Source organism: Saccostrea echinata, unplaced genomic scaffold (genome assembly GCF_033153115.1).
Source record: "Saccostrea echinata isolate AGI-Se365-2 ecotype Australia unplaced genomic scaffold, CSIRO_AGI_Sech_v1 ptg000009l, whole genome shotgun sequence".
Lineage (NCBI taxonomy): Eukaryota > Metazoa > Mollusca > Bivalvia > Ostreida > Ostreidae > Saccostrea > Saccostrea echinata.
In genome coordinates, this window is record NW_026889758.1 from 54,149,348 (window position 1) to 54,293,526 (window position 144,179).

Consider the following 144,179-nt stretch of genomic DNA (forward strand, 5'->3'; position numbering starts at 1 on the left):
AAATCTAGGTCAGATTTAGCATCCGAAGCAAGTGTGGTAGTGTCCATCCCTAGATGCAACATCAATTCAAGTTTGGTCCAGGTAGGACTTAAAGTTACTTGGGAATGGACTTGCTCCAAAAACTTTAACCTGGTCACTCATCTGGAAATCTAGGTCAGATCCAGCATCCGAAGCGAGTTTGGAAGTTTCCATTCCTAGATGCATCATCCATGCAAGTTTGGTCCAGGTAGGGCTTATAGTAACATGGGAATGGACTTGCTCCTAAAACTTTAACCGGGACGCCGACGCCGGGTGTATAGCATAAGCTCATTTTGACTTCGTCGAGGTGAGCTAAAAATCTGGTAAAAATACCCTTGCTTATTGTAACGTGCTAGACCCGAGTGATCTCCTTTGGATCATACTTGGTTTTCCCAAGTCTTACAGGGATGATATGCAAATACAAAGGACACTTGCCTATTGTGTAAGGTATTCAATATATACAGATATGTTTTTGCTACAATTCAATACACACAGACGTGGGTATGCAACTTGGCTATTTGCCACTTGTCACTAATTACAATAAATTACCCTGGATCTCTGTGATTCTTTGTTCACTTTGATAAAGATTTAAACAACATCCAGTCTCTTGTCACCTATGACTCTTCTACCAGTGACTAGATAACTTAGATCACCACAGTGTAAACATACTGTGTACAATTACAACTTTTGCTAAATATATAAATAATCTTTATGTCAATCTTTTATATTGCTCTCCAGGCAAGAATCTGACTTTAAGTATACTTTGCTCATTTAAACCAAACATTCATTTTTATTTTGTTTCTATATATATAACATTCTTTCTTATATTCTCATTCAATCAAATAACCTGTTGATTAAATTATATACAAGGATTTCTTGATTAACAATATTTAGCAAAGGGGAGTAACTCTCATTTGCTTCACATCACAATTGTGTACTCTGCCTCCTAGATACCCAGAAGCAAAGAAAAGGCATATTTACTTATAATTATATTTAATACATTTTCATTGATATTATTGCTTTTAGTTTGTTTGCTTTGTACTCAGGGGAAGAGGAGAAGTTTTTCAAAGCATTAATGGATTTTGCTAATTAATCAATAGAACCCCACTCAAGTGCAAGATACCCTGACCCAGGCGCCATGAAATTCAATATTTTGGAAGAGGCATACTTTTTCATCATAACTATGTATTTAGTTTGTTTAATTAATACCAAGGGGCAGAGGAGAAGATTTTCAAAGCATTAATTTATTTTCAGTATATAAAAAATAAGCCCCCCACATGGAACCCCTGACCCAGGGGCCATGAAATTCAAAATCTTGGAAGAGGCACTCTTGCTCATCATAACTATGTACTTAGTTCATCGGCTTTACACCCAGGAGCAGAGGAGAAGATTTTCAAAGAATTAATGCATTTTCACTATATAATCATAAGAGCCCCGCCCTAACACCAGAACCCCTGACCCAGGGGCCATGAAATTCACAATTTTGAAAGAGAAACTCTTCCTCTTCATAACTATGGATTTAGTTCATCGGCTTATTACCAAGGAGCAGAGGAGAAGATTTCAAAGAATTAATGCATTTCACCATATAATCATTAACCGCCCTAACACCGGAACACCTGACCCAGGGGCCATGAAATTCACAATTTTGGAATATATGGAGATAACGAACAGTATTCAAACTCAAAAGTCCATTAAACAATACAAAATAGGAGCAGAGCAAACGCGGACCTCCAAAACAATAGAGGTGGGATCAGGTGCCAAGGAGGAGTGAGCATCCCCTGCCGACCGGTCACACCCGCCGTGTGCTCCTTGTCATGATCGGGAAATAACGGAGAATCCGTCGACAATTCAGTGTGTAAATAATGACCTAACAATTGGTATGAAAAACGTCAGTCAGCATTTGACTCAATGATAAATTGTATTTGCTGACAAGGTCATTGTATCGACCATAGAACTTACGAAATGATGACTTTAAACGAGACTGCTGAAATTCTTGTTTTATCAACTTGTTTGTCAATAATTTACCTCGTTTTAGAAATTGTACATACGTAGAGCATGCTCTTGCGTATCGAATCAACTGGAAGAGGCACTCTTGCTCATCATAACTATGTACTCAGTTCTATCAAGAAAGGTGGACTTATTATGAATGGCCTTTAGACGGAAAATGTACAAATCTCGCGGGATTTCAGGGACAAACGTAACGTAAACATGTAAACAATATGTTGAATGTTGATGAACAAATCTTTGTGGACTTTATATACCTCAAGAGTAGGAATGACAACGATATCAATTTATATCTATTGTTGATCGTATATATCTATTTATCGTATGGTACATCTAAATACAATACACATGCCTCGGAAATGTCGTATTTTTTATTAATGGGTGATAAATTTACGGTTCTCGCTCTCTTATATATGTCTTTTAGTTCTTCTATTCTTTAATTGGAATGACAAATACATTTAACATTAAAAATTGGATTGAGATTGGCATGTTTTGTGTTAACCGCAATGCCATGCTGTCCCTGTCAGACGACCAAACGCGCCTCTAATTTTGAAGAGTTCACTAATGGAAATAGAACGTATTCATCCAATGTTCATCCAATATTCAGTTCACGATTCCTCCAGATGCACTCGTTCATCAGAAAGGAGCTTCGACTGACTGGACTACGGGTAGAATAAAAAGTTAAGAGTTTGTTTTATGTCCCATTATTCGGAGATCGGACAGAAATGTTTTTGGTTCCAGTGCTGAAATATCTGATTGTTCCTTTTCTGCGGAAGGAGAGAGTGGTTCAGTTGTTTTTCAACACGACAACTCTCCCAGTCAGAACTCCATGTTTGACTGGAAAGATAGATGATGTCTGAGATCATCCTCACAGGTTTTGTGATTTCGGAACTCCACACAAACCCTTGACATAAGTCGTTATTTAAAAGTTGGGCTAGAAACCTGCTGTTTCATTTGTTCCTGGTGGAGGACTAGAACCAATCAGAAAACAGCTTTTATTGTAGGTAAGTTTTGTAAACAAATATGACTCCTCTTTAAAATGGAAAGTGTCGATATTGTAGGATTTGTGACTAGTTACTGTAAACAAAACATCGGGGATTTATTTTTTAAAGATCGTCCTCCTTGCAATCACAAAAGATTTGCTCTGGAGTGGGGCAATTTGATAAAAACGGATTTGAAAATTATATTCTCATTGGTTAGTTTATAAAATTACCCATTACGCATGTGTAACCACAACCCCAACTTATGTCAAGGGTTTGTGTGGAGTTCCGAAATCACAAAACCTTGACATTGTGAGGATGGTCCGAAATGAGAATCTTTACGAAGTCGTGAATTTTACAGTATGCTTATGGCTCATCACTGCTCTTTCCTGACTATCGCAAAAAGCATTTGGACTATAAGTTTGAAAGCATCAAGTTCAGATGAAAGTGGATTTAGTATGTTTAGCTCCCATCATGTACATGTGTATAATTCTTCTATTCAAAATATTACATATTGAAATAACCCCATATATGATACACGTATTTTCATTTCTTGCAGACGGTGCATATTTTAAAAAATTTTGTATTGTTTGTGATGAATATTGTTAGAGGGTTGTTCGGTGATCCCATTCTCTTTGATGATCTCAACATGAATTTCGGAAAGTAGATTCGGGAAGGGGGTAAATCATAACTATCTCTTTTACGGGTAGCGAATCGGTTTGTTCTTTTGTCGTTCACATCACGTAAATGGTCGGAGTTTACGTGAAAGGGACAAATCTCACGATTTCCACATGAATTGTTGATGGAGTCCGGGGGAAGGAACACGATAGATAGTCGTTTTACTGATATCACCTTGTTTTCGTCGTGCACACGACCTACGTACGTGGTCGGAATTCCAAATGAAATCATCAAAATTAATAATATTTCTACGCCTTCGGCTTTCATAACTTATTTTTAGTTCATAAGGTATAGTTCGTTGAAGAATCTACATTTTGAACACGAGCACAAAGCTAAACTAAGAATGATAACTCTATTTGTTGGGAATCGAACGTGGGTGTTTTTTGTAAACTAAATTGTTCGATAATATTAAGAAACAAAGCATATGAAATCTTGTATTTGAAATATCAAGATAAATGATGTTTCTACCACCAGGACTATTCATACATGTAGATCTCCTTCGAAGAATACGATAATACTTTGGCACAAATCTGGGGACAATAAATGCTCATATTTAACAAATAGTGGTTCTTTTGCATGTCTTCATTTTCTTGCATATTAGATGTGTTAAGCGTTTACATACTAGTGTAAGATACTCAATTTTTTTTCATATAATGTATGTACAATATGAAAAAAAGATTGAGTATCTTACGGGAAATCTTTGCCACATTAATTTTTCAGAAGACACAGAATGTGTATCTCATCCCTTACCAACCTTCTTTCTATAGTGAAATACGAAGAAAATGCCACCTATGCGACGGCCATCTAATTCCATTCATGATGTTAGAAAATAATGACGCGGACAACCTTGATGAAAATTCCGTGTGGACTATGGTGTTGTAACAAATAATTGACCATTAGCCATTTTTATCTATACATTTTTTTTTTATTAAGAAACAGCTTTAAAAATCCCTATTGTTTATCCAACTCAACGGGACGATAACTTTCTATAGTCCTCTTCACCATTACCAAATTTTCGCGTAATCAAAGTATTATTATACTTGTATTAGTTATTTATACAAATTGTTAGGCCAAAATTATCACACTGAATTGTCTATAGATCTTTCCGTTTACCCTAAGGGACAAGGAGGTGTGACCGGTCGATTAGAGGATGCTTACTCCTCCCTGGCACTTTATCATAACTCTCAGTGATGTTTTTTGATGTCAATGTCTGCTCTGCTCACAATTTGTTTTGTTTCAATGTGCCTTTGAGCTTGACTACTGTTCGTTATCTTCATACTTGTTATCAATAACTATTTAATAAATCAGGGGGATATTGACTTTGTGTACTCTTCTTACTTCATCCTCAACTCTTCGTCATTCTATTTATAAGTGCTTGAATGAAATATGAAGATAAAAAACAGTAATCAAGCTCAAAAATCCATCGAAACAATACAAATTGGGAGCAAATCAAGCACGGACTTCCAAAAAATTAGAGGTGGAATCAGCAGGTACCATGGAGAAGTGAACATCCCCTGCTGAGTCATATACCTATATAATTTTGTCTTCATTTTTACACAGACATGTGTAAAAATCATATCTCTAAAAAAAATCTTAGTTACTTGTAACTTGCTAAATCATATACATGAAGATTAGCGTTGGTGATTCAATCCTAAATCTGACCACATTAGCTAAAACTTGCACGGCAAAGTCAACAGCGCATTGAACATACTGGATATCGTTCAGTATCAAACTTTGCATTGCATCTCAAATTCTCAAAGCTGATGGATAAGAGGTGCAACAATATTTATTTATGTGACATCCACTGAGTCATGTTTTACGAGTTGAACAAAAGAAATAACATTGAAACATGATTGATTTTTCTAAAATGTTCTTCCCAGCAAGAGGATAATTTTATGTCTACGCATAATTTTCGTTAATCATTCTCTTTAGATAGTCCTCGTCTATAAGTTGTGTACTGGAAACATTTCTTCCAGATTTCTTTGCTTCCGCAGCCAGCTTCATTTTCTTTTTTGTGTGCTCCTTTTCTCCGATGACCAGTTCACTACAAAACAAATTAATTAATATTAATGTTTAACTTTTATTAATGCAAGATAAGTGACTGAACAGATTTTAAGGTTGTTGACAGAACTTCTCAAAACTGTTTTGGAATCATTTGCAAGTAAATACCCTCAGTTTTAAGACTTCGAATTATATTCTATGCTCATCAATTTTGATCACCTCGTCACGACAAGCATTGATACTATGGGAACAAAAACTAAGGATTCAGGAACACTTGTTTTTTAACTAAAGTGTTTCCTTGCAACACATACTGGTTCATCACAAAAACATTTTTAATAAACATTAAATAAATGATTCGGTCCAAAAAAAATTAAAGACAAGAAAACAAAACAAAAAAAAAACATGTTAAAAACAAAACTTCTAAGAAAAATACAGTTAGTTTGCATACACATCCACAAACAAAGGGTTAGACATTTGTATTAGTACTAAACAAAAACTTCTAGTAACATGCACTTTATATATGACACCATAATGTTACTACAAGTAGTATACTAAATCAAGAACCGTAAATCTCTAATTGTGTAATACGTAGAAATTAAGCATTAAATTTATGCCCGATAAGAAACATAAAATGAATATGAAAGGGTTTTTACTGAATGAAGCAAGCGTATAAGAGCCATGCAAAATTATTCACATGCATTTGTAAGCTACTCCCAAAGCATCCCAACCGCAAGGAATATTAACGGAAAGCAAACTCGGAATCAAACATTACCTTTTGCTCTCGAAAGCTCACTAGATTTCATGCAGAGAGAATAGTACATACATATTAAATTGTATTTGCTTAAAAAAAAACTATATATATACATGAGACTTTTAAGTAGAGAGAAGCTACAGATGCATTTCCTACTGCCATGCTTCTATTTATAGAGAAAAGCTACATGAATGAATCTGTTAAAGAAGTTTTTCAATGTATTTAGTGGTTAAAATTATCTATTAAGAACATCTAGGCAAAAAGCTTTGTTGTGCCTGTTCGCCGTGAAATGCGCAGAAATGAAACATTTCTGTCGCGTGCGCCGCTAATTATCTATTTCCGGTGCTCTCTAGCAGATTGCTAAATTTAGTTGCTTGCAGTGCTACGCAACAAACTTACTCGTTTTTCTTCTTCTAAATTTAATATAGTACTAGAGAAAAAATTACATAAATAATAAGTTACAATTTTATTTATGTTTTTCTGAACATTGATTAAAGAAGTAAACAGGATATTTGCATTAACGTAATGAGTTTCTTTTTAAATCATTTTACATCGCCGTTTTAACAGAATGTGCTGACAAAAATTGTTCACACACGTTGTTAGATTACACTCCTCAGATATAAAATTACTGTGAAAAAAAAATGTTGCAATTTAGAATAGTAAATTTTTTAAATGTCGACACGTGTATGTTTATTCAAATTCAGGTCTAATTATATGTACCTGTACTCGATGGAGCCGTCTTTGTTTAGGTCCAATCCTTCCATTAAGATTTCTAGTTGTCGAATACTTATCTTAACACCAGCTTTCTGAAAATACGTATTCATATGATAACAAGATAACATTCCAAAGAACTGATTAAAAAGCAAAAAAAGACATCTATGATGACAAGTAAGGTCATAGGTTAAAGGTTTAGGTCCAATCCTTCCATTAAGGTTTCTAGTTGTCGAATACTTATCTTAACACCAGCTTTCTGAAAATACGTATTCATATGATAACAAGATAACATTCTAAAGAACTAATTAAAAAGCAAAAAAGACATCCATGATGACAAGTAAGGTCATAGGTTATATGTTACATGTACGTACTTTGATCCCCATGATAAATTCTTCTTTCGAGATTAAATGGTTTCCATCCCTATCAAAATCATGGAAAAGATCCACCAGTCTATATCCAGCATCTTTGCAGTATTCGATGAGTAGTGACATTGGATCACGACGAAATTCGCAGAATGGATCATCATATCTGATTGAGCTGAAGTCGAACACTTCACCCACTATGTTACCGTAATGAACCGTTAGGATTCGTTCCTTTTCTAAAGTTTCTTGTAACTCCTTAAAAGCCGGTGTAACCAAGACATCCTGAATATTGGAATCATGAGGATAATCAATACGATTTTTAACTTTTTATTTACAATTTCATTATTTGATTTTGCTGCAATATTTTCCTTAAAAGTTATTTTGTTTTGAAAAAATATGTGTCTACTTTAATTTTAAAGATGAAGTAAATGTCAAAAATATCACATTTTAATAGTGTGATTTATCGAACTTGCTTTATCTTATCAACAATGATACAAAATCCATCAAATGATATCTATTTAAACTACTAAAAGAAATAGGCATAAACGTAAAAATGAAAAGGCTTACAGTTAGATCTAGGACACGAATCTCACTCATGTCGTTGTTAGAAATCACATTCAGCAGTTGAAGAGGGCCATCACCTCCCAAAGGATTGGAAGCCATCTTTCAAAAAAATATAAGTTTAGAATTAAAATTTTACATATTGATTTTTTTCAATGTATAACAAAATCATAGAAACTTATTATCACCAACTTCAAAGTTTTAGTACATGTATCTTCTCAAGAGCAAGTAAATTCCAAAATGAGAATGAAACAGAATCACGCTTTTTCTTTGCTCCTTGTCTGACCCTTACCCTGAGAACCTTTAAAGTGTCATTATGTTGTAGACCCTGACTGATGGCTGCAGCCCCAGCCTCGGGGATCCGGTTATGACTGAGATCCAGCTCTAGTAATGTCCGGTTATTCTTCAAGGCTTTTCCCATCGCCTCACTTCCGTCTTGCGCAAAGCCATTCATGGCTAGATTCAGTACTCTCAAACCATAATTTTCCTGTAAATTTCAAGTTTTCAACAGTTGTGAGCTATAAATTCTTCAAGAAAAAAATATTGTAGTGTGTAAACCAACATTTTTGATTGACATAATGGAACGCTGTTTTATACTATTGCTTTTACATGACTTTATTGGTTTAACTCCACCAAACATCAGCTTAAGACTTCAGGTACCATCCGCAACTTCAGGACTTGAAAATAATGAAAATTACCTGCACACCCTCGGCTATAGCAACGGCCCCTCTAGTTCTCAGGTGATTCCAGCTGAGATCTACGGTTTCCAATGTTTCATTGGTGATCAACACCTCCCGAAGCCAGCCTGCTGCCCTCTCCTCAAAGTTATTATTGGCAAGGTACAAGTGTTTGATCGAGGAATTTTTCTAACAATATTGATAATAAAATTGATGAAACATATACAAAACCAAATAACATAGCAAATTATGCTCAAGTTTCAAAAATAAGTATGATGCAATCTTACCAATAGCATTCTACATATTTTCTCAGCACCATAGTCCTCTATATTATTCCCCGAGAGATCTAGAGAATATATCATGTCATTTTTCTGTAGCATATCACTTATTGCCTCTGCTCCCTCGTTGCCTATTCTATTCTCAGCTAAGTGCTAAAATATATGTGAATTTTTCATTTAAAGACAAATGAATTAGGTAGATCCAAAGTATGGATAAAGATGGACTTCGACTGCCTTACCAATTCTGTTACATAAATATTGTTTTTCAACATTTTCGCCAGGTATATGGACCCCTCGGCTTCTATCCAATTGCCTTCAAGGTTTATTTTCTCAATCTTTTTATTTGTCTGAAAAATAAATACACAGAAATCATTTCTATTCAAAAAATTTATGATTGTTGAAAACAGTCTTCCAAAATTTAAAAGTAAAATTCTTTAAGTGTACTTTTTAGAAACTATATCTTTATTTCTATTTTTCAAAGCAGTGAACCCTACATGTAATGACGACGTAAATTAAACCTTTAGAGGCCAAGCAATGGCCTTAGCACCATTTGGACCCAATCCGTGATACTTCATGGTAAATTCTTTCTCCTGGATGTTATTGAGGAAATAGGACGCAGGGATGACCCCCGTCTCCTCACAGATGTGGAGGTATTTCTTTTCTCCTGTTTTGTCATTCTCAATTTCTCTCTTTTCCTCGTTAATCCATTCTGTGAATCAAAATTACACATTTTTTCATACTACATGTATGTCATTTTTGAATTTATTTTCTTATTACCCACGTGTTAACTGTGTTTGTATTTATAGGCACACCTGTGAATATTCTACATATGCAATACTTTTCCTTCAATTGTTTTGAAAATAGCTGTTTAGTAATACTTTGAAATCTTCACTAGTATTTATGAATAAATACAAACAGTAAACAAAATACAAAGGTACCGTCATAGTCCATATCTAGATCAGTGTCATAGTCATCCTTGGAGACTCGTCCATCTTCCGGAAGTTCCTCGAAGTCATCGTCGCTCACATCATCTCCAAACTCATCTTTCAACGTATCATCATCATCTGCGTCCGATTTACTGTGTCTGCTGCCTTCACCATTTCGAAACTCAGTAATAAGTAAACTGTCTGACAGCAAGGCATTCAATGCCAGCATTTTGTCCTCCATGGAACTGCTGCTATTGGCAGCGGAGGAGATTCGTTTGAATTTGGCACTTCCTCGTAGGGAGGGCCTCAGTTTACTGCTGGAGGTGGAGGAATCCATTGAGACGTTACTCCCTCGTCTTTCATCTTCGTCATCTGTTTCCTTAACAGGAACTTTTTCCACAAGTTCCGTCATCTGAATGAAATTTGTGACCGAGTCTTAAATTATCAAATGCAGAGGTAGGTATAGGATTTTGAGATGGAGAAAGAACAAAACCATGAAGATTTACTTTAATGAAAAAACAGACACAAGAGTCTTAATCTTAATTATATTTTGTTTTAATCATAAAAATTACCAAATAATTATAAAATATATATTTTTACATGGTTAGTTCTTTTGGAAGATCTAGATCTGCTCCTCCAATGTGATTACTGGTGTATGATAGTTGAATGTCTTGTTCTTTCTATTCTTTGAAGAACTAAGCTTATCTTTTTTATTGCAAAAAAAATCATTTCTGCAATTATTCTTGTTATTATTTAAGAAAAATAAAAGAATCCATGTATTGAAGCCCAATTTTCTTACGTTTCAATTCCAACAGAAATGCGGTTTTTATAACATTTAATCTCGTCTACGATTAAATCAGATGATTTCAAACTGGGTCAAATGTAAAACCTGCTGCCAAAAAATCATTCTCTTGCCGGACGATTTCAATAAAATGCCCTTATTAATCGTCTTTAAAAAATTCAAAGTTCATTCGAGTGACACATGGGGGGTTTATCCGATTGTTCACCATACAAATCAATGTAAAGTGTACATCGAGGACAAATTATGACTGCCATGCGAATGTCAAGGACCCAAATGTGGAAGAAGAGGGGCTAAGTGCTCCGACCGCTCAGTTGGTAATAAAATACATATTTACCGGTGTTTTCATCTTCCTTTCATTGACCAATAAGTAATTTATACCCGGGTTCTTTAAGTGGTTTATGGGTGCATTAGAGAGCCAATAGAGTGTACTTGAACGCACATTTTCTATCGATATTTGTTAGAAGTATGTAAACTAATATGCGCTTTGTGGTCATTTTATGTATTGTAGTTCGCCTCATTTTCATTTAATCATGGATATATGACGTCACGCTGTTTTCATTATTGTGGTTTCCAGACAAGATTATATATATATATATATATATATATATATATATATATATATATATATATATATATATATATATATATATATATATATAATTTAATTATTTTTTAACTCAACGTAAAAACTTGATCCAAGCTGACATGATAAAAAAAATTAAGATTAAGAAAAATCTTGAAATAAAAAATAAAAATTATTTCTGACTAATTTTTCTGATTTTTCGAGTATTTGGAAAAAATAACACAAGAAAACTTTTTTATTTAATAATAACAAAAAAAAATCAAGTACGAAAATATTGAATTACTGCTAACATACATGTATTGTCTGTGAAAAGTTAAAAAAACAAACAAACAAACAAAAAGGAAAGATTGATCCTATAAATTATTTTTGATGATTATTTGTTTCAGAGTTGTTTATTTTTCTTGTGTTTTGTCTAACCCTTTGCCTGTCTGTTTGTCAGCTTATCCTTTCGTTACAAGCGGGGTTACTCTAAAAGTTATATACATATTTTTTTTAAATTCATAATTTGGGAGATATATGTATATGTAGGTAATGGATTATTATGAAGGCATGGTAATATTTTTTTAGGTTTGGTAGACGTTTACAGGAAAACTATTTCTTTATTTAGCTTATCATTTCGTTATGAGCGGGGTTAACCTAAAATATCTACATACATTTGTTTTTAAATCCATAATTGTCTGATTGAAGGTATAGGAACATTGTATATGGCATGGCAATTGTTCAGGTTTGATAGGAGTTTACAGCAAAACTACCTTAATTTTAAAAATTATAATAACTTCCACATAAAAAAAAATAACACAAGAATGAAATTATTCTTTATTAAACATGGACACTTGGCAATCGCCGAATGTTCTTTTCGAATTCCAGGCCTATTTTGGTAAATGGACAAAATTTTAGCATGCCTCTTTCAAAACGTTGAATTACAATACCATTCCCTTTCTCGATGTTTATTTTATTTAAAAGCAGGTAAAACAAGTCGGTTTTGAAACCACTGTAGATATTTTCTCGTTTGCTTAGGTCTGGATAAATCTTTAATGTTAGCCTCAGAATAATTAGATATTAAATGGCGGTAGTTCTATGGGTCTCATGAAATGTCTGAAACGTGAAACGAAATCGAACAATTGAAGTGTTTATCGAGGAAATTGCTGTCGGACAATTGTCTGTCACTCACAGTAAAGTTTAGGAATAAACAATCTTCAGTGCCAGACCAGATATACACCCTTGTGTGTGTATTGCATTAAAAAATGTAAATTATTTATAATTATTATTTGTTTTTGGTTGTTTGTTTGTTTTGTTTTTGTTTTGTTTTGTTTTGTTCAATAAGTGTCAAAGTTTCATATTATTGATTGAAGGAACAAAACAAGGCAAACATTTTCCATAAAAATATGTACAGTAAAAAATATAAATAAGTCAAACAAGACACCGTGAACAATCTTAAAACTTATGGTATTTATTCATTCTTATTAAAGAAGTTATTTTGATAATTCATAATCTAATAGACACCCCTGCAGGTTATAAGTATGCATAATTTAAAAAAAAATCTGAATCTGAATTTGAAATAGTTAAGTTGATTGAAATTGCAACTTTACTTACGACAGTCGGTTGGGTTTATCTGATTGAAGGAAAAAATAGACAGACCCAGGCAATCTCATCCATCTGTTTGTTCTTCTTTCTATCACAAATTTCCGTATTCTACATATTCCTATGAAAAGTCCTTAAAGTTCCGTTTTCCCCTTGTCTGGTTTGAAAGTCTCGCAGAAAGAAAGTTTAAATGATCTGCAATACAGAACACAAAGCGATTATTTACCATATCGCCGATCAGCTTTCTATGTCAGTTAATCTTTATTGTCATTAGATTAACACAGCTTAACATATAGAAATTTACGCCATGCAAACCTGCATTCTATTTCTTAATCCTTCGGGTTCAATGTTGTACATGCACGCGCGTATGTAACTACGCAAGACTATTGCCTGAATTGGGATTTTTCTTTTCTGTCCTTTTGGCAGGATAATAAAGACATTTTTCTTCCTTGGGGACAATCGATTTCCTCAGTATTTACTCTACCTTTTTATACATCGAAAATCCAATTTATTTTCCTATTCTATAACGAAGTGATATGTATACGAGGGAATGACAAAAGATATTAAAGGATATAATGCTCATTACGCAACTTGTGGATATTTAAGGATTTTGATTGAACCGAATTGGGGGATTGTTTGTAATATTAATTTAAAGTTAATTCATGGGTTATTTCGATTAGACAGGTTCATTTCGGACCGATTTTCCTTAACATGATGTAATAAATAAGCTGTGGATGTATCGTCTGCCAACAATTAATAAGAAATTATCAAGGAGCGTCACATCGGATCAAGCAAGAGAACATATAATCACAATGGGAAAAAATGTTTTAAATATTAATGGAATTCAGGGGAATGTTTTACTAAATTACTTAATCAAACCTCTCCCTGATTTAACTTTACTCATTTTTTTCAAAATTACAAATAAATTAATTACTCATTTTTTCGTGCAAAGTATGAAAAACGAAAAGTCCTTTTTTACACAGTTATATTTATACTAATATATATATGTCCCCGCAAATATACATGTACATACCAGTTTCCTCGAAGCCTTGCTTCTTTGCAGACCTTTGCTGTTTTACAATATCTTACGGTTCGTGCAAATATTGAAGTCTGGGAATCAAATACAAACCTTCTCAGACAAATCCCCTCTTACTTGTCGTGTCAGAAACAGCAAAATGACTGCACTACCCAAATCAATAGCACTAGATGGCGAGAAAATTTCTATGTTATGTCGCTCTTCTAAGAAACGGATGATTTGGTTACCTCGGTGTTCTAGAATTATTTTATGTTCAACTGGAGTAGTTTTCGTTTATGTTTATTACTTTCTTGAACATAAAACAGGAATAAAATGTTCTGAAATATTGCTCTTTAATTTGCATTGATTGGGCCACTTACTATGGAAAAAATAAACACAGAAGCAGGGGACTTTCTTTAGATAGATGAACTTTCCTACTTTTGGCTTTATCAATTTGTGTACATACATTGTTTGATATTTTTAAAGAAAAATACATGATATGCATGTAATATAAAGTTAAAAGGGGGTCATACAACAAAAAAGGCGCGAGTATCCGATTACCATTATGTCTACGATGGCTGACAGTAATCCTTTAAATCATTTAAATATCACAACTAATAATATTTCAAATGCAAGAACAAATAGTTTCAATAATATTTATGAGCGATTTGCATTTGCTCGACTCGACGAATCCTTCAAGTTAAAAATATTTAATTTCTTACTTGTGTGAACGTTTCTGTGTTTCTGTAGTGGACTTCTATGCTTTGTTTCTCTGAATCGGAACACCAACCTGTTAAATCCAAGGCATTAAAGACCAAGTTGATTTTACTTTTCACAATACGAAAAGTATTAAATCTCTCTACCTGGCCCACTCACTAGGTAGATGCACTTTTAAGAACGAGTGGATATTTTAATTCTGTTTTGACAAATTTAAGTGTTAAAGTTTATTGAACGTCGAATGGGCTATATACATTGAACATATGATAAAAAACGACTTGAAGATTTATTGATTGTCAATAACTTTGAATTTATTTTTCTTTTCAACACCCATATGTTGTTAAATAGGAATCTTTTTATATTTAAGTATACTGAGTATGATCTCCATTTTATAATGCCTCTTATTATTTTCTCTCTGCAATTGGCATCGTGAATAACTACATGTATTGTAAATGCAGTCTTTACAAATATCTTATCAGCAATGGCATTTTGCAGTTTGCATCATAACGTGTAATTAAAGTAATCCCCATACATGTGATTAAGAATTATGAGCCAATAAAGAAACAGGTTAAACAGAAAATGAAACTTCATGGTGTTACACCATCATAAACGTTATAGAATTCAATATTAAGATTTTCCTTCTAAAAGTGAAACACAATTTAAAAAAAATATACATAACAAAAATGAAAATTAATTATCCTAAAACTATCTCTGATAATTTTGTTAATGAAAAGATGTAAAACATTATTTTTATATATTATCCTTACGAAAACCAATATTTCAGTATAGGGATAAATGGATAAAGAGAATACTACTCGAAGTATACATCAAAAGATTCCATCTTGTTTTGCAAGATTTGTAGATGGGAGGTACTAAAAAATAGGCTTCAAACGTTTGCCTCGGGACACATCCGGGGTGAGGGTACTAAATGCCAGGGAGACATGCCGATCTCGCGCAATAATTTCAATTAATTGGACATAAAGGGGATCTTTAAGGAATGTATTTTCTTTTTATTCCCACCAAAAAAATATCGACGCGTCGCCCCCATCAAAGGTGATTCACTTCGCGAACATCGACCAAAGACGGTTGTTAAGAAACACAGACATCTTGTTAATTATTTGACATGAAGAAGTTTATGTAATGCAAGCAAGTTTTATATGTGTGTATCCGAGATCTTTAACGAAGATTTAACACCAGTAAAATAAATAAAGCGCAATATACAATGGAAAGTGCGCCAACTATTGCTCGGCAACCGTTAAATTTACTGTCTAATGTTTTGCTAATGTGATAGATGCAATTATAAAACAGCAAAAGATGGAACGTTTTGAATATACAAGGTCACTGTGGTAATAAAAACGAAGTAGACTCACAAACCAATCAATATGACCCCCTCCATTCCCTCCCTCCTTCAAGAGAAAAAGAAGGAAAACCGAGAAAGAATTAAATTTCTGAGCGATACCCTGAGTGCTAGATCCTATAACCAAAAAAAATTAAAGTTATTATAATACAATTTTTATCTAAGTATTGTTCTCATGCAGAATGCATAATGTCTTACACATATTCCTCAGAGTCCAGTTAAGGACAAATATGCAAGAATCGGAAAAATTGTATTTTTTTTAACTTAAAAATGATAGTGTAATTCTTACCATTAGATTCGCTTCCTAGATTTAAATTCCGCTCAACTCATGTATAAATTTCGTTTACCAAGGAGAGATTTTGAAACAAAGAACTGCATTTATTGAGACAACATAGATATTTTTCTAATATATGCCTGCTTATTAAAGTTTTACCGCTACTTATGTCAACAATTCTACACAATTAATCCAAATTCAAATAAAGATTCAGGTGAGTTTTTTTTCCCTTCATTCGATGTCTAAGAATAAATAAACAAAAATAATTAAATGAATAAGAAGCTTTCAAAAGACTAATCATTAATTTCGATAACAACCAAATTAAAGATTTTTTTAAATTCTTTTCACGAATGTTGGCGTGGAGTAGTATTTTACTCTTTACACAATTGAGTCTATGGATAAATACCATGGTTTGTGGTTGTTTAAAAGTTCTGTACCTCTTCCTGCGTTTGCTCGTTCGCCATTTGGTCTCCTCTGCGTTCACTTTTTTGGTTCTCCGTTCGATCTACTAAATTTTCTAAATTTCTAAATTTTGACAAATAAGCTAAAAATATTGATAATCTTAGTTTTGTAAACATTATAATTTAAATATTTCAATTATTGGTGTACTGAAATACTAATTACAGGTGCACATTCAAATTAGATGGTACTGCTTCTGATCATGAATAAAAAAAAACACCTAATTCTTATGATATATAAAAAAACTGCAATTATAATTTGCCACTTTAATTTATTTAATTGAAATTGCTCGATACGCGTACAAGGCCATAACTATAGATGTTGTCTTAGACAGTACTGTCCTCATGTATGAGTTACCTTTTAATAATCTTCCCCTTCATATCTGGGTGACCAGGGGCCATAGTATTATTCTAAAATTTTCATAAACATCGTCCCCAAGACGAAAATGAACATTCCAAAACCTTATTGCAAACCTATACAGTACACCACCAATCAAAATCAAATATATGATTAATTTAGCTACTGCTTAAAATGTTACAGAAGTTTAATTATGGAGTTCTGGGAACTAGGGTTTCTAGGAAAACGTAAAATGTAAGAGGAATTCGATCTAGGAACTATGTTTTTGTAAAGAAACGTCGTTTTTTGACCCCCAATTGCCAAGATAAAAAAAAAGAGAAAATTCCGAAACCTTACCGTACATCTACGGGACTCTACCAATCGTATAATGATTTGGCTACTACTTTTAAAAATGTAAGAGGAGTTCTTGGAACCAAGCTTGTATATAAACGTCGTTTTCGACTTCAGGTATGAACATGAAATCCCTGAAACCTTATCGCACATTTACAGAACACCGCCAATCATGTTCCAAAAGATGATTTGGTTACTGCTTTTAAAATGTAAGATGATTGAGATTGAGAGGATAAAAATTGACAGTCGGACGAACCAGGATAACAACAACATACTCGAATTTTCTTTTAGAAAGTTTTTTCAAAGATATTAATCTCAAAATTACAATATAATTCAACTTTTATGCAACCTATATTTCGAACCCTATATATGAATTACGATTATCTTTTAAAAAAATCTTTTTTATCTTATTCTTAAAGATCATATTGATGAAAGCAAAATTCTGTAAAATTAAAACTTTGATTTGAATTTCATCAAAGAAATAAGCTTGTCGAAACGTTTTTTAAAGTTAATCCTTTAAATACCTAAAATATCAACTTTAGACTCACCTCAGACAAATATGTAGAAAGCATACATTAAATCCAAATAATATCATACCCACACTTCGTAAGGAAATATTGGGTATATTGTTGTTATCTTGGTCCATCCGTCTGCCAAACTGTCTTCTTCCTCGAATCCCTCATATTTCAAGCAGTAGCCAATTTATCCTAATATGATTGGCAATCGTAGCAATATGATTGGTAGTGTCCTGCAGACATGCATTGAGGATTCAGAGATTTCATTCTAATCCTTTTGTAAAATTTTAATTAAACTTCATTTTAATCCTGTTAATAGGAAAATTTTCACCCCCGTTTTATTTTCGCCCCTTTCACCCTCGTTGCAAGTGGGTGAATTTTTAAGGGAAAAAAGGCCAGATCACAAAACACAACATTATCTCTTCAACACAACTGTGTCTGGGCAAAATTAAAATTGGGCAAAATTGTTTGCAAGTGTGAAAGGGCAAAAATAACAAGAGTACTAGCCAAATCATCTTTAGGAATATGATTACTGGTGTACTGTTGATATAAAGCTTTCGGAATTATCATTTTCACCTGGAAAGGGGGGGGGGTGTTAAGAGGTCGAAAAAAGTTTGTGTACAAAAACCAAGTTCCCATAATTCCTCTTACGTTTTTTTAAACTGTAGCTTAATCATCTTTTGGAATATGATTGGTAATGTTCTTTTGGTGCGAAATAATTTTCCTTCAACCTAGGGACCAAATGGATGTCGAAAAACGATGTTTTTCTAAGAAAACCTGCTCATCATAGCTTCGGTGATATAGTTGTGTCCTGCAGTTAGGTTTTTTTAATTTTTATTTTCATCCAGGAGACCAAATGGGACTGAAAATTTTAAAAGCTTTAAGAAAAACGCAGAAACTTCTTTCCAAAATCCTTTATTAACATAATTTATACCTTATTTGATTATTTAATTTCAGGCTGGTAATAAATTTATTAAATAAAATAATAACACGGAAGGCCTGTGGTCCATCTGCTCACCGGAGTATTTTTTGCTCAATTTGATACATGTAAGTTATAGAATTACTATTGTGGCCACTAGTCACCCAGATACGAAGAAGAGTAGCATTATAGAGGCAATCACATACTAGTACGTATTTCTGTCTTAAGACAGCATCTTTTTTAGTGAAAAAATGCAAATGACATGAACAAAATAATTTATCTGAATAAATAAAATTCTTCCAAAATTATAAAATTATTTTCTTCTTCAACATATTTGTGTAAGTGAAAACGGTGGAATTTTATCTTTTCAATCAAATTAAATCTTTTTTTTTAACCATTGTGAATGTATGCATTATTGCTAATTATATATGTTTCATTCATTACATGTACAACCTTCTATTAATAGTAAATAATATAAACATATATATGTACATGGAAATTAGTGCAAGCAAATCCGTTTGACCGCTTTTGAAGTTAGGGTCGTTACAGTATATCTACACAGTATAGATATATGTACAGTATATCTACACAGTATAGATATATACAGGAATTCTGTTTTACTTCAAATAGGAGGAAACCCTCATCATAAGATGGCGAGGTTATCAGATAAAAAATTGGGGATGGTTCTAAAGCACCGGAAAAAACACACACCTGACGCGAAGGAAAATAATTAATTAATTAGTTCCTGAGAAATTGATAAAAAGGTTGGCTAAAAAATGATAATTTACAACAATACTTCCCAAGTTTACAGAACATGTTTTGAACAGAGAGTACAGGTGTTAATGATCACACTGTCATCAATTTGTTATGGTGCTGGAATTTAGTAACCAGATTAAGAATTTAGTATTAATTTCTGATCGAAATTTATATCCATTTAATATGGAAAAAAAAACCAAAAATTTTACGTGTAATTCTTCATAGTTTTACTTTTTAAAGAGGGAAGGGTGGGGTAGAGATGGAAGTAGCCTGACCGCAGACCTGCACAAGGTTATGTCACATAACACAGAACGAAGCCTTTGTTTCTACACTGAAAGAAACTGTTTCTTTACTACAACATTCCTTCATTTTGATAAAAACAACAAACTTATTTTTCGAGGATAAGTACATTTCACCGATTTTTTTTCTGTACACTTAATTAATTTAATTCTCAATTTTTTTTATAAGATATTCCATAAATTACTTTTCTTTTGAAAGTTTGAAATTAACTTTGCCTAAGCTGAGTCACAAAGTGCTCGGTCGTAATTTGCTTTCGTTTGGAAATCAGGTATGACGTCAATTCTTTGTAGCAGTAATTCCTCTTTGCTTTGTTCAACAATGCCACCCTATTGAATGTTTAAAGAGCACATTAGTGATCCGATTTCTAATGACTCAATCGCACTTAATATTAAATTTTCTAAAACAAATGATTTTGCTTTTACTTTATATTCTAATTACTGGCTTAATGTTCTTTCGAATTCTGGCTAAAATCTATAGATCTGCATGCTATTGTCGATTAACAAAAGTTGTGTTCAGTGTCCATTTTGCTTTGTTTGTTTGTTTGTTTTTTTTCAATTTACGTAGCTTTATAGTGATTGCTATTTAATTGTATGTCCATTTTTTCCCTCATTGTGAGATGCTTTGGTACATATCTCGGAAGCCACAAAGAAGAATTTACATGTTAGGTTGCTATTGGTAAGTTATACGAGGTAAATTCAATATTCAAGTCATATATTAAAGGTCAAAAGTCATGCACAGATCTAGAGAGGGGGTTCGGGGATCCGTTTGCCCCCCCCCCCCCCGGGAATTTGCAGAGTTACTAAATGTACATAGTCAAGGACCTACATGTAAAAATAAAAATGGACCCCTCTAGAAAATGGGGACCCCTCTTAAGTTGATAGGAAGAATCATACTAATGTGAAGCCTAAGAAGGTGAGCTAGGAAAGTGGCTCCCCTAACCACCCCCCCCCCACATACACACACACACGTACAGTGTCACACACGAAATAAGTTTTTCAGGTTTGAGAAAGTAGTTTATATGATTTTTTTTGTTTAATTTTGCCTGTCAGTGGTCAACAAATTTCTGGGTTGGATTTTTTTAAAACTGAAATTAATTGAAATGTGCACCCCCCGGAAAAATTCTGGCTCCAACGCCTGAAAAGTACTATTGACGACCCCCCCCCCCCAAAAAAAAAAAATCTGGTCACATCTTCAATGACAGAAAATGGTTGTTCTTGTACATATTGGACTTGCTTCAAGGTCAAGGTCGACTGTTGACTTAAGTCGTAGATTCGTGCAGCTACATGTAATATATTTAGATATCTAATATCTAGATACATATATTTCCAAACGATTGTTAGTTCAACAGTAATTCTTATTTAGGTAGTATTATCTCGACCCAAGTTCAACAAGATCATATCTCAGAAGAAAAAAATTAGTAGTACTGTAGCAGCTGAACTAATTTTTTTTTTTGTCCAGCCTAACATCTCTAAAGCCACAAAAAGGAAGTGACCTCCTTACTCAAAAAGGTAATGTCCATGACCCTATATCAAATGTCAAGGTCATTGTATAGAAATAGAAATAGACTTTGGTTAATTATTAAAATTTAATTTTAAATTTCCATTTTTTTTAAAGTTAGTATCAAAACCATAATTATCTACAACAGTTATGAAGTTTAAACAGTTACAGTAAAACTCGTTTAGTACGAACATGGATATAACTAATGTACGGATATAATGAAGTTTTTTCGAATCCCCGGCAAAATTTTTAACAATTCTTTGTAAAAATTTACGGATATAACGAAATCGGATATAGCGAATTTACGGATATAACGAACTTATTGTGTGTCCCCTACAGGTTAAAAATAATGAAATTTACATCTTTTATAACGATTTTCCAAAGATCTCAACTTTAAAATATTGATCTGGTATTTGTTGTGAGTTTTTATATTTGAATTTAAATCATCTGAAAGCTTTTGAACTCCAAACTCTAGTATTTAATCGTTCCGAAAATATATTTGATAGTCATACTTGAAGAAAAAAGTATTTATTGGGAATTCCTACTTACTTTAACGAAATTGTTATACGGATATATTACTGATATAGCGAAGTAATGTTTCAGTACTTTGATTATAACTCTTAAGATCTTTTTATGCATTTCTGGTTTATTTTGGATCAAAGTTTTTAAGCGTTTTTTCCCCCGTTCTACTATATCTATTAGATAGATTTTTATAAATTAATTCAGAGTTTTCTCCTCTAACAGATAGATGAACTATTTGCCGGGTAAAAAAAATTGAGATAACAATTGGAATAGGAAGTTTAATTAATATATTTCTTTAACTTTATTGTCTAAATAAATATAATTTTAAACATTGCTCAAGTCTACTAATTTATTAAAAAACAAAAACAAAAACAAACACAAAAAACAAATGTATCTTGTCTTGAAGTTAAATTCTTTCTTTGTAAACATTCAAGATAAAAAAAAAAGACAGGAAATGAAATACGTTTGATGTATTTCTCCTTTTCTTAATTGTTATTTTAATCGGAACTGAAATCTGAACAAGCTTACGTATTATTGCCACTAATCTTTAAAATCAGTTTTGATTTAGAAGTTAAACCAAATAAACATGACTAAAATTGATGACCCTGTTATCTCACACCGTGTTTTTGATCTTCTTTACTAAAGACAAAAACCATCCTCCTCACGGTGCAAAGAAACTGCACACTGATGTATCCCATAATTCAACTGCTGTATTCCTAAGCGTCACGTGACATTAATGATCACTATAAATGTGTCAACACATCGTTTTAATGGCTACTCTGGTGGTTCCAAATGGCAGCTTCTGTCCAGGTGGATTGTAACAGACATACACAAGACCTATTAAATGTTCTTGACCCAGTAAATTGTTTGGATAATCTTTTTTCCCAAAGAATTTATTGTACATTATTTTGATTTATTTCCTTGCAATGCCATATCAAACGTATGAACTTAGATCAATCTTTATCTGTTTTTCATAATTAACTCTGGACTTCTGATAAATTCTTTATCTATATCCATCGTTATGAATTTTGAAGATGATATGTTAAGATTTTATGACATCTAGTTTTCATTTAGTGTTCATTAGAGTCTGTCAGTTCTAATTTCAGATTTTCTGCTTCACAGCAGGATTTTCATTTATTTCATTTTACTATAAAGGATGGTAAACAATAGGTGGATTTATTTTGTCACATCATCACAAGTAATGAATTATTTAATGGAATCGTGATAGGGCAAATGCGTCGTTTTGTTTTTTTTTTTGTTTTTTTTACCCGACTCCTATAACTAATGACAAAGGAAAATCTCATCAAACACTAGATCGCAATGTCAGTGTACCAAAATATTTCTTTTCATGTGTTTCCTTTTGGTCAAATCAAAAGGGAAACATCATTTTTATTTCAAAAGATTGTTTGATACCTGAGGTACCATGGAGATTATTTTATCTAAGTTCAATGGTTCATTTTCTAAGTTTGTTTTGAGTACCGGTGCTGTAGAGTGGGATTTCCCCCATAGCCAGCTTTCCCCCCGGAAGCTGTACTCTAGAATAGGATTTGCCTCGAGGGAAATCTCACTCTATAGCCAGATTTCCCGCTCTTTTTTTTTTCTCAGAGTAGAATTTCCCCTCTTTTTTTCAATGCTTAAATCATATCGACAATATTTTGGCTAAATGTTTATATGAAAGTCAATTGATTTTTTAATGGAAATTTGAGTGTTTTCGACCCAAGAATTGTCGAATATAGTATGAAATCTTAAAATATATAGCTCAAATTATCGAGTCTCAACCCAAAATTTTAACTCTTAGGAATCTGTCAAATGAGTAACCAAAAAAATTGTAAGACTCGATGTGTCAACACCCTCTTTCTTTGTCGCGGTACCTCATGTTCACAAATTTTAAATTGCATACTGTATCAGGCCACCTTTAGTGCCCTATAAAGGCCTAGTATTTCATTTATGGATCGATCTTTTTTACAAAGAGTGTGTCAGAAAATTCTAAAAATTATGTTATTGATAGGTTCCATATGCCATTTTGTGAGTATTTGAATCGAGTTCTGCAAAGGGAAAAACAATTTTAAAAGCCAAAACAAGAAACAAAACGATACAAGGAACACTGCTTTTGCAAGACGGAGCTTATGTCCCTTCTATTTCAGCGGTGTAATATTGGATTTGAAAGCAGAGAAAAAATACTCTGTTTTGTAAGTTTTAAGTTTTGCAAAATTTCAAATTTTTTTTTAAAGAAATAAATGAGCCATTTTTAGTTCTATGGCAACGGCAGCTATTTTGGATGCCGTTGCCATAGAAATAAAAATAAAACACCAGAATCTTGGAGAGGAACTTACACATCAATATTATGATGAACGTTTAGTTTGAAATACAATCGGAGAAAAAAAATCATTTGAAATAAAATTCCCTTTTGAACCAATATTTTTTTTTCAGAAACCAGTTTGACCTGATCAAAAGAATAAGATAATGCTTCAAAAGAATTGGTTGGACGGTTACTGAGCAAAATGAGATTTAAATTGTCTATTTTTGTACTTTATATGGTCGCCATTTTGAAGAAGGGAAGCAATATGTTGCCCCACCCCCACCCCCTTGGCTATGGGGAAATCGCACTCTATATGACTATTACACAGAGTAGGATTTTCCCCGGAAAATTGAATCTGATGTGTGATTTCCGAAGGGGATATCCTACTCTAGAGCCTATTTTCGTGGGGAAATCCTACTCTAGAACCAGTTTTCCGTGGGAAAGATTTTAGAGGGGAAAGCCTACTCTACAAGACCGGTATGTACATGTATATATATACATATATATATATATATATATATATATATATATATATATATATATATATATATATATATATATATATATATATATATATATATATATTGCATGTGTAGATACCTTTCTTATTGAAAATATCTCAAAACATGCAAGCAGCCCTCAAAAGAGACTGAAATTTATTAAATAAAATTGTATTTTGCGTTGTTCAATTCGTTTTTAAATCCTTTCAAAAAGAAAAAAAAATCATTTAATTTCAATCAAAAGGTTATGTTTAAGTAAGAAAAACATAGTCAAAAAATGAATTACAATGTAAATGAAAAGTAGACAGGTCCCACGTTCATATATCTATCAAGAAAATTATTTATTCTAAATAATATACATGTGCATGAACGTTGTGCATTTTCCGTTGGCCTGTCCATTCTCCTGCTTCTAGTTTTCGCTTTGCTGTGATTCTGAACAAATGCAGGGAATCTTTTAATGGTTTTATGAAGAATGCAGTCTTCTTATAAAAAGTTTACTAGTTACAAAAATCAAGGAAGATATAAGAAAACTAAGTGAAATCGTAAAACATTATTTTTTTAATTTAAAAAAGATTTATTCACAAAAAAAAGTTTTATTTGTTTATTTTTACACAAATTTTGTAACCAATAGAAAAAAAAATGTCCATAATTCAGGTAATTAACCCAATGGATGTTTCTAACTTTAACTTTTGTCTTCAACTTTGTAAAACTCACGTTTTCATAATCCGGATTGCTTAACAATTACGTTATGATGAATCTAGATTAAAATTCACGTCAACATTAAAACACCGTCATGCCAAGTATTTATACACTGTATAATAACTATATACGATGTACGGCAAAATACTTATCTGAGTATCAAGACAATTTAAAAGCCCAAGTTTCAAATCATCACAATGGTCTACAGAAATCTACGGCCTTGGTTCTTAACGTTAAAACGTTTTCGTAACCTAAGGCCAATCCAAAATTGACACAGTGGAGCACCGAAGAATTAGATATCAATTGCCATGATTAGTTGCACACTTAATTTTAACACCTTTTAGATGTGGAATCGATAGAAAACCAGGAAACAAGAGAATGTTCACTTAAATGATGTCGAATTCCCAGAGTCAAAGAAGACCAACGTGCAAAGAGAAAAAATTAATCGGGATTATGATTTTACAGGTTTTCTTTTGAAAGTATGCAAATCAATGGAATTTGGGAAAAAATATTTTTGATGCACGACTTGCAGATCAATAAAGGTGTACAAAAATGATGACACAATGGGAGTAGGATATCTTTAAAGGAAACAAGCTATAATTCAGAGAATTCGTGTCCCCCGCATAAGGAAAAAAGAAAGGGGTGGAAAGAACTGGAAAAAATATGCAGACGGAGAAAGAAAAAAGGGTCACCCTTGACCTTTCAGCTTTTTGCCTTAAAGTCAATATAGTAGTCTTTTTTAATTTAAAGAAATTCATGACCTAAAGTTGCATTGCAAAAGCTTACAGAAAAACTAAAACTATCTTCTGAAAACTATGTATGCAGTATATTTCTGACCTTGACCTTTTGACGTCAAAATGGATCTTTTTAAGGCCATGGGGAGTTGTGATATAAAATTTCATTGCAAAAGCTCTAAGGCTTTTTTAAGATATAGTAAGAAAACAAAAGTTTTACACAAACAGAATGTATGATTTATGATCTTGACCTTTTGACCTAAAAATCAGTAGGGGACTTCTTTAGGCCAGAGGGAGTTGTTATATTAAATTTTATTGAAGAAGGCTCAAAAAGACATGTCATCATCTGGAAAATGTTATTTGCATTGCAGTGAATTTCTGACTTGACCTTTGACCTTTTGACCTCAAAATCAGTAGGGTTTTTCTTAGGCCATTAGCAGTTGTGATATAAAAATTGTTACATAAAATTGCATTGCAAAATCCCAAAAGATTTTTTTAAGATATCGTCTGGAAACAAAAGTGTTACACACAGAAAAGTGTATGAATTTCTGACCTTGACCTTAGACTTTTAAACCTCAAAATCTTTCGGCAGTTGTGGTATAAAATTTCGTTACAAAGGCTTAAAGGCGTCTTGAGATATCGTCTGGAAACGAAAGATTTACAACCAGATAGAATGACAGACAGACAGATAGAAAGACGAACGGACAGACAGAACCAAAATAATATCCCCCACTTTCAGTGACAGCGGGGAACAAAAATGAATTATTCCTCTGCCTGTAAAAGTCATTAATGTGTATACATTAAAAGATGCACTTAATGTTAAATAAGTTTAGCAATAAAATCCCAAAACCCTTGACTAAGATTTTTTGAAATCAGAGTTCCAAATGAGTTTTGAATTTTTATTAATTACAACCTTTGAAAGAGGAAAAAGTAAGAAATTAAATTTAATGTTAGATGCTCACTAAGAACACATAGGTTACTTACGACCCAAGGGTTTGTCATAGTAACGATCAAGGGTCATTGGATAAGGTCAAGGTTATTGGAATAAAAGTGCGTGGTTATAATTTGGTAAGCCATCGAAAAAATCCCATCAAAATTGATTTGTTTAAAAAATGTAATTCATGAAAAGAACTTGAAGCTTTTAATCATTTTGGCAAATTCGTTGAAAGAAAATGGCGATTTGTTTGTTTGAGGCTGCCTGTGTATTTGCTACAGAGTAACAGTTTTAGAAGGAGGGAGAAACACATGATAGTATCACGGTGATACAGTAGACCGTAGTCTAATGTGACCACCAATATTGTTTTTATTTACATCTCATGTTCATGGTGTTGAAATATTTCTTTTTTGTGATTTATCATTTGCTAAAATACAATAAAGTAAGACAAAAGGAAAAATGGAAATCTCTTAGAACAGATTGCAAAAAAGTTCTAAATAGACATTGTTCAATTGACTTTTTGTTCATTGCTTACATTTCAGAAAAATATCGAAAATGAATCCCACTATACTAGATTAGTTTTATACAAAATATTGCAGAACGCTGATCTTTTCGCGTAATTGAAACTGCAAAAACAATCCGCCGCATTCTAGAAACGGACCACCAAGACAAAAACATATGTCTTACTTACAGAATGACAAATACATTTAAGAGGAAAAATATCAGTGACGTTTTATGACTCCGATTCTCTTGTCCAGTGACAATAATAATCATAGTGAACGTCTCAGCAGAGAGTTCGATAGAATAGCGTTGACGTCACGCAAGGTTAAATGTGACATTGCATTAAAAAAAATTTAAACCAGAAACGGCAGTTACCAGGAAATTGCCTACGATGTATAGTCTGTTGCATACGCACTTTTCTTATTTACATGTTTATGTTGTGCAAAAAGAATGCTTTCGCTCAGAGGGGGTTAATTGGTACGAGCAGATCGTGCGAATTGTATATAAACAATTCTGCTGGAATTATGAAGCAAAGTATTCATCAATTACCCCTGCTTATTAACAAAGCGTTTTTAACCTAAGAACAACAGGGGTCAAGGGGTTTTGAAATGAATGTTATTCAGACCCTGTCGTATCGTCTTCCTTTGAGAAACCTGACCCCCAAATTCTGATAACTTAGTTAATGAAGATTGTTTATTTGTTGTTCGTGATATAATTAAGATTTCCTATTACTTTTGAAACAATACTGTTTTATTTCAAGAACAGAAGGGTTTTTTCTTGCCATTACAACTTTTCTGCTTCTTCTTAGAAGATGCATTAAATATGAGTTCCTTTTATATTTAAGTAACTCGATTTGACCCAGATTGTCTCTGATAAAAATGGCTAAAAAACACAAACTGGAGTTTATCAAAGTGAATATCAGTAGGTTTTAGAAGCGGTAGAGTGGATGAATTCTATGGCATGTCTGATGTGATTTGTTTGCAAGCCTACGTAGGGTTCTAGTGATAAGAAGAGATACAGAGTATAGGGATTCGCGTTACTGTCTGAGTTGTTCCGAGTAAACGTACGTATAGTCAACAGAGGAAGAGAAACATTCAATTCTTATGCACGTGAAGCAAAGGAGCGAACTAACCTCATCTCATCAAATAGTTTAATGTTTATTTTTATGTGTAATTCTTCTCATTTGGACTTGAATCAGCAAAAAAGCATCGCTACATGTTTTCTTTTTTCTTTCGGTTGGAGTTAATGTATTTGGGGTTCGTGTAAGAGGTTCTTGGGGTTAGATGGTGAAAGCTGTTAAAACTACCCCTCAAGGTGTTAAGAAAAGTGACTTTTGGCACCTAAGACGTCTCTGAATTGTGGATATTAGCAGCCTTAGTGAATATTACAATTAATTAGGGATTAACAAGGAGAGGCCATGTGATCGAAGATTATCGTTGAAGATCGAGGCCCAACCTTTCTGTTTTTCTACACACGTTTTTGTTGTAATTAATAGGAGAGTGTTTTATCACCGATTTTCTTAATAATTCATCTCCGATGTAAATTTGATATAGATAAGGTTTCCGACATTCCTTAACAACAACCAGTGGCACTTATAAAGTAGTTACGCTATGAGTGCGCGGGCACAAAGTATTTGCTGGGTTCAATATTTACGGAAATAACTTCCCTGAGTACCTCCGCACGTAATGGGTCAGTAACTTCGTGACATTGTTTGGAATTGCTGGATTTATTAGATTTTTACTGTAAAAAACAATGGATAATTTGTTGACGATTGTGACTTTCGTGCTTTTGATTTCCATTTGGACTTCAGCAATTGATGTTGGACCAATCGCTAAAGCACGGTGTCGAGCAAGGTGCCTGCAAGAGGTATACTTTTTAAAAATAATACACTCCCTCTTTAAATGTAATAATTATTACTTTTATGTGTATCTAGTTGTTTTTATATAATTAATTTACAGACACATTAATATTTTGCGAAAAAAGAATGAGAAACAAATGTTGTATCTTTGTCATGATTCCATAAGGCGTTTTGCGCAAAGTTAAATGTGTGTCTTTTTCAATTTTCTTTTATGCATTTACAAATTTTATTTTTTTTTAAATTAAAAGAGAAGAAAATTAAATAACACATTGATGATTTCAGCTTATAGATAGAAATTTATGACCAATATTAAGAAAGCGTGTTCGGATTGACATTTTTTATTCGGAATAAATATAGTTTGACCGTACTCATTTCGATACTATGATATCTTGGAGGTCATCATCATCAGCTTGATCAACCTGAAACGAAACTTGTTATAAGTTTTCAAAAACTTTAAAAGTACCAAAGCATAAACTGAGGTAATGACAAATCAAAATGGTAGAGAAATATTACTCAAAGTAAGACTTATGTGGAGATACACGGAAGCACAGTCGGCTACACGCTGCAGGTATTCGCTTTAGAGAAGTTGGACATGCCATCTCGTGAATATAGGCAATGCCTGTTCACTTCTAGAAAGAGAATAAGTGTCACCAGTGCTATTTTCAATAAATGACAATGGAAATAAAATAAAACATCAAATATTTGGAGAACAGTATGAATCCTGATAATTAGAAACATTTTACTTTTAGTAGAAACATTTTACTTTTAGTAGAAACATTTTGCACTAAACTGCTAAATGAGGAAGGTATGATAATACATTGTCAGTGTTTTTGGGCATGATGAATTTTATGCCTCCAAAATTTACAGGATAAAAATTGTGTTCTAAATCATGCAAGGTAAATATTGCACCATGACAGTGCTAAAAGGCTGATTCCATGCACAGAGTCATGCATGCACTTTGCAATAGGCATATAAAAGGCTACCTAATGCAGTATTGGGGTGAAAAATTGGATTAAGAAGTTAATTTTATGATTGAGTGAGATTTAAGCAACAACTTGTACAGTCACTTATTTCAGCATGTGCTTTATCTGGGGGATGCCAAAATATCCCCCCTTTTCCTGGGTATACCTGCATGATAATCTTCAAGAACTAATCAATCTTGTTGTAATACCCCTTATGTTTTCACTTTCAATACTTTTCGGTAACGTTGTTGTCATAGAAAAAAGAATTTATGTGGAAACATGTTATTATTAGGTTAACCAACCTGGAGACAAATTGATTAATTTGTTTGGAATTTTATTTGCTTTGGTGGCAGTTTTATTTAAACATGCAAAACACAGGTGCATGTTTCAAAATGCTTATTTGCCCCCCTTGATTTTTTCTTTTATAGACAAATCTATGAGAAATTAAAAGATATTTATCACCCATGAAAGAGGAGGAACTACATTGCAACATAAAACTTTGCATTTAAAATCTTCAGAGATAAGCTAATAGGACACAAAAAAAAAGGAAATTCAGAAACCCTATATCTACATAAGTAATACTGAAAGCTTCATATACATTGATATATATTGAAACTGTGTATTTGGCTAACCACCCCTTTCAAAATAGAACTAGCTAAAAATGTTTGACCAAAGACTAATTAAATCGCAAAATTTTAAACAAAGTTATAATGAAAAAATACTAACCATATTTTCAAGTGAGGTATGCAATTTTTTTTTTTTTTTTTTTTTTTTTTTTTTTTTTTGCCTTTTGCAAAAAAAAAAAAAAATTTGAATTTGAGAACCCACATACATATACCTTGATGATTTTTATTAAAATTGAACTGATACTAAAAGTTTGATGAAAAGAGCCACAAAAAGAAAATTGAAACCATTTTTGGTAATTTTACCAAACTGTACAAATGTATCTTGTAAAACTGTACATGCAGCTCTTTATTTGAATATATATTTTTCATGGTATTTAAGGTGTATTAGCAATTGCAGACATCTCAGTAGTGAATAATCCAATAGGATTTTTTTTTCTAAGTTCCACAGAAATTCCCCAGATAATCAAGAATATATTTGAATATTTATTTTGCATTGATATTTAATCTGAAGTGCCTTTTTTGGCCATTTCATATATTTTTATCAAATGCGCAGTTAGAAACAATTTTATAAAAAAAATTTTGACTTAGCATTTGAGAATTTAAAAAAAAAAATTCATTCATTCACAGACACTCAGAGCTCCGTATGATGATAACTCCTGCTTCAAGAGGAAGAGCTGTGATGTGGTATGTTCATGTTTAATTTAACAAAAAACCTCAGCTGAAAAATATCCCCCATCAAAGTGCTCCATCTCCCATTGTCTCAGATTTATTTATTCCATTATAATATCAATGCATGTCATCGCCTCTCAAACCTTTTAATAAAATAATAAAGAAATTTTTTTTACAACATTTGCTACAAGTCTAAAACCATTATGATTAAAGTATAGGCCATATTCACAAGGTCATTCATTAACCATGATTATATACAGAGTTGATTTTTCGCCACTATTTTCACTTCAATATCCATTAAGAAAAAAGTGGAACAGGCAAGGTTTAATTTCATCAAGATGAGTGGGGTAGATTTAGCATCCTTGTACCTTACTGATCAATGGAAGGATATGATGACGATCCGGGAGACCAGATTTTTCAATGAAAATGAAGATTTCCTGTGAATGGCATTAATTTTCATAGACGTGATAATTAACAGAGATTCCATGATTATATACATATATGTATGCTGTAAAATGAAATTCTGACTTCCGTTTATTTATTTATTTTATTTTTGCCTCAAATTTGCAACCAAATCACTTATTTATGAAGTTTAATCCTGGCTGATTTAATAAAATGCACAAAACACTTTAGAGATATTTAAAAAAAAATATCGGTAAATTCAAAATGAGGCAAATACTTTAAAGCATGTATATAGTACTTAAAAGCTGTATTATAATGCAAAAAAAAAAAAAATTAACAAAATACATGCATATAAGAAAAAATCTTTGAAAACATAAATTCATACATTAATTGACTCATTAAATTGTTTATTTGTTTGCAGTGCTGGAAAATGTGTGAACCTCTTGTTCTGAGGCCTGAAATATTCTCAGAAATATGCCACAATGGAGACAAATGTGTAAGATGACATTGTATTGATTTTTATATAAGCTGTTTTTATTTGAAATTTCAATGTCAGTGGAGACTACTTTGTCCTCTCTTTTATTCGAAAATAGGTAATTGTCTGCTGTAGCCATTTTTCTTAAACTCAAATCTGATGTTTTTTCCTTTGTAAATGTTTGATTCATCTTAACATCAAATTATTAATTGAAAGCATATGAACAGACTGAGTTAATGTGGAATTCTGTGAATCATGACATAGCAGGCAATATGTTCTAATATTTAGCTTCTCAGCTCAATACAGATGAATGTAATTGTAAAAAAATTAAGTAATGGGTTAAATTGATAAGTTCCAAGTTTCTAGGTCTACCATGAAATTTATCTCTCTTTTTTTCCAGCAAAAAGGATGCAGGGTAGCATGTGATTTCAAGGCAAACATTTTGAACACAGGTAATTTATTAGGATTGGCCTTTGAATTCAATTTAAACACAATTTGAACTTGTTGACTTCATTTTATAATACATGTAAATAGAAATATGAATAACGTTTAGGCCATATTGTTTATCACCATTTTTTTAACAGATACATGTATATACAAGTATATATACTTTTAAGCAAGCTTTGTGCATTTTCCTTAGTTTCTTGTGTAAGAGAATATTATTATTTATTACCTCATTCCCAGAGCCAAAAAAAAAAGTTTTATTTCTTTTTTATATTGCTCTATGTCATCAGCCAGAATATTCTTCAGGATCCTGTTCACATGATCAGGAACAGTCAAAATGCAATAAAACTGGTCCCCCTCCGAAAATAAAAAAAAATACAGAGACTCTTAAAGTTGCTCTGGCCTCATTATTTGCTTCTGGTTTAGAGCTGTCTAATTGGCTAGACTCTTTATGTGGGAATCTAAGGAGAATTAGAGGCAAGAAGTAATTATTTCAGGAAGATAATCTTTGTGGATTTTGTGTCAGTTAACCATTGTGTGTGTTGGTGGAGTTCCAGACAAGCCAAGTCCGAAACTGACCAAACTGCCATCATGTTTTTCCTGGGAGTATTCTTGTACACACTCTCTGGTTATGACTGGCTACACTGTAATTAGTTTTGATTTCCCCCTCCATGTGTTGGCAACTCCTAGATTTTGGCCAGTTTTTGACTGCTACTGGAGATAGTCTCTGATAAGATAAACAGAGAAATTAAAACATCAGAACCTGTTACCAGGGACGGGATACAGGGTTGAGTGACCAGAATTTGCCAGCTAGTTATTATTAATAACACACTGACAACATGTATATCATATATATACCAACATTTTGTAGGATCAAGGCCATCAAATACTTAATATTTTCTTTAGAGAGATTGATATATTAGCATAATCTTTATCAATGGCTATGCCAATTTATAGATTCATTGACTTTTCAAAATGAGAATAACAATCTGCTTATACAGATACATTCAGGAAAGGTTTTCCCCCAAAAAATAAACTCCCAACACTTCCATTGGTCCTTCTTGAATTCCAATTAACACTTACCGATAATTACACATATTAATTATTCCTCTCCTCATTTTAACTTAATGATTGCACTTATCTGAATCATTGCAGCATCCCCAAGTACTGGTCAGTGGACATTCAGCATGGAGCCGGTAGTGGTACCTTTCAAAAGTACACAGAAAATAGAAATAGCTTGGGACACCCCCACCTCGGAACTGGTATCTGGCAATAGACAGGCCTTTGTTTATGTCCTTATGGCCAAGGAACCAGTTGGTACTCCACAGACAAGGGCCTGGACCGAGGTCATACAGGTAAAAATGGAGAGAGAGAGATTTAAGCACTTGGGAACAATCTGAGGTTAGAACTTTAAAGGCCAATGGGGCAGGAACTTGGGAACAATATGAGGTCAGAACTTAAGGCCAATGGGGCAAGAACTTCAGAACAGTCTGAAAACAGAACTTTTAATGGCCAATATGGAAAAAAAAATTTGAGAATTAAACCCAATTAAAATTATGCTAATATTCTACTATTTAAACAGTATGACAATGTTCATATTTCTTTTTACAATTAAGATACCATGTTGTTAGAAAGGCAATTAAAGTTAATTCTAATAGACAAAATTTATTTGAATTGATTAAGAAATTATGAAAATAACCAGTATCTATCATATTAAGTGAAACATGTACCTATAAAAGATGTCACTGATGACACTGTTGTTGCTCTTGGCTTAGCACTGCTTTGTTGAATTTTAAAGTGCGCTGATGGAAAAGTGCTCAGAAGTATGTTAATTATAATGGTCTGGAATTTGTGGTTTAGTGAAAGCTTTTCATGTCTTGGTCTTTTACGGGGCTGATTCTCTTTCAGTTTTGGTTTTAGTACTATCAAAATTAACTTCATCAAAGTGGGTATTGATGTCAGGAAGATCTTAGACTCAACTTATCACCTGCTAAAGACTTTGTTTACCTAGGTCTGGGGTCTTGATAATGATGAAATATGATTTAAAGGCTTTCTTTGGTAATAGCTAATATTTTACTTCTTTTAAATCTTAACACATTTCAGGTTTAACTTGATATATTCTGACTAACTTAGTTTTGATAGATGCATGTAAATCCGAGAAAAAAAAAATTTCGTAAGAGTGTATGTTAAATGTCCTCCTTATTTTATGTGGGGTAAGAAAGAACTTTAATTTGATTAGACGTTTATTTATCTGGAAGCATAGTGTGTAAAAAAAAACATAATAAAATTATATACAAACAAAGAATAGCAAAAATGACTGTGAGTAGTTTTCTGTAACATCTAGAATGTCCACCATTGTTTTTGTCTTCCAGTCATTGATTTAGCATTGTGTTAGACACTGAAGTCCTTACTAACAAGAACCTGAAACATTTTGCCTCTTTTGCAAATATATAAAATAGATAAGCAAAAACTTTAAATTAGACATAAAACTGTCTATGTATCATGAGGGAAAAAAATCTGTTTTCCAAGTTAAATAATTGTTATCAATATAGCTTAACAAATTAATGAGAAATTGACACGACATTTATCACTTTCTTCATCATGTTCATATCTATTTATCAGTCTGTACATAAAATTCAGGTTCTTAATACACCCATCCTCAGACTTGTATCAATAATTCTACATCTATTTTTATCAGGCATATTATGAAAGATTTTTAATCCATAAATCAAATTTTTTTTATTGCTATGCCATGCCGAGTTAATATTGTGAAGGCAGATCATAATTTGCTCACATTCCCCATAATGTGTCACCTAATTTTATCTGCCAGCTAACGATTAAAATAGGCTCATCCTGTTTCTAAACTTAATCTCAGCTAGGTAAAAAATATATATAAGCTAGACTTCATCCATATTGAATCTGACAGTGCGAAACCAGCGAGTTTGTGTGGCCGATCTTTGAAGCGCATGTAAACTCTAAGTAATCACATGAATAAAATCATGTACATAAATTCATTCGGCCTTTTTTATTGAAACCAGTCAAACTCGGGTCAAATGAGTGCTCTCGAGAATATTTCTCACATGGTTCAGGGTATATGCATATATCTTCAGTGTTACCTTTCAGTAAATTAGTGAAAATAGGTGATGAAAAATGCCTGAGCTTCCCACCTGTTGCTGAGAGTTTTGGGCTTGCTGCCGTCCCAGATGCTAGAACAGCACTCGAAATATTTAGCAAACATACCTCTCTAATGTTTCAATACAGCAAGATCTATGGAATATCAGGCTGTTTTTATAACTGTCTGTTGCTTCTCTGAAGAATCTTCTTATCAGTGTACAGATAAAAGGAAGGAGATGGGGCAAAAAATAACTATATGGACATTATGGACCTCTCATGACTGGCCCCCATCACTGGTACAAGTTCTAATAATCCTCTAGTTCTTCTCATTATTAATATATCTTGTTAATGAAGCAGGCACTTGAAGTTCAGCTAACATCAAACTTCTTCACGGTACTTGATGTTGTAATCGTAATAAAAATCGGACTATTGCAGAGATACCACCAGCAGAGTTGGATCGACTGATATTTTATTTGTGAAGTCTTTTTATAAAACTTAATCAAAGCTTCAAGGCCAGTATGAATATTATGTGAAGCTTGACAAAGCAATTTTTATTTAATAAAGATTTTATGGCACAAAGATCCGATTCCATATTGTACATTTAGGATGATCTATTTTGAAATAAAACAAGTGCTTTAGAAATTATTTTTGATCCTCATATAATTTGTCTCCAAGGAGTTGAATGGGGGGGAAGGGTGCAGATGATTATTTTAGGGGAATGAAATTCACATTGAACTGAATTCCCTCCAATACATTTTATTCCAACATGTGATTTATGCATTAGCTATATATAATGACATTGGGGATCAAATTGCACCAGAAAAATTTAATAAATTGATGGGTAAAATTTGACTGAGCTAGATTATTTGTATGCTTAGGATCTGTAAAATGCAAAATTCAGTGTATTTTATGCTAGCTGCTTTATATTGCATGCTATCATAAAAAAATTTAAGGAGCACTTTCTAAAAACATATTCTGAATATTTGTCTGTAAACTAGTGTTACAATTATTGAAATACTACAATAATTTTATGGAAATGTTGTCTTCATAATTCAAGTATAAAAGTTAACTTTAAAAAAAAAAAAATCAAACTGAATTTAAATTCAAAGGGGTTGAATAAGCAAAACCTTGAAACATTAATACTCAACTACCAATGAATGTCATGTATCTTGGCAATTTGGAGGAAGTGTTTAGGATAATTAATCCATCTTTTTGCAGTGTTACTCATGAAGAGCTATACTTCAATGATATGGTAGTTACTGGAATAATTGGTTGTGCCATCTATCTGTTGATTTCTGAGATACTATACAGCAATTAACATAGGAGTGTAGTCTGGTACATATTACTCCAAGAGCAAAGTAACCACATCATACATAATCACTGCCAAGGTTCATCACCCTTAATACATGACTATCACATGTATATTTTAACATAATTCGTAACAGTAATTACGGTGACCTTTTTCTATTACTGGTATATCTCTCCCATCATGCAGTGTTCATGCAGTGGTATGTGCTGGGATGCGAAGTATTTATTTTTTGAATTCATTTAGTTTTTGGGCCATCATTGAATTATATCAAATGGCAAATCATATCAAGATATTTAAATACCAGAAGACATGAAACATAAGTACTCTAATATTGCATTTTAATATTCAGTATAAAACATAAGTATTAAGAGTTAATTTTTAGATTAAGTCCCACATATATCAATAATGTAGTACCTATCAATTTTCAAAAATTAAAAAGATTATGAAACTATTCTGTATAGTATTGAAATATTTTAAATCAATGATATCTCAATAACAAATCTATCAATCAACTAGTAAACTAAATTTTGTATCAAGTGATTTGTTAGAGATATATAGTACTGTTCTAATTTCTAAGGATACGTGGAAGTTTGGGCTGTATGGACCTTGATATCAGCTTGGGTATAAGCTCAGTGGTAGAGCACCTGACTAAGTGATACAGGGGCCCCTGCTATGATTCCTGGTTCAGTCATGTATTTTCTTTATTCATTCTTCCTTTCATACTACAGAAAAGAGAATTAGGATATTAATATTTGCATTTGTTTTGATTTTGTTTTCTTAAAGTATTAAAATTTTAGTACGTAAACCTTTACTTACATTGTAGTTTAAAAACTCCTATGATCAATATGATATATATACATGTAGATACCATAAAAATCCTACTTTCTGAATTAATGTTGCACAAAGGAACAAACAAATTAATTAAGTGTTAAATATTACTGATTTGTGTAAGACATGGTTATAGTGAATAGCTATAGAGACATTTGAACAGCTGCAGTATTTTAGTAATTAGTTATATTCTCTTAATGATTATTTATCTTCTATGATGAAATGACATAATTTTTAAACTTGGATTTAGTTATGTATTAACTATCGAATAAACCATGTTCTACTGTACTATATTTTGTTCCCTTTAGAAAGAAACCCACTTGCTTGCGGATTGTTTACATGGGCACAAAATCATTTGTACAACAAGTTCTATACCCAAAATAAATTGTCTGGGAAGATGGCTTACAATAAGATTCCTCTCTAACAATACTATGTAAGAGGGAAAAGTGCAAAACAATCGTAATAATGTTCCCTGAGAAATGTGACCCAGTTCCTAAATGAAGAACTCCACACTGCTTATGTGTCTGTATATTAATTGTTTGACAACATTACTGTCTAAGAGTTGTTACTTGAGAAGAATTAAAATAAAAAGATATCATACGATATCTATATTGGTTTTTATATAATAACTAAAAGATGCATGTCATGGCCATCATACTGTCCTTTTTATGTTGTTTTGAGAAAGTGAAGTAAAATTGCATATAAACAATACCTTCTTTTCATTATATCTTTTATGTTTTCCATTTATTTATTTATTTATTTATTTATTTATTTATTTATTTATTTATTTATTTATTTATTTATTTATTTATTTATTTATTTATTTATTTATTTATTTTTGTATGTATAACTACTGGCAATATGATTCTGCTCCATTTTATTTTATTTATTTTCATTTTCAATAAATTTAACTCAAACTTAAAAGCATAGAATCAAAAATGTTTTTTTTTAGTGAGATGGCAAGCTTTTTTTTTTTAAATACACAGCATACCATGAAATCACCAATTTTCATGAAGGTATAATTTTTGTTGTTTTCAAGGTTTAGAGAGACCCACAAATTTACAAATTTTATACCCACCATGAAATGTAAAATTTCATATATGTATATATACATGTATAACTAATAAAAAATTCTTTATCAACGAAATCAAATCCCCATGTGATTTTACAGTATGTACAAGATAGGAAAAATATTATCTAAATACTTAATAAGACACAGCTAAAATTGTGTTTTGGAAAATCAAAATTAAGGACTAACTTCTACCATATATTATAATTTTATACAATACAAAATATGAATCTCAAAGATATGCACCATATTCTTTTTATGAAATATGATTTGAAGAGCATGCAGTATACTTTCTCTCAGAATTCATGAGTGACATTTGGGATGAAAATAGATGTGTTTTAATGTAGTTCTTATACAAATTAATGTTTATGATGTTGTTTTTGTAAACTTGATGACTGAATGAATTTGGTAAAGTTATTTTGGCACAGATCATTTCTGACTTCAGTGATACAGGTTTACATGTACAAATCTACGCCGCATGAAACAGTTGTTTCTTCAGTTGGTGCTGTCATAATATGATATTTTTGTTCCAAGTTCTGTCTGTGCAGCTCGACATGAAAGAAAATAAAAACGGAGTCATTATGATTTAAGGATTGTTAGTTCATTGAGACTTAAACTGAAGAACAAGAGGTAGAACTGGGAATTTGCTGGTGTTGATACCTAAAACACGTGTAAGGAGAGGATTTGTCACAGACGAGTGCCGAATCACACCTCATTACGCCCTGCTGATGGACGAAGATTTTCTTTTTTCTGTTCTGAAAAATTACCTGCTTCATTTGATGTGCAGACACCTTGCGGTCCTGAGCTTTAGAAGAGAACCAGCCTTAGCTTCAATGCTTGTTTCCTCTTGGCTAATTTTTCACTACTAGCTGTTTTTATATGCAGAATATAATCGATAAAACTTTCCTCAATTTTTTTCTTAGATCCCTCTATTCTCTCTTAAAAATGTAAAGAAACAGGTGATATCAGTGTTTTTTAAACAGTGAAGTTTTTTTTTTTTTTTTTTTTTTTTTTTTTTTTTTTTTTTTTAATGTGATAGATTATATATGGTGCAGATTAAGTTTAACATATAGATAGATGGTAATTTTTTTTTTTTTATCTTATCTAAAAATATTGTTTTGAATTTTTTTTTAAAATTTTGTGAATAATCTTTTTTTAAAGCATATTTATCTGCTCCGTTTAATGTCCTACATTTACTGGTACGTCATTGTCTTTCTCTAAGATTGTTGTCAATTCATTGTTGGAGCCATATAATTCATCTTTGGTCATAATGGGATATATTTCTCCAGTAATTTGATTATGCCCAGTCTTATCAAAGCATATCTGATGGAGACTCATAAGAGTTTTATGTCATAAATATAAAACAAAGAGAAATAATATATTTTGTATGCCTTTTTTTTTTCAAGTGCATGGTCAATAACAATTTGATGGATTCACTTTAGTAGAAAACCAATATACCATATTCTACTGATAGTGTAATCCATTGGTCTTTAAAAATTTTTATGTTGATTTGCTCCTTTCCAAATCAAAGTACACTAAAGATTTATGCAAAGATGTGCTGAGGAAAATCTACCAGCCTATTATTTATATCAAATTTGTTGTCTTTAACCTGGAGTGCTTGTTTTTATGGAAATAAATGGTTTGATTCTCTTTGCTATCTCTTTAAATTATACCACTTGAAAGTTAGCCAAATGTGTGTTTTTTTCAACCCGACTGCTATATGAACATATTAAAAGATTACCTATATGCACTTGAAGATTTTTCATTGTTCTCTTTTGCAGATGATGGTGTTAAATGTAATTTTCAGTTTTTCCATACAGCTGGTGTTAAATGTAATATTTTGTCTTTCAAGACAGCTAATGTTAAATGTGATATTTTGTCTTTCCAGACAGCATCTAGGAATGTGGTGTTGAAGAGGGAGATTCTGCTCCATAGTACTGAGTTCTGGCTGGTAGCCGTTACTGAGAATGGAACGGCCACGGATGTCCATTTTCAGGAGAACGACAAGCTTATCACAGGTTCTCATCAATAAAGACATTGTTATCAGTCATTAATCATTATAATCGTAACCCAATCCTCAATCATTATAATCATAAATCCTCAATTTATACAGTGGCGGATCCAGGATTTTTTTAAAAAGGGGGCCAAACAGATTAAGAGTCTGGGGACAAATAATTAATGCAATATCTAACAGCAACAAAAATGATTTCTCAATCTTAATATTATATTTTTGATAACAAAAGGGGAGGGGGGGGGGGGCTGCACCCCCCTAAACTAAATATGCAAGTGTTATTTACAGTTGAACTTAGGTATCTCTGACTTCCATAAACTGAATACCATAGATATGTCGTAGTGAGTTTGAAGTTCCAATTACCTTCTCTCTGTGTAGTTTTACCTCAATATCTCAAATCCTCAAATATATTGAGGGGTTTTTGGTCAGTCCAATTGAGGTCAAGAGAAGTCTGACTGTATATACAGTGAAACACATGCTTATTATGAACTCCTTGTTAGGGTAAATCATGTTAAGTTACAAAGCAAATTAATGTTTCTGGATATAACAAATTACAGATAGTAATGAAGCATTTGGATGTGGTAGTTCACTTAAATCAAGTTTTAATGTATCTTCGTTTGAAATTGAATTAATTACTTGAAGGGTTTTTCTTTTGTTTGATACAGCATCAAGAATTGTATTAGTGGAAGGAGACTAAAATTGAAATCATAAGTCAATACAAACTAGAATATATTTATCTCATCACAAATATGGGCAATATTGAGTTGCAATTGATAATGAACAAAAAAAATTTTTTTCTTATGTAGAGGTGGTGTACCCTCCATCAGGTTCCTTAATTGCCAGTACAAACCGTGGATCCTCTGTCAACACGCCCATCCAGGTTAACTACACCATTACCGAGGACCCCCTGGATACAACTCTGTCCGCTCTTGTTCAGTGGTCCAACCCTCCCATCCCTCTTGGGGAGGGGGATGCTTACACAGTGACCTGGTTTATGGAGAATTGTCAGGTTTGGGATTATTCCCCACCTTGCGATCAACCAGCTGACCATTACTCTCACACAGTGTTTTATTCCAAGGACAAAGAGGTATCTAATTGGGGGGGATGCCAAAAAATATATTGTTAAAAAGAAGGAACATTTTGTGTTAAAAAATATAGTTCTGGCAGGTTGGGATAAACAAAAAGAATACTGTTCAATGTGTAAATTGTAATAAACTAGCTATAAAACAGCTAGGGTTACAGGGAGTTATGATTAAGTTTGATCTACATTTATGCAAAGAATTCTTCACAAGGTCTACTAATTTGTCATCCCATTCAAAACATCTGCATTGACTCTTAACTAAAATTTCTTATTCTTAAGAATTTTAATGAATAAAAAGAAATTTTCCCCTGATAATTCAATCCTCAATTCCGAATGATTTATTTGACATTGTTTCAAGCTGTGCCATTTTATGTTAATATCGTTTTTACCGTAAGATTTATTCTGTCTTTTTTTTTCAGCCCTCTTATGTCATCAAATCTCTGATGTATAACTCACTGTACAATGTTGTCGTCGAACTAAGCCTAGCAAGTCGGAAAACCAAGAAAAGGTGGTACGGAGAAGTGAATTTTAAGACGGAGCTCTGTGAAGAAGTGGACACAAAAACGTACACAAAATGTAACCATAACTACATTGTCAATCAAGGATCTGCCGTTACGGACCCAAATAAGGCTGGTAGTAGTTGGAGCACAAATACGGACACTGTGGATGATGAAGAAGGTATATTACTACTGACAAAGACTTACCTTGCAAGTTTTCAGCTTTTCATAATTTGTAGAAACTCTTGAATTACCTACGGGAAGTCATTTTAAAAAAAATTGTTAAATTGTATTGTAGCAAATTTTGAGTTATACATAGTTTTTCATGTTGAATCCATGGAAGGTAATTTACTCAGAATAGAAGAAAAGTTAATATTTACAGAATTTTTGTGTTTAACAGTTTAAAGGCTTTATACTGAATAGATCTAGCAAGTACCATGAATATTTTGTTTTAATTCTCCCAATGTCATTTAAGAATTTTGTTTGGGTTCGATTCTCTCTCTTTCTCTCTCTCTCTCTCTCTCTCTCTCTCTCTCTCTCTCTCTCTCTCTCCATTTTCCATTATAGGTGTCAGCTATAAGTCACTAAAGTGCAGACCGTGGTAATTTGTTTGACCTGTTAAAAGTTAAATTATTTTCTATAAGACTACATGCCTTATCACCACATAGGAAGCTGAGGCATCAGATAAAGCTCCAAGTGTAGAACAGCTCACTCTACACTGTAATTACTAAGAGCAGTTCATAACAGGATATTTTTTTGAATCCCTTTGCTTTATCGCCTGTGAAGATAAGACAAAGTCACGGGGCTAACCTTCGAAATCCAGCCAAAATCTAGCACCTTGTTCTTGTACCCCTCAATAGAGATTCAGATAAATTCCCGTTTATCCCTAATTTTCACTAATTCCAAGGGAGGGGTTTGGATCTTTGGGTAAATTGCTTAATGCAGCTTTCGTTTTAAATCAAAACAAACAATTTTGTTTCTTGGAGATCTTAAAGATGTTTTCCATGTTTGATTCAAATCTGAGGAAGTGAGGGAGTAATGGATGGGAGAGGTTTTCTTCATCTCGAAAAAAGATCAGACCAAATCAAGTACATGTACCTGTGTCTAATAAATTCCCCTATCTCCTGCAGCTTTCTTGCATCAATGCTGTGTGGCACATTCAAAGATTTGTTCTCATATTGTACAGAACTTTTGTATTTTAAAATTTGGCAACTTTTTTATCAATTTTTTTTATAAAAATGTAAAGTTATCCTAATTAAGCTTTTGAAGATTTTATATAGGTATTGAAATAACATATAATACCTTCCTGAACATCTTTGAAAGGAACAATTGTTGCTAAATCAGTATAAATTAAATATGAAATGGAAAATAGATTTGAGATAATTCTGATGTTCTAAGAAAAAAAATTAAACTCTTAATCTGAGGTTTGGGTATGTACATTATCTATATTTGTATATGCACTATTTCATTATGCCAAAGATATTGTCATACTAAGTTAAGAAATTGAAATTGCTCTTTTTTTTTCAAGGGAGGTAATCAATTTTTTTCCTTCCTTATGTACAGTGTGTATGTATGTAATATTTCAAAGAGAGGACAAAGAGAACACACATGCATTGAAGGCGGTATTGATCTATCATAAAACCCATAAATCAGTCAAAATATCTCATATACAAGACAAATCTTGAGGGAGGAAGTAACTGGTATGTGAAAGTTATTCAAGTACACTATTAGAAATGATGTATACACATTGTCAGTATTACTGTATTACGTACAGAGGCGATAAAAAACAAATAAAGCTCAGCAAGAAAAATCAACATTAATAATTAAAAAACTCGGTTAAGTTTCCTCGGCATCAATCACTAGATCGCAAATGAGGAGGATTTTGTATGTGGATATAAGACAAGAAACGATGCTTCATCTAAGGGGTATTGCTATGATTTTAGTAATGCCACCTTTTCCCCCCTTCTTATAAGAATTGTCGACAGTATCTCTGATGTTTGATTCTAAACAATCTCATGCCTAAAGAATATGTGATATAAAAATCTAACACCCACTGAGGAAAGAAAATAATACTGAGATCACCATCAATTTTTGGCACCTTCTGAAATAGCATTACGTCAGTGGTACTGTATATTGTTTTTATAATGATGTACCCCTTCCCTGCAGATTAACGTCGTCTGCAAAATCTTTTTTTCCTTCCATTATTTTTAATATTGTAAAGCAGGCTTCTGTTTTGAAGATAATAACGTACATGGTTGAATCTTAGGTAAAGGAAAGAATAAGAATGTATGTTCATAAATAACTAAACCCTATCTAAGCAGTTGAAAGGGAATTCATTTCTCTTATCTGATACCAAGGAATTTTCTTCAAGAAAAGAATCAACAGAATACATTTAAATGACGTAGCAGGTTTCAGACAGCATTTAGGGCATCAAAATCGCTGTATTGCATGCTAAACAATAATTCTGAATAAAGACTGTAATTTTGTGAATCTCAAGGCATTGCTAATATTAGAATTGTAAATAAACACAATCAGACATAGAGTTTAGGTCCCCCCTGTAGCTGCATTATCGGACTATGTTATCTATTATTAACTATTTTGTCTCCACGAGTCCGGTGGAAATGAGTCCCACGATTCCTTGACAGCGTATATTATTGCATGTCATCTTTTTTTGTTTATGACGGTCTTGCATGTTGGATTAGAAAAATAAATGCATAGGATTAAGGATTAGTGAACTTAAAGATTTTCAAACCCAGTAGCCCCTGGTTGCATCCTGTCTTGATATGATAAGTGTATATATCTGTTGCCTCCTTAAAGAGTGTGTTCTCCATCTTTAGACCCTGGTTCCACTGAACTCAGATGACGTAGAGACCATCATGAAATCCACTCACGTAGACTTCCCGTATACTTACACTGCACTTCCTCCCCGCATTGTTTTATCTGATATTGCTCTTTACATACAATCATGAATTAGATTCTCACTTAGAAAGGGAGTTTTTTCCTACTTTTAAAGTACAATGCATGACCAAACACCTGACATTGTTCTCAGTTAAAGATATCTACTGGAACTTATTCAGTGATGTTACTGATTACACTGTTGTTAGGCCAGAAGTGAAGATTCAAAAAAAAAAGAATAGAAGATTTTAACCCAGTTACATTTATTGAACATCAGAATTAATATAAGTGGTACAGAGTTTAAATTGCTTTTTCTGGTCTTACACACTGTTTTTTTTTTTAATTCATAGATCAAATCCCAAGACAATTAATGCAGTTTCTTTAATTTACACATGCACATGCCATAGTATATATAGGGTAGTAATGTCAACTGCAGATTATCCCACCACAACAAAATGAATTTTTTAATGTAAAAATAACATTTGCAATAACACCTCTCCTTCCTTTTCCCAACAAAGTAACAGTTTGATCTGTTACTGTAAGTTTTCTTGGACACTTTCTATTAAAACCTGTTCGCTTATGTAGTTAGTTAAAAAAGAAGAATTTTTAAAATAAATATGGCTTTCTTTTTCAGACCCTTTGGTTTGGTACCTAAACATTGTGTCCATGACATATGATATTGATACCGATCGTGTGACAGCAAACGTCTCCTGGACAGTGCCGTACAATACATCATACATACGAGGTTACTCGGTAGCCTGGAAACTTGTAGATACAGACTCCTATAAGCTGGACTCAAGCTACAAACACACAGTCACCAACCAGAGCTATTATGTGATGTCCTTAGACCCCAATAAGGAATATGAAGTTCAGGTATGTATTTACTTATTTTCATTTGATTTTGTAAAGGACAAACATTGGAAGCCAATAGTGAGGAAAAAATGGCTTATGACTGGTCTTGACTTGAACTCAAGGTCATTTAAACAAGGTCAGATCACTGACTGCAGAAAAAGTTTTAAATTCTATTTGATCTATATCTTTTTTATGGAGGAACATTGGAAGCTCTTGGTTGATGTGGTATGTCATGCATTTTGCAACATAATTGCTACCAACAGCAAATTAAAAATTGCAGTGGTGATGGTTGGGGAAGGGGGGAGGGGGTTACGGGGTTATTATTTTGTGAGCTGATCCTCAGTACTTCTAGTCTGTTTATGAAAAATGAAATCTTACTAGTAAGAACTACAAAGATATTGAGGAAATCTTTGTTATGATTTCAATGTTTATTTTTAATTTTAGGTGGTACCTGTTTTCAAAGATAACAATGAGGGCTCCTTCATAGGAAACAACCAGGAGAGTGAACGTTTGATCTTTAACACTACGTGGTACAAGTCCATGCCTCCAACTCCCAGAACGGGGATGAGAAGAGGTACAGTCACGCACAGTTATAAAGAATATGCTTAGAAAAAAAATTACACTTACAGTCACACTTACAAAGAAATTGATTTTCATTCCCTGTAGTTTTAAAAAAAATATTTTGCTAAGTTTTGGACGTTCCTCATGTCATGTGTAGACAAAGTTTCATAATGCGCTAATGCATGTCATTCAGTTTATCTGCAAAGCCTTCCTTGTTATGACAATATGAAAGTCCAAAATTTAAATTCAGTGCTTAATTGATTATTATGTACTACATTTATATGATGTACATGTATTACCATTTTTTCATTCTTTGTGTCAAAGAGGAAAATTCTGTTCTACATTTTGCAGATCAACCAACAGTCAAGCAATCCAAAATGCAGGGGGTTCTGGATAAGGTGATCATTGGGATTGCGATGATAGCCAGTATTACTCTACTTGGACTCATCATGCTCTTTGTGTACAAGAAACGCCATAGCTTCAAAGACATTATAATCACCAAGTCAACTGTCGCCAAGAGCAACAGCTACAAGTCCAATGTGGGATGTAAGAACCATTTTCTCATTAATGTTTTGATATTTTTTTGTCATTGCCAACTTGTCACATACTGTAATTGGCAAAAAAGACTAGTATGAGTAGGAAATTAGAAAAAAGAAAGTGGAAGGGGGTGGGGGGTGGAAAAGGTTGTTTTATGCATTCTCTTGAAAAGATTGTTTTATGCAATCTCTTTTACTTCAATAGGTTTCTGAAAGGAGTTTAAATCAATTCACTATGAAATATGAGGGGTGATCAAAAAGTTCGTGAACTAATTGAATTACTTCCATAAAAGAAATAAAATTAGGTTTTGGTGTTTATTATTTTTTAAATAAGTCCTTTCCGATTTAATGCACATCTGCCTCCGTTCTGCCCATGCGCGAATCACGTGATCCAGGAGGTCATGTGACATGCTCCGTAGCGTTCTGTTCACAGAAGTTAAAAGATTTTTCCGAGTCTCATATTTCTTACCATCCAAGTTATTTTTTATAACAAGAATAGTCCATTTGTCACAAATGGCCAAATCTCGGCAATAGGATGGTTGGATAAGGATATCTTTTCCCAGAATGAGCATGGTAACCATCACAACCCGACTCCTTTGTCTTGGATGCGTTCTTTAGCCATTGTGGATAAAGTATGTGCGCCTTGTTTTTATCATATCTCATATGTTTAAAGTCTAATGTAAATGATATTTTAGGGATTTAATAATTATATTATTGTTAAGATATTCAACTATTTCTCTAACTATAACTTGGTGATCTTTCATGACAAATTGCTCAACTTAGGACATATCTATTCCCCAGCTTACTTTCACTGGGCACCAGAACAAACGTCATTTTTAACCATCTCCCTTCCTTCAATTAATGATTGAACTTTTGGCAAGTCTTTTGTCCTCATAAACCTTCTACAAATTTTTATACACTACTGCAAAGGAATTTCCAAGATATTCATTAAACTTTAAAGCCATTCATTGCTCGAGTCAGACTGAGTCAACCATTTTTAGGTCACCTGAGTCACTCAGGTGACCTATTGCTATCTGTTTTCGTCCGTCGTCGTGCGACGTCCGTCGTCCGTCGTGTGTTAACATTTGAACATTTTCAGCTTCTTCTCTGAAACCGCTGAACCAATTTCAGCCAATTTTAGCATATGGCATCTATGTGTAAAGGGAAACAAAATTTGTGAATTTCATGGTCCCTACCCCCCTGGGACCTGAGGGGTGGGGCTAAAACCACCAAAAATAATGCAATCTTTAAAAATCTTCTTCTTTTCTCCTGGACATTAAGCAGTCAAACTGTTGGCATCATTGTAATAAGCATTGAGCCCTCTACCAAAATTGTGAAATTCATGGCCCCAGGGTCAGGGGTTCTGGCCCCAGGGTGGGGCTATATAGATCATATAGTGAAAGTGCATTATTTCTTTGAAAATCTTCTTCTCTGCTCTTGACTATTAAATAAAGTAACTAAGTACATAGTTATGAAGAGCAAGAGTGCCTCTTCCAAAATTGTGAATTTCATGGCCCCAGGGTCAGGGGTTCTGGTGTTAGGGCAGGGCTCTTTTGATTATATAGTGAAAATGCATTAATTCTTTGAAAATCTTCTTCTCTGCTCTTGACTATTAAATAAAGTAACTAAGTACATAGTTATGATGAGCAAAAGTGCCTTTTCAAAAATTGTGAATTTCATGGCTCCAGGGTCAGGGGTTCTGGTGTTAGGGTGGGGCTCTATTGATTATATAGTGAAAATGCATTAATTCTTTGAAAATCTTCTTCTCTGCTCCTGGATATTTAATAAAGTAACTAAGTACATAGTTATGATGAGCAAGAGTACCTCTTTTAAAATTGTGAAATTCATGGCCCCAGGGTCAGGGGTTCTGGTGTTAGGGCGGGGCTCTATCGACTATATAGTGAAAATGCATTAATTCTTTGAAAATCTTCTTCTCTGCTCCTGGGCAGTAAGGTGATAAACTAAGTACATAGTTATGATAAGGAGGTGGGCCTCTTCCAGAATTGTGAAAGCCATGGCCCCTGGGTCAGGGGTTCTGGTGTTAGGACGGGGCTCTATTGATTATATAGTGAAAATGCATTAATTCTTTGAAAATCTTCTTCTCTGCTACTGGAGATTATTTAAACAAACTAAGTGCATGGTTATGATGCATAAGGATGCCTTTTCAAAAATTGTGAATTTCATAGCCCCAGGGTCAGGGGTTCTGGTGTTAGGACGGGGCTCTATTGATTATATAGTGAAAATGCATTGATTCTTTGAAAATCTTCTTCTCTACTACTGGAGATTATTTAAACAAACTAAGTGCATGGTTATGATGCATAAGGATGCCTTTTCAAAAATAGTTAATTTCATGGCCCCAGGGTCAGGGGTTCTGGTGTTAGGGCGGGGCTCTATTGATTATATAGTGAAAATGCATTGATTCTTTGAAAATCTTCTTCTCTACTACTGGAGATTATTTAAACAAACTAAGTGCATGATTATGATAGGCAAGGATGCCTCTTCCAAAATTTTTAAATATATGACTTCAGTTTTTGGGGTTCTTGAGGAGAGGGAGGGGGGGGGGGCTCTTTTGATTATCTTGTGAAAAAGCATTAATTCTGTTAATTAATCATTAATTAATCCTGTCTGCTCCTTAGTGTTGAGCTGATAAATAAATTGCTTAGCTATGATGAAAATGGGAGCTTCAAACAGAATTTTTAAATCTTGTGATCCTAGGGTCAGGGGTTCTGGCATAACGAGGGGGGGGGGGGGAGGCTTTTGATAATATAGTGGAAAAGTGTTAATTCTTTGAAGTCCATAGTTATAATGATGAGGGTAACTCTTCCAAATTTGTAAATTTCTTGACCCTTGGTCTTGGGTTCTGGTGTTAGGGTAAGGCTTTGTTGAATCTGTAGTGAAAATGCATTGTACCTGTGAAATTCTTCTCTGCTTCTGGGCATATCAGAAGCAAACTGAGTAAAAGTTTAAATGATATAAGTAAGCATATTTCTACCAAATTTTTGAACATCTGGACCATTTGTCTAATCATTCTGGTCCTGGGCAGGGCTCTATTAATTTGTATTCTACTGAGAGAAGTTATTCCCCTTTTCCATTCACCTTTGATAATTAATCACTGCAAATAATGTATTTGAAAGGTTAATAGAATAAGATAATTATGCAAGAATGTTTATCGTATAATACTATAATTCAAAAAGTACTTTCTTAGTTTTAATAATCAGGTAGACCTGTAAGTAATAGATAAATAAAAATGAGACAAAAATAACTTATCTTATTAAAAGTTCTTCAAAGACCATAAGAGAGGTCAATGCTAGAGGTCTTAATATGGGTTTAAAAATAGTACAGAAGCACTAATAGTTTGTTAATCGTCTGCATGGTGATAGTGTTAAGTGGGGGACAGATTAGAACTTAATTTATGAGTTGATACTGAATACTAGACTAATTATTTTGTTGATCCTGATCTTCCTACTTCTCTTGTTTTAGGGCAACAAAGCTTCATCTATCAGTGTATTTAACTTCTAAATTGTTGTATTATACTCAGGTGACCGTTAAGGCCCTTGGGCCTCTTGTTTGTCACAAGTCATCTACATATTGATGTCATTTTCACAATGCGACATCACAAACATGGAGCAAACATAACGTAACATCTGCTATCTATAGAACATGTTTATGACTATGTGTATGCCAAATTTCATTTTGATCTGAATTGTGTTTTTGTAAATATAGAGATAGTTTGCAAACTTTTTGATCACCCCTCATATAGATATATGTATAAAAGATACTTATCTTCTTTTTTTTTTTAAAGAAATAAAAACTACAAAATTATTTAAACCTTAGAAGTAACCATTGTAAACTAACCATACTAATGAGTTTGGTATATGTATAACTTTTTGAACTTGCATTGTAATGGTTAACAAAATTAACACTGCTACGGAAAGTAGAAATTTTGATATCAAATAGGTTAATTATGTAATATTTGATATATTTCAACATTCATGGGTTATCAGAAATTGATGAAATATGAAAATTGGATCAAGTCAATTATACATGTATAATTAATCATATTCATATAAAACATGCTTCATCTCAATAATTACAGAAATACATTGTGTGTAAAAATGATTTTTACTTTTACAAATGTGGCATTTACCGAGTTCTGACACTTATTTTCTTAAACTGACTTCAAAGTTCACACTTTGAGAAGTAAACAAGATAAGAAGTATCGTCTAAAGAAGAATTCATCAAACTTCATCGCATGCTTTCCTGTATCTCAGAAATATTCAATGTATGTAAGAATGGTTATTTATGTTTACACTGCAGACATGCTACAGAAGATGAACTAGGTTTCCTCATCTGCAATTGATGAGTTTGCTGTTGAACTTCGATATTTTCTTTCTATGTAAATTAGATGATGAATTTTAATTTTCTAGAGCTATTAATTAGGGATATTGATGGTTGATCCTAATTGTTGGATTTATATGTGCCCTACTTTACTTTGAAATTCATATTTCATCCGAGTTTTAAGAGATTTTTTATGAACATTTGTACCAAGGAACAAAGTTTTTGCAGATGAGAAGATATTATGAAATCATTTCAAAACACAAATGGAATTGGTGAATGTTACAGAAAATATTATCGACAAAGATCAGACAAGGCATATAATTCTTTGAAGATCATAAATTTCATTAGAGAAAAGAAAAAGGCAAGAAAAATAAGAATCCTGGCAATTAAAAGTAAGACACAAAGAAAAAAAATGACATTTTCTTTTATAAAACTTGAAAAGTCAACACTTCATCACACATCTAGATTAACTTCTACTTGATTTTCTATATCTGTGACAGTCTGCAGTCAGGAAAACAGGAACTCTCTATTTCTGGAGGAAAGGCTCAGGTGCTTTCTGTGTTGCCCGTCTTAATATTTTTCTCAGTTGAGAGAAAAAAATTAGAGATTCCTTTGTTGTAATTGAAGTCCTCTTGTTCTGGGATTGTGATCATTCTGTTACAAAAGATGCTACACTTCAAGCATCTAAGCATGGCCAAACCCTGTTGGTTAGATCATATATTGTGGCAATTTGAGCTCAGATTCTGTTGAAGGAATTTTCATTTTTTTGCCATACATCCATTGTTTGTGTGGGGCAACAGATTTCCTAACAAGTTTTTTTTTTCTCTACGTATTATTTGTTCTTCTTTTTTTTTTCTTCCTTTTTTTGTGGTCTTTTGAATATTCTTAATGAGAAAGCTTTGAAAGTGTATATAAGTGAATTCATTACTAAGTCTTAGGCATTATTTTTCTCGTTTTTTATTCATGCAGCTCCATGTAATTAATTTTGCTCACACTGTTTGGAAGGGGTCAGTGCATTATGCACAAGAATTAGGTTACTGGTGATTTGTTTGTTTGTTTTTTTCATATAAATGTATATAAATCTTCCCAACCTGTATCCTAAAAAGTAATAATTCAAAGGTTAAAAGTTTTAGGGGATATTCTAACCAGACAGACTCTTGATGGATAGGAGCTTAAAAATCGTGTCTCACCACCTTAAGATCAAAGTTTTGATTTCAGCAAGAAAGTATTACAGAAATTAATCTTGTGCCTTCATAAAGAGGATACAAATCACGTTTGTCATCCAACCATGTTTTTGGCACAGGGCCTTATTAACAGAATTCAGGTGCTTTGGCTCTCCAGTTCCTTTTCCTGCTCGTGTAATTTTACACGAATTTAATTGTCTTGAATTTGGTGGATCCTGGAGAGCAGAGGAAGTTCTCGCTTCAGTTTTCTCCCTTTGATTTTGGCAGCGACTGATAAAGGTGACCTAAGTCACCTAGAAGCATGTTGATTTTAGTGTTCTTTCTACAAAAAGAACTTTCATTTATTATGTGATAATTATAGCAGAATCTTTTAAAACTTTGGCTTCTGTGGGGTTTTTTTTCTCCTTTTTTTTCAACTTAATATATTTTTTTTATTTTAGGGAAAAAATGATACTGATTTTGAAATATCTTTAGGAAAAAAATTAACTGGGTGTTTTCAAAATTTCTTTAAAATTATGTTTTTGAGCAATTATAATCATTGAAATCAATGGGTAGTTATTTTCGCTTGTTAGAAACATATTAGACACTGAGCATTGCAAATTATTATGTCTTTCTCACAATTGTTTGTTTGAAAACATGGGGAAAAAATTGGAGTAAGCCTGGCACATTCTCATTAGTTTCCTCACTTTCTTCCCTAATCACTAAATACCCACAAATGATTATTCAAGAAGCACAAACAAGGGTTTTCATTTACGCAAGTCTGCTTGAACAACATTGAAAAACACACCAAGTTTTCAGATCTTAATTGAGTATAGTTTAAAAAAAGTCGGCAGCAATATTTAAGTAAATCCCACATTAATGGTGTAAGAAAATAATGGTCATCAGTTGAGTTAGTCGGGAAAGCTTGAGAAATTCTGTTTCGTCATCAATTTCCATCAGTGTGTTTAATAACTTTCAATAAGAAAATTATATAACATAGTAATACACTAAATTTCATGATGATTTGTTGAACAGGAATAGGAATGATATATATATAACTCCCATGATTGACTTTCAAATTCAGATATAAAATTTATTGGCTATAAGTTTAAAACAGGGACAATATAGAGAAAATTTGTTTTTTAGTATTTCCATGGAAAACTAATTATCCTAATGATGACTTATAATACAAGTTATCAAGGATACTTTTATATAATGAAGTGCATCAAACAGCCTAATGCCGATCAAAAGCAATATCATTTAGAATACACAAGTTAACAATTAAATGATACAAATACACAAGGTGTTTTTTTTTCTGTACTTTTTCTTTATTTTACAGGTAAGGTAGATTATTCTAATCAGTTACTGGTGATTAGCGATGAGTGGGAGTTGGATCCTCGCCTCCTCAAATTCAGCAGTCCTATTGGCCAGGGGGCATTTGGGAAAGTGGTAACTGGTTACTATGAGAACCAAAGAGTAGCCATCAAATTAGTGAGAGGTGAGGCTGGTCACCATATAGAATTAGCTCAGAATCAATTTTTATGTTTCCTTTGTATATAAAGTTTCTGGTAGGAACCAATATTGGTAGATTTCGTGGGTCACGCTTTACATCCCCGCGAACAATAACTTTGTCAGTGTCTTCATAGAATCTTCTGTATATATATATATATATATGTATAAGTTATCCACAAAATCACATCCCCATGAACCAGTTAAAGTGAGTTGTCCATGAACATTGACCCGACCCCAATGAATTAAAATGATTCTCTAGTATATTAAAAACAAGCAATATTAAAGTAACTTGCATTTTCAGATAAGACTCAAAAGGTCTTATTTGTTCAGCTACTTATAATACACCTTTATCTAAAATGTCATTGAAATCCATAAACTTTTTGCAAGTTTTGAAGCAAGGCAGTAAATGGGTAAAAATATGACCTAATAACAACTAGGGACAAATAGATAAAAATTTCTCTGCCCATGGAAAAAAAAAATCCTCTGTTTAGTTGCTTTTTTCTTTTCTTTTTTCTTTTTTTTTTTTTTTTTTTTTACATAAACAGTAGTTTTAAATCATTTGAGGAAACAGGTGTACGAGTGGTAGAAATAAGATAGGGATATACAGATAATTTTTAAATAAATGACATACAACACAGTCTAAATGATCCAGTGGAAGATTACAAAATGATGATTGTGAACTGGTAACCTGGAAGATGTGCCTCAATGCATTTGTTCCTATCTTTTTTTTTCCTTGTTCAAAGATAAGAAAATCTTATCACAAGAGTTTGATTTTGATAGTTATTGTCACGTTTACAATTTAGTCATTTTTATGTTTACTATCTTAAAGGAGTAAAACTTTAATACAAGAAAGCTAGGTTATACTCGAATGTATGTGAGCTTAAATGAATACATAGTCTTTCAAAAAGAATATTACATGTATATTTACTCTTCAATATCTCATGTAAAATGGTATGAATGCAAGGAAAAACATGATTCAGAAAACTGTATGAAATAAATAAAGATGTATATTTTTTACTTGATGGTTTTTTTCCCACAAAACATTTAATTGTTGAACTTTACAGATAGTGCACCCTTATCCTACAAAGAAGATCTTTTGGCTGAGATCAACTTGATGAAAAGAATCGGTTCTCACCCAAATATTGTGTCCATGTCAGGGGCCTGCACTCTGTCAGAACCCATAGCTTTGGTGATGGAATATGTCCCCTATGGAAACCTTCAAAATTTTCTGAAGTAAGTACCAATCAAGCTATTTGTTAAGACATTCTTGGCTATTGGGGTTGATCAACAGTTTGTTTATTTTTTTATTTATTTATTTATTTTTTATTTTTTGTTTGTTTGTTTGTTTGTTTGTTTTTGTTTTGTTTTGTTTTGTTTTGTTTTTTTTTTGGATGCATGCATTGCAGTTTTATTTGTTTATGATTTTTCATTGGTCAGTGTATTTTAATAGTGCAAAATGTGCTTTAAAAATGTTAACTTTATGTGCATTTATGAAAGAACAGAATACATATAGTTGCATTATAAATGATGACTTAAATGATGCTGACCATGACTCTTAAATTATTCTTGGAAGATTCTTTAGGCAGTAATTGGACATGGCATCTTTGTCTGTAGACTATCTCACTCCGGGAGTGTTCCACTTAAGTACTTTGTTGAAAATTCATTACTAATTTAAATGTATCATTTGAGACCTGGGTCCACTCTAAAAAGAGAAGCTACCTTTGAAAATGTCTTTGATAATTCCTGCCTAGAAGGGGGTCTCCCTCTCAAGTCAAAGTCTGTGGATATATTGGATGTTTGAAGGTATTGATTCTCAAAGGCAGCAACTCATATTTGTTTCATTAACTGGGACCTGAAATAAAAGAAACTGTAAAAAAGCAATAAGACCCCTACCCAGGGAATTTCTCCAATATGGTTCAGGTGAACTTAAGAATGTGGGTCAGTGAAGGTGATTGATGAGGTAATTGTAATTGAACTGAGGCATTTTTAATTAAGCAAACACACAGTTGTAATTCAAATTATCTGTTGTGCAGTACTGAAAAGTAATAGAAAAGTGGCACTTGCAGTAATTAAGGGAATAGAAACAAGGAAAGGTTCTGTATTTGAGGTGCCTTATCTATGGCAGATTACCCCACTTTCATATTGCAAAAGCTCAGCCACTGAAATCCAGCCTGGTGCAGTATATGTTAAAGCAACACTGGTTATCCCCTACTGTTTGACTGCTCTGCTGAGCCAGACAGGCAAAGAACCCTGCCTTGATGCACAATTCTGATATCAAAATAATTTTTAGCAGATACATTATACAGGATACATCAGCAGATTACATCCTAATCAGCCATATGATTATGCTAGGGGGTTATATGGTGGTGTGCAGTTTTTTTGCCTTTCTCTGTTTTGCACTTGGGGCCATTATCACCACAGCAGGCCATACCAGTAACACATGACCCTATAGCTGATAATATTGCCCTCCCCCCCTGCAGGGCTCGGTGAAAACCTGATGGCCATCTGATTTTTCCTGGCTTGAGATTTTTATATTGTAATTTTTTAACACTTTCCCTAAATAATTTATGTGTTTTTTGACTGATGCCTATAGTGGCTGCTTTTATCTTTTTAGAAGGGGTAGGGTTAATTGATCTGAAAATAAGAGGGAAGGGTGATATTTGTTGAGTTGCATGTAAAAGCTAACATGAAATAAACATACTACATGTCAAATTTACAAATCCTAGTAAAATGGTCATTAGCACTGTATTCAGGATCTGGAAGTCAAAGAACTATCATAAAGAAGAGAAATAAATGTTTTGTTGAAAAATCTTTAAAACATTGAAGTTAAGAATTGGAAATTTATGTCTAAGAGAAGCTAGAAAGTCACCAAGGCCAAATTATGGTTCTGTGCCAAGAATGACCTTGTGTTGTATGTTGAAGGACAGATGTGGCATGGAGTACATTACTATACATCCTGTCATTTTCTGCAGGATTATCTAGCACTATACCTAAAAAAAAACACAAGTCAGCCAAAGCTTATCTTGTATAGTGGGGTTCTGGTTTCTGTAGATTTGAGTTGTAAACTTCCTTCAGTTCATCATCTTACACCAAGGTCACTTAAACTTGTCAAACCATCAATTTACAAGGGTATAGGGTGGTGTAACTTAGACCACCTGGGTAATTTCAACTAGTCATGAGTACGGTACTTTTCAGTATTTGGTTTAAGAACTATATTTTTGTACGAAGAATTACTTTATGCAAAAATAAATTGCATTTTTTTTTTATCTATTGTTGATCGTACGTTTATTTTCTTCAGCAATAGTTGTTTAATGGAATATTTATATATGACAGTATCCAAGAAGAGGCTTCAGCAACCATTGTTCATGAATACATGTAAAAGTCTTAACATAAATTTGTTATTGATGACAGGCTCTGTGTATTTTGAGCAAGAAATGCCCCCAGCTTTTACAGTAAAATTAGATTTTCTTTAATGAAGCATTTTTATGCATCTTTAGGGATTAATATCCCCAACGTTGAAGTCATGAATAGGACTCAGTTCTACTTGAGAGTTGCCATTGATTCTGATTTTAGAATTATATTTTTCAGTTGAGAGCAATTGGTTCTTAATTGGTGTAAATGGGTTCACTGAAGACTAAAAACTTTCAAATCTAACATTTTATTTAGGAAATGCATGAAATTTGCATAACGAAACTTGCAGGGGATCTTTAAAAAAATACCTTTCCAAATGCTTTGCAATTTAAGAAAATAAATTCAATAAAATTCAAAAAATAAAGAGTTCCAAGAAGACATAGGTCTCTGAACTTGAAAATGTAGTTGCAATCTTTGAACTTTTGAAACAGAATGCCACTCAGAGAACTACTTAGTATAATTTATATACAATGAAATGTACATATGGTACATAAATCTGCATGTCCTTGGAATAGCCTGTATCCATTTATACATTACATGTATTGGCCAGATATTTCTGTTGATTGCCCAGATTATTTAGAGTAGGAAAAGACTCAGAAAGTGTTTTAACTGAACATAAATTGATGGGATCAGTAAATCTTAGCTATAGGCAGATGTACAGTAATTTGGCAACGGTGCCTGTTTGTTTGCGTATATTGTCAGGTGGAAGGTAGCCATCGTCTATTATATTCCTGTCATAATTTTGTCTGTGAAAAAAAATTTTTTACGCAGAAGATGTTCCTGTGTTATCTTTATAGCTTCTGATCATGGGAGCCCCTAATTTCATGCATAGTTAGAAATTATGCATTGTCTGTAGGGCTCCTCTGTTTTAATCAATCTGGTTCCAGAATAATTAGCTTTCATTTTACCTTTAACAATTGGCAATGTATTTATGGCGATTGGACTTGTTTCAGAAAAGTGATTGAAAGTATTTTTTCAGAAAGATAATGAAAAGCAAAAATGCTGAAGTAATTGTTCTTGAAGGTTCAACAAGTAATTAAGCATGGGTAAAACATTTTGGCTTAACCCTCGGTTTTTTTTTTTTTTTTTTTTTTTTACTATGCACTTTAATGACTGTGCAGCCATGTTTTGCATGGTTGAGGAGTTTTGAACTGCTACTCGATGACATATTACCAGGTACCCTTTATCTGTTCAAAGTCTGCACTTAAACTTAAGCTCACTAACATGTGGTAAAGTCATCTAAGACTGGGAGCATCAGTGCACAGGGCTTGATTTTGTTTGTCATGTAAGATGTACTACAAGAACAAAACAAATCTTGAATTTCCTATGCATCAAATTGACTGTATTAGACCCCCTGTGTAATTTATTGGACTCTCTTGAATTGGCAGCTGTTTTGGGGATAACATTTTAAAAATAGAAATATTTTCAATCTAATAAAATGCAGACTTATTAGATCCATGCATAATAAACTCCTCTTGCCCTGAGTTTATACAGTGCTAATAAAAGAAGTATATTGAAGTATTTTGAATGTTGCTAAACAGATCATGAATTGCAAATCTTTCTCTCTACTTAATGCTAATTTTGACATAATAAACAATACTAAAACAAATCATAAATACTTTCTTTTTTTAACTGTAAACAATAGGAACATTCTCTAAATAGATAGTGGGAGTGAATGTTAGCAATTGACATCAATTAATTGGTCATTGTAACAAGGTTATATATTGTTTTGTTTGATGGATGCTAGGAGAGTAAAAGGAGAGCTACATCATTCTCCTTGTAGTGGTAGCATCCCTTCTTGCTCATCAGCTGTCAGACTGGACAGTCAGCCAAGGATAATCAAAAATTAACAAGACTCATAAATCACTCAAGCTATGGCTGCCTCTCTTATGTACCTCACACTCGGTGCAGACTGCAGAAGGTGTAAGATTCGCCTTTATGATATCTGATGGCTGGCACGAGACCCTGTCAGCACACTGCACAGATATGACAAATCGGGGTGCTGAATTTCATTAGAGGCAGAGGAGGGTTCCAGCTTCCGAGATTTCCATGCCATGCAGAAAATGAGCTTTGATTTGAAAGTGCACATTGCTATTTTCATGACTCGGTTAGCATGTGGTCATGCAGTGTACATATATATTTCTTATGGTTTACTTGGACCGTATTCTAATTAATACATTTTCAAATTTACAATTACTGGACACACAGAGCTGAGCAAACTGGTTTAGGGCTTTAAATCCTTAGAACCTCACCCCCAGCATAAGTAACCCATTCCCCCCTCCAATCTCAAGAACAGGATAGATTTCCATATCATTCTAATGGAACATACTATGTAGTAGAAAAATCGGAAAGAGATACAGTTGATTTGAATTTACCATGTGACACAAACTTTTACTTTATGTGTATATAATCCAAAAGAGCCCACAAACTTTTGTCATGTGAAGACAAGATAAATGTTAAAGATGTCAGCATGCTAAGATAATTATTAAAAAGTTGATTTTATCAATAAATAAATCCGTAAATCAATAAATTGAATAGGATTGAAAAAAAAGTTAAATTTATGAATCAACAAAGAAATTAAATCTTTTTTTTTTCTTTAACATAAAAATGAATTTAAAATAAACTTCTATATCAATGGGGAAAAAAAAATTCAAAATGTGTTAATGCAAAACTGATGTGAGGTGTAGTAGTCATTTCTTTTTGTAGTTTCTGCTTTCCAGTTAATTAAGCAAGTATCTTGATGATTCATAAAAAGAAAGTCCAAACATGTAGTTTTTGAAACCTGCATATTCTAAACTTTGATAAGAAGCCCAGAGTGCAGTTAAGTATTCATGCTTGTTAATTTGCTTGAACAATTTCAATGCAGGACTAGGGATGGCAACAAATATTCGAACATTCGAATATTCATTCGATGAGTTGATATTTGAATATGAATTTAAGATTCGAATATTCGGTGTTTTTCAGATTTCATAAAAAGAAGTAATGTGATTAATAAATTTTGGAATTATCCCTGTTTACTTTACTAGCGATAAATTTCAATCGCCTGATTTCTTTCAGTACTTTCTTATCTTATGAATCTACTAAATTACATGTATTTTGTTTTGAGTAAGGTGTTAATGAATTGTACAATAATTTAATGCTTTATGTATAATACAGAACTTACTTTCATAGTTTTCATAAGTTAAATACGATCAGATCTAGAATAGAGGACAACAAAATGAAAACCTTCTTTGAATGTCTAAAAAGTGAAGAGTATACATACTTATCTAAACAAATTTAATTGATCATTAAATGAATGTCCGATATAGAATTAGTCTGCAATTAATATTGTAGAGGGCTCAATTTCAGAATAAATGTGTAAATTACTTGATTATCTCGGGTTGTACAAAATCCTGAGTTTTATATTCATTATCGGGAAATTAGTTAATTACCTAGGAAAATTGTCTATGGAAATATTTGATTATATTTTAAAAACATTTTATCAAAGATTATAATCATATCTCTTATTAGGTAGATAATTGTAATTTATTACATGTATTGAAATCTGAACAGTATACCGTTACGACTATCTTGCCTTTGGTAAGACGACTGGTTCCTCAGTTGTATAGCTACTATATATACACGTTTCATTTGTTGAAATTATCCCTTTCTACATTTAAATCAATTGTTTATTTCAAACATTGACAAACATCAAATGGAATTTTATTGTACACCTACAAAAGTCTTCATACAATTTTACTTTCAATATAAGTATACCTACGCTAAACCTTTCATGAAAGAAGGATGATGCATATTTAAAATAAAACAGATTTTATTTTTTTTATCGAATATTCGAATATATTCGAATACTTTCATTGAATATTCGAATATGAATTATTGACAAAATTGACATCCCTATGCAGGACACAAGGAAATTAAAAAGGAAGGAATAGAAAAATTAATCCTTTAATGTCATTAAATTCTACAGGTTGAGCAATAATAGCAGATTTGACAGAAGGAACTTTTTTTTGTGCAAAAACTTTCAGAAATTGCACGTTGTAGCATAAACATTGCCATTAGATGGCTACTAATAGCGCTACTGTGCCATGTTGATGTAAAAAAAAATCTTTTTTTTTAAATTTCAAAATGTAAATGTAATTTGAAATCCAAATGTATATCCTTAAAACTATATATGTACCTGTTAAAAAGTAATAATGCAATGTATTAGATTACGTAATAATGTACATTAATGTAATGAGATCTTTGAGCTCTTTTAGATCTTTATTTTGTAATGTTCTTTAATCAATGCATCCCTCTTGAGTTCAAGTAATACAAAAATTTTGTCTAGCAGTAATTTGTTTCAAGGTTTTTGTAATTGAAAACTGGAACAATTCGAACTAACAAATTTGAGCAGTTAAATCAGGCCGAGGGGCTGAGAAAATCCTGCTTATTAGGAACTTATTTTTGTAATCTGTCAGTTGTTTACTTTCAGCTTCTAGATAAATATCAAAAGATTCCTAGTTATTATTTGAAGACCAAGTCATTTTAATTCTGAAGTCTTCTGATTTTTGTTTTTGTCAGACATTGATAATTTCCTACCTAAAACCTCCAGCCAGTTGTAGATTCTTTGATAATTTTTCCTGTCTGTGTTGGCTCAGATTTTGCCAGATGTAAAACATCAATTTTAGAAGAATTATTTTTAATTACTGCAGATATTTATAATAAAGATTATCTAAAATTAAGTAAGTTTTTTTTGTGGTTTATTATACCTATTGACTCCTTGCTTTCAAAATGCTGATCGAATGTCAGATACTCTTGAAAATGGGTGAAGCATGTATTAGCATTTGGAACTCAGAGTGTGCTCACATAATCGTAGCATTGTCTTATATTTTGTCTTGCAGAAAGTGTCGTTTAGAAGGGGATTTCCAGAAGCGTATAGGCCGTCCCAGTGAAGTGGTATACTCCCTAATGGATGAGAGTGGGGGTATTGACAGTGGTGTTATAACTCCAGCGGACATGTTGTCCTTCGCCAGACAAACTGCCATGGCAATGGTTAGTTTACATGTACTTTAACTGAATTCACATCAGAAAATTATCTCAATTGTCTAACATGTAGTGCACACTGGTCAATTTGATGTGTTCTTGAATATTATAAAAGGATTTTATATATTAGTTGAAAAAGTTATAGGTGTTCTTTCATAATTTTTATGTCCCATATAACCAATTTTAATTGACACATTATCATGATTGTGTTCTGTTCTTACTAGGAAGCTTGTCTTTTAATCATATTAATGATGAGGTATATGTATAACTTTTTCCAATATCGAAGTTTAACACTTTTAGCTGATTGACCTACATTCCTTAACCACAATTTGTATGAACTCTTGAGAATTTCTCGACTTAGCTTTATCTCATCTTCATTCTAACCTCAAACAAGAAAATCTCCAACTATCAAACGCACTTCACAGTACCAAGGGGACATGCAAAGCTCATCCCTATCAGTGTAGCTTAAAATATAGGAGAGGTGCTGTTGCCAAATTATGTCTTCAGCATTCTTAGACTTGTTTTGCCTGTGATCTTGAAAAGTTTTACTACACATTCTATCAACAACAGTGGAGATAAAATCAAAGCAATCAAAATACCAGGCCAGATCTTCCCCAAATTCAACCAAAATATTGGACAGAGGCTGTTTTAACATGTCTTCCAAAGTCATGCCTGCCAACTGATATTACATATTTAGACTGTGTTTTATGTTTGAGGAATTTTATCATATTTTTATCAAACTTTGAGTATCCTTTGTTTGATTTTATTGGGTTCATGAGTTCACCAGAGACGAGATGGTTAAGCAATGAGAGCTTTTTAGATTTATTCAATAGAAGTTAGACAGTTTAGGTTCAATTATAGAAACTTGTATATGAATTAGGTGCATTAAAATACATGTATAATGTATATAATTTTTAGCAAAGTTTTTTTCTGTCAGAATTTTCATTTTTCAGATATATTGATACGTCACTAAAACTAAATTCATGTTTGGGTTATATTTAAGTTTCTTCTTAATTGAATACAAGTAACGTCTGTTCTTCAAGTTCTTAATGACTGTTCTTTGTGAGATACTAGTACACAACTAATTTTCACCAAGAAATGGAGAATATTTTTGCAAGTAAATTTTTCTTCCATCATAATTAAAAATAAGTTTTCTTAAATCAACTTTCATTTTGTTTAGGAATACCTGGCAGCAAAGAAATATGTTCACCGTGATTTAGCAGCCAGAAACGTCCTTCTGGGTTACGACAAAATTGTTAAAGTCTGTGACTTTGGTCTGTCGCGGGACATTTATAATGACAACCAATATCATAAAATAACCAGTGGCAAGCTTCCCCTCAAGTGGATGGCTATCGAGTCCCTGAGGGACCGCATCTTCACCACCCAGAGTGATGTCTGGTCCTTTGGCATCTTGATGTGGGAGATCATCACAATGGGTAAGAGAAACATAGTGCATATTTAGGAGGGTTGCAATGTTACGTGCATGTAAATACATTATACATTCAATAAAAACACAGATTTGATTCATTTTCTGCAGTGATTTTAAATTACATGTTTAAAGCAAACACAGCTACTTGAATAATGAAATGCATGTTTTTATGTTACGTGCATGTAAATACATTATACATTCAATAAAAACATAGATTTCATTTTCTGCAGTGATTTTAAATTACATGTTTAAAGCAAACACAGCTACTTGAATAATGAAATGCATGTTTTTATGAAAAAGTTATATACAGTCAAACCTCGTTATCTCAAACTTCATGGGAGAAAATTTACTGTAATTTTTAGGATTTAGGATTACAGTAATTTTTAAAATTAGTAAATATTTACTGTAATCCTAACAAAACTGCTTAACAATGTCAGGTTTCCTTGTCAATAAATTGTTTTATTTTTGACAGGTGGCTCCCCATACCCAAACATAGCATTAGCAGATCTTTACTATGTTCTAGCCAATGGATACAGGATGGAGAAACCCAGTAATTGTTCATCTGAATTGTAAGTAAAAAAAAATGTATCTAAAAAAAAACATTTTATTACATCATTCAAATCATTAGAAGCAGATGCTGGAGGTCATCCCTCATTATCAAGGTCAAACCCAGTGTTGTTTGGTTCAGGCAGTGCATTATGGGTAAAGAGGCACCATACTGGCCTACTATCATCTGAAACATATATTTTTATCTCTATCCTCTTTCACAGCTAATTGGATTAGGGTGTTTTTCAATTGCTGTGTCTTCAAACATTTCCCCCATCTGCGCTCAATGACTTTAGAACTGGTTTGTTTACCTTGTCAGCTATCAAACAGTGTATTAGACCTCTTCAAATTAACTCAATTTGATTTTGACTGATGAAAATTTTGGCAGACAGACTGACAAGGTGGGGGAACTATATCCTCCTTCTACACAGGAAATGTGATAAAATTTCTCAGCAGGTGTGGATCCCAACAAAACTCAAACTATGTATGCAAATCTCTCTACTGAAACTATAAATTTGTCAGTTGTATTGTTCTTTTGTTGTCAGCATTGAAAATTTTCCAGACAGAACCTCCTTATTCCTCAACCTCAAAATGTCACCAGCGAGCGTTTAGCACAAATTATGTATCTACCTGATGAGCTGTTATGCCCCTATTTTTTACTTTGTTTTGGCTGCTGTTTCTGCTAATTTCGAGCAGTTTTTCCCCTCCCTTTGTCAAGGTCACCTCCACTCAGCATCATTTTCTTGTACTCTTCATCTCTTATCACCCCTACATGTATCTCTCTTCCTAGTTCTTCTATCAAGGTCTCAGTTTTTTGGGGTCCACTTTGTATCAGATCCTTTGCCAAGTGGAATGTTTTTGAACAAGCTGCAATCACATTGTAACGTAATTTGGCACCTTGAATGTGCAATGAAATATGGGGTCATAAAGATGTTTGATTCATAAGATACATGTATGAGAAAGGGTTCACAGCACAAGGATATGTATTTTATGATGATCAACTTTATTGCTGAGGGAAATCTGATAATGCATTAAATTTTTATTACATAAGAGTAATAGACATTACATAAGCATCGAATTCAGACAATTTTAATAATATAATGTAGAAGAGATTTCATTTATATATTCTTATTATTCTCTCAATTAAAGCATTAATATCCTTGAGATATAGACAGGATGCGAACAATAAGATATATTTAAAAAGAAAATAATGCATAAATGGTCACGCCCTACTATGATTTTCATCAGTTTTAGAATCTAAGTTCTTTTCCGGTTAATATCTTAGCATTTTATCAGTTTGTTTTTTGGGGCTTGAAATAGACTTCAGGTTGTGAGTTCGTGGGATATTTAATTGTAATGAACTTGTATCTCCACCAAGGCTTTTGCAAACAGGATGTAGGTGTATATTGGATTAAGATAACATGTACATATACCTATATGATAGCACTCTTGTAAGTCCAAAACAGTCAAACCCACTTAATATCCAGACACCTGCTTTGTTATCCCATCTTTTCTATATATTGCAAAATTAAGGCAAATCATACTACAGAAGAATTCTGTTAAAGAGTGAAAATAAAAATTATTTTTGCAGCATATGGATTCTTAAAGCAGTTATCCCCCCCCCCCCTTTTTTTTTCAAAAATTTCAATAATGAAGAATAAGGGAGCATATATAGAGATTGACTTTTTTGCACTCTTTAGATATGTCAGTCATTTGAAATTGTGCAGACGTGCTTTAAAAAGACATGGCTGTACATAGGATCAAACAGTTTATACTAAGAGGTGTTATATTTTTCTTTATCTAAGATACTGTTGTGGGAACACGTTTGTATTTACTTAGCTCTGTCAACTCAGGGGCAAATTCAAGAATTTCAAAGATCTTTTATCTGAGTATGTGATATTTTTGCTTTAAGAAATGTTGTCTGCACTTGCATTATCAGTATTTGAATGAAATACTCGAATTTTTCCCTTTATTTTTCTTACTGACAAAACAAGATATGTCATGGTTTTTGAGGGGTATTTGATGCAAAGCAACTGATCAAGCAGGAGGTAGAATCTCAACAAAGAATTTCAAAGCACTTATCTGAAAAATGTGACCAATGCAGTAAAACTCAAAATTAAGATTAATCATTCAGTGATTGAAAACATTCATTAGTTTTAGAGTGTGTCAATTTATTTTTGCAATACTCCTTTTTAGATATACCATCATGCGTCAATGCTGGATAGAGAGTCCATCAGAGCGTCCTAATTTCACAGACCTGAGAGTTCAGATAGAACAGTTGTTGTCCAGGGATAGAAATTATTTAGATTTAGATAATATAGATGCTCCATTGTCAACATCAGAAAGCAGTAGTTCACCTAAATCTGATGATTCGGACACTATGTCTCTGCTCAACACAAGACCATCTGCTCACAGAGTTATTCCTGGGCAATCATCACGGAGACCGGGAACCAATTCACCGGGTACCAGTCGATCTGGGACCCAGAAAACAGTTACCATAGCTACAGACCCAGTGACTGTTGTGTGTATTGAGAATTCAGATCAGTGGTATATGAAAGGGGCAGAATCAGAAACCTCATCATAGCTATAGAAAAAATCTACTTTTTCTGTTTTCTAGTATGAAAAAATTAATGACACTGACATGAAACTGCACAAAGACGTATATGAATTGAGGGAAACATTCTCCTCAGAATGTGCAATAGTTGTCTTTATTGTTGACTTTACCATGAAGTGAACTGCTCAATATTGTGCAGTAATTATGGACTGTGATAGCCCAGTGTTGAGGAACTGTGTTCACTGTGCCAGCACTATTGTGCTTATGTGTGCTTCGAGCCAGTGTACCAGCTAGCACAGCACATTGTGTGTGTGCTTCTAGAAACACTAAAAAAAATCATCTTTAACGAGGCTTGCTGTGATTACGTTTATTTTTAAAAATATGTCATTGTTTGGTCTGTAAATATTTATATATATATATATATTTATATTTTGCAATAGTAATTATTTTGTTGTTGGAGGAATGTTCTCCATATGATGTGTTTATTACTATAGGGCCAGTACATTTTTTTACACCACATCCTACATAATTAACAGTAGGTTTCTGAATTTTGGCAGTGTTTGACCCGGGTTTTTTCCCCCATTGATTCAGGGTCATTTCAAACAATACTAATGTGCTGAAGAATAAAACATTTACCAGAGCTAGAATTCAATTAAACAAAATATCTATTTGCCTTTCAAAAAATGTATGCAAATAAATGAAAAATTAAATGTAACTCAAAGTACATGTATATAGAACTACATGTATACCATATTCACCCCAATCATCCCTGAAAACAAGCATGTCCAAATTACATTAAACAACTGATTTTTTTCTATTTGTTCAAAAAATGATAGCATAAAATTTATTTAATATCATTACTTATGTTTATGCATTTAGATTTATAGACTTCTTATCCAGAAGTAATCTGTTATTATTTCCTTTTGTAGGATTGATTCGTATCTGATCCTTTTAAAATGTCTATACATGCATCATCATATTAAATGGTAGCTCTCTATTGATACCCATCTTTTACCGAATTTATTTCTCAATGGTTCTTAGTTTTAACAATATTTTATTGACAGTTCCGCAAATACACTTAGTACATGTATAATAAATGTAGGAGGGAAATTAAGATTTGAAAAACAATTCATTTTCAAATGCAACAGTATGGTGTTTATGAGGGGTGAAAATGGTAAAGTTGTTCAGAATTAGGAATTGCAAACATCCTATTGAAGTTTAATTGCTTGAATGAGTTTTACAACTGTAATTTTTTCCAAGTTAAAAAATCATGTTATTCTTTGAAAGTGCAGTGCCAATTGATTAGTGACCTCCTCACGCTTGTAACATTTTTATTCATTTTCCAAAATTTTAGAAGTGGAATTCTGTTCATATAGTGTCTTCATAGTCTTTGAAGAATGTTATAAATAAATCCATGCATTTGCCCAGGTATAGTGTATTATATTGTCATTGAGTAATTTAAGTATATAAAATACAGTATGTATCATACATGTATACTTGCATAAAAAACACAATGAAAGATACCCTCAGGTAAACAAAAAGAAATATTTATCTTTTTCTAAATTCACTTATTTTTAACTGACATTCTCCCATCACCCTTTAGAAAAGAAAAAAAAATGTACATTAAAATCCTTAAACAATTTGATCAAAACATGCATTTTGTACTCCTGTAACAGTAATAGGGAGATGTTCTTTGTTGAGATTGTTTTATCATAAAGTTGGTTTTATAATGAATTACATGCATAATTTCATTTATTGTTCTATCGTTTTCTTTATTCATCATATTCATACATTTTACCCATTTCGTGCCATACAAACTATAAGCTTAACAAGTGCATCTAATCACCTTTTTTTTTCTTCTGTAATGGTGGAAAACAATTTTTGCTAGGTGCTTTCTGCACTCAGCAAATATATTTACCTCAAAAAGGAAAAATTATCAAGACTGAACAAATTGTTCAAAATTATTGTTTCAAATACAGAAAAAACTCGGACATTTTTGCATGGTTTTGGTGGATTACATAGATATCTCTTGAAATCATTATCAACTTTTTGTTTTCATACAATGAACTTCAAATGTTATTGGACCAATTTAAAAAAAAAATCATAGTCTTATGCTTTCTATGAGAAAAATACCCTCTGCTTTTTAAAACCAATCTTTTTTTTCATATTTATTTTTTTTTTTCACATGTTCAGAAGTAGATAAACTTATGAAAGCATTTGTAATATACTATTGTTAAAATTACACATATTGCTTGATTATAATTTGTTATTTCTGGCTTTGTTTAAAAGAGAATTGAATTGGTCTATGTAAGATTACAAAAACCTTCTTTTATTTTATCATGTTTATATAGAATAGTAGTTTTTTTCTCCAAGTGTGTTCAGATGAATTTTCTCTTTACCTGTAAAATTTATTCTGCCATTCTCTTTTACCTGTGTGTGTGGACTTGATTGTCTCCCCCTTTTACATGACCGTCCACCATATTGTCAAGATTGTAAACAATTTGTTTCTGTTAATAGTTATTGTATTTCATGCATTTGTAATAAAAGAAAAACTGTTTACACATCTTTTTTTTGGACCCCCACCCCCATCCAAACGAGAATCAGCATCATGGAAAAAGATTTTTCATTTAGATAGCGGTTTCTAAAGATTAAAATGTCCATTTTCAGGTTTAAATAATTTATTTATAATCATATGTACTTGAATCATGAAACTACCATATGATTGCCCATGTTTGAAGGAATTTTTTTTTTTTTTGGAGATTCATAGACTGTGTAGTTTTTCATTTGACCTTATTTTATTTTACCCAAGGAAAAGGTAAATATCAGATTTAAATTGAATAGAGAAATTATCATGGGCACCACTAAGCGAAATATTTGGGAAAAGATTACAGTCCATAATAAACATTGTAAAATATGGCATTTTAAACATTAATTTACTGAGAATTTTATGTTAAACTAATATGGAAGAGAAAATGTAAGCACATAAAATTGAAAAGAGGGTCAAACAAAATCATGAAAATAAAATGTTTACAAACTTCTAGTTATTCACCACAGAAAGGTGAGTTTAAAAAGTGGAAGAATTCGCTGGAAAAAAGGCAAAACAGGCACTCATGTCATAAGCGAATAACAGGAATCTATGAAGGGAGGATGTCCACCACTAGAAGGGGGGGGGGGGGGGTTCCCATCACACGATCGTTAAGACAGTTTTAATAACTCACTCCTCCCATTTTGTGAGACCTGTAGACAGTTTTTAGACTTCCTAATCAGTAATACTTTTATGAACCCTTTGTTGACCTCTCATAAGTATGTATGGGGTTTTTTTTCTTTGTCTGAAAAAGAGGATCTAAACCCCCGCCCCTGGATCCACGCCCATGCATGTTGTAGATTTTGGGGTTGGGGGATGAAGAAAACTCGTAGATACATTTGACGTTAAAACATTCGTCGCGAGTCAACACGTGAGCGCTAGCAAAGCTGTGGAATGTCCAGATCGGGCTTTCACTGAAAGTATCACTAATCTAAAATCCGTCATGTTTTGACTTTAACGTTTTACACAAAATAAGACTTAAAACCTCTGTGTGTTTTTTCCCTGTTCTTTCCTTTCTTATACGATCTTTCAAAAATTTAGACATGACAAAGACGGCATAACTCAAACGTTCATCTTTAAAATTTTACATTTTTTGCATTCTCCAATCTTTAATTTTGGATTTTTGAGCAGAAAAAACCATTTTCAACGTGTAGTAGCAGACGTGTTGCACGCGTTTTTAAAGAGTTCGGCGACTGATCCTAAAGTCGACATGGTGCAACAACTGCACGCACTGCACATTAAAACAAATTTTATTTGATTGATTACGTTTTATACCTTATGTGATTTATCTTTTTTGCAGAAAACTCGTCTTTTAAACAAAGGTTATGCTTGCTGTGAAACTTCCTGTTTTTTTCTTTTTTGTCGGATGTAAAAGGCGTGTGTTCGATTTAAAAATCTTGCTGGTTATCATGTCAGCTGCGTTTTTCGAACTTTATATTCATCAAGAGCATGGTTTCTTTAATTCATCTAATATAATGTCATATTAATTAGGTTCTTCAACAAATGTTAGATATCTAGATACCAGAGCAACCTGTGAGATCCTTATCTATTAGACAAATTGGGATGCTTAAAGATACTACTAGCTTACACAAGGTTCCATGACATTTGCGTAATGTATTTTCGCGAGTTTCTTGAAGTAAACATCGTCTGGATGCGTACTGATGAAAATGGATAGATAACAAGAGCACACGAGATTACGAATTTCTCTCTTTCGATGGTCCAGAGATTAGGAAACACGCTGTTTGGCTTGAAAGTGACAGAAATGTCGTCAATTTTATAAAACTTTGAAGTAAAATCTTCCAAATGGCACCATAAGAATTGACGGCTATCACATACAATATTGGGTTTTCTGGTAACGATAAATCTGTGACACGTCACGAGATAAGCCCAGATAGGAGAACAGAACGGACCCTTTGGTTTGTCTGATCTACGATGCATGTGATATCGCTAATCATCACAGATATATCTACGTCGAAAAAAACAACCGACATCTTATTTTGATTATTTTATTTTCGTGTTGAATATTTCATCTTGTTTCCCCTGTACTATTGAAATCTTTTACATGCACAAGATTCCTGCAAGAAACAGGTCACAAAATTCACTACCTCTTGAAAGATAAAAAGCATTACAGATTAGGATGTTCATCGCCGTTCTTTCTTTTCATTGTTTTATCGAAACATGTACGACTGAAGATTGCCATTAAAAAAATTTTGCGATAATACACTTTACTTTATACCTAAAGAATTTCGGAATTTTTACTAGTCCATGACAACATGCTAACTCTAAGCTATCTTCTTTACCTACAAAGTGTTACATAATTTATATAATTTATTTCAATGAAGATAGCTTGTAAAACACAAGCTTCCTGCTGATTTCAATTGATATATCATCTGATTTTTAACACAAGTTCCATATATTTCCCTAAACCAACTGTGAAATGGTCTAAATCTGCAAGATTAGTAGGCGATTAACGATGCCAAAAGTACAGTATATACCTCTTGTCTGCCATTTCTTTTTTTCAATATTTAAGAAGAGCACAACCTTATTTTTTTTACAGACAGTATAATGGATTTGTGATTATAGAAAACGTTTCCTGTATAAAGCACGTGACGTAGTATATATATAGCCTTTTTATACCTATAAAGTTTCGATGATAAGGGATCGAAGGTTTCTGGGGGTCTGCCTGTCTATTGCCCTTATCAAATCTTTGTTCCACCCTTACCGCTCAATATTTTGACATATTTATCAACAAAATAAAAAAATTAAGCCCCCCTCAATCAAAACAAAAAGCGATCGTAAACGATGCAAATGACGTTGCATGCAGTGGGTGTTTTGCTTCATTTAGAAACGCGTTTGTTTTGCTTTCCGCTGCGGATGTTGACTATGAAGCTTGTATCAAGCTAACTGAACGATGATAGCGTTAATACTCTGTTAATATTGACATCAACTCTTCCAACCGGGCGCCAAAGCGACATACATGCTCATGTTTCGTTTCTGATTGTATGTACAGATTTACGTCCTTGGCGTTTTAAGTTAGGGGTATCAAAGATCGAGACGAACTTGATCGTTTTTTATTCTCTCGACACGAACCATAACATGATATCACCAATGACTATAAATATACCGCCTGAGTAAGCATATTGAAGTTTGGATGTGACAGGTGATAAATACTTGCATATAAAAAGACCTGGATATTAAGATATTTTGGCACTTTCCCTTTTTTTTTTAACTCCCCTAACAATGAACAACGAGACGATACTAGACTGATAAGCTTCTGACAAGATAATGAACGTCTTTCCATAAGTAACTGGAGTATGTCGAAAAATCTTCCACAACCTTTAAATCAACATGTATAATCTGAAACAGGAAGCAAGAATAGTCTGGTCATTATCATTAAAAATGTCAAATCATGTCTCTATGTTTTATAATTTAAAAACGATATCAAAAGAAAAATCACATATTTAAACCAAAAATCATCTTTATTTAAACACAGTTTTGTTCAGTTCAAAAACGCAATGGAAATTTTGTAACCACAGGGTTTATTTCCTTTCATCTTCCCAAGTCCAGGGTTTCTGATCCACTCCGCTCCTCCACATAAACGTGAATTTATGTGGAGCGGAGTGGATCAGAAACCCTTGACTTGGGAAGATGCATGATTTCTGTTTAATTTCTAACATATTTTGTATTAATGAAAAAAAATGTAAAATGTTTCACAGAGAGTTCTGGTTCAAAGAGAGACAACTGTCCTACACTCATGGAATGTAACATCAAAAGGCACTTCATACCATTATAACTGAATTAATTGATATGTATATATATATATATCGAGTACACATACAAAACACAGTTTCTAATACCCTTATTTTTCTTGGTTATAAAAGTTACAAACTTATATTAAATTCATCTCTTTGATGGGTTGAGTATACTGAAAGACCAACATACTGTAAACATTGAAATGATAACAATGTAGAATTGAGGAAATTAATGGATGCCTCTATTGGAGTCTCTATTCATGGAGTCTCTTATTTATCAAATTTCTCATTTTTTTCTTTTTCTAAAAGAAAAAAAAGATTTCCAAAAGAAAAGGAAAATTTATGTGGCTAAACTTATTCATTTTACTTATATAAACATAGTAAAAGTGTCTATTTTCATGATTGGGGGGGGGGGGGGGGGGGGTTATATCAAGTGGCCTTAACAGTACATTCACTCGATAAAGATTTTTATTTAGGAGTTTTCCTCTTAAATGTGAGTTAATAATGAAATCTGTTTTTAAGGACATACACAACATAGTTTTGAACTTTATTTTCTTATTCCCTGTACAAATTAAGAGTTCCAATAATTGAAGGATGTTATGATGTCTGGTAATCTTGTACACCCTTTCTGAATCAAATGTTGAGGAATTACCAGCTAAAACTATTTTTAATATAATTCTTAAATTAAAAAATATACAGGGATTTTTATAATTAGATATCTGTTCAAAACACTGATTTTTTTGTACAAGAAAATCTAATGGTATTGTGATTTTAAATTAAGAATATCTTGGAGAGTTATAAGAGGAAAAGGTACATTGTTAAGTACATATGTATGTTTCATACGACCTTAATGACACACTTTGTAATTATGATATTTAAACTGGGGGTAAAACAGCTACTAAACCTCCATTATAATTGGCAACAAAAGTCCCAGGGTAATATCAATCAAATATCAAGGTTTTCAAAAATATCACATAACAATACGAGTAGATGAAGACTGCATTAAAAAAAATTGCAAAGTAGAAGAAAAATCTATTATAAATAAATTTGACCCCCAATTAATCATATGTTTCAGCGTTATCTACAATATTGTTCAAAATTCTGAGGCTACTATTACTTTGGTCCTAGCATGTCTTTTGGTTGTACTTTGACATCAAATTCCTCAGCAGTCAACAACCTCAATGAAACAGCAGCATCCTTCAAGGTGGTCACTGTGATATGCGCATGTTTGGCAATTTTAGCCGCATTATCATATCCGATATGTGGATTTAAGGCAGTGACTAACATTAGAGACTCATTTAGAAGTTTGTTGATTTTCTCAGTATTGGGAATTATTCCTTCGATGCAGTTTTTAGAAAATGATACACACGCATCTCCTATCAGGCGAACAGATTGTAAAACATTTGTGACAATCACTGGTTTGAATACGTTCAACTGAAAATGGCCGTTACTTCCACCCACCGTCACAGCAACATGGTTTCCCATCACCTGAGCTGCTACCATGGTAACAGCTTCACACTGTGTAGGATTTACCTTTCCTGGAAATACATTAATGTTAAAAGTCTCCATATGTTTGATATAACAAGATTAAGGAAAATCTATTCAATTTTACAGGCTTTTTTAAAAATAAAAAGAGAAAAATTACCCTCTTTTAAATTTAAGCTTCTACATTCTAGATCAAAAGCTACAGATATTTTTCCTTTAAGTCATGATATATCAGGGTTCATTCAAGTCTTATTGCCTATACTAGCCCTTAAGTATTAGATACTTGGATTTCAAGTACTGCCACTAACTAGCCACTAGGTGTTGGATTTTAGATGAACAGGGCTTCATTTAAGATCTTAGCTGGTACATGTATATAGGTATTGCTAAGAGAGCTCTATGAAGTGGAAAGAAGATGAGGCTAGCCCTACTTAAGGAGGAGAAGGACCTTAAGCTGTGAAAAACTTGTCATTCAATTTTTTTCATATTTTGTATGTTTTTAATTAAGAATGTCAAACATATCTTAAAGCAGTTACATCATTAAGTTTCTAACTTTATTTTGGAGATTTGGCTCATTACTCTGTCCATATTGGGAATTTTTAAGCATATATAAAAAATATTAAAGTGGACATATATCTTTTAAAATATTTCAGAGTATGAATAGGGTTTTAAAAATGGAAAAAGCAAGTTTCTTCTATCACACTGCATCTGGATAAGGAAAATTATGCACTTTTTAAGACAACTTAAACAATAAAAAACTTAATTTCCAAAAAAATTCTATCATGCAATATTTTTTTTTATTTGCGTTGAAATGCAAATCTTTCAAATTATTGATTAACTGTAAAAATTTCAAATGGTGAAGCTGACCTCAATATTTCACAGGACATTGTTAAAGACCTAAGATAAGCATGACAAAAACGTGTCTCGTTTCTCGAGGGTTACGGGAAAAACAAACTATGATGTCACACGTAAGTTTAATAAGCGAAATAAGATATACCTACATAAGATTTCCATCATCAGCCATGCAAAAATAATTTTTGTGTTCCCCGTTTCTCAAAATATTTCATCATATACTGATTATGATCTGTTTTTACATAATAATACAGCCCCTGTTTTCACCGAGTACGATAGATCATGTATGACATCACCAACTTGTTGGAACTGCAGTTTAGGGAAATAGAGGAGTGGATCAATCTTTTTCATAATTTGTTAATGTTTACAAGAATTTTAAAACTTTAATTTTTTTTTAAATAAGATAGTAATTAGAGTTAAAAAATTGCCAAAAATTTATACAAGAACTGATGCTTTACACATTTTGCACTTATATAAATGGGGACTATGATGTAGTTAAACAAAGTCATGTGACCATGTGTCCTTCATCCCCTTAAGGATAACAAGTGTTAATTCATAACCTAGCAACTAGGCTAGCTGCTATGATCTTGAAAACAGTCCAGTAGTAATCAATTTTTGGAACAAAGGTAAAGAAAGTCAAGCAGAAAGAAGAAAACACAAGATTATGTAAATATCAGGTGTGATGAAAAGTGGTAACTTAGGTCGCTATCTTGGCATTGGTACATACATGTAGCCTCAATTATTTAACTTAGCTTTCTTTGTGTATAATTTAAGAATGCAGCACCATGTAGAGTTTATGTAGCTGCTACAATCTCCAACATGCTCAAGTCATCAATAAAATTCAATGACAGTAAAATGAAAACCCTTACAGTCCATGGACTGAGAACACATTTTGTCAGTTTACCTGGCATAATGCTGCTCCCAGCCTCATTTTCAGGTAAAGAAAGTTCACCGATTCCACATCGAGGCCCTGACCCCAGAAGTCTGATGTCACTGGCTATTTTCATAAGACTGCAGGCTAACACATTCAGAGCTCCATGAAGTTCCACCATGGCGTCATGAGCCGACAAGGCCTCAAATTTGTTTGGAGCAGTCACAAAAGGAAACCCTATGGGTGAAAGAATACTTCCGTAAAAAAAAAAATCAATTGTCTATAAAGGTTTAAGCAGTGTACATAACTCACATATAAACATTTTTCATTTACAAATGATGAAAACAACATTTTTTGAAATGTGGAATAGATTTTTTCTGTACGTTATTGTAATGGCTGAAAATAAAAATGGTAATCTTACCAGTTTCCTCTGCAATTCTGGCAGCAATTTTTTCAGCAAAACCAATCCTGGTATTTAGTCCTGTCCCTACAGCTGTTCCTCCTTAAAAATCAATGTTTTTATGTTAATGTAAATAGTTATTTAAGTCAATGTCTTTCATCAAGGTCAATTTCTTACTGAGTCAGTAACTTTAAACCATCAAATTCAAATATATTCAGTCCATTAATATGTTATCAAACATTGCATTATAATTTTTTTTACAATGGTTCAAGGCAACTTATCAAATACATGTAGTAATAAACAAGGGTATAATTGGGGGAGGGGATCGAAACACATTATATATTTGCTTTTCTAAAAATAAACAACAATGTAGCCCCATCCTAGCCCTGATAAAAATCATGATTGGAACAAAATTGATTCAACAATACACAAGGAAGTTTGACATGTCTTTATACAGTTTTGGTCAATTATGTTGCCCTATCCTTGACCTTCCATATGTCATGGCTTGATAAAATTCAATTGAACATGTATAATACATAAAAAAAGCTGCATATAACTTTGGTCATTCCAACAAGTTTATTAAATGGGAACTTTTTAAAAACTCAGCCATTATCTCTCAAAGATTGATTGCCCTTTTAATACTCTTGATTATTGGAATGCTTTTGTGCCAAGTATGACCTCTTAATGCTCCTCCAACACAAAGATTTTACTTCTGTAAGCACATTAGAATTTTACACTTTAAAACCCTCAGGCCTGTGACTTGACCATGTGTATATATGACCTTGGTTTTGGAGTCAAGACATAACCTATGATTGCATGTATAATCAACCCCAAGTGTAATCTAATTAAAGCTTAATTAACAATAAAAACTCTACTAAGGGAAAGAATTTTTCAACAAAGTTTGTTCTTTTAATTTCTTTAATAAAGGACAATAAATAAAACATTACCAGCTGCCAACTCATATAACCGGGGAAGTGTGGCATTCACTCTCTGTATTCCATACTCAATCTGTTGTACAAAGGCACTGAATTCCTGACCCAGGGACAACGGTGTGGCATCCTGTAAAATCAATGTAGTACATGTACACAGACCTCCTCCATTACAGAATTATTGAATTTTATGAAAGGCAATGTTAAAAGCTTGGTTTTTTTAATTAGTGGATTTCTAATGTTGGCTGAATGTATGCCAAAAAGCTATAAAATCTATGCCAGTTTATTACTGGTTAAATAAACTAGGTCAAGATTTTTATTGTTTGGCTTAGCTGAAGTTTAGGTAGCATTAGAAGTATACATGTATCTAATACTTGATTTTAGACATGTTTAGCAATAAAATTTCATTTAATCATTGTAAGTTTTTCACTAAATAAACATTTAAACAAGTTTTCCACAAAAGTTGCAAATAAAATGCTCAATCCTTTGGCTAAAATGACTGATATCTTAAAAAAAAATAAACTGATCTGATACCTTAAAGAATGAACGATATCTAAAAAAAAAAAGCAGCATTGATGAAAATACTGAAGATGCTGATTTGAAAGCTAGTAATAGCACAGAATGCCGATTGCTAGCAATGCAGGCTGCTGGTAGTACATGCTGATCAATGCTTGATGTTTAGGTTAGTAATTTTGTAATTAGTAATACTGATTCTCACTTTCATAAGTTTTTATATCAAAATTTCCAAAGATTCTTCGTAAGTGTGAGTAGCAAATGAAATGTAGCTGTAACAAATTGAAAAAATAAATCTTCAAAAAGCTACATTTTTTAAAGTCTAATACATTGTGTCTTTGATAAACCATTTCAGAGAAAGAACAGCAGTTGTTATGATTCACAGCGTACAAAAAAAAAACAAAAACAAAAAAAACAAAACAAAAAAACAGACAAAAAAGGAAACAAAAACACTACTTGCCCACTGTTGTTCTTAATTCCTAAAGTTATTGGGATAATAGAATTTTGACTTGTGATATGTTTTCAGAGAATAACCTTGGAAAACTCATTCAAACACAATAAATGAAAAATTTTATTTGTTATTCTTTTCAGCTGTCTCTGCCCTCCCAAAGTTTCTTGCTGTTTTCTTAAAATAATGTTCCCCCCCTTTAAAGGTCAAGTGCATGCAACTACATTACAATGACATTCAATAACCTTGAGAAGCACAAAAATACATGTACAACCACTCCATGCTAACCAAACTTTAGGTTGAACTGAAAAACACAAAGAGAAACAAAATTTTTGAGTAGACTTCAATGTATATCAATGAAAATCTATCAACCTAACCTGTAGATGGGTTCTGCCTATCTTTACAATGTCCTTGAACTCTTGTTGTTTGGTTGCTAGGGCCTTATGTAAGATCTGTAACCCTGGTAACAACCTCTGATGAACCTCTAAGACAACAGCAATGTGCATGGCTGTGGGAAAGGTATCATTTGAACTCTACAAAAGTAACAGATTTGTTATATTTTTATGTCATGTGGCTTAGTAAAAAAAGCATGTTTTTTTTTTAATTGTTAAACAGGAGTAGAAAAGAGTTGCAATCAAGGTGCCACACTCCTGGTGAAAGGCGAGTCAGAAACTTAACAAATCTTCAGTTGTGGGGTATACTGTACATGTACATAAATTTGTGTAATTAAAATTTTGCGCAATCACTGGGTATGGAGTTGTTGGCGTAAACATGAATTAATGCTACGCATGTCCATGCTGTGTATTGTATATACTGTAAATCTGGAAATTTTTACTGTAGATAAATTTTTAGCAAATTTGCTCGCGCATTGCATTTGCAAAAATATATTTCTTAAAAATAAATCAACAACAAAAAATGAAAAACAAAAAAAAATTGCTATCTTTAACAAGATGAACAGGTGTTCGTAAGCAGTGGTAATTTTAAGAAACCTGTTTATACTACAAGCTAATTACCCGTGATAATCCGTGCGTCAGAAAGCCTTCACTACATTCAATATCATCCGATGGTTTGACAGGCAGTATTTCTTTTTTTAAATTATTTCTCTAAGAGAGAGAGACCAGTTGCTTTATCTAAGAACAAACATTTTTATCTGAAGGTTACTTAAAGCTGACATTGTTTTATATATTTTATGTACATGCGTGATTTATTAAAATGTTATGAAAAATTTAAATAGTTTAAATGTTTTATCTCTTCTAATATTTTTAACTGATTATTGATCATCGGCATTGTTTAGGATTGTATGTACATGCGTAATTTATTGTATGTACATGTGTACTTTATAATCCGATTATTGAATGTTGGCATTGTTTAATATTGTATGTACATGCGTAACTTATAAACTGCTATGAAAATTTTAAGCGCTTTTTAATTTTAGCACCAATGTGAATTCGCAAAATATTGAAACGTAAAAATTAATCAACAGCTTTTTGACCCAGATTCGCAAAAATAAATCGACGTAAAAATTTCCAGATTTACGGTATAAATGATTTCTTTGGGGTATTCATAAATTAGCGCTCCGTTGTCTGCGCCAAAGCCGCTAAAATATGAAGCCTGCTTTTTTAAGTACACATACAGTATTATTTACGAATTCCAATATTGGGGGAAAAAAGCTTGAATAACATTTACACTATAATACACTTTAATACATGTATTCTCAAATTTACATTTAATGTTCATACATGTATTTCAAGCAACAGAATGATTTTACATGTTGCAAAATATTACCTCATATTAACATTAATTAATTAACATATATATTATATATAATATAATAATATTATTATATATTAACATCATATAAATGTCCCATTTAGCTGTTCTTATCATTTTTGGATGCTTGTGAGAACTGTCAGGTCCAATATAATCATTTTAATGGCGGGTCATACCTGGGACATGTTAACATGGTCATTAGGATGAACTGGCTGCTTGGAGCCCATTTCTCCTCCCATCATTTGTATGGCCCTGTTACTGATCACCTCATTAACATTCATGTTGCTCTGTGTCCCTGACCCTGTCTGCCAAACAACCAGGGGAAAGTGGTCCCACAATTGACCATCAATTATCTGACAACAGAGAGAAAATTATTCATCTAGAATAAGTGCCATGTGCAGCAGATTAATGACTCAAAATGATTATTTTAACATAGGCAATTTCCCCATCTATAATGACATAATTTCCTGGTTATTCTGGTATTCCCCCTCAACCCTCTGTTAGGGGAGGAACCTCAAACCTCCTTCTACTTTTTTAATGTCCCCTGCTATTTCATGTGCAGCAGATTAATAACACAAAATGATTATTTTAACATAGGCAGGGTTGTCCCTAAGACCGGGGGCCAGGGAATTTCCCTATCTATAATGACATAATTTCCTGGTTATTCTGGTATTCCCCCTCAACCCTCTGTTAGGGGAGGAACCTCAAACCTCCTTCTACTTTTTTAATGTCCCCTGCTATTTCAATTCTTAGGGACAACCCTGCATAGGTATGACTATCTCTACTTTAAATTGTGGTAAATACTGCTATGTATCCCTGCATTCTCACTTTTGTTTTCATTACTGTAAAACAAATTTTATTCATGTGAGAGAAATATCAGCGACTTAACTGACCTTCTTTCACTTGCAAATATTTCTTGCTGCAAACAATTAACTTACTTGTGTTTCTGTTAAATACCTTTCCACATGCAAAAATTAATAGTCCTGGATGGACTAACCAGTAAACTGCTAATAGAAGTTGTGAATAATAGTTGGTTTACAGTACTTACATAAAATTTAACTCTCTTTCAGCAATTTTAAAATAGATTAAAACAATTAAAACATATTTTTTTATTCTTGAAATAGTGATTCATTTTATTTATAAGTATACTCTGAATTTTTTAAATTTCATTTCAACACCTTCAGTTAGTAGACTGTTATTTTTCAGAATTCATTGTTTATACAATACACACCTCATCTGCTGCTTTAACAATGTAGCTGACAATTTTTGGATCAAGTCCGTACTCCTGGTTAACCAAGGCTGCACACTTCTTCAGAATAGCAAAGGCTTTGATGATTGGTAACTAATTAAAAACAAAATTAATCTTGTGTTACAACATTCTACATTGAAATTTTTATTGTACATCTGTGTGATTAAATAGCTTATTTATAAATAGTTTGGTGTTTACATGGAAGAAGAGCAAAAGAATGAATGTAAAACACGTTCTTTTCCTCCTTGCAAATTACATGTGGGTAGAAAAAAGGCAGGAAATGTAATCTAATTCTTGGTAGCTAGCTTTAATTCCTCAACATTAAGTTGTTTAATATTTTGTCATTTCATGCATGGTAGCAAAAGTGGAAATGATACTTTTCTGGAATCACTTCATAGTAGAGAGTCCTTTAACTACATTAAGCACTAGTCTAACATTAGTGTGCAGATTAAATAAAGGACTATAGACATCTACCCCCCCCCCCCCACCACCACCACCACCACCACCACCACAAAAAAAAAAAAAAAAAAATTCCAGATCATATATGGCTAAACAGTGATGTATATACTGTTAGTATATTGTACATGTATATATGTCTCTGGGTTAAAAGACTTGAGGTTCTCTACTATGTAAGGAATGTGCTTACATAAAACTTTGATAGCTATATACCAAACTGAAAGCAAATTTTGGACATAATTTTGTATTACATATGAACTTTTTCATTATAATTTATTGTTATTTTCTTCACACCAGGACTTACACGTAGTTATTAACTATCAAATAACATTCATTATTTCCAAGTAGTCTCCTACACTTACAGGCATTCTCTCTCTAGATCCTCCAATGTCAAAGTTTTTAATAGACCTTGCAGTGTTTGCTCCATAGTACATGTCGGAGGGCACCTGTATCTCTCCAAAGCTGTCTGTCTCAATTCGAAAGGAAGTCTGTAACATACAGCAGTCGTTTGTCAACATCAAACTGAATCTTTATCTCTGACACAGTGATTATTATTATCAATTACAGTCTTTACGGTTTACCATGTTTACGAATTATAAGACAACAATGATCAAGTGATGCACTTGTTGGTTCATACAGCAAGACCACTCAAAAAAATCTTTGACTTTCGCGTATAGAAAATATTGCCAATCTGTCTAATACTTAAAATTTACTTCTTATTACTATGGCAAGTGAAGGCTCACGTTTGCAGCACGACAGAGATAATTCAGACTAATATGTACACGTGTTGCTAACTACCATTTTTAGCTAAAAACTAGATTTATTATGATTCATCACTTTCAGTAATTGTACTACCAATATAAAATACCTTAGATACGTACCATTGTAGAATTCAAAGCAAAATTTAATGCTTTGTTGTGTATCTTATCGACTTCTTTCACTTTCTAAGAACACAAATTCACGGGAGGTAACTCCAATGTTTATGTCTGCATTTACCAAGGAAGCTAATTCTGTCTTGCTTGTTTTTTTTTCCGAAGGAATTTCGTAAAACCAAAAAAATTCTGTATCGATGTGCAAAGTATAATTTAACTGACTAATGCTGATTATATACATTAGTAAATTTATCAAACACATTTTTTAATGTAGAGACTGACTGATGTTTTCCCAAATAATTAAAAGAAAAATTTGAGTAAATGAAAATCTTAATTTATTTGATATTCATTATGCAATGAACAAGAATAATATGACTCATATACATGTAACAATACAGTGGTTTTACATATTTTATAAAAACCAAAGCAAAATTCTCACCGAATGAATCTGCATTCTGTACATATACATCAAATATAACATCCACTTTAAGTTAAAAACAATATATTACAAACATCTTAAGAATAAATAAAAATTGCACTCATGCAAATCAACAATCAGATCTCTGTGACACGGTTAAAAGTGTACGAAATTTCACAACAAACAATTTATTTTATCCATTTCGATCACATAGCACTATACATGTTATAGTCAGCTTTATCTCATGAAAGCCATTTTCATCTTTTCAAATAAAAGTGTCACAGACAGTCCATACACTAAACCCATACAACATTATACTTAAAGTTCATTGGTGAATACATTTATATAGTAGTCTAAAAGCGTTTTTCTCCAGATACATGTTTAATAAGTTTTCAGTACAATTAATGAAGTATATATCAGGAGCTTGGCAAGACCAATAAAAAAAATTCAAGCTTTATAACAGTTTGAGATATCAACTTGAGGCCTAAATTTAAAACTATGCAGAGAATGCCTGACTTTCTTTAACACACTGATATTCAGGCAGGTGTTCAAAATTCTGTTCAAATATTTATATAGCTGTATCAATAAAATCAGTAAATTTCAAATGCAGTTAGTCATATATATAAACCACATAATGATTACATGTTACCATCTTGGCAAAAAAGCATTTCATTTTCTGACATTTTTATTTTAAAGCTACACATTGTATGGTTTGAGTTCAGTTAATTACCCCCATCAACTCATACGTCAAAATTTACAAAGGAGGTCAAGTTGTGTCACAAATGTCTACCAAGAGAACAAGTTGATAATTTTCTTTACAGACTTAAGTTTAGTATTTAAACCAGATATAACATTGATAACATTGTCAGAGAGAGAGAGAGAGTTATGTCATATAAGCCACCAATCATGTTGGAATTGTTGAAAGAAGACATCCAAACTTGATCAACTTTAATCAAATTTCAGGATAAAAAGAGAATTTCATGTCAAAATCTTTTAAATGAAACTCAGTTTAATAAAATTCACCAAGTCTTTCTGATAAAAATGTAATTCGTATTTTTCACTTCATATAACAATATGTACAAAATACATGCATTTGCTGACTTGCAGTAAGAAGTCTACAGATAAAAACATTTTCAGTGTCAGGCATAATATCAATCTAGGATCTCATCCATCACTCTCACTTGGGGATTTCCTAAAAATGGGTCCTCATCAACATCACTTCGACCTAATTTTGAGAATATCACAATAATTGTCAAAAATCCTATCACACCGATTAATAAAACCATCAGAAAACGCTTCCTTAAAGTCAGGGGATCTTTCTTTCCATGCTTACTATCTCGAGACCTAAAAGGAAGAGGAGAAACAATAAAAATCTACCGACATGTATTTCTTTATTGATAAGAGGATACTGTACGTGTACTTAAAAAAGCAGGCTTCATTATTTAGCCACTTTGGCCCAGACAACAATGCACTAATTCATGAATACCGCTAAGAAATCAATTATAAATACAATATACGGCATGGACATGTATAGCGCTAATTCATGATTTTGCCAACAACTCCATATCCAGTAATTGCGCTAAATTTTGAATAAGCCAATTTATGTACACGTATACTTGAGATACATGTACTCAGTACTTAGAATTTGAGCAAGAAAATATTTCTTCAATTTACAATGCCTGGTGTGGCAGTTTCTGATGCTACACCTAAAAGGCCTTAACTGAAATCAAACAGAGCTTACTTCAGCCATTTGGTGAGCCACTCCATCGCAGATCTTCTTCTGTACTTATTTTCATCGTGGTCCTGTGATGTATTAAATATGGAATTTGTGTCTTCTTTTGTGGAATCAAATAACTTTCTAGGATCTGTAAAATAATTAATAAACCTGCACAAGAAATGTACTGTTTTATCACTGTGAAACTGAGAGAAACCGAGAATGAATGCAAGTGTGATATTAGGGAGGAAAAAAAGGTGAAAGAAACCCTGGGAGATTGTGAGTTCTCTATATGCTAGTGATATTTTTTGAGGAGTTGTTAATACATATTGACCAACATTAGGACAGTAGGTTTTGTACAAAATGCCAAATATTAAATCAGTGAATCTCACCATCAGTTTTCTTGGAATGATGGAATCTTCCTGATGGAAAATGAATTAAAATATTTTTTTCTAAATGATACAATTAAGGAATCACGGTATGCCAGGGCATCAATGATATTTGGAAATGTGTGATAATTTGCATAATGGGCTAAGTCCGTTTTGCATAAATTATCCCACGTTTCCAACTGTTGTTGATGTGTTGATGTCCTGGCATACCCAGTCTGACTAAAGCCAGCCCTTACTATTTCACTTCGTTCGAAGTGAAATAGTAGGGGCTGGCTTTAGTCAGACTGCTGGCATAGCCAAAACTAGATAGTGATTCCTTATATTTACATTTATATGTAAAATAAAAATGTTAATATAAAATTAAAAAATGCTAACTAATAGATTTAAAATACTTGAGGCATTCCATGTTAATTTCAATATTCCCCATCCACTGACATCAGACATAAAGACAGCCACAACAGATTGACGTGCATATTTAGGCACTTGACCTTTCACTTTGCGAAATTTACATTCAATTGTAAATATTGAGGAGTCAACACACAACTTTCAAAGAGTTCTCACGGAGAAAATAGTTGGAAATGTAAATATTGTATAATAAAAGACAATTGAAGCCCTCTAAATCATTACAGTCCTGTCTATACCTCCAAATGAGAGTTTATCCTGGCCCCTCACTGAGGTCCCCTCATCCACGCTGATCACACTGTGCTGATTAGGGGGAACATGAGCACTTGGTCTGTTGTTGTAGTTTGGAGGTGACACTGGAGAGTATGAGTTCCCTGTCTGGGGGTTTGGTGAGGCCCCTAAGGGGTAAGGAGAAGCAGCTGGTGTGCTTGAAAATCCTGTGGAGTAAGGAGTAGTCACATGACTTGGAACACTGCCAGATTTCTGTGGTGTGTTCTGTGTGGGTAAGGTGGCCTCCGACTTCACTGGAGTACTCTGTGTCAGTGGAGGTGCCTCCTGTGGGGGAGGGAGGACTGGCTCTTGTGGTTCATCTATCTATAAAAAGTGGCAAATAAAGTGAAATAAATGAACCAAAAAAATTTCTTTGGTGATATCATGCAAAACAAATGGGACTTGAAATTAGAATTTTTGCCATGCTATGTCTGGTGATCTACATACTCAGCTACTGAGTTTTGAAAACTCTTTTATTTCACAAGGCAGACTCTTATGAAGTCTTGTAAAATCTAACCAAATCTGGGCATAAAAAAAATATCATGATTACACCAATAATTGAATGAAACTTTCAAAACATAGTCAGGAGATGTACCAGTGGTAATCCCAGGCCTGCTCTGGCCCAGTTCACTGTAGAGAGGAGTGTTTTTAGTTTGTCTGCCACTGGTGACACCATGTTAGGTGGAGGAAAGATTCCAGCACTGCAGGTTGGGCAGGTGTAGCCAGCAGGTGCTGTGTTGGCAGGGAATTGCTGGGCATATTGGTTCAGACACGGCCAGTGAAAAATATCTGAAAAACAAATAAAAAATAAATATCTCCCATGAGAAGAACAAGGTGAGTTTGGTATTAATTAACATAATGTTCCTACATGAATAATAGAATAATGTCCAAGAAGCAAATCAGAAAAGCAATAGATAAGAAAGTTATTTTAGACAATTGATATACACCACTTCTGAATTGCTAGCCAAAAAAACTCTGCTCTTCTCAGCTGTACTTTTTGATATTTATACAACATACAGTGTCTTGTTTAAGAGGGCTGGGTGGTCGTGGCCGTTTTTAGACTATATTGATCTCCTTTAGAAGAAGAGCTCCATATAAAGATATACAAAAATGATCAAATTTTAAAACTAAAATGTATGAATTTTTTCTTTGCCAAATGATAGTTGCCAGCTTAAGATATCATATCTAAAAAAATAAGTTATATCTGATGGTTAATTTGTTGACCCCCCCAGCCTCCTTAAACAATATTTACATTCAGTGTTATTTTCTTCAAGAAATCCACTGGAAATCTGCAACATTCAACCCCCTATAACACACAAGAAACCTTGTCACTGTGTGATAGAATACACAATAGGAACTACATATACTCTTAATACACTAAATATATCCAAGATGTATATTGTTTTGGCTCAATTTAATTAAAACAACTACCCTGTTAAATTGTTGTAAAAATATAACAATTGTTTGATTAAAATGCATTTGTTATTTTCTTCCCTAGCAATATTCATTTGCATTATTTAACTTTACAAGTGAGAATGGCTCTTACATCTATTAACCACACCACTTCTGAAAGGTACTAAGTTTATAATGAACAGAAGATGAATGAAATTAACATTTACGAAGAGAGAAAATTAAAGAATGTAAATATAAGCAGTGAATTCTTATATATTTGGATGTTGTTGGTCATATAACAGCCCCTGTCCGTGCCAACAAATTGTCATACCATGCTTATGCACTGTATTCAATTTTTCGGTAAGGCCAGAGGCTATTATTCAACTGACAACATCCAAAAATAAGAAATCAGTGCTTAATTGTATGTACGTAATTAACATGGACTAACCATAACAAGTCAATCTAACACAATCTCCATACTGTTCATCATTTAGTAACTGGTGACACAGGCTACAGTTTGGGTTGTAATCACTGTCTTGTAACCACTGCAGGTAAGACTTGATCACACACTGTAAAAGACAAAAACAAAAAGTTATTTGCAATAATAACATCCATGTATACCAGTAACTTAAAAGGGTCAATTTTTATCAATGCAAAGCACTTTTCTAAAAATCTTTCTATTAATGAAAAGAAAGGTCACCATCAATTAAAATTGACTTGAATTTTTGTTCAAATGTTTTTTTGTCTTTAAAGAAAAAAGGATATTTCTACATACTTAAGGGTATGCCTATACACTTAACAGGGTTCTCATTAACGCAAGAATCTGCGTCCTAGACGCAGCAAAATTACTTGGGACGCAAGGTTCTTAAAAACGATGCGTCCGCGGACTCATGATCGGACGCGTCCTCGTTAGCGGGAAAATTCGGGTAATTTCAAAAACGGGGGAATTTAGATGTTGGGATTTGTCAAAGTAATATTTAATCGAAACCTTCCTGTAACTATCATAAGGTTCATCCAAGAAATAACTTTTCTTGTACTTATTTCTCTTCTTTTTTTAAACAGGGATTGATCATAATTAAGATACTTCATGTTTATTAGTCCATAGTCATAATAATGTCGCATGCCAAACTCCGACAGCTGTAACAGATTTAAAAACAAAAAACAAAAAAAACACACACACTTTTGAATCTTGAGTGTTATCTACATGTAGAAACCATAATTACTGCTTGTATACAAAATGCGGCTTGATTATCTCGTGAATTTCACCCAGTGCAGACGACCGACAGGATTAGTTACGCCTCATTGCACATGACACCTGTGATTGTATACAGTCAACTTTTGGGTACTAGTTGATTATGCAACAGTTAATTTTAGCTTTATAAACACCAAGTTAATTTTTATGGCAATTGATTACGCGTGTATTTTAGAATATGGCTTGAATGCATTACCAGTTTATATACTTGAATATGTTAATATTGCGTAAACAAACTGATAAAATGATAAAGATTTATATTGATGTTTGGATGGAGGGATACTGCAATAATTTAGTTGGGACTCAACATAATTATTCTGGGACGCATCAAATTTAGCTGGGACGCAACCTTCTCAGAAATCTTGAGTCCTGGGACTCAAGTTAGCAAAATCCTAGTGAGAACCCTGCTTAATCTACATTATTATATGTATAGAAGAAATACTTTGTACTTCAAGGGGGGAAGGGGGAGGGTTCTTATTTAGTCTGTGCCAGAAGTAAATTCTAGCTTGGACTAGCTGACCATTATCATACATATTACATATTTGTGTCTATCTGATCCTTTTCAACCAATTAATGAGAAAGCATTTTTTTTAAAAACACATTCCTTTGTTTTACATTATTTTTATCTGGGTCCGGTCTTAGAGGTGAAGAACTTTTAGTTCGGATCTCCGGTGGCCAGAAAGCTCAGTTGGTAGAGCCACAGGGGCTTGCTCCCGGTGTGTAATAATTATTTCTTTAAAAAAAATCATATACGTTAATACTAAAACTACACAAGGGATAATTTGAATTAGAACGCGGTTTTTTCAAATTTATAATTAGCAGCTGTGTTAACTAGTAGAAAAACCCCGAGATTTTCGAATGTGTTTTCATTTTCTGTCCCTATCAACTGTCCTAAAGAGCGAGTTTGGGTTATTATTAGTCTGAAATGTGTATTGTAGAGGCTCCAAGGGGAAAATTTAAGCATTATGTCCTAGAAGAATCATTACTTGACAGATCCGAGGCGGTGAGTCAGTAAAATATGGGAAAATATAACGAAAACAGAGGTTGAAGCGGGGAAGGGGTCCAAAATGGCGTCCTCCCTTGTGTAGTTTTAGTATTAATGTATGATTTTTTTAAAAATAAATAATTATTACACGCCGGGAGCAAGCCCCTGTGGTAGAGCACCTTATTGATACACGGGGCACAGGTTCGAATTTTGGTCTGTACTTCACACTTTTTCACAAGTTACACTATAAAACCAGAGACATATAAAAACCATGTTTTTATATGTCTCTGATAAAACTGTCTGCTTCAACTAGACATTATAATACATGTAATTGTAAATATGTAATAAATAGCTATCCATGATGAAAAACATTGGCTTCTTGTAACTTTATATATTAAACGCGTCAAGGTCTCTGCTGCTAATAAAAACTTTCAGAACTTATACTTCAACAAGCTAAAAAATAGTAATTAGTGCTAGAGCGCTGCACAAAAATATTTTTAAATGGTCAATCATTTGCATGCTGCATTTTCTATAAAACCAAGTCACTTTTTGAACGCATACCTTTGCATGGTTTGCAACTAAACAGTTCTCACAAACATTTACTCTGTGTTCAAAGCAGAAAAGATTCGTAACTTTCTTTTTGGGACATTTACAGAGCCCCATCCTTCTACAACCTACTACGACTTCGGATTTGGGAAAATTTTTATTTTTACCGGAAGTTTGAACGTGGAGAAAAAACTAAAACACGAAGTTTAGCCCGATGAAAATCCGCGTTTTAATTTATAATTTATATTTTCATATGTAACTATATTTTGTCAAATACTTCAATTTTTGAAGAAATGTTTCGTCCTATAGAAATATGTTATTTTTTTTAAAAAAATGTTTTCGTTTAAAACCATAATGAAGTATCAAATTCAAAGCGTTTATTTGATTCAGAATCTTTCACCACGTGGTTGAGGTAGACAAGGAAAATGGCTGGTTCAGGTCCATTACAAACAGTCTGGAATAATCGTTTTTTGAGACCCCCACCAATAATATCTCTCTGCACTCCTTTGACTGAGAGAGGTAATCTTAATATAGATGTTATTTTTTAATGTTTATTCGACAAATCAAAAATAAACAGCAGTGAACAGTGTTGAAGTAAAAGCAACCTGACCTTTATCAGCTGTTCATTAAATTAGGTAAAACTAGATATATGCATCTGCATGTATCAATCTTAATTATGATAGAATACGAAAGCTGTGTCTCAAGGCAAACTTTACTAGCAGGTTCTGTTGAAAAGAATAATTTCAACACTAGAATGGTTGTAATTAGATCATATGGTTTAGTACATGTATTCTTACAATGGCATTTGAGAATTGTTTGCATATTATGTTGAGTATAATCATACATAAATAACATTAAAACTTTGTTTCATATTATAAATACAGGTAAAGTGAAAATGGTATTAATGGTCTTGAAAGAGATCGAGATGGCTAAAGAGAAACAGATAGTCCTTTCCACTGAGGAATTTGCTTTGTGTCGTATCATCTACAAACTGAATGCTCAGTTGCGGAGTGAAAAAACTCTTCAATTCTTAAAAAGGGTATGTTCCTGTAGCTTGTTCATCGATGTCTTAAAATTGTCCTCTTGCTGTCTGTTTACTTCATTGGGGCCCCGCCCTATTGTGATCAGTCTGTCTGTCCATCCTTCCATCCGTCTGTCTGTCCAAGATCTCTTGTGTGGAGCATATGTTCTTTCTCCTCGGACCAATCTGGCTCATACTTCACCCACAGAGTGTCTTTGGGTAAAGGGTGTGCAGTGACCTTGAACCATGTTTCTAGGTCTAAGGTTAAGGTCATAGCAGAATTATATGAAAAATCCTTGTCCAGAGCATATCTTCTCTCCCCTTGGTCCAATGTGGCTCATACTTCACTCACAGAGTGCCATTGATCAATGGATGTGCAGTGACCTTGAATGAAGTTTCTAGGTCAAGGGTCAAGGTCAAAAATAGGCTACCTTACATTTTCATGTTCATTGCTGAAAGCGGGGCCTTTTGAGATGGCCACCATCTCAATGAAATCTAGTTTTTGTCACTGTATTGTTAGATTTTCATGAAATTTACACATCTGTTTTCTTCAATACAGATAAAAGTATGTTTAGCAAAATTATCTGAAATGAAAGTGGAAAAGATTGTGGACAATTTATTGCACATTTTACAACAGTAAGTAAGCAATATCCAAATATCTTTAAAGATAGTAAACTATTTATGTCCTTCAATGTTTTATAAAGCAATGAAAATGTGTTTTTACAAATTCAATTACACCATATTAGATGCCAACCAAATTTTGTAATAAAAGAAGAATTTACTTTTAAGTAAGTTTTTTCTTTTCTATTATCAGGAGCAATTTGATGGCCAGAAGTGTCTATCTTCCTACTCAACAAATGATGGAGCACCTGCTAGTCAAATTGATGGGAGCCAAACATCTTTACAAGCAGACAACCAAATACTGTTTCACAGCATATATGTATCCTTATGTAGAGGAAAGGTTAAAATGCATCACATTGAGCAAATGGCATTGACTGCCAAGGAGAGAGAAACATCCTTGGATGTAAATGTTACCATTTGGAGAGAAAAAAATCTTCATAATAAGTTTAATAACATTTTAGATTTGTCTGGGATAGCAATATACTTAGAAATAGTGCTGAAACTTATTTTATAATTTTTTTTTAATTTTACCTGAAAATCCTTCATTTTGATTACTATATTTGTGCAAAGCTAGCAATATTAGATTCCAGTATTTAATTATTTGTACCTATTAATTGCTTTCTGTGCTAAGTAAACACTCCTTGACAAAAGGAAGTCATCTGAAGCAACAATTGTCCATTGGAACTCTAGTACCCCAGAATCTGACTCTAATGGCTCTCATCAGCAGGTTATGGTAAGTTTGAGGGGAAGCAATTCACACTGTCTCTTGTTGATTGCAATAGCATGTAGAAATAGGACTTTTGTACTATTATTTAAAGTTTTTATTAGTATTGTTTACATTAGTAATGACTATGTAAAAGGAAAAAAAATCCTTCCATATATTTATATATATATGTAGATTTTTAAAGTATTTTATTTTAAAGAATATTTTTAATAGGGAAGTTATCTCCCTTGATAATTTTGATATGCAGATAATGTTATGACAACCTATTTGGGAAAAAAAACAAGAAAATAGGTAGTTCTCTCAAACTTGTTTTGGACCTCCTATGTATTTAAAGTCTTGACAAGGTTGCTAAACTGCATCTTAATTGACATCATTTCCATTTTCCCAGGAGATCTGGGGTTCAAAATTTTTCTTTCGTCGCCCAGGTGGCGCAGTGGTTAGAGCGTTCGCTGTAGAGTCGCGGTGTAAGTAGTTGATCCTTACGTTGCGGGTTCAAATCCCACTGCGGGATGTGGAGACCAGTCCTTCAGATGAGACCGTATAAACCGATCGAGGTCCTGTGTCGCAGTAGGCGCTGGCATGAAAAGGATCCCTCACTGCTCAATGGCCTTAACGTTGAACAACAATCAATCAATCAAACAAAATTTTCTTTCTACATGCAATGTTTTAGACCAAAAAAGAAATATACATGTATATTCAGTGTGTCATTTATTTTCTTGTTTTAAAATCCAAACAAATTGAAGGGCCATATTACTCTAAACCTTATCATGCAAGCAGATTGTACAATTTTATATGGTTATAGGGTTCTGGCAAAAACCTGTCTCCTCAATTGCACAAGGTGGTATGGAGAACTTTATCCATGTCTGGAGGTCTTTGTTCCTACTGTTCATCCATGGGTTAGTATTATTTTACTCATATGTTAATGTGATTTATGAACTGATTTAATTATTGTAAATATGTAAGCAAGGTTCAGGTCTCTTATAATAAAAAGTGTAAACAAATTGTCTTTACTTTGCAAGAAATTCTGTGAATGTTTGTTTGTTATGTAAGAGTGTTCAAATTTTTAAACAGTTGCAGGTCATAGACTTCTTGGCACAATGAAGAAGATGCTTTATACATATGTTAACTAGATTAATATGCAAATAATACAAGCATATTTGGAGTCGAATATGGATTTAGAGGAAATTAAGTGTATGCTGCCAAAATGTAAAAACTACCAATGCATGTATATATTCTGTTATTTGTGCAATACAAGCTCCAGGTTTCAAATTTACCCCTACTTCTAACAAGAGAGGGAGTGAATATAAAAGTGAGGGCTGTAGAGATGGATTGCATTCATCTTTCACAAAAATGTGAACTTAATCTATATTCTATGTACCTTGGTTGCAGTTACCAGATGGTGTAGTTTTACCAAACACAATTGCAGAATCAGATGATGAGCCGGAGCCATTAGATTTGTATCAAAGGTTGGTGTCTACTGAACATGCATTTTTAAAAAAAAAAAAAAAAAACAGTGTTGGAAAGGGAATGGTGTGGTGGGGATGGAATGAAATAAGGAGATAACGAACAGTATTCAAGCTCAAGTCCCATTAAAACAATACAAATCGGGAGCAGAGCAAACAAGGACTTCCAAAAATGTCAGAGGTGGGATCAGGTGCCATGGAGGAGTGAGCATCCCCTGCCAACTGGTCACACCTGCTATGTGTTCCTTGTCATGATCGGAAAAAACGGAAACCATTTTAAGACATCACATGGTTCAACACTGAAATGATTTCTTTGGAATATGTCTTTCTTTATCTCATAGAGAATTTGATCATTATATCTTACATATTTCAACGTAACTGTTCAGAAGAAGAAAACCCGGTTTGCTGTCACATTGACAGCTTTCCCCCTTGTCATGTATGTCTCCTGCATGGTTTTAAGTCAGACACAGCAGAGATTCAATTGCCTTAGTTGTACAAAGAAAATCCAGAATAGTTTCTATGCATAGTATGCTTAAATGCTGCAAGCCTATATATACAGGTACTACCGGGTATTGATTAGGGTTTTTTTTTTTTAAAATAAGATATTGAATAAAGTTCTAAAAGCAAAAATAATAGATCAAATTTATAAATTTATAAATCATTTTGGAATACTTTAAGATTTAAGAACGGTGTTATTCATCTTTAGTGTATTCTAAAAAGGGATAAGATTACTGCATAGATAAGAAATTTAGTTAAAGTGAATAAAATCAACAGTATTTCATGTTTTTTTTTATTGCAGTAATACTTATCAGGAGAAGTATATGGAAAGTGTTGAACCAAAGAAGATAAAATACTTTATTTTTCAGAGAGGTATGATCTCTTTACTCTAAAAAATAACACTGAGAAATGCTCTTGAGTATATACATATATACAATGTACATCTTTACAGAGATAAGAAACGTACATTTTGCTTTTACCTGATTTGTAGATATTGTCGAGGAGGACAGAGAAGATGAATCATATGATGAAGACAATAACTGGCTTTCTGACACAAACGATGAATCTCAGATAACATCATCACCAGGGGACAGAAATAAAGTCACAAGTTTACACAAGGACACGAAGAAAGGTTGCAGTGATTGTTTTTCAAAAATGCAACAATCAGAAATTGGTGAGGATGAAGGGGAACCAGTTTCTAGAGTTCAGCATTTGAGTATTGAAGAAATATATTCCCGAAATTCCAGTGAGGATGAAGGGGAACCAGTTTCTAGAGATCATCAAATTTCTAGTGAGGATGAAGGGGAACCAATTTCTAGAGTTCAGCATTTGAGTATTGAAGAAATATATTCCCGAAATTTCAGTGAGGATGAAGGGGAACCAGTTTCTAGAGATCATCAAATTTCTAGTGAGGATGAAGGGGAACCAGTTCCTAGAATTCAGCATATGAGTAGAAATAAAACTGAAACACATCTACCAAATTCAAGGAAAGGTAAAGGAGAACCAGCTTTTGAGAATGTTCAACAGCAAAATAAAGACCCACAATATGTAAATGAATGTAACTTTACTGATTCTGGTCCATCTGTGAATGTATCTAAAAGGAAGATTCCTAAAGTCAAGAATGATCAGGGACATTGTATATCTGGTGCTGTTTGTGGTATGCCAGAAATCACGGGACCAAGACAGATGTTTTGTCACCATGAAACTAAAGAGAGAAGTATGCCTCAAGTCTTCATCGATAATAAAGCTGTGAGGAAATGCTCCTTTGAGGAACTAATAACAATACTAAATGATTTGCCTCTTGTACATAAAGAGGAAAAGAATCTAGTCCAGACTTATATTAAGTCATTAAAGAAATTGAAACATGAATCTCATAAGAATGTGCATCCTCTCAGACAAAACAAGAAATTAAAGAGTGCTCGGAAACTTGTGACGCGATTTTCTTCAGATCTTGATCAATTAAGAATCGTTTATCAGGAGCAAGAGGAAGTGAAAAGGAAAGTGAAAGAGCAGCGGAAAATAACAAATACGCCATCAAGGTTAGTGGATGGATATGTAGCACCAAAGTCAGGAAGGAAAAGAAAACAAGATTTCAGTCATGAGGAATGGGGTGAGAGTGATGGAAGGAACAAAAAGAAGAAGGTAAATGAAGAAGAGAAGGGACAAACACAAGATAATCATAAAACCTTTTCCACTTCAAAGGAAAATAGAAATGGATTTTTGAAATTGGTAAAGCAATGGAAGAAAAGTGTTGAAGTTTCTTCTACAGTAACACTTCAAGGATTAGTTTATGATTTTAGCAATCCTGCTAAAAGAAGAAAATTCCTCAAAAAGTTGAAAATTGTCAAGTGGAAGTTTTTAAACAGAGAATTGACAGAAGAAGAGAGTATCAGAGCAATTGATTCTCAATTAATCTCTTTATAAATGAACATACATATATTTTAGCTAAATTGCAGATGTATTCCCTGTGTGTATGTTGGTAATTAAATAATGTGTTACTGACCTAAACTATTTCTTTAAGTGTTTGATTTTGACTTTTTTCTTCTTTATATGGGAAATTTTTGCCCCCATTTTATTTTTGCCCTCATCACAAGTGGGTGAATTTAAAGTAGGGTGAATTCAAAGTAAACTGCATTGTCTCACAACTATGCCTGGTGAATTTAAATTGGGCCAAAATTGTTTTCAAGTGTGAAGGGGCCAAAAATAAGACAGGGTGAAAATACATGTTACATTGTATACAGTAATGATGGTAGTCCCCTTTAGGACAGTTCTGCCATCTAAGTTCAAGTGCCCTATTTCTCCTTGAAAAAATTACATGCCTAAAGAGTAAAGATCATAAAATGTGAACAGACTTGAGTCAAAATTTCAAATTGATGTACATGTAACTTTTCAAATAATTTTGATAATCAAACGATATTTGTTTTTGTTTGTGTTTGAATGTTATACAAGCCTTCAATTTAAAAATAAACAAAAGATACTCAGAATGAAAATTTTGGTAATTCTCAGTTTATGACACTCTCAAACAGACACCATGATGTCTTCACTGGAATGGAAATTTCATTGACGGTGCAGTATTTTACATTGGGAATAAAAAATTATCACATAGAATGGATAAGGGGTATATGGGGAATGAAAATGAACTTTGGAGTGATATGCATCTGTAATGGTTTGGGCCTTGGATATCAGCCTGGGTAGCTCAGTCGGTAGAGCACCTGACTAGTGATGCAGGGGTCCCGGGTTTGATTCCCGGTCCAGCCAAACATTTTCTTCTTTCCTGTTACACATCTAATGCAGCGACTGTCATGCCACATTGCAGCATGTATGTGCACTCTTGCAATCTGTTCCAGCACAAATGGATCACTAAAATTGTAAGATATTCACCAGTTACAGTTTGGCCCAAGGCAATAAGATAGTTGTCAGCATGCAGTCCTGGACTTTTCCCTCCGAGTTTCATTTACAGGCCATGATGAACCTTCCTTTTCCTCAGTTTACTTTGCTCATTTGTCCCATGATCAGATGCATGAATCCATGTGTCAACACAGTTTACTCATTTTGTTTCATAAATTTTCAGCTTACCTGAGCTAAAAGCTTTTCTGATCACAATTTGTGGTATCCATCAATCTGTCGGTCTGCAAACTTTTCACATTTTTGATTTCTTCTTAAGAACCACTGCATGGGTCAATTTCAATAAAACCTGCACAAACCTTCCTTGAGCGAGGAGGGGTTTAAATAAAATTGTTCAAATGAAGAGCCATGCCCTATTTAAAGGGGAGATAATGAAGAATAACTGGTAATGAGAACTTAATGGCATCTTTCAAAAATCTTTTTCCGAGGTGGATCAGGTGCCTAGGAGGATTAATTAAGCATCCCTTGTCGACGATAGAAAAGCCCAGCTGAAGTCATCCCAAATCAACAAATGCATCGAAGAGATCAAGGCTATTTTGGGCAGCTATGATATATAACTTTATGGGGATTCTTCCTATAGGGGCTCGGTTTCAGGATAGTGTGTTCTGTGTATTGTGTGTTTTTCTATGTCTGTCTAAATATACTACTACTAATAAAAACCGCAATTCGCTGAAATTCGCAGTTAAAAAATTGTATTTCTTGTAAATAAAAAAAGAAAACTGTAAATCACAAAAGACGTAGGAAGAAGTAGGCAATGAAAGGGTCCCGTAGATCATCAATCATGTAGTTGATCTTTTAAAATACCTATTATACGAAATTTATAAAGCGCTAAATATAATTCTAGAATTACTCTTGAGCATTGCACAGTAAAATATAGATATGATAAACATAATTTAAGAACTATGAATAAATGGATTAAATTTACTTATGATATGTTTAAAATCATAAAATGACCGTTAACTTACATACATGCAATTTATGTTAAAATAAAATAATTGCTGTGAAAAGGTTGTCATAGACAACCGTGGCCTCAAACGTGAAAATAACTTTAAAAATCGTGTACTGATCATATTCGGGATGATCTCAGACCTATTATTCTGAAAAAAATGAAAACTTTGAAACTGAAATATGAATAAATAGATACAGATAAATCGTGTAAACAACTTCCAGTTCAAAGACAATTCAACACTCTGTAGTTGGAGTCAATATTCAATAGGGTCAGTTTTCAACGTCTTGAGGTCATCGGAGATTAGAAGAAAATTACCAAGCTATTGAAAAATGACCGCGGGTATAAATTTCACGACTTTAAGTCTCAATTTTCAACGGCGAAAAAGCACCCCCGGATCAGTATCAGTGAAAAATAAACCCGGGACAATTTTCAACCCGGGTCAATATTCTACGTTATACACCTGGCTCGTTTACAGAGTAATATTTACATTTTCAATAAATTTCCACCATGATTCTTTACAAAATAGAATACAGTTCATTTTCTCATGAACTACCATGAATGGGCATGAATATCTCCATTGCCAGTTACGTCATAATACCTTACTTGACGTCAAAACTGTTTTTTAAAAATGACAGTTGAATGGTGTTATTTGTGGCAAATCATCAGAATAATAATGTAAATATAAGAAATGAATTTAATTTTTGAAAATTCATGAGGTACATGAACTATAACGCTTCACGCCGGCATATTTATCGTGAAGCGCTAACGCGCTTCATAAAATATGCCGGCGTGAAGCGTCGTAGTTCAACTTCAAAAATGAAATTCATTTCTTAAGTGAATGACCACACCATCTCACAGTCTCCATTGGTAGACAATGATTTGTTCTTCTAAATTTTATTTAAAAATGTTCTAAATTTTGGGGGTACTTATAAATATTTTTTTTTTCAAATCCCAATCTGTTTTTGAAGATAGAATATATCCTACCTTCAGACGAATACGTTTGAGGACCCACACAAGTCAATATATTTTATTAGTCCCCTACCGGTGAAACCGGAGGGGACTATAGGTTTCCTCTGAGTCTGTCCGTCCGTCTGTCTGTCTGTCTGTCAGTCTGTCCCACTTGGTTTTCCGCACTTTTTTCCTAAACGCTTGCAGATATTGAGCTGATTTTTGGTATGTGACTGTATCTTGATGAGTAACAGAACAAGTTTGCATTTCGTTCCGCTTCACTGATTTTTGACGGAATTACGGCCTTTTCAATTTTTACGGGTTTTCCGCAATTTTCTTCTAAACGCTTGTAGACATTGAGCTGATTTTTGGTATGTGGCTTTACCTTGATTAGTTATAGATCAAGTTTGCATTTCGTCCCGCTTCATTAATTTTTGACGGAATTATGGCATTTTCAATTCTTAACGGGAACCAGATTACACTTGCCGGTAGGGGACTAGTATTGCTAATGCAATACTCTCAGAATGCTTGTTTACATAATATATAACACAGACACTCTTATATTCCATTTAGGACTTATCAGTAATTTTGCCCAATGAGATATGAAAAAAAAATTACGCTGTCACTCTATTGATACTTTAAAATGTCTAAATTTTTGTATAGCACCATAAATGGCTTTTTGGACTTCTCACATAAATTTTAATTCTAGCCTTACAAAATGATATAGTTACCTAGATTTAAACATTCAATATTTGTTTTTAAAAATTGAATTGTTACTATATTCACTTGACCGATTTTAAATGTTCAGATAGTTAATTGAGATCTTACTAATTAAATGTCACCATTTCTATTATGTTCTTACAATAGGAACCTGTCCAAAAACTAGTTTTGACTGGTTTTGACTACGGGTCTTTAAATTTTCTAAATATACAATTTAAAGACCATGGTGAATTAAGCCTATTTTTTGGACGCGTTCCTATAGTAATAATGTTTGTTTACAAACGCATAAAGTATGGGAATCCCTAAAGCACATGAATTGTTGACATTAAGATCTTAACTGTTTAAAAAAAAATACGAATTGATGATTTTTACATTCATGAAATAGACTTAGACTTAAGTCAGAATTTCAATCATATGTAAAATGTTTATTACTTCTGAACTGAAATTATAAATATTAGGGATGTCAATTTTGTTTATAATTCATATTCGAATATTCAATGCAAGTATTCGAATACATTCGAATATTCGATAAAATTAGTTATATCTGTTTTATTTTAAATATGGATCATCCTACTCTCATGAAAGGTTTAGCGTAGGTATACTTATATCGGAAATAAAATTGTATGAAGCCTTTTGTAGGTGTACAATAAGAAATTCCATTTGATATTTGTCAATGTTTGAAATAAATAAATGATTTAAATGTAGAAAAGTATAATTTTAACAAATGAAACGTGAATTTATAGTAGCTCCAACGGAGGAACCAGTCGTCTTCCCAAAGGCAAGATAGTAACGGTATACTGTTCAGATTTCAATACGTGTAATAAATTACAATTATCTGCCTAATAAGAGATATGATTATAATCTTTAATACAACGTAAACAAATATTTCCATAGACAATTACTCATTTCCCGATAATGAATATAAAATTCAGGATTATCTATACCCCGAGATAATCAAGTAATTAACACATTTATTCTGAAATTAAGCCCTTTACAATATTATTACAGACTAATTCTATCGGACATTCATTCAATTATCAATCAATTTATACTCTTTACGCCTTTGAGACATTCTAAGATTTCATTTTGTTGTCCTCGATTCTAGATCCGATCATATCTAACTAATAAAAATTATGAAAGTACATTTTGTATTATACATAAAGCATTATTGTACAATTCTTTAACACCATACTCAAAACAAAATACATGTAATTTAGTAGATCAAAAAGATAAGAAAGTAGTGAAAGAAATCAGGCGATCGAAATTGATCGCTAGTAAATTAAACAGGGATAATTCCATCACTGTTCAAATCAAAATTTATTAATCACAGTAATTCTTTTTATGAAATCTGAAAAACACCGAACATTCGAATCTTGAATTCATATTCGAATATCAACTCATCGAATGAATATTCGAATGTTCGAATATTCGTTGCCATCCCTAATAAATATGCATACAACAATAGTCTATTGCTGCAAAGTTAAAAAGCATTTTAATTTTAGACTGCTTGACTTCAAATCATTTCAGCTCAATATACATTTTTTTTTAATGAAGCTTAAAATGTTTCATGATCCCAGGGCCAGGTAGTCTTAAGATATTACGATAGGAAATCAGAAAGGTAAATCAACTGATGTGGTTGTGAAACATAACACCAACATCCCCATTTCTTTAACCACCGTGTGAAACACTGTTAAATTTAATTACAAAGCTGTTTTATGGCATAAAAGTAAATAAGATAACGTACAGTGATCAATCTTATAAATCCAGTGAAAAACACGAATCGTAAACAGACTCCTGGAAACACCAGAGGTGGGATCAGGTGTCAAGGAGAAGTAAGCATTCCCTGTCGACCGGTCACACCCGCAATGAGCCCTCTCTATTGATTAAGTAAAAGAAGTAATCCGTAGTCTAGATGGTATTAAAATGGCCTAACAAATTGGTGGGAAACGTCAGTCCAAACATGACCCGACGATATAGGTTTTACAAGGTCATCATAACCACCATAGAAGTTCTTGCTGAATTTTAACGAGATGTTTGAAGACTCTGTAACATCAACTTATTTGTCAGTAGTCTGCCTCTGTTTGAAAATTGATCGTACTCAGAACATGCACTGTGCATGTTTGATCAGTAAAGAATATCAGTGTGCTGAATTTCATAAATAGATAATGATATATATAACTTGTTCGCCAGGTATGAAATGGTAGTTTTATTAATTATGGGGAAAATATAGAATTAGCCAAAGTAAATTTGGAAACTTCACTTCTTGTAAATTATCAAACTGATAACTGCCAGGGTAAGGTAATGCGCATATAACAATGCTTTTTAATGTTTTATTGATCTATATAGTTTGTTTGGTTCTTTTCGTAACCTACATGGAGGGAATGGTTCCCTACCCCTCCTCCACTATGACTTTATTTCGTGAAAAACTACTGGGAAAAAAACAATGTAAATATGAGTACATTATATACCTTATTTTATTTAATATGACTGTCTGAGTCTCTTTATTTCCAATATTGTCCTCCGTAGTACACATTCGTAGTAACATTAGAAGTAAATTGACATTCTTGCAAACGAACCAAAGTTTTTCACAGAGGCGGGAAGTATATATAGCTAAGTATAAAGATACCTAAGCATTGCTATTGACGAAGTGAACTAAATCAAAGGTAAGAAGCATGCATATGAGGACATTTTTCTATATGAAGAGATCATTTAAGAGATATATCTTCTTTTTCTTAAAAGTCCATAGATAGTGGACTTATCATTTTTATCATCAGGTATCAAAATATTACATTTTGGTCGTTATTTGACAGAAGTATATATAAATTGTTGTATTTATAATTATTCCAAACAGCAATATGTGACGTCACTTGATACTACCTTATAAAGATAATAATTTTAAAATTCTTGATACTATTACAAGATAAATTCTTGAAAATTAAAAATATTTTCTGGAAAAGAAAACGAGTTTCCAAATGGGAATAATTTAATTCTGGTTGTAACGCTGTATTTGATTGGATAAAAAATTTACTTTATATCGTATAAAATGGGTTGCATACGTCACAATGACTTGCGTCAAAACCGTATCGATCCGCCTGACGTTACATTCAAATTTTGTACAAATTGAAGTCATTTTTAAAGGATTTCTTACACCAAATGAATGAAAATTAAATTATAAGGTATGAATTTAATAGCTACTCAATTTATACGGTATAAACTGGGTTGGAACAGTTTATGCTTTTTTATAAACCGCGAAGCGGTTTATAAAGCGTGAACTGCCCCAACCCAGTTTATATCGTATAAAATGGGTAGCTATTAAATTCATTCCTTAAAAAAAACTTGTTTTCTTCGCTTGGTAAGTTGGTATATAAGAAACAATTTCCTATCCAAAAGACTCCGTGAGAAATTATTTTCAAAGCACATTCAATCTACAGTGTGCAATGGCTTGTCCAGGATGCAAAAACGGAGGAAGTGCTTTCAAGTGCGACAAATGTGGAGTCATACAATGCAAGAACAAGTCCTGTACACACCACAGCCCCAAGGCCGGGAGCGGATGTGCATCCTGTGGAAAGTCGGGGGGACAGAAAAAGGTGTAAAATGAAGAGTCTTACTGTAAGTAATTACAATCTTTACTCTGTGACGTCACTGTATTCTTAGACTATGCGTTTACTTTGCTTTTGAATATGTGTATATAATTTAATTTTAGTTGTAACACATCATTTGATTGGATAAAAGATTTCATTTATATCGTATAACATAAGTTGCCTACGTCACAATGAGTTACGTCAAAAACGTATCACTTCACTTGACGTTACTTATAAAATATGCTCAATTTGAAGCCATTTTTGGAGGAAAAATTGGTCTTATTGTCTACACTGAAATTAAATTATAAGGAATGAAGCTTATTCTAATCTATGTTATACGATATAACATAACTTGGGGCAGTTTACGCTTTATAAACCGCGAAGCGGTTTATAAAAAAGCGTAATCTGTCCCAAGTTATGTTATATCGTATAACATAGGTTAAAATAAGCTTCATTCCTTAAATTTTTATTTTTTTATTTATATAAAGATAAATATTTATTTATATAAAGATATGCTGAGAAGCATAATCATAGGAAGTTTTCTTTTATGAATCCTGTGTCTTTAACGTGATTACATGTAGGAATCTTCAATATTGTAAACATCCTGTTCAAAGACTGACACTCGGGCGCAAATCTAGAGGGGGAGGGGGCGAATCTCCTGGAGTTACTATATTTTTATGTGAAAGTAACGAAAAAATGACATTGGAACCCCCTCCCCTCGGAAACACGGACCCCTCTTAAAACAGTAAGGATAGTCCTGGTTTGAAGAAAGTTGACTTTTGAAGAGTAGACCTAGGAAAGTGTCACCCCCCCCACCCCCCCCCCCCCCACCCCCTCCACACAAATACGAAATAGGTTTTCCAGGTTTGGTCAAGTTGTTTATTTTTATTAAATTTTTTTAAATTTTTTTTTTGTTGCTTGTCAAAAAATTTTCATGTGTGAAATGTAACTACACCCCCCCACCCCCCCCACCCCACCCTCTTGCAAAAAATAAAAAACCTTGATCTGCCCAAGGCTCTTGATAGTACAAATTGACAAAAGTGTTCGAGAATTTAGTAACTGTTCAAAAATCCATGGTTTTTCTTTTCCTTTTGTAGGCACATCATACTTAGACGGGCAGCCAGCGTTTAATGTTTTGTACATTATGTGTTGTTCTAGCGTAAAATAAAAAAAATGGTGATACTAAATTTAATTTTGTTGTTTGTATATGTTCATTTTCTTCCAGAAGTGTGCAAACATTAATGCACAGACAAAATTTTCCCAGTTTCACATACTTGTATTTTATATTAATAATGCCCTGTTCACACGGAGAGTTTAATTCGAATTAAACGTAAGTTACTGCGAATTAAATTTGATCCGCGTTCACACGGAGAATTTAATGCGAATTAGTTTAATTCGAATTAGTTTACTGCGCATTAAATTACTTCGCATTAGCTCCGTGTGAACGCTAAGCGAAGCTAATTCGAATTAAATTCTGACGCATGCGTAAGGGCAGAATTAAGTCACAGGCCACATGCCGATGGTCAAATATAGGTACTTGTGCTATTTTTGAGTGGAAAACAAAGGAAAATTATGTTAATCACTAAAATGTGTACAGACACTATGACATTATGTCAAATGTATACCTGCTCTGCACAATATGACGTGATTTGTAAATGACGTCATAATAGCCTCACCGAAAAGCCTTGTTGTAGAAATAAAATTATAATTCGCATTAGTTTACTTCGCATTAGCTGTCGTGTGAACGCAATTTAATTCGCATTAGTTTAATTCGCATCATTTTACTTCGCATTAATTTACTGCGAATTAAACTCTCCGTGTGAACAGGGCATAAAGCCATGCAGTTGTGGTAATAATTCAACATGATATCAAAGAATGACTTTGCAAACAATGCAAGTTCATGTGTTATTCAGTATTTTTCACAAACTGGAAATATATGGGTGAAAATTTCGGAAAAAAAATACCTAAACCTCCTCAACGATAATCAATGTAAAAAAAAGACTCCTGGTTTTTGGAATATTGGGTACTAGATGTTACCACTCCCAATTTTTTTTCCTAGAATGCTCCTCATTGTGCCGTATTTAAAGATTTTATCATAATAGAAACACTAGTAATTTGAAACCTTAAACTTCATCTATTTCGAGGAATGTATCAAGAACATATCAACATTCTCCACAGAAACAATGGAGGTGATGTTACCTTTGTAACAACTAACAAGAGGCCCACGGGCCTTAGCGGTCACCTGAGTATAATGTAACACTCTGAAGGATCCATAGATTGAATATAAAATAAACCAAATAAGCTGATAAATGAAACTATGTTGCCCAAAAGCAAAATAAATAGGATGATCAGTGATTCACAAAATAAGTTGGTGCTCAATACCAAATCCTAAATTTGATCGATATTCTTGCCCGTACATGCCCCCATTTGTCACTATCCTCGTGCTGGCTAAACGAAACAATAGTTCTTTAGCACTATTAGTATTTTTACCCATCTCATTCCCTCTCACATTGGTCACTCTTAGTCTTTGAAGAACATTTAATGTACAAAGATATGGCATGTTTGTCTCATTCTTCTTTATCTTTTATTTAAAAGTTTATCTGACCATTGAAAAACTATGAAGGTACTTTTTGTATTAAATATTATAAAAATTTCTGTATAAGTATTTTTTGTATTAAATATTATAAATTTTTTTTGTATAATTCTGTTATTCAATTGATCTTTTAATCACATTTATTACAGTGATTAATTATCATAGATGAATAGCAAAGGGAAAAAAACTTCTTTCAGTAGAACACAAATTAATAAATAGACCCAGTGGTGCAGAATTTCAAAAATCTGGTATAAATACCCTTACCTAATACAACTTCATATACTCTTTTTCCTCCTAGATGTTCAGGAGCAGAGAAGATTATCAAAAAATAATACATTTTCACTATAGATTCAACATAGCCCCACACTAACACTTAAGCTCCTGGCCCTAGGGCCAAAAATTCACAAGTTCGGGAGAGGCCTCCCTGCTCATCATTACCATGCACTTAGAATGTTTGCTAAATACCGATGGGCAGAAAAGAAGCTTTGATTTTCAAAGAAATAATGCATTCTTACTAAGTATATATTCAGAAGAGCCCACCCTTACACTAAAACCCCTGATTCAGGGGGTAATGAATTTCAAACTCTTTAAAAAGGCATCCTTGATTATCATAGCCATGCAATAAGTTTGTCTACTAAATATCCAGGGACAGAGAAGAAGATTTTCAAAGAAATGAAGCATTATCACTATATAATTAACATCATACCATGCACCTAGTTTATCTACTATAAAACCTGGAGCAGAGAAGATTTTCGAAGAATAAATTCATTTTCACTATTTAATCAATAGAGTCCCGCCCTAACACCAGAACCCCTGACCCAGGGGCCATGGAATTCACTTTTGGAAGAGGCACCCTTGTTTATCATACTATATACTTGGTGTTTTAGCTTTAAAAATATACAGGGGCACAGAAGAAGATTTTCAAAGAAATAATGCATTTTCACTATATAATCAATAAGTCCTCCCCTCCTGTAGAACCCCTGACCCCAGGGTAACAATTTTCACAGTTTTGAAGAGGCACTAGAGGCAGAGGGGAATATGTATCTATTTGGGGAAATATAAGAACATCACTATTCTCCACATAACAGTGGAATGAGATGATGCTACATCTGTGAGCAAGAGGAAGAAGGACCTAAAATGTTCTCGTCCAGAAAGTAGGGCTGCGCAATAATATCGATATTCCGCTATATTGCGATTCCTTAACAAAAAATATCTTATTGCGATACGTTTTTCCAGTACTGATATACCGGCAAACTGCTTGGGCTTTAGATTTCTTAAGTAAAATATGAAATTTAATAGGTTAGAAACGTTTTCAATCGTGCCAAAGAGTACCAAACGGTAATGTTGCTATTGTATGGTTGTATTGGTTGCATTTCGTTAAAAAAAACTATAGTGAAATTAACAAGAACTTTTTTGTCACAATAATAGTTTTACACACTCTTTTTATAGTTAATAAAATAAGAAAAGGAGCATTTTAACTGTAGTTGAAAATATTGCAATACATATCGCAATACAGTTTAAAATATCGCAATATATCGCAATACAAAATTCCCAGTCGATACTCAGCCCTACCAGAAAGTGAAAAAAATACAACTTGTACATGAATGTTGTGGATCATGCAGATCAACTGGGATCCTTGTACAACACAAGTAGAATACCTTGAAATGGTGGAAATATTTTTTTCCTTTCCTTTAGAGAATTTGTGCCCCCCGCTAAAGGAAAAAAGAAGAGGGTGGAAGAAATGGTAAAATTTTGCAGATGGAGAAAGAAAAAAGGCCAACCTTGACCTTTGAGCTTTTGGCCTTAAGGCCACATAAATTTTAAAGTTCGTCTTAAATTGCTTTAAAATCGGGGTGGTTGGCGGATTTTATTTTTATTTTCTATTACTGTAAACATCTACATAACGATCTTATACAAAATTTTCACATTGTAAATGCCAATATTGGTATATATATATTTGATTACATATTCTTTCAAATGTGCATAGAGGATTCTTTTTATATAAAATATTTATATAATAATGATTTTATGAGAACGTTTGTCCACAACACACATAACTGCTTGTATGAAATTGGGCGCGGATCCAAATACTTCGAGCATATTGCTTTACGAGTTATTCGCCACTTCTCATTGGCCTTTTTCTATATATATATATTTTCGTTTGACCACCAAATATACTTGTGCTATGTCTGAAAATATCACAGATTTCTATTATAATGTCCAATTTTTCGTTCATGACACGATCGATATTGTCAAAATTTTACACAACACATGGTGTCTAATTTAGCCTTTACTAAACAGTTCTTGTAGATTTACTTTGAATTAACTTGTTAAAATATTATCTTTTCTCTCTTTCTTAATTAAAGAGGAAAGTTCTCGCATATCATGGAATTTAATGTTGTTATGATAATTAATATCAAGGTAACTGATCATAAGTAGCATAAAATAATGTTGCTAAGTACATTAACTTAATTTAATCTAGGTACATACAGGAAAAAAATATAGATTGAGTACAATACAACAATTTAGAGGATCCATAAACTGATAAATGAATCTTTGTTGCCCAAAAGCAAGAAAAAATAGTATGATTAGCATCACCAAATTAATTGGTCTAGTATCCATCTGTCCCCCAATTATCACTAATACCATGCAGACTATATACAAATTGTCTAACCCCATATTATTACTTCTCACATAGGCCTCTCTTGGCCTTTGAAGAACATTTAAAAAGTCATTTTTGTCTCATTTTTATTCATATATTATTTCGAAGTCTACCTGATTATTAAAACTATGAAAGTACTTTTTGTATTATACAATAAATATTCTTACATAATTCTCTTATTCTATAAATTCTATTCTATTATTCAAATACATTATTTACAGTGATTAATTATCAAAGGTGAATGGCAAAGGGGAATAACTTTGCTCAGCAGAATACAAGTTAATAGAGCCCTGACCAGGACCAGAACACTTGACTAAATGGTCCAGGTGTTCAAAATTCTGGTAAAAATATGCATATTAAAACTTTTACTCTGTTTGCCTCGGATATGCCCAGAAACATAGAAGATTTTCAAAGAAATGCATTTTCACTATATTATTAAATAAATAAAACCCCATCCTTATACCAGAACATCTGACCCATTGGCCATGAACTCACAATTCTGGAAGAAGCACCCTTACTCATCATAACTATACACTTGTTTCTTTGCTTTATAACCAGTAGTAAAAAAAAAAATATTTGAAACAAATTATGCATTTCCACTATATAATCAATAGAGCCTCCACCCCTTCATAAGAACCCCTGACTCAGGGGCCATGAATTCCACAATGTTGGAAGAGGCATTCTTCCTTATCATAAAAATGCACTTCCCTTGTTTGAATATTACCCAGGAGCAGATTAGAAGATTTCGAAAGAATTTATGCATTTTCTCTATATAATCAATAAAGCCCCGCCCTAACACCAGAACCCCTGACCCTGGGGCCATGAAATTCACAATTTTGGAGGAGGAACTCTTGCTCATCATAACTATGTACTAAGTTAGTTTATTTAATATCCAGGAGCAGAGAAGATTTTCAACGAATTAATGCATTTTCACTATATAATCAATAGAGCCCGGCCCTAACACCTGAACCCCTGACCCAGGGACCATGAAATTCCAAATTTCTGTAAAGGCAGCCATGCTCACCATAACTATCTTCTTAGTTAGTTTATTTAATATCCAGGAGCAGAGAAGAGGATTTTCAAAGAATTAATGCAAGTTTACTATATATAATCAATAGAGCCGCGTCCTAACACCAGAACCCCTGATCCTGAGGCCATGAAATTCACAAATTTGAAAAAAGGCACTCTTGCTCATCACAACTATGTAATAAGTTAGTTTATTTAATATCCTGGAGCAGAGAAGAAGATTTTCAAAGAATTAATGCAATTTTACTATATAAGCAATAGAGCCCCGTCCTAACACCAGAACCCCTGACCCTGGGGCCTTGAAATGCACAATTCTGGAAGAGGCACTCTTGCTCATCATTACTTTGTACTTAGTTAGTTTATTTAATACCTAGGAGCAGAAAGGATGATTTTCAAAGAATTAATGCATTTTCACTTTATAATCAATAGAGCCCCGCCCTAAAACCAGAACCCCTGACCCTGGGGCCATGTAATTCCCAATTTTGAAAGAGATACTCTTGCTCATCATAACTATGTCCATGTACTTAGTTAGTTTATTTAATACCAAGGAGCAGAAAAGAAGATTTTCAAAGAATTAATGCATTTTCACTTTATAATCAATAGAGCCCCGCCCTAACACCAGAACCCCTGACCCTGGGGCCATGTAATTCCCAATTTTGAAAGAGATACTCTTGCTCATCATAACTATGTCCATGTACTTAGTTAGTTTATTTAATACCAAGGAGCAGAAAAGAAGATTTTCAAAGAATTAATGCATTTTCACTATATAATCAATAGAGCCCCACCCTAACACCAGAACCCCTGACCCTGGGGCCATGAAATTCACAATTTTGGAGAAGGCACTCTTGCTTATCATAACTATGTACTAAGTTGGTTTATTTAATACCCAGGAGCAGAGAAGAAGATTTTCTAAGAAATAATGCACTTTCACTATATGATCTATATAGCCCCACCCTAGCACCAGAACCCCTGACCCTGGGGCCATGAATTTCACAATTTTGGTAGAGGGCTCAATGCTAATTACAATCATGCCAACAGTTTGACTGCTTGATGTTCAGGAGTAATGAAGATTTTTAAAGATTGCATTAATTTTTGTGGTTTTAGCCCCATCCCTCAGGTCCCAAGGGGGGCAGAGACCAGGAAATTCACAATTTTTGTTCCCCTTCACCCATAGATGCTATATGCCAAATTTGGTTGAAATTGGTTGAGCGGTTTCAAAGAAGAAGCTGAAAATGTTCAAATGTTAACATACGACGCACGACGACGGACGAAAACGGATAGCAATAGGTCAGCTGAGTGACTCAGGTGACCTAAGAAGGCTATCGGGCTCGCTCTTTTTTGTTAGGATATTAAAAAGACATGGCAAATCAGTAGAAAAGAAGGCCATTGTTTTATTTATTTATTTACGTATCTTATTTATTAATTTTATTTATTTATTTATTTATTTTGGAGGAAAATTTTCATTTTCATTTTGGTATCCCCATCCTTCCCCATTTCTGGATTTGCATTTTATTATTATTATTTTTTATATACACGGAGAGTGATTGAGGATTTACACATTTCATTTATATTTTTCTCTCTTTCATATACATGTACGTTACATTATATACAATATTATCAATATCCTTTAAGATTCGAATAAGGATTTCACCTTAGAAAATAAAACATAAAAGGGTGAATAATATAGAAAATCTATGTTTTTATATCAATAATTGGTTAAAACAGTTGTAAGTTTTCATATATAAATACTAGTGTTTGAAAAGGAGATTGTGGTTGTTGTCGATAAGCGAGAGCAAAACAAAATTTGAAATCAACCAGTTTCTAGCCACGGGGCTTTAATATGCATTAAACTGAAGAAACATGTGGAAATATAGATAAAATTGAATACTCAGTAATTAGCCTTACCTATTTGAATTTTGCATGAAATGCTTTTAAATGACAAATAGCAATATAGCAAGACGAAGTTCTTGTTAAATCTCTATTTGAAATATTAATTACTGAAATTCTACCGCTACCATGGAAGCAAGCCACTTAATGATATCGGTCAAAAATCAAACAAAATAACTTGTTTCAATATTGACCCTTCAGTGCGAAGGGGTCGCTTGCTCTTCAAATCAATATAAATAAATATTAAGTGAAACTAAAATAGGTCTTAAAATCTTCTTTATATAAAATTTAAAGACCAGTGACAAAGACTGATTTTACACGCGTTCCTATAGTCACAATGTAATATTTAATGAAAACAAAAACAAATTAAAACAAAAATATGGAAGTCTATAAAGTACATCAATTAATGGAATTAAATTGTCTTAAAACTTAAAATTGATCAGATAGCCTTAACATATTACCATCAAAATACGGCGATGTTTGAAGGGGGAAAAGGTTGATCAGACGTGGTTGTAATGATAATGCCCACTTAGCTTTATGGTTAACACCCCCTTATTTTTAAAACCAACCTAGTGAAATACTATTTCATACCATCAATTAGCTGTTTTATGGCATAGAAATGAATATTGTTAGATCATTTTTTTTATTCATATTAGATAATGATATAACTGGCCCACTTATCAAGACTATGACATGGCAATTATTAATATTATGAGGAAAAAATGTAGAAATCGCTAAAGGAAAGTTGGCAGCTTTCAGTTCTCGTAAATTATCAAACTGATAACTGTCAGGAAAAGGTAATATTGCAATGCTCTTGATGTTTTATTTATTTTTATACGTGTTTGTTCCTGTATCATATTTGCAGGGAATGTGTCCCAAACCCCCATTCAACATGACTTTTTTATTTCGTCAAAACTATTGGAGAAAAATTTTAATTGTAAATATGAGTATTCAAGTTCAAGTTCAAGTTCAATTTATTCACTCAAACCAATTAATGGTACATGAGGTTCTATGTACAATATATACAAAAACAATATACAAGATACACGTGAAATGGCGGAAATACATTCAAATTATAAAGTAACCAAAATAATAATAATAATAATAATAATAATAATAATAATAATAATTATGGAGGACAGACTTGTTCATATACCCTATCTATGTAGCTGCATAGTTTGATTAATACCTTGGAGTCAGCAGTTGACAACAATTCTGAGAATTTGTAGAAATTTGGTCTATTACAATATTTACCAGGTAGATACTTTTTTCTGCATTCTGAGAAAAATTGACATTCTAAAATATAGTGATACTCATCAGCTATTTGTCCATTATTACAGATATTACAGAGTCTATCATTTTTGGGAATTCCAAACCATCTCCCAGTCTCAACTGGGAGACGATGATTTGCTGTTCTTAATTTAATTAAAATTGTTCTAAATTTTTTAGGTAGAAAGTCTAAATATTTTTCAAATCCAAATTCTGTTTTGAAGATACTATACATATGACCTTTAGACGAATCGCGCATATCACTTTGCCATTTCTCTATGTACTGATCTTTAAGACGTTGTTCAACTATAATTTTTAGCCATTTTATATTTAAAAAGGCCTGTTCATTCCATATATTTGAGAAGCCACAAGTATCAAGTATATTCTTAATACATAAAATCCAAGGGTTCTTATGACTTCCTGAACAAAACTGTTCAAATAAATTCTTATATGTAACATAAACAATCTTATTTTCAGGGCTTACCAGTAATTTTGCCCAATGTGATATCATTCTTATATACACCGTTATATACAAAGGGAATCGACCCGTTTCGCCATAAACCATATAACTAGGAGTACTACTTTTCAGATTAAAAATATATTTCAAAAACTTGAGATGGACGCGTTCAATTATTTCAATGTTCTCAAAACCCCATATCTCACATCCATACAAAAGTACTGGTGTGACAACTTTATCGAACAAATCAAGCTGGCAATCTACTGGTAAATTAAATTGTCTAATTTTTCGTATAGCACCATACATGGCTTTTTGAGCTTGCTCACATAAATGTTTTTTAGCCTTACAAAATGAACCGGATCGGGAAAATATGTATTTCTACATACTATATTTTATAAGTAGCCTTTTTATTCCCTGTATTGTCTTCCATAAAGTCTACATTCGGGGTGAGTGACATCTGTAAACCTGGATTTTGGTAAGCTGACAGTTTTGCACACGATTCCAGGTTTCCTCGCTGAAGGAGTGGAACTTCGTACATATCCCACTGTTTTCCCGAAGAATGAATTCTTGATGGTGACGAAAAGTTCAATCTCTAAAGTATTGAACGGTTTTGATTAGTTCATTTAACAATAAACTGTAAATTTGGCATTTCTTTATTGATTTTATTTCAATCTTTTTTTCATTATAATTTTTAATTTTAAAATTTGTTTAAGAAAGAGAGAGCAGATAAAAGACAAATTTAAAGGCAATCGGGATCCCTCTTTTAGGAAGGAAATTATCAATTAAAAAAAGACTTGGTTTGCATGATGGAAAACTCATATTTTCCACTTTTGTTCCCCATCCTTCTTAATTTAACGGCCCGCGTCTCTTTTTACACCCCCCAAAGGTCAAAAAAATATCACTGTTTCTTTTTTCTTTTTTTTTAAAGAATAGGAGGTGGCATAATTAAGAAAAACTCAATCTTTTTTTTTTATCTCAAAGTATTAACATATAATTAACATTAACATATAATTATTAATGAAAGACACCATGATCGTCATCAGTAAGCTACAGAAAACAAAACACCTAAAAACAACCAGTTTCTAGGTTTGTAGCTTTAATATACATTCTCTCATAGAAAGTGTAAAATATTGATAGCTTTCCTATAGTTCAAAACTGCTGGAATGATTAGTGACAAATATCAGTATAGCATGAAGAGGTTGTTTATAAATCTTTATATCAAATATTGATTATTTTATTTATACCAATACAATGCAAACAAAGCTGTTAGTAATCTGGGTAAAAAAAAAATCACATTAAATAACAAAAGGGGGATGTTATTGTGAAAATTGTTATTGACATTTACCACTGATTGTTTGTTGTTTAGTTTCATATTGCATGTTTAAAAACACATTTTACAATGGAAATTGCATTACTGCTGTTTTAAGCTTAATATGTTTAAAATATTTATACTTTTTAATATTGACACTTGCAAAGGGGCCAAGATCACATTCTTTTCAAATTAATGTAAATAAATGGTATTTACCTTTTTTTTTATATAAGATATACTTTCGATTTAAATACCGATGTACAATTTAAAGACCCGTGGTCAAGACTAATTTTTGGACACGTTCCTATAGCTATAATATTATGTTTACAAACAAGAAAAATATGGAGGTCAATAAAGTGCATAAACTGATGAGATTAAGATCTTAATTAAAGTTCTGTTCTGTCTAAAAAATACTAAATCGATCAGGTTGTAAAACATATCAAAGATTTTAAAAATGTCGAATTTTGAAGCAGGAAAAAAAAAAGACAATTAGGCGTGTGTGTAACATTATGACCACCCAGTCGAGTGATGAACACCACCCCCTTTCCTCTTAACCAACCACATAAAATACTGAATCATATAAGCAACAACTTGTTTTATGGAATAAAACTGAGTAAATTTCTTAAACTTGTATGAAGCTCTACAGTTATCCTGTATATTTTATTGATAGATAATTTCATACATACAGTGCATATATATATATATATATATATATATATATTCTTTTTTGCATGTAAGAAATATGAACGGCCAAGAAATGGTTTAAGTAATATTCTACAATATAACCATTTAACAATAGTCAATACTCATCTTTTTGTTATTCGGAAATGATTCCTTGTGTGCTGATGTAAATAATAAAACATATCACTGTGTTCAAGAATTCATTCGAGATTCGGGTAGATTTTGATCTCCATTTTTTCCCTCCATGTTTATCATAGATGTATAACTTTGACCCTTTATAATGTGAGAAGTTTATTTATTTATTTTACATGATGATGATGTTTACTATTATTATTACTTTATTATTATTACTTTATCATTATTACTTTTGGCAAGCATTGTTGTCATTATGTAATCATTTACATGCATCTTTATAGACCCTTAAAAGTGTCTTTGAAATATTTTGTATATATATCATGTATAACTTTACATTCTCACTACAGTTCGACAATCAGTATAATTATTGTATATATTACAGGGAAAGGTATTCCTAAGTTGTAAGAACTTGTAACCAATCCCTTTGTATTAATTATACAATAAAATATGTTCAAAACAATTTTATACTCCATTTATCAGCTGGCTTTAAGGAGATACGTGTATAAGCTAATTATAAGGGAAAACAATTAGATGTTGAAGAATGAAAATGGGGAGCTGTAGTTTTAGCAAGCATAGTCAATTATCGAACTTAGGAACTGCAAAGATTCTTGATGTTTTATTTATTTTTATCTGTTTGTTTTGTGAATTATATTTCAAGGGAATAACCCCCTTTCCACAATATTTTTTTTTTTTTAGTCAGTCACTGATGCAGAGGAAGGGGGTTATATAATGTTAATGGTCAATGTGATTACACAATAGCACTTCTTGTACAGGTGTATCCGATTTCCCGTACTTTCCTCCATAATCTTTACTCTGGGTGACATCGGAAAATCCGGATTAATGACTAGACTGTTAGTTTTGCACACGACCCTAAGTTTTACGCGGATTCTGTATAAAAGCCAAGCTAGAATTTAGTAGGTACAACAAAGTATTAAAAAGAACATTGCTTTGAAAGAGGTGAACTATCGCAAAGGTAAGTTTAATATTAGGCAAGATACATCTTTCTATGTTAAAAGTAGACAGTATATTGAAAATTAAAGATGATATTTCAAAGAATTCAGGATGTTGTAAAGAGACAGAATCACGAAAAATAACTAAAGTTTTTAATGGAAATTTTTGTGTGCAAAAATTTCGACTAAGTTAAAAAGCTCTTACCAATGTGTTGGGATATGAGGTTTGATAAAAACATCTTGAATAATTTCTATGTATAACAGAGCTAAACACCAAATTTTGAAAAGGGTCAAGCTAATTCCATGCATCTCAATATGATTCAGGTTCTCTGAAGTCTTAAAAAAAAAGATTATTTTTAAGCACCCCCTAAAAGTACAAACGTTTTAACAATTTTAGAGAAATCGATTTTTGGTTTAATCTTTCCTTAGATGCCAATGTTTATATTAGCCTGAAATTAGTTCTTTTGTTGATCTGTGATATCTTGCAATGATACTACGTTACACTATGCCTTACATAAAAATTGAAGTTAATTGGACAAAAATACCGCACAAGTATTAAAAATAAAAAACACAGAATATTTTCCCGAATGCCTGGAATGCCCTGAATACCTTTTTCGATTTTTTTTCTAAATCTTAAAATGTATTTGACATTACTTATTGATCAATTTGCAGTTCAAAAAATTAATACATAGTTTGTATACTTTTCTTCACGTTTCCTGAAAATATATTCAAGATTTGATAATTTTCATTATATAATAAGATTAACTAAAATGTATAATGATCAATTTTGAACAAAAAAAAATAACATGGGTATATTCACATTACAGTACTTAATGAATTAAGAGAAATTTTTTGTGCTTTTTTTCTGCTGAAGTTTAAAACATGAGGAACAGACTGCATTAAATACAAATATTTTACCGTTATTAGACACAACGAAAATATTTTTTAAGAAACTTAAATTTTACAGTGTACAATGGCTTGTCCAGGATGCAAAAGCGGAGGAACTGCTTTTAAATGCGACAAATGTGGAGCCTTGCAATGTAAGAACAAATCCTGTAAACATCACCACGCCAAGGCAGCAAGCTCGTGTGGATCCTGCGGAAAGTCGGGGGGACAGAAATCCGTGTAGAACTCTTCTGTAAGTAACACAGATCTGATATGATCTGGCAAATCAGATATGGCACGATTATGTTTATAGGGTATCCTTTTGAATATGTACTTGAAGGTTTCTGATAGGAACCTTAAAAGTTTCTAGCCCTTCTCCTATACATGTAAATGTCCAGTTAGAAGTCTGACTTTTAATGGCATAATTATAATGACACACATGTTTAAGAAATTTATAAGAATTAATTCATAAGAAGTACGAATTTAATAAATGTTCCAATACAACCATTATCATGTTTTTCTTCATTTTTTGTAGGCACCTCATACTTAGACGGGCAGCTAACGTTCAATGTTTAGCATTTATAGATTACATGTATTCTAACGCAAAATAAAGAGCATTCTCAATTCTTGAATTTTGATTGGATCTGTTCATATTCTCCCAGAAAAAGATCAGAGCGACGAATTAATGAGTGAAAGATAATTCACTTTCATTTTTTTTCTAAGAGTGATCGGTAAAATGTCAAAATCGGATACATGTATATCCGAGTGTGAAAATAAAATCGTGTGACAGTAACCACATTTCATTTTTTTGAAAGGTCTTGACAATCATGATGTGCACGCAATAATTGAATTAAAGCGCGCATTAAATCAAGTATTTGCAGTCTGTTCCTCAATGATTGTATTGATGCCCACATCAAAAAATATGCATACGCATCAAAATTGAGGTAATGAGAGGAATAATTGATTTGATGCATATGCACATATCAATTCAATTATTGGAAGCAATATTATAATTGATTTGATGCGCGCATCAATTCAATTAATGAATTATTGCTTGAAAAATTAGTGTTAACTTAATTAAAAATGATCTGCTGATCGCTTTACATCAATTGAAGATATATTAAAATATAACGATTTTGTTGGAAGAATTAATGCGGCATCAATTCAATTAAAATCATATGTTGCATGAAAGATTTCACTATTAAATTATTGCTCTCTCCAAGAGAATTATTGCGTGCATAAATCGAATTAGTGATGTTCTTTTGAAGAGAGCAATAGAATTGATGAGAGCAATTATTGAATTGTTGTGTGCATAAATCAACTATTATGGACATGTACTTTCGTCCATTTAATTGATGTGGGTATCAAATCAATTATTACTCTCTTTAATTCAATAAAAGCGGCATCAAATTATTTGACATGCGCATAAATTCACCAAATTTATTATTTATACCAACAACTGAATTATTCGCACAATAATTCTGAATTGAAGATATTAAATTTTGAATCATCTTTAATCGTATTTATGCGAACATCAAATAAATTGATGGTCTCTTCAGATATTCAGTTATTTGATTCATGTGAATTTGGCACTCCATTTTCACAGGTATGTATAATTAAGCAATGTTATTTACAGCTTGAACCATATTTTGTCACGAAGCGTTTAGAAAAAAAATTTGAGTCCCTATTGAGTCCCGAGATACACTCACAATAAGACTTTACGAGTGACGTTACCATTGGGTCCATGTAAGTAAGTAGGTGGGACCTGGAACAATATCAAACAACAGAAATTGGTCGCATATAGTCAAACTCCTATTTGAATCTCTTGATATGTCTATTTATTTCCAAAATCGCATGGTCTGTAACTTAACCATAGTGGAAGAAAAACTTCGTCGGAAATTTTTAAATGCCTGGAATGAAGATCTCCAAAACGTCCCAAAACTTAGAAGCTACCGTGCCGTATGTAACTATGGATATTCCAAAGTGTCATCGTTCCATACTTGTACAATTTAGATGTGGTGTGTTACCTATAAGAATAGAAACAGGACGGTATAAGGGGGGGGGGGGGCTTTATCTGATGGACTCTGTACTCTATGTTCTTCAAATAGTGTAGAAGATGAATGCCACCTTTTGCTTCATTGTACATCATATTCAAATTTCAGAGCATTTTTTTTTACCAGTATTGGATTTAAACCAACTTCATTTGATATCAATATGTCAGATTTAGACAAAACCAAATTCCTTTTAGTAAATTTTTCCCAAGACAAACCGGAAAATTCATATACTCAGCATATACTTAGTCTATTATTTATAATAAACGCAATGCGTAATATTACTGTATTCTTAGTGAATGCTATATTGTTAAAAGTGACATGCCGGGCGTTTAAATTCCTATTATATGTATATTTGTTGACAGTTGTTGTAATTGTACATAACACATGTCACTATAATAAACCATTTACTTACTTACTTACCATTAGTCACTTTGAGATTAATACTTGTTCATCTGAAACCGACTCTGACGACTTAAATACGATACAAGCGACCTCGATTGTAGAGATCTTGCAAATTAAAAAAAACCCATTATCAAATAGCATCCCGCCAAAAAAAAAAAGGCCTGTTGTTCTTAGTTTACAGTAGTCCTGCTGTCTGACTGGTTGTCTGCAAACAATTTTCCAATCAAGAAAACAATCAATAAGAAAAAAATAATAAACAATCAATATTCTATTTTGACATAGTTTATCATTGCCCACCTCTAACCTCCAAAGACTTCTTATTTATACAATTCCTTCTTGTCATTTTCATAACGTGCTTTGTTTGCATACACCGTTGCAGTTATGAGACTACATCTTTAAAAAAATAATGATCCAATGCTTAAATATAATTAGCAAATTTTAGAATCTGTTAAAATGAAAATTAATAAATTTGTTACGATTCAGTTCGACTTAAGGAATTCTACAATATGTTTAACGAAAAAAATTCAATAAAACAGAATGCGTTACATTGAATTCAAAAATGAATTTCGATTGTTCCTAAACGGCCTCCATACTATTTAAATTTCAGAAACAATTTCTTCTCGTTTTTTTTTTTTTGGGGGGGGGGGGGGATGTTGTTGTTGGTGACCGTCACTTCGCCAAGAACAAATCGCGTACCATATGCAATTATGAAGATGCTTTGGGCAGATTTCTCAAGCATCTAAAACAGGTGCTCTACAAATATTTCAAATTTTATTTATGGTTACAAAATTTTAAAGATTCACTTCCTTTTCATATATACTTCAAAAAACATTTTCTCAAACTGCTAAGATAACATTTCTGTACCCATGAGATTTATTCTTAAAAGTTCATGTTGATGAATGCATTTCTCAAATTCATTTCTAATGTGTGTATGAATATGTAATGACCCTTACATTTACTTTTTGATTTCTTTCATCCCGTTAATTCATTCATACACATCAAGGATAATGGGTAATAATAGGATCCAGGGTAATGGTAATAAGTAATCGTAATCAGCTGTAATCAATTACAGACTGTTGTGTAATCATGAGTAATCTGTCATCATGCATGTAAATGATTAAATGTAACTGTAATGTAATTGATTTACTCTGAAAAAAATCTTGTAAACATGATTGACTTTATGATATTCAGTGGATATTTTGCATGTCCTTTGGCTTCTGCTTCAATTCCAAAGAGCACAAAAACATGGCCTTCGATCAAGATCCAATACATACAAGTCCCCCCCCCCCCCCCCCCCCGTTTATTTTTTCTTCACTGATATGATGCTTATATGCTGTCAGACACTTTGACATCCTCCTTTCAAATAATTGAAATTCATCTCTTGAAAACATTCATCCATCCATATACCAATACAACACAGATACTGATAGTTCAAATCACTTCAGAACCATACTAAAACTCAAAAGAAAACATAAACATATAGGTAACATTTTATTTTGTATATATAAATATTTTAAATGTTCTACTGCTATCTATTGGGTTCAGGTGTAAAGGAAGCTGAGAACTGGATGGGGTGGCATTCCTGTGTCTTGAGATTGACCATCACTGCTGTAGCTGTCTGACAGAATCTAGGAACACTCACGAGTAGAACCTCCTGTCCTCCAGGCCCTACAAGAGCAAATGTAATGGATATTACATGTTCAAGTGATATCTTTTAGTCTGACCAATGAGATCATTTGTTGTTTTGACAATTAAATGGGTTACATTTCCTTAATATTATCACGGTGTAAATTTTGATACAAACAATTTTAGTGGCCTGTTTTAACTATCTTTGAAATATACTTTTAATCTATTGTAATTACTTAAAACAACATAAAAGACTAATTATTCTAATTACCATGCATGTAACTCAAAATGTGTCAATTTAATCGATTTACTCAACATGTCATGAGTTATTCTATCTAAGCCATCTGTCACTCATGCTCAAATTTTGCTAATTGTCATTGTTATATTTTATTATTTATATGTTACATGCAACATTGTTAAGCAGTCAAGTCCTAGGCTTCGGATTGTTCGGGTGCAATTTTTGGATTTCCAGAATTCGCCCTACCGACCTAAGTTATAATAAAGTGCTATTCCATCGTTAGCATTTTTATGTTTCATTGTTGCCGGAAAGTTTTACACTTACTTTCCCCGGTGATAATATTATGAAATATGAGGTCAGTGTAATAAGGATTTTTGAACTGTTATTTCATTAACATGACCTCTACATTAAATACCAAAAAAAAAGAGATTTTTTTGGCGGTTTTTTTTTGGCGGTCATCCAATTTTTGCCAAATTTTGCGGATACGACAAATCCGCAAAAATTACAATCGCAAAATATTTGTTCAATATTAATTCAAATATTTTTTATGTGCAAGTCTGATAAGTGGTGCGTATGTCAGTCAACCTGATTTGATGCTATGATATAACTTCTTACGCTATATTCTAAAGAAAGAATTATGCTTACGGATGTATGACATAAAAAGGATTTGAAAATAGTTCACGAAGACTTACTAAAAGATAGTATAGCTTAGTCCTCTTCTCATGCACCTTTGATTAACACGTCTTTAAATGAATTTATAAAACGTACACATAGCAGTGTTCTGCCAAATCCTTAGAATTTGGTGTTTATGTCCCGTAATTAAATTTCTGCGGTATAATGCAACCACAGAAATTGGAAATGCAGAAATTAATTGCTATCTTTCGGGGTCAAACTGCAAAACTTTCCAACCACAGAATATACCCTTTAAGTAAATCAAATGTCTGTACTGATATTTTCATGTGAGAAATGTGCAAGAGCTAGTTAACCGTTTAAAAATAGCACAAATTCCAATATTCTTGAAAACCAGTGTGAATGAAAACACAACAAAGAAGCCTAAATTAGATGCAAAGATAATTAGTATGTAAACACATCACAATGATATTAATATTTTTTAACTTCTACAAATAGTATCGCTGTACATTATATTGGGGTCTCTATGTAACTTACCTTTGAACATTTTTGAGTCAAACTTTGTCATGTTTCCAGCAAACAATACATGAGGACAATCCTCAATAATGAAGGGATCCTCTTTATAAAACGGGTAACAGCCTGGAAAGGATTCAAAATGATTCCAAAGATTTAGTCCTACAAAACTTTATAAAGGAACCTACTCAATCCAACATAAAATGAGAAAATGACTTTTCATTTTTAAGGGTTCAAAGTTTTTAGTAACTTTTTAATTTCATGAAAGGAAGTGTGCAACCACTGTAATTGGACAGACTAAATTCTCCAAAATGTAATGTAAATATTCAAAACTAGAACTGTCCAAAGGGGGCAATACCCCCCGCTGGGTTTTTCAGAGAAGGTACCAAATCACTAATGTTTTCTAGATGTGAGAGGTGTTCACAATTTGCTTAAACATTTAGAGTGAAAATTTACTTACTCATTAAATTTTTTTTTAATGAATGAAACTAAGGTGCAGCCTAATAAAACATCAATACTAATAATTACAGTGTTTTTTATTACATTGAAAAAATAGTTTGCAACTATCTGTCATCTTTGTGAGACATGACACTCTGCAAATTGATTGTTGAAAGAAAAAATTATCATAATTAATTATACAAAATCAAATTGATCTTAATACCTTTATATCAAACTCATTTTAAAAATAAAAGGCTGGTTCCAGTAACTATGTATTTTAACAGACATAAATTACAATTAAGAGATTAGACAACAGAGATCTTTATTTCTTTCTGCCCAATTCCCAGGAGACATAGATAAGACCTGCTTGATCAGAGATGCCCTAAGAGCTTCCCACACTGAACTCATTAATCAATCTTTAACTGGATGCATGTCCACTCATTACTCCCAAGGGACAAATGGATTTACACTATCTGCTGTGTAATGTAAAAACTGTTTTTAATACTTTGTGATCTTTTTTTTTTTAGTTCTAATGAGTTGTTTTAAGCTGTATTTCATATTTTTGTACAGATGTTCTAGATTCTATGTCTCAAACCTTAGACATGAACCCGAAATGACTAAGTCAATAAAAAAGGAAAAAAAAAACCAACTGTAAAATGCAGAAAAATTATCAAATAATGTTGAAAATACCAGGTGCACATCTTCATATGGTAAAGAATAAGTGTACAAATTTTCATACAAATCTATGCAATAGTCTCTGGGAACAGATCCGGACAAAACCACATAATAAAAATGAAAAAAACACCTGTAAAATGCAAAAAAATTATCCAATCATAATGAAAATACCAGGAGCACACCTTCATATGGCGAATAATAAGTGTACAAATTTTCAGACAAATCCTTGCAACAGTTTCCAAGAAATGGTCTGGACAAAATCTCGTCTACAGACAGACAGACGGACAGACAGACAGACGGACAAGCTGATTCCAATATACCCCCCCCTAAACTTCGTTTGCAGGGGGTATAAAAACTTCGTTTGCAGGGGGTATAACAATGTCATGTTGAACAAATGACACTTTTGCCAATAATTTTAAATAAATAGAAGCATGTACATGCCAGGGATGGGGTCAATTACTTTAAAAAGTAATTAATTAAATTACAATTACTTTGACTTTTTCTTCAATTAAATTACAATTAAATTACAGGCTTTCTAAGACATGTAATTAATTAAATTACAATTACTTTGCAAAAGTAATTAATTAAATTACAAATTACATTTTTAATTTTTTGAAAATTTTTATAATCCTTGTCAATGAATATACAGAACATCATTTATTTGTATATAAGCTCAGCCTCTGCACAAACAGTACAAGAAATAATATGCTATATATAGGCATTGTGTATCGTTCTTGGTTTAATTAAATTTTATAACATTTATTTACAAAACAATAAGAATCTCCTTAAAGAACTATCCCAGTTTGCATGATGCAGTTTCCACCACACAAAACCTACATGTACACAAATTGCATGGCTTATGATATTTGATTAAAAGTGAGTATTTTAATAGAGTGAAATGAATCGCAACTGTAACCCCTCAAATTAAATATTTCCTTTGAAGGTAACCTGAACATCCTAAATTGCTATTTATGTTGAACAATTTTACTTCATAAATCAGAATTGTACAGATAGAAAATTCATTCATAAAAATCTGTTTAGATGTTAAAATAATTATCAAATTGAAAGCTTTTTTTTTTCTAAAGCTAGCGGAGCATTTTAAATTGAAATAATTATCTTCATTGGCTTTGTCTTCTAAATCATGGAATGAATATCTCTTTAGAGGAGTTGATTTGTTTTGATTGCAATTTAAAGCTGTGATCTGGAGGGCAATTATCTCTTCCCAACAAGAGAGAACTTAATTAATGACACACACCTTCTTTTTCTTTATTATTGATCAAACAACAAAGATTGAAATATAATAAATGTGTGTTTCATAGCTGAATAGACCTAAGATAGGTGGTTCAAAATTCATATTTATAATCATAGATAAAAAAATTCAAAATTTACATAATGATTAGAAATAAACTAGTTTATTATTATCAAGCCAATCATTTAATTATTTTGTAAGCATTAACCTAAGATTTTGTATAAATGAAGGATTGAGGATATGTTTAACAATAAAATAAAAACCAGTAAAATGGGGAGGTAGTGGTGACGATATATCATGAATATATCATGAATGTGTATTATATAAAGTAATTGAATGTAATTGAAAAAGTAATTGAAATTACGTGGTATTTTTTCAGTGTAATTAATTAAATTACAATTACAAGTAATTGAAAAAATGTTCAATTACAAATTACTTCCAATTACTTCAAAAAATGTAATTAATTACAGTCAATTACAATTACTTTTTTCAATTACCCCATCCCTGGTACATGCAGTGTGAACATGGAAAAAAATTTTCAATCAGACTCTTTTCAATGATATTCAATAGAAGAAAAAGTTTCAATATACCGAGTGTATCTGGAGCAGTGGGTGCTAGATGCCCCCACTCCAAGTTTTTCTCTAAGATATCAAGTGGTTCCTCATTGGTGCTGTATTTAATGATATCCTGGACTGGTTGGCCAGATGTCCCAAGTACCCTGTAAATACACAACAAATAATCAACACTTTCCCAACCATCGTATTGTTTGATGACTTAAATACATGATGTTTAAATAGCTCATCTTAATATCATCATCAGTAAGATAGATAGAGGATATCTATATTGTGTGATTTGATATTTGCTTCATCCAACAAGTTGAAATGGTGTATATTTGAGAGGCTTGCCCAATATACACCAGGTCAACAAGTTGGATAAAGCAAATATCAAATCACACAATTATCGATGTTCTATTTATCTCATATGATTTTCATTTTTTTTAAAACATAAGTGACACTCAGTTGGAGATTTATTTAAATATAAACTTTTGACTGGAAGTTGTACAGTGTTGTACAGACTGAGGATCATGAATCATACTCTGAAATCAATCTGAGTACGGCCACAGTATTAGGCTACTTGTAGATCCCTGTTAGATCCATGGTAAATTATAAAGTATAATGTAAGAAAGCATTGTTGAAAGTGACTAGACTTTCCTGTATGGTCAAATGAATCTTGCACCAACAACATAACTGCTAGGCCTAGTTTCCAAAGACATTGATTGGGGATGGGCAGGTTAACATCTGTTATCGCAGTAGTCAGTAAAAAAGATATTTCATTGAGGTAAAACGGGTCTTTTCCTGTTTTTAACAAATATTTTTGTTCATTAGCATTCCTTTGATAATGCAAGAACATTTAACAAATAGAAGTTTTGATAAATTTACATCTTGAAGTGAGGGGTTGTGTTAAAACTGGAAGTGCTATTGATGAAGCACATACCCGTGGATAAAGAATAGGTTTATCTTATGGGTAGTATCTACCACACATATATGTATGAGATAAATGGCCTCAATGTTATTCCCAAATAAATTCTAAGCTATTTATTTATTATATTCAGAACTATTTTTTTCTTCTTTAATAATTATATAAATGTGAAATACATTCTCATCTCAGGATCTTTCACAGATTTTCCTTTCTCTATTTATTAATTATAAATAAATGTACATTTACTTACCTAACCCCTTCTATTGTAAAGTCATAAGGGTTGGTCACAGTCTGAAAGGTGGGATAACGTAGGGCCTGGGGAAACATACACTTATGAAGGGGCTGCTGTGGCAGGGTGTAATTGGCAGGGTCAAATTCCCCTGGCATCAAATCAACATCAACTGAGCTCTAAAAATAGCATAAAATAAAGGTTCCATTAAATCATTTGAAATTTTACTATCAGTATTATAAGCAAATTGAACAAAACAAAACACTGATCACACAGAAATTTCTAAGACTATAACTTTAATGATATTATATCTTTTCCTAAAAGATCTCATAAGTCTTGAAGGAATGAAATAAGTTCTAGCAATTTCTTTTGTAAAATTTGCTTGAATCACAAAAAATATTGGCAATCCAGTGAAAACTTTGAAATAACTGCTTATCTCAAGTAATGAAGATAACCCTTACTGCAAGTTGTGTGAAGACATCATCGAGACTTTTAATGGCTTCCACACTTCCAGCAGCTGATTTCTTGCTAAGATACTTTGCCTGCAAACATAAACATATTTAAATCAAGATATAAAAATTCCTTGCTTTGAGACAAACACCCCAAAATAAATTATGAATTATCCACATATGTAGTTGAACTTCGGTATCTCGAAAATTGATATCTCAAATACTATGGATAGTCAACGCGAATTGGAAATCCCAAGAACTTTTTCTTATATATTTTAACATCAATATTTCAACAATTGGATATGATCAAGATATCTTGAAGTTTCTTCTCAGTCTCATCTCATTTGAGATAACAAGATTTGACTGTATTTGTATTTTTCAGACTATCTAAAATTATGATCACTTCATTTCTTACCTTTTGCAAACTGTCCTTGTCTTGAGTGCTAGAACTCAGGGAATTTCCAGCGATGACAATTCTGGAAATCTCTGAACAATGACCTTGTTCTTGACTATTACCCAGCATCCCTGTTACCATGTCAACAAAAAGCTGCAAAGTGAAGCTCTGCTCCTCCTTACTGCCCAACTCCAGTCCTGATATCAGAACTAAATACCTGACAGAACAACATGAAAAATTAACTTAAATTTGCAGAATAAAATGCCAGTAAGCATGCATGTATTTCAAAAATTATGTCAGAAAGCTTCTAAGAAAATGTATATACTTTTTATGACCACAAAGTAGGGCTGTGCAATAATATCAATATTCCGGTATCTTGGGATTCATTAACAAAAAATATCATATTGCAATATGTTTTTTGAGTTCCATATATACTGGCAAACTGCTTGGGCTTTAGATTTCTTAAGTAAAAAATGAAATTTAATATGTCAGAGATGTTTTCAATCGTGCCAAACAGTACCAAATGGTAAGGTGGTTGTTGTATGGTCGCATTTCATTCCAAAACTAGTGACAACAACAAAAAATTTTTTTTGTAACTTTGTATTTATAATAGTTTTACACATATAGATGAAAGTTAATAAAATAAGCAAACAAGCATTTTAACTGTCATTGAAAATATTGCAATACATATCACAATACAGTTAAAAATATTGCAATATATCGCAATACAAAATTCCCAGCTGATACCTAGTCCTACCACAAAGCCAGTTTCTTTCTAAGTTTTCTTCATATAATTTGTATAAAATTATTATCCTCCATAATTTTCAAGCTACAGCTAGCTAAATGTCTCAAATTACTGACACAACAATGAAAATGAATAAACAAATCAATTAAATCCTCCCAGCTGACAAGTCAGGGCAAAAAAATCCAAAACAGAGAAATAAGGCTGAAAAATCTTACTTGTCTTTCTCTATGATGGGTCTAGGGACCTGCTCATTTAACATTCTGAAACAGTATTTTTCCACGTGGAACTTTCCACGGTCGTCATCTGGCTCTTTACCATAAACAGCAATGATTACACCTATCAGACAAAAATTATTGTTAAAATCAAGTTGGCTGAAACATTCAATTGACACTTTACAAACACATTGGATTTTTTTTTCTTCCTAGAAAAAAACCTTCTTAAAAGGCAGTTGTTTGCAATAAGTTAAATACACATGAAGAGAATATACACAAGATGTCATAAACTACCAGTAATTTATTTTTCTTCCATGAACAAAACATTCTTAAATGCAGTTGTTTGAAATAAGTTATACAAGTACACGGAGAGAATTCATAAAAGATTCAATAAATTATCATACTATTATAACCTATCTGACTTTATAAAACAAAGCAGTATTTTTAATGTACAAGTAATGTTGTATTTTAGTGGATTCCATTTCCTGGAATTTTTAAATGACATGTTATTACTTGTTATTCGAATAGAACTTGACCTGTCACAGCAGTTTGAACATCCAGGTCTCCCACCAGAATAATTCTCTGTAGTTCATCCTCCAAGTACAGTTTGTCTGAGTCATCCACAAACTTTGTTCTCACAGGCTGGGGCATCAAATTATGCTAGACATATAAATATAGACAAATTAATCAACTTCTTCAGAAATTTAATATGCTGCTTTTTACTATTCTTTCTTTTGAAATATTGTAAAAGTTATTTTTTTTTATATTCAATTTTCAAGTTTGGTTTCAGTTTGAATTTTTTTTTTGGTTGTTTTTGAAATTACAGACATTTTTTTTTGGATGGATTATTAACTTATACATGTATAGCAAGAGAAAAGAATTTGGAGAATTAAAAGCTTTACCTCCTCGCTGATTTCTTGTAAAATACTTGGCTTCAGTTCCATGTGTTTAAACAGAGTCCCAACAACAACACAGGTTTCATCACTTTGCAGTTCATGTAACTTCCTAATACAAATATCCTTTCCTACAAATTTCCAATTATAATAAATGAGAATAGACGTAAAAAAAGAATGCTTAGGACATAAATTATGCCTAGCAAATCCTGAGGTCAAGTCAAAAACTCAACTTGAAAATATGATAAACACTCTCAAGACTCTAAATTAAAAGTTTTCTTAGTGATAAAAAAAACAAAAGGTGGCCCATCGACCTGGATAAGTAAAGAGCTAGGTTCACTTTATGCATAAAATGGCCCTGTAGATACACCAATTTATTGACTAATACCCCATGTACCATTTTCAACATTATTATAAAGTAGAGACTTAGTGCTTTCAGTTTATACAACAGAATTTCCTTTGAAGAGTCCAGGCATTGAAAAACAGGTTGTGTGAAATTGCAATGTTATTGAATTTCACAGAAAACAGGTGTTTTTGAGAACCTTCAGCAAAGAATTAAAATATGAGCACACCCCTCGATCAAAAAATTAAAATATGTTTTATAATCTTCATTAACAGTTCTTTTACAATATATTTACACATTTTGGATCGGAGGTTGTGCTGTATATGAAATATTGAAAAATGGCATCATAATTTGGCTATTTTTGAAGAAATATTCAGGATATGTGAATAATGACACAATTCATGACGTCATAATGCATTGACTAGAAAGAAAATTACGTCATTTTCAGTAGATATTCATTCACCAAGTGCTCAAGTATTATTTATTGCCTTGTTGACTAAAACTATACAGTTTTGAATTTTCAGAAATTCACAGGGCCAAAAAAGGCCCTAAGTGGCTCTTGCTCTTTTAAGTTTGACCAGTACCTCAATCTATTTGGGTTTTAGGGACATCACATTTGACTTTTTTTTGTCGAGTGAATATTAAAAATTATTTCCATTTCAAAAATAAACATGTAGATTATGTACAGGATCCTACATAGGAACAATACTATTCTCTATTGAGAAGTTGATGGCTCGTTTTAATACTCTCCCTCAACTTCTCTACGAAAGGCCTAATAAAAGCAGTTCAGAAAATGACTAAATGAAGAACCAAACCGGGTCCCACTTCGATCGATGTTTTAGGATTGATGCATTATCATAGACATATTTTGGATGCACAGATGTTGTTTTGCAATGGAAATGTGATTAAAAATACCCATTCTGCTGACTTAAATACATTTATCATGGTAGAACACTTACTTGCGATATCTGTGTCACTGGATTTGTTTATTCATTCAAAACTGCATTTGAACCCGGTTGACCTCTAAAACTATTGCTCCAGGTAACTGTTTAACACTGGGACATTTTAATCAAATTTATGCGGAGAAAATTTTTTAGACTTTTTTTTAGAGGTCAACCGGGTTCAAACGCAGTTTTGAATGAATAAACAAATCAGGTGACACAGATATAGCAAGAAAGTGTTCTACCATGATAAATGTTTTTAAGTCAGCATGGGTATTTTTAATGGCATTTCCATTGCAAAACAACATCTGTGCATCCAAAATATGTCTATGATAATGCATCAATCCTAAACATCGATCGAAGTGGTACCCGGTTTGGTTCTTCATTTAGTCAATTTCTGAACTGCTTTTATTAGGCCTTTCATAGAGAAGTTGAGGGAGAGTATTAAATCGAGCCATCAACTTCTCAACAGAGAATAGAACAATACACAAAACGTGAAAGAAGGAAGTAATTTTCAAATTTTACAAATGATAACAAATTATCTTTAAGATCTTCATATACAATCAAAACAAGAAAGAATAATACATGTGTGTGTGGGTTATATGTAGAGAGAATTTCACATCGTTAAAATGATATTTTCTAAATAACAGAATCATTCCATGTGATGATAATACCTTTATCAGAGACCAATCTAATTAAAATTAGATGTTCCGAATCCGCTACCGCTTCTCAAACATCTAACAACATCCCATTAGGGGTCACGTCAGAACGACCTTTCGATTACCCAATGAAATCGCCGTCTCTGAAATCTTAGCTTATAGTTCGGATGCGTTTCTTTTTTTACTGCCAAACCTAAATGCCCGAGGGGTTTCGTAGTAAACAAAATATGCATGGTGAAGACCGTGCTAAATATGAATGTGACGTGTGGGATATATAGACGTATACATGTAGTTTGTGCATTTTCGTTTGCATTATTTAGGTAAGAATGCCAAATTGGCGGATTATACGTTCAATTTATACCAAAATTACTTTAATTCAACGTAAGACAGTCTACTGAGCATCAGTAATGTTAAGATGTAGCCGTGGAACTAATTTTAGAATCGTATACAGAAGGTTGAATCTGATTGGCCAAAATTTTTATGTTATTCATAATCGAAAGGTCGCTCTGACGTGACCCCTAATGGGATGTTGTTAGATGTTTGAGAAGCGGTAGCGGATTCGGAACATCTAATTTTAATTAGATTGATCAGAGACATAAATAGCGTTATTCTGTCTTAATCATAGTTTATGAAGCAGATGATTGTATCTACTAACACACAACTAGGTAGGTAGCCAAATGCATTTTTGTGAATATCATCATTACCCCATTTTCTTCTAGCAGCAATTTCAACTTTTGGACGCACTTCCCAAAGTCGTTCAGCGTAAAGGTGTGCATATTGCCTGTTAAATGTCCTATCCTTCAATAAAAACCTTTGAGAACAATCTGAAAAATTGCTTGACTGTCTTTCGAATCTAGTGTGTGTTTGATGAGGCTTTGACAACAAGTCACTAGAGTGGTCATTTCCTCTTTTCTCAAACATTTTTCTTTTTTAGTTTTTGTTTATCGCCCTCCATTCGCGCCAGAACTCTTTCGTCTAGTGAGGTACAAATGTCAATGAACAAAGTAATTCGCACTAAAGTATCTCGTACATGCTTTTGGTGGGATCATCAAATAGTATGTTTTTAATTATATGTGAAAAAATTTTCCTACAAGAAATTCTATTACTTTTGAGCTTTTTTAAAGTTTGCATGAAAAGAGGAAAATTTTATTTTTCACTTGAATTCTGGCCGACCGGTACTTTTTAAGTTAATTCATGTTTAATTTCCTAGAATTTAACTTTGCCCAATAATCAAAGATGCATGAAGTAAAAATCATTTACAAATCAATCAATATTCAAAGAGCAGTTCAAGTTTTGTGGCAGATTTAAGAAAACAAGTGTTAACCTTGGTAAATATCCATGGCCATGTGATATGAATAATAACTCATACATGTAATGTGAAAAAAAAAATACACAAACTATCGCTTATACCATTTAAAGTAATTTTTCATATGAATATTCTCATTAATACTTAAATATCGTTTTCTAACATTTAATCATAAAATTTCACCAGTTAAAAAAAAGTCAATAAAAAATGTTCAGTGCATGCTGTAAATAAATTTCACTAAAAAGAGAATTTTCCAAATTGCTGCACTTAAGGTTCATTGACCCTCTACAAGAGAGATAACTCTCACTGGAATAAAGGACTATTATTCCTTTCAATTATTGATAAGTTAAAGAGTATTTATGTCAAATTTTGCCGCCCAAGGTATACTGAAATTGTGTGAATTTTAGTTAGAAATTAGATTTCATTGGGGAAATGGTTAGCGTTAAATCCAATTTTTATATAAGTGAACAGGGGGTGATGACCCTTAAGTTCCGAGCTCAAAAATCATGCGCGGATCTAGAGGGGGTGGGGGGGGGTCCGCCCCCCCCCCCCGGAAGAATATGCAGAGTTATTAAAAGTATATTAAAAGTATATACTGAAGCAAAAAAAAAATGACTTTGGACCCCCACCCCCACCCGAGTAGAAACGTGGATCCCATCACCACCACCACGAAATAGGTTTATTTTCCCTTGAGAATGGATCAACAGGTTTTTTTTTTTTTTTTTTTTTTTTGTTTGTCAAGAAATTTCTTGATTGGATTTTTTTTTGACTGGAGTGATCCCCCCCCCCTGAAAAAAATGTCTAGATCCGCGCCTGAAAATTATATATTACTTTGAATTCAAATCTCTTGGCATAGAGTTCTTTATTACATGTGCATATCTACATGTATATGTACGTGTATAAGATAAAAAGGTTTTCTTGTAACAGAAGTGCCTTACCTGTCTTAACTTATACAATAAGTCGAAAATGGAAGTAAGGTAATTACAAAACATTTATCATGGGCGTTACTTAAAGTTAACTGCTAGGAAAAAAAACTATTATTTTCATAAATGTGCATTCTAAAATTAATTCTTGACTATTCATGTTTGCAATGTTTCATAATATGTACAAATATACAAAAAAATTAAGGGGACATTAAAATTATTTTATTTGTGTCCATATGCATGAAATAACTTCACATAAAAAACAAACAAATGTTTCATTTCGCTTTTGACAGACAAATTCAGAATTTTCAATCTCAGTGTCCTTAAATTCGAATGAAGAGGCGCAAAAGACCATTCTATTTTAGTCCATTTTGTATACTCGCAGGAGATGTAGATATTATCAGGTATGTATGGTGTATCTCGCCTTAAAGCCCGTGAACTCGTTGGAGTCGTCCGCGTGGAGCTTGACCATCAGCGTGTTGCCAGGGTACTCCAATGTCCGTGGAGGCCTGTTTTCGTCACCCTGTTCTTCCCCACAAAATCTGCGAAAAGAACCCTCAATAAATTTCCATTCTAAATCTAAAATCTTCAAAACAGTCTTTGTTGCAGTTCTTTTCTCACCGAATCTTTTATTTTTCATTCTAAGCCTTTAACTTTTTTACTTTATGAACACCTTAATCTCGTTCAAATACCCCCTTTTTTTCACCCTGTCGCTTACCTAGCGCCACCTATGTGAGGCCCACCCAAAAACACTTCCAGCCAGTCATAGTAACACGTGACGTCACTCTCTACCATAAAATCCTCCATAGTGAGTGTAATTCTGGATCCGGGTGGTCCCTACGCAATGAAAACAAGACCCAAAAATCATTTAAAAGGGCCCGATTTTGAGCAATAAGCAGCATTTCGTATTGCTAAGATTTTTGTCTTACCTTAATGACCCAAGTACACTCTGCATAGGACGTGTAATCCCCTGGATAGTTTGGAGACGTGAAAACTCCACTCGTTCCTGTTAGTTCGCCTCCACAGTCTGGAAAGAAATATCATATATGATTTTCAAAGAGTAAAGAATGTAGATCTATATTATTTATAATTTTATGAATTTTTAAATTGACTTAAAAAAATAAACTTAACTTACTTGTGTTGCTTTGAGCAACTTCCGAGCAGTCTCTTCCGGAGAGTCCGTTGGGACACAGACATGCGCAGTTTGGTCCAACATATCCCTCATTTTTACAATTCAGTTGAACTGGACAACTTGCTAGAAACAAACAATGGTCAAGGTCAATGGAACATACATGTAAGAGAAGGTATAATGAATTATTAGTATTTATACCATATGATTGCTAGTTTCTCTAACAATTAAAACAATTTCACCAAATAGGTACCTGAACATTTATATAGATCGTTGGCAGTTTTCACGTCCAGAAAACTTAGAACATCCCTTTGACCCATCGTGTTAAGAAGGTTCTTCATGCGTGGTACGATTGTTTTTGACTGCCCATCCTTACTCATATACTGCAACACATATGTAATTCATCATAAAGTACTTCCTTACATTTTAGTACATGTCAATCAATTTTATCCGGTTCCGATGTTAAGTTTCGTGAGGGTAAACAAAACAGCAACTTACCGTTGGACCGTAATGCATTACAGAGGATATATCATAAGGTTCAATGTCTTCTATACTTCGAACACCAATTTTCTTAAAGTCCATTTCGAACCCCTGTTTGATATTATTGGTGTAAATTGTCACGTGATCGTCCCTGTCCGGTCGAGAGTGTTCGTGGTAAAATCCAATGCTGTGCGCAATTTCATGCGAAATAGATCCAATCTACAAATTCCAATTGCTCATTTGTTACGTTATATACAGAACAAAGAGTGTGTTTTTTCAATGCGTGTTGCAATTGACATACAAACAGATGTAGTTTGTAACTAAAACATAACGGAAATATACCGATTGTTTGCAGTATCCTCCAACCATTATTTCTTGGGGACCACCTCGTCGACCGACGGGAGACTGGCATCTTTCAAAAAAATACTTACATTTGACACATGTGAAAATTGACACATTTTGTACTCTAAATCTGTCGCAATGAAATTCAAATGTTACATAGTTGTCCATTACTACAACAGCAACAGTCAATAATTTTTTTAAGAAGAGAGAAAATCATATTACATCTGCGTTCATGATTACATGACAGGACCCATAGGGAGCAGTATTAAGGGGGGTGTTCTCTATTGTTTAGTATATAATTGCAAAATTAGTATCCCCCCCAGCCCAGTTTCTAAAGGTCTGTAGTAATAAATTAGTTACCCTTGTGAGGGCACAAATATAATCCTGTCCGAGGACCCTGATCTCTGACTGTACTCCCTAAACCTCAAACACGTGCTCTCCTCCCACAGCTTCATGGCAGCCTTGATATTTGTTATGGCTTCTTGATCTGTTCGAAATTTGAAGAAATCTTAGTGATTTATAGAGTTTCAAAATTATCAATTCATAAATTCATAAGTATGTTTAATAAAATACTAAGACCATAGAATGCGATGATTTGTTATTACAGAACACAAATTTAAAAAAAAAATCATTAAAAAAAATATCCTGGAACTGGAACTGTTATTGCACCAATCTGCACGTTTTGGACATCGGAAAACTTTTTAAAAATATAAGTAGATCTAGCTTTTGATAATAATACCGATAAAACTGCTAATTTATTACCAAGTCCACTTGACAGCTGATAATAAACTATCCCATTCGGCCAAAGTTTCATTTCATTGGCTACAGCCTTCCTACGTACACGCCCTCTAGATTCCATTTCTTGTAGGTCTTCTTTCTCTTCCGGTGAGAGTGACATATCAGATTCGAACTCCAGTCCATCTTGTTCTGCAGGCTTGTGGACATTTTTTGTTTTAATTTTACGGACTCTGTGTTTATTTTGATTAATATAATTATTAATCGGTGCCTAAAGATGAAAGAAAAAAAATATTGTATTTACTCATTGTAAAATTTTTACAAAAATTCACCATCTTTTTAATAAAGGAATATCATACTCACATTGGGAATTAATTCTTCCGAATCTGTCTTTGTACCAAGTCTGCGTAAAAAACGTTCAACATCTTCCAAATCTTTGTGTACCGATTCCCAGTCATCACCCTGAAGTTCAGCAAAACAATTTTTTTTAATTTGCCCAATGTTTTACCTAATAAGTAAATGTCCATCATTTTTATATTTAAAAAAAAAACAAGTTTTTTTTTTAAATACAAGAAATGAATAAATAATACAGTAAATAAATAAATGATAAATGAAAAAAAAACACAAAAACAAACAAATAAAACAAAAAACAAATGAGAAAGCAAAAATGATAATCTATGATAATATAAATAGTATTTAACAATATAACTGACTTATAGATTACTTAAGATTTTTTTTTCTTTGGACTTACTTTGTTAGCAATGGAAATTGGACTACCCAGCACGTGCACCACACTAATCAGAAGGCCCGCAAAAATTATCACCGACATGTTGTTGTTGTGCCTGAGCCGATGTGAACCATCTTTTATATAGAAACATTTCAAAGGAAGCCAACGTTTAGGTAAATATAATAAATATTGGAAAATTTTCATTACACGGCAGTGTGACGTGCCCTTTCTTATTTATGTGTACCTGAAAGACAAAGAGAGAAAGAAGGGGGAAAAACTTCAAAGAGCGCTGCCTCCCTTGGCCGCGTTGACGAAATTTCTTTGGGAATAATCCGAAGCATTGTGTAGGTGTTTAAAAGTTTATCAAGTCTTATTGTTGTTGCAGAGCTCTTGTTCGCTTGGCGGGAAATAATGGAACTAGAATGAAGTAACCATGATGCAAAAGTTTTACGTCAGGTATTCAAGTAAAATATGGAAGTTGCATAAATGATATAGATTTCATCATTAAAATTCGTCTTCATGGGTTTGCATATTGTTTTACTACACAGAATATAAAATGTCCGTGTCTCTGCCTTGTAGGTACTAGTGGTGTCACCTAATCCCATATTCAACAAAATATTTGGATGGAAGTTTGTTTTTAGTACTCTTTTGAGAGCTTTTATATTACATGATATTAAATTAAATAATACCAATATTTTTCTAAACATTCTTGAAAGTAACTATGATGCAAAAGAGAGAGAGACTTAAAAATTTCAATGCCCAGTTCTTTGTTACGCCCATATTGTTGTGATTGGTGTGAACTGTTTGACACACGAACTGACCTACATACCATAAGTATTTTTTTTTCTATGCCCTTTCCTTCTTTTTTAATTTCTTTAAAAAAAAAATAGAAAGAAAAACAACAACAACAACAGCACAAACAAAAATTCAAAAAGCATCATGAATTTATATGAAATAAAACTACAATATCGAAACTGGTAACAAAAGTAACTATGTACATGTATTTGAGTACACTCTGTGCAATTTTATTAAATTCATCTGGCTTTTCCGGGTTGGTGGAGAGAGAAATATGGGGGGGGGGTTCACAAGCAGGCATATATAAGGATTTCCTTAGAAGTCGACTTTCTAAACAACAGAAAATGTTTTAAAGGCTTAATTAAAATTAATACATAAAAAAGGTGCTTTGTATTTAAAAAAAAATCAATAGATACAATTAGATAAATAAATAAAAACAAAAAAGAGAAACAACTTAAAAGAACTAATAAGAACCAAAATTGATAAATAAATTGATAAATTAATTAATAAAGAGAGAAAGAAACACAACCAAAAACAAACAAATTCTTATGAAATATTAGTATTAAATATACTAGTCGTTCTTCTTATAAATCTGTGCAATTTTTTTTATCGCTTTATGTATAACTTTATTGAGAAATCTTAAAAAATGATACTAAACTTTATGTGGCTAAATTGATTCACTTTTCTTATATAAGAATAGATTTAATATTTATTTTGATTATTTTTAAGGAAAAAAAATGTAGCGAGAAGTATTTTAAAACGTGTATTTCCCACTGTTGATTATTTACGCCACCTCATGTTACTGTGGATACCTGAGGGGGTAGAAATTAAAGCTTCACGGACATGCAGTGTTTTCCTTCCGATTACTGAAAAGTGCAATTCCAGATTCCATCGAGAATTTACACACACGAGAGATTAGTGTAGCACAAAGAATTCAGGGTGCAGTAATCGGCATATCAGAGTTACAGTGGTAATGTAATGCCGTGTTTATGTCACTTTCTAAACAACAAATGTGCAGAAAAATACAAAATAAACAGGGGGAGAACCAAGGCGGTGATATTAGGGGAAGGTAGAGGGAAGGGCATGATTTAATGTTCAATATCTCAGTCATCATAACAAAAATGTCCGTTTGATGGACTCATTGCACATTAGTCCCTTTTATCAAGGAAAATAACCGAATTTTAAAGAATTGAAAATAAGATTTAAAAAAATGAATAGAATTTAACAATCTCGTTTTAGAATATTTTTCAACTAAATTAAAGTTTTGTTTAAGACATTTTTTTAGCGTAATCTAAATTCACTTGTAATATCATTTAGATTTCACATAAATAAGTTCCCAGAGTATGAACAGGGAAAAAACATATATATTTTTATTATTATTACAAAGAATGATATTGTAAAAAAAAAAAAATATCTATATGTCCCTTATTTACGACTTTGAACAGTTTACCCTGAAAATATAAGACCACTTGTTTCAAACTGGCAATTGCCATAATAAAGATTGAAAGATATTCTGAAAAAAAAATAATAATTCGAAGTCAATTTAAACAAAATGGAGATAACAAAGTATATTGATCAGAATTTTTACGCGTGAGAACCAATATTATTGAAATTCAAACGTGACGAAGTCAAGAGCCTCTCAGTATTTCGATTTTTACCAGAGCACATCTGTATTATTAATTCCTATTATAAATTTCCATTTACTCTTTAAATGACAGTGTATTCACGGTATTGTATTGGCGATTTACAAACCTTTATATGCAAACACATATGGATTAAGGGGAAAGTAAGCAAACAATCACAGATATAGGTAAACAGTGAATATTTCATATGGATGTTTAAATAGATCACTTTTTATTCTTATTTGATACTTTTCATACAATAGCAGAGGTTAAGAAATTTCAAATTTAAAAGAAAGCATGAACATTGTTGAAGGTTGGATCATTAGTACTGATTGACCTCTTAATTAACAATAAGGCGATTAATCAGGATTATAATGTTGCATTTAATCCCCGTATGGTGTATTCCATTGCGAGTTGTTAGTTATGGCTGACGATGTAGCTGTGAAAAATATAAAATTTAACGGTAAGCTTTCGCTCTCTCTCTCTCTCTCTCTCTCTCTCTCTCTCTCTCTCTCTCTCTCAATGTGTTGGAATTTGCAATAACAAACATCTTCTCTTGGTTTTGATTAAATTTAGCTATGGAGACCTTTGCATTGGACAAAAGTAGATATGACATCAACACATCAACATCACCACCATCCGTTTTCCCGCCTAGATCCGCCACCCTTTCTTTCGTTTCCGAGCCATCAAGTCCCGGAAGTGGGACCGGAAGCCTCAATGTTTCACGACTGAGAAAGAATAGTGCAAAGATTCGCAAAAGGCAGATGAACAGTTACATGGCGAGCCCTATCCACTCGGCAACAAGTGTTAAGTCCACGGTCTCTAAACATCTGTCTTCAAAACCATGGGAGTACGTGCCTATTCTTACAGAGGAACAATATAACGAGAAGAAAGAACGCTTACTTAGAAACAGTAAATTAAAGCTTGAGTTGGAAAAGTACTGGAACATACAAACGCCGAGTCGATTGGAGAAAAAGAGGTTAGAGGAAATTTCCAGTGAAGATGAAGATTACGATACAGATTTAGATCAGGAGCTAGGTAACATGAAAGATTAGCTACTATATTGCAAAACTTCTGGTCCGGTGTCCCTATGTGAAAATATCAGAAGCCAATTAAAAGTACAAACTCGCTTAAGTCAATTTAAAATACAGTTGAGCTTTGTTATTCCGAACTTCTATATCTCGAATACCATGGATATGTCTAAGTGAGTTAAAAAAAAACATCTACTTTTTCTTTATGTATTTCAACCTCGATATCTCGAAGCATCTGATATCTCAAAGTTTTTTCTCGGTCCCAGCGGGTTTAAGATAATGAAGTTTGACTGTATTCAATAATTATTGTTTTCAGCCTTTCCCCCACCTCCTTGAAAAAAATGGTTCATGTTTAGCATAATCTAAATTTCAGTTGGACTTGAGCTTATTGTTGACGAAAAAACAAAACAAATCAAAGATGATGGAGTTTTCCCGGAATATAAGCGCATGTGTAGGAAGTTGAACGTAATACCCAATCACTACCTCATACGTCATTCAACAGATGACGACATACGACTCCGGTATAGGTATCTCAGCAAGAATGATTGCACAGCAATGGGATACGAGATGAAGGCATGAGCATTTTGTCAATTATTACCAATGGACAATTCTATTTCAATATGATGTACGCATTACCTCTTAGAATTGTTTCGATATGTTATTATCTCAACGGTAAATCTTGATTATAATTCTTTAGGACAATTTAACCTTCTCCAAAATAGACCTAGAAGACAATGGAATGACAGGAAAACACATTCATGCTCTGGCAGAGATGCTCCTCCAGAACCATTATGTCTCGGAAATAGTATGTTGGTGAAATAAGTATTATACAATTTAAATTTTAAAGAAAACGATGCAATGAGTGACCCATCTTATTTGTTTTAATGGTGGAATCTTATCAGCAGAAACTCCGATAAAGAAAAAAATATCTTCCGTATAAACCTAAACGTGTCATTTCTTTTCATTGATTAATGATACACTAGCATGTAGTACGTTCATTACCCCCCCCCCCCCCCCCCCGTAATCAAGTTTAGGGATATATATTGAACTTTGTCCAGATCTCTGACTCTATCTGTCCTCAGAAAGTTTTTTCCGAAGATTATGTTTTTATCGCTCTCGGGCTTTAAGAAATAATACATACCGATTTAGCGTAAAGTCTTTGTCAGGATCATTTGGATAAGGTCAAAGTGTGTATGGCAGTTTTTAATCGAATATTTTTTGGCCACAACCTTGACATCGAACACTAGCTCATACTTAAAACAAAGGTTGATTGTGACTAGCGGGTTGTATACAGACCCTAACCCGGAGTAAGAATGAAGGCGTACATGTACATGTACAAGGCAAGGACAATCTCTCGCTCTGAAAAAGACATTTCTTAATTCTAAAAGTTCATATAGAGTTATATCTTTCAAAAATTGTATTATCAATATCATCTTTTACACATTTGCTTCCTTTATTTTATTGAATAACTTATTGATAAATAATTTATTTTTCACATATATATTTTTAAGATATGTGAAAAGAAAAAAAAAGCTTCAAACATGATTCGAACTTTCTCCAAATCACATGGTTAGGCGTAAGACTGAATGCGTTAACCATAACGCCACGAAGTCTTCTTGTCATTGATGTGTGTTAGTGTGGTTTAAATAAACGAGTTTGTTGAAGCGTATGATTTTTTCAGAAATATTCGATTTTCAAATAGAATGGGTTCAGATTCAATATTTTTTAAAAACATAAATTAGATTTTACATTTACTTTTCCGTCATTTAAACGTTAATGTAGAATTGAGACTTGACCCATTCATATTCAAAAATCATTTTTTATGGCTCCAATAAACCCATTTTCCAATAAATATGCTTAACTCGCAACTTTCACAAAAACAAATTATCAACCAATAAGTCATTCAATAAATAAATTGAATTGTTGAAGATGCCATTTCCAAAAAAAAAAAAAAAAAAATAATAATAATAATAATAATTTTAGAAAAAATATAACTTTTCCGTGATCTTTGAAAATTGAGAAAAATATTGTTTCAGAGCGGGGGATTGTCCTAGCCTTGTACGCCCTCTTTCTTTGACAAGGTCAAAGTCACATTTTTTAATCTGTTGCATTGGCCAAAACATTTAAGATGAGAAACATTATAGGATTATACTTGGCACATAGGTTGCTTGTTGTCATATAGGATACTGACCTAATATCCTGGTCACAAGGACATTTTCATTGGTTTGAAGTGTAAAGTTCTTGCCCACTTCATAACTTTGTAACTGAATAATATGATACTCAGTATTTGGCGTAATGATTGTCTGGGATCATAGGAATATATTTT

General features: G+C 32.7%; 8 protein-coding genes across 9 annotated transcripts in view; 3 read left to right on the forward strand and 5 right to left on the reverse strand.

Moving 5' to 3' along the window:
• Window positions 1–5,533: 5,533 nt before the first annotated feature.
• LOC133183975 (leucine-rich repeat-containing protein 74B-like) lies at window positions 5,534–13,040 on the reverse strand. Of its 2 annotated transcripts, XM_061318847.1 has the most exons (12): window positions 12,929–13,040; window positions 9,963–10,362; window positions 9,543–9,733; window positions 9,264–9,371; window positions 9,034–9,177; window positions 8,768–8,935; window positions 8,362–8,556; window positions 8,076–8,171; window positions 7,518–7,790; window positions 7,153–7,238; window positions 6,832–6,862; window positions 5,534–5,724 (listed from the first exon to the last, which is right to left on the reverse strand). In XM_061318847.1, the coding sequence occupies exons 2-12, from the start codon at window positions 10,360–10,362 to the stop codon at window positions 5,722–5,724; spliced, it is 1,695 nt and encodes a 564-aa protein (XP_061174831.1). In that variant the 5' UTR covers window positions 12,929–13,040; the 3' UTR covers window positions 5,534–5,721. The 2 variants fall into 2 exon arrangements, with proteins under 2 accessions (XP_061174831.1, XP_061174832.1); XM_061318848.1 differs by lacking the exon at window positions 6,832–6,862.
• Window positions 13,041–28,715: 15,675 nt separating this feature from the next.
• Window positions 28,716–68,121, forward strand: LOC133183123 (uncharacterized). The gene is made up of 17 exons (XM_061318088.1): window positions 28,716–29,467; window positions 31,675–31,731; window positions 32,540–32,614; window positions 32,994–33,045; window positions 34,193–34,392; window positions 41,246–41,375; window positions 42,175–42,455; window positions 42,869–43,127; window positions 46,476–46,714; window positions 47,138–47,267; window positions 47,606–47,800; window positions 54,631–54,789; window positions 55,868–56,036; window positions 63,095–63,245; window positions 64,417–64,672; window positions 65,138–65,234; window positions 67,408–68,121. The coding sequence occupies exons 1-17, from the start codon at window positions 29,354–29,356 to the stop codon at window positions 67,793–67,795; spliced, it is 2,952 nt and encodes a 983-aa protein (XP_061174072.1). The 5' UTR covers window positions 28,716–29,353; the 3' UTR covers window positions 67,796–68,121.
• Window positions 68,122–74,185: 6,064 nt separating this feature from the next.
• Window positions 74,186–84,032, reverse strand: LOC133183976 (fumarate hydratase, mitochondrial-like). The gene is made up of 9 exons (XM_061318849.1): window positions 83,953–84,032; window positions 83,434–83,559; window positions 82,598–82,708; window positions 81,543–81,719; window positions 79,974–80,129; window positions 78,654–78,765; window positions 77,728–77,808; window positions 77,340–77,543; window positions 74,186–75,639 (listed from the first exon to the last, which is right to left on the reverse strand). Exons 1-9 carry the CDS (start codon window positions 83,953–83,955, stop codon window positions 75,215–75,217), a joined length of 1,395 nt encoding a protein of 464 aa, XP_061174833.1. The 5' UTR covers window positions 83,956–84,032; the 3' UTR covers window positions 74,186–75,214.
• A 229-nt stretch (window positions 84,033–84,261) lies between these two features.
• LOC133183977 (zinc finger protein-like 1 homolog) lies at window positions 84,262–91,461 on the reverse strand. The gene is made up of 6 exons (XM_061318850.1): window positions 91,327–91,461; window positions 88,977–89,097; window positions 87,732–87,925; window positions 87,106–87,460; window positions 86,103–86,226; window positions 84,262–85,705 (listed from the first exon to the last, which is right to left on the reverse strand). Exons 1-6 carry the CDS (start codon window positions 91,426–91,428, stop codon window positions 85,513–85,515), a joined length of 1,089 nt encoding a protein of 362 aa, XP_061174834.1. The 5' UTR covers window positions 91,429–91,461; the 3' UTR covers window positions 84,262–85,512.
• Window positions 91,462–91,731: 270 nt separating this feature from the next.
• On the forward strand, window positions 91,732–97,861 carry LOC133183978 (uncharacterized). The gene is made up of 9 exons (XM_061318851.1): window positions 91,732–91,830; window positions 92,196–92,350; window positions 92,892–92,968; window positions 93,147–93,272; window positions 93,609–93,686; window positions 94,480–94,573; window positions 95,067–95,143; window positions 95,940–96,010; window positions 96,129–97,861. The coding sequence occupies exons 1-9, from the start codon at window positions 91,737–91,739 to the stop codon at window positions 97,559–97,561; spliced, it is 2,205 nt and encodes a 734-aa protein (XP_061174835.1). The 5' UTR covers window positions 91,732–91,736; the 3' UTR covers window positions 97,562–97,861.
• Window positions 97,862–122,528: 24,667 nt separating this feature from the next.
• LOC133183125 (DNA polymerase delta subunit 2-like) lies at window positions 122,529–133,727 on the reverse strand. The gene is made up of 10 exons (XM_061318089.1): window positions 133,468–133,727; window positions 130,830–130,951; window positions 130,464–130,587; window positions 129,931–130,051; window positions 128,992–129,187; window positions 128,589–128,669; window positions 128,149–128,306; window positions 127,010–127,137; window positions 124,082–124,183; window positions 122,529–122,718 (listed from the first exon to the last, which is right to left on the reverse strand). The coding sequence occupies exons 1-10, from the start codon at window positions 133,682–133,684 to the stop codon at window positions 122,579–122,581; spliced, it is 1,389 nt and encodes a 462-aa protein (XP_061174073.1). The 5' UTR covers window positions 133,685–133,727; the 3' UTR covers window positions 122,529–122,578.
• Window positions 133,728–135,392: 1,665 nt separating this feature from the next.
• Window positions 135,393–138,507, reverse strand: LOC133182898 (protein SpAN-like). The gene is made up of 11 exons (XM_061317747.1): window positions 138,430–138,507; window positions 138,042–138,140; window positions 137,706–137,949; window positions 137,304–137,430; window positions 136,944–137,013; window positions 136,620–136,820; window positions 136,375–136,504; window positions 136,128–136,247; window positions 135,922–136,019; window positions 135,711–135,829; window positions 135,393–135,534 (listed from the first exon to the last, which is right to left on the reverse strand). Exons 1-11 carry the CDS (start codon window positions 138,505–138,507, stop codon window positions 135,393–135,395), a joined length of 1,428 nt encoding a protein of 475 aa, XP_061173731.1.
• Window positions 138,508–141,400: 2,893 nt separating this feature from the next.
• LOC133183979 (leucine-rich repeat-containing protein 74A-like) overlaps window positions 141,401–144,179 on the forward strand; it is an 8,322-nt gene continuing 5,543 nt past the window's right edge. The window contains exons 1-3 of the mRNA XM_061318852.1: window positions 141,401–141,860; window positions 142,227–142,426; window positions 142,551–142,658. Of these exons, the coding sequence (XP_061174836.1) occupies window positions 141,401–141,860; window positions 142,227–142,426; window positions 142,551–142,658 (768 nt within the window). The remainder of the gene's footprint in view (window positions 141,861–142,226; window positions 142,427–142,550; window positions 142,659–144,179) is intronic.

Excerpts from the sequence above, each read along its gene's own strand:
- LOC133183975 (XM_061318848.1), bottom strand. The coding sequence starts at position 10,362 with ATGACGGAACTTGTGGAAAAAGTTCCTGTTAAGGAAACAGATGACGAA. Across the intron at positions 7,791-8,075 it reads TTCGTGTCCTAGATCTAACT|GATGTCTTGGTTACACCGGC; the intron begins GTAAGCCTTTTC and ends TCCAATATTCAG. Across the intron at positions 7,239-7,517 it reads AATTTATCATGGGGATCAAA|AAAGCTGGTGTTAAGATAAG; the intron begins GTACGTACATGT and ends ACGTATTTTCAG.
- LOC133183123 (XM_061318088.1), top strand. The coding sequence starts at position 29,354 with ATGGATAATTTGTTGACGATTGTGACTTTCGTGCTTTTGATTTCCATT. Across the intron at positions 41,376-42,174 it reads GAACGACAAGCTTATCACAG|AGGTGGTGTACCCTCCATCA; the intron begins GTTCTCATCAAT and ends TTTCTTATGTAG. Across the intron at positions 43,128-46,475 it reads CACTGTGGATGATGAAGAAG|ACCCTTTGGTTTGGTACCTA; the intron begins GTATATTACTAC and ends TTTCTTTTTCAG.
- LOC133183976 (XM_061318849.1), bottom strand. Across the intron at positions 80,130-81,542 it reads ACCATGTTAACATGTCCCAG|AGTTCAAATGATACCTTTCC; the intron begins GTATGACCCGCC and ends TTACTTTTGTAG. Across the intron at positions 77,544-77,727 it reads CAGAATTGCAGAGGAAACTG|GGTTTCCTTTTGTGACTGCT; the intron begins GTAAGATTACCA and ends TTTCACCCATAG.
- LOC133183977 (XM_061318850.1), bottom strand. The coding sequence starts at position 91,428 with ATGGGGCTCTGTAAATGTCCCAAAAAGAAAGTTACGAATCTTTTCTGC. Across the intron at positions 87,926-88,976 it reads TGTTAGATTGACTTGTTATG|ATATTTTTCACTGGCCGTGT; the intron begins GTTAGTCCATGT and ends TTTGTTTTTCAG. Across the intron at positions 87,461-87,731 it reads CAGGCCTGGGATTACCACTG|ATAGATGAACCACAAGAGCC; the intron begins GTACATCTCCTG and ends CACTTTTTATAG.
- LOC133183978 (XM_061318851.1), top strand. The coding sequence starts at position 91,737 with ATGGCTGGTTCAGGTCCATTACAAACAGTCTGGAATAATCGTTTTTTG. Across the intron at positions 93,687-94,479 it reads GCTCTCATCAGCAGGTTATG|GGTTCTGGCAAAAACCTGTC; the intron begins GTAAGTTTGAGG and ends ATATGGTTATAG. Across the intron at positions 96,011-96,128 it reads ATACTTTATTTTTCAGAGAG|ATATTGTCGAGGAGGACAGA; the intron begins GTATGATCTCTT and ends CCTGATTTGTAG.
- LOC133183125 (XM_061318089.1), bottom strand. The coding sequence starts at position 133,684 with ATGTTTGAGAAAAGAGGAAATGACCACTCTAGTGACTTGTTGTCAAAG. Across the intron at positions 129,188-129,930 it reads CCCATCATAGAGAAAGACAA|GTATTTAGTTCTGATATCAG; the intron begins GTAAGATTTTTC and ends TTGTTCTGTCAG. Across the intron at positions 128,307-128,588 it reads ATGTCTTCACACAACTTGCA|AGCTCAGTTGATGTTGATTT; the intron begins GTAAGGGTTATC and ends TGCTATTTTTAG.
- LOC133182898 (XM_061317747.1), bottom strand. The coding sequence starts at position 138,507 with ATGTCGGTGATAATTTTTGCGGGCCTTCTGATTAGTGTGGTGCACGTG. Across the intron at positions 136,821-136,943 it reads GAGGATACTGCAAACAATCG|ATTGGATCTATTTCGCATGA; the intron begins GTATATTTCCGT and ends TGGAATTTGTAG. Across the intron at positions 136,020-136,127 it reads AGTTGCTCAAAGCAACACAA|ACTGTGGAGGCGAACTAACA; the intron begins GTAAGTTAAGTT and ends ATTTCTTTCCAG.